Genomic DNA, 142,212 nt, shown 5'->3' on the forward strand with positions numbered 1-142,212 from the left:
TTCATAAGACCACTTGCTCAAATTCTGATGTTAACAATGACATTTCATCTAGACAAGAGGCTTGAGGACTATACATCACGTCCACAAGAAGCATTATTCAGTATTTTAGCAATATCTCGATTTGTAGTGATCCAAATGCTATGAAATGTTGTGGGTGGAAAGAGGAGATGATTTCCAACAACTCTCATGAATAATACTTTGCCAAATTCTGATTGCATCAATGTCATTTCATCCAGCCAAAATGCTTGAGTGTTGTTGTTCATCAAGTTCACTAAATCAATAGTTAACGAGTACATCAATAATCAATTACCAAATGAATAATTCTGAATTTTAGCATGTAAAAGGAGGCATTTGTCATTCATTTAGGCATCTTGGTTTTTAGATCAAGATCATGTTCTTGCTTTCTTTGTATTTTTGTAGTGTTTAAGCTTTATTTTCATGTTATAGTAGTTTTTTGTTTGTGTTTTTCATTTCCTCTACTATACTTAGTTAACTATGTTCTTATCTTGTTTATTTATGTTCTTATTCTTCATAATGTTTAGCTAAGTTTATCATATCAAGGTGAAAAGGTTTTACTAATAGTGTTAAAATAAGTATAATATAAAACTCAATATGAACTTAAATGTTTATATCCAAGAAAATTTGATATTAACATGTCTTATCTTTTTATTTTATCAATCCTTAATATCTTGCTTATTAAATGGTTAATCTAAATTTGTATTGTATAACACTTGGTACATTCAAATGCTTGATCCTTCATAGTCTTCCGCTGACATTATTGTTATGAAAGAAACTTGATTTGTTGTCAACATAAGTTAGCATCATGAATACTTGATAAAATTTATATGTATCATGTAAATAAAATGATTAATATGATCATGATGATAATTTATAAAGAGTTTATATTTTACTTATCTCTAATACTATTAGTGGATCTTCTAACCTTGATAATTGTTTTATCTTTGATTTTATCCTTACATTAATATCATTTCTCACAATTCTCTTTGACTTTTTATTATTATTATTAATTTATATAATTAATCTCTATATGATTTGATCCTAATATTATCGGATTATTTATTATTCTGATCCTCTTGTACTTGGAATCATTAATTCAAATGATTCCATAAATCTTGTCATTGTTTCTTAAAATGGATAAGATTATAGCACTCAATTACTACTTAATCAAAAAAGAAAAAAAAAACGATAGAAATAGAAAAAAGACGAGAGCTAAAATGGGTAGGCATAAGTGTAGTGGGTTAAGGATAAGCAGCATCTTTCATTAGGAGACGAGACGAGAGCCACGCCAACGCATGAGGTGTCCACCTAAAGTTTATGTATCGTCTACGGCATGGCATCGCATGACAAGACATGACGTATTTGAATTCTACTATTTATATATATTCATTTATTACTATTTTCTTTTAAAGGGAATTGAAAGGGAGAATAGCTGTTATTTTTTTGAAGTTTTTTTTTAAATATATTAAAATAATAATTTTTTTATTTTTTTAAAAATATTTTTAATATTAATACATTAAAATATTCTAAAAACACCATAAAAATATTAATTTGAAATAAAATAATAATAAATAACAAATATTTTTAAAATATTTTTTAAAACATTAAAAATAAAGAATATCTGAGTGGATCGCAAGAATCATGTACAGAATTGTCATTTTCAGTTAGCTATCAAGGCGCAGTGATTTTTCTAAGATTGTATCGTTCTTCTGCATAGTTTTTTTTTTTAAATATATTAAAATAATAATTTTTTATTTTTTAAAAAATGTTTTTAATATTAATACATTAAAATATTCTAAAAACACCATAAAAATATTAATTTAAAATAAAAATAATAATAAATAATAAATATTTTTAAAACATTAAAAATAAAGAATTTCTGGGTGGATCGCAAGAATCATATACAGAATTGTCATTTTCAGTTAGCTATCAAGGCGCAGTGATTTTTCTAAGATTGTATCGTTCTTCTGCATAGTGCATAGAGTCAAAGATGGCCACCCAGGAATAACGTCGTTGAAATGGATTTTTCACCCTTTAAATTAAATTAAATTATAAATAAATCTCAGACACATACTTGACTTATAAGTTTATTCATTGGAATGGGGCGTTTGCAGATTTGCCCTTGCACTAAAATATTGAGGTCAATTTAGTCTTTTCACGGGATCCAAATTAATCAAGAGCAAAAAGTTATTCGCATGTTATTTTTTCACTTTAAAATGACAAAAAAAAAATCCCTTAAAGCTATTAAACTGGTTTTCAAGAGCTTATTTGTCCTTAACACTTTCTTAAACGTTGTAAAAGACTGATGTACACTTCCAAGCAAAAACAATTAACTTATATTCAGGAGCTTTTTTATTTTTTCAAACTGGTTTTTTTTTATTATATATATATATATATATATATATATATATAAAACCTGGCATATGAGCTTTTCTTGTGCTATTTACGTGGTTATTTAAATAGTAGCTTTCAAGGCGGTGTTGAAATTGTCTTGGCAACCCCTCCATATCTAAATTACGCTTGTGGTCAACCAACTTAAGGTTTGGTGCTAACTTTTTCTTCTTTTTTTTTTTCGACTCCTTGATTAATTCAAGGCGGTGTTGAAATTGTCTTGACAGCCCCTTCACGTTTAGGTTACGCTCGTGGTCACTCAACTTAAGATTTGGTGCTAACAATATTTTTTTTTTACTCCTTGATTTCTACACCTGACCCTCTAAAACTTAAAACCAACATTTTAATTTTTCTTGGAATTTGATCTCTTTTCTTGTAATTATTATTGATTTTATTTGAAATAATTTATAGAATTGAAAATTTTTTATTTATTAAATTTGATCTTTATTCTTTTGATTGTTATTTATTTGTTTTAGATGGTTTTTTGAATTTATTTTTTTATTATTTCATCCTTCAATTTTTTTCCTATCAAATTTGATCATCATTTTCTCCTTTTTTTAAGCTCATGTCTCTTTAATTTTTATCATTCGGTATTTATTTAATCAGAGATTATGTTTCATTATTTTTTTTATTTCATTTCAATAGAAACTTTCATTGATTTTGAAAATAACATGGGTTATATTGAATCTTTTTACTTGTTGCTCTTTGTTAAATTTAACTTTTTTTGAGAAATTTAATTTTTTAAAAAATTTTAATTTAATTAATTAATTATAAACATTTTCTCCCATGAATTATTTGTGTCAATGGATTCGTTCAATCCAAAACTTGAGATAAAGGGTGTAATCTGAAAAAAGATTCATAAATGATTGTTAATGGAGTTGAAGTTACCAAAATTTAGAGGGACCAGTGTCTATTTATGCCTAATTGCTCCACATATATATAGAAATATAATATAAAAATGGAAACAGATAGACTAGAAACGACATCTTTTATGTCAATGACACCAAAGAAAGAGGATATTAAATGAATGGAATTGGGATATTGACAGAATATAATAAAATAAAGCCACTTTGAGGTTTCCTATGAAATGAAGCATGAAACGAAGACACTACGAAGAAATTCCAAGAATTACAAAGAAAACTTCAAGCTCATATTGGTTGAAAAGTAGTTTTCCCTCTTCTTTTTTTTTCCAAGAAAAAGCTTTGGAGAAGGTTCGAATGCGCCCAAGTCATAGCAATGTGATGAGACTTGTTTATATATAATTCAATCTTTAGACTGAGGATTTGAAACTGTAACAACAAATAAGGAGAAACTCGAAGCGAAAAAAGTTTGTTCTTTTACCAATGTGTAACTGAAGAAGCAAAAACAATCTTCTGCACGTTCTTATGATGATTGCATCGTTCAAATCATTGCACTTTCTACTCGGCCTGTTTGTTTCCTTGAAACTCTTGGCCTTAGCTCAAGAGGAAAACCACTTCATCTATCATGGCTTCACTGGAGCCGACCTGCTCCTCAGCGGGATTGCAAAAATCCATCCAAATGGGCTCTTAGAGCTGACAAACACTTCAAAACAGCAAATTGGCCGTGCTTTCTTCCCATTCCCTTTTCAGTTCAACACATCTTTAATCAACAATTCTCGGTCTCTCTCGTTCTCTACCCAGTTTGCGTTTGCCATGGTCCCAGAGCTGCCTACACTTGGTGGCCATGGCATGGCCTTCACAATCTCTCCATCTGTGGACTTCACAGGGGCTATGGCAACTCAGTACTTTGGAATCCTCAATTCTACAAGCAATGGCCTACCTTCAAACCATCTAGTGGCAGTTGAGCTGGATGCAGTTCCAAGCCCTGATCTTAAAGACATCAATGACAGCCACGTTGGAATTGATGTAAACAGCTTGGTATCCATTGAATCTGCTCCGGTGACCTACTTTTCAGATGAGGAAAAGGAGAATAAGAGCTTGACTCTCATAAGTGGTCATGTGATGCACGTGTGGATAGATTATGATGAATCAGAGAAGCTACTCAATGTTACAGTTGCTCCTGTCACAAGAACAAAACCAACCTTGCCTCTCTTGTCAACATCTCTCGATCTTTCTTCTGTTATGTTGGATTCTATGTACGTTGGTTTTTCTTCATCTACTGGAGCAGTGGCTAGCAGCCACTATATTCTGGGGTGGAGCTTCAACAGAGGCGGACAAGCTCAAAGTCTTGATGTGTCCAAGTTGCCTTCACTTCCCGCTCAAAGAAAATCAAGAAAGAAACCATATTTAAGAATTCTGGCCCCAACAATAACAGCAATCATTTTTCTGGTAGCAATCTCTGGTGCTGCTTATATAACAAGGAGGAAGAAATATGAGGAACTGCGCGAAGATTGGGAACAGGAGTATGGTCCTCAAAGATTCTCCTACAAGGATTTATACAAAGCAACTACAGGTTTCACGGACAGGAAGTTGCTGGGAAGTGGAGGTTTTGGAAAGGTTTACAGAGGAGTACTGCCTTCTTCCAACATGCAAGTCGCGATCAAGAAAGTATCCCATGATTCCAAACAAGGAACTAAGCAGTTTGTTGCTGAGATTGCTAGCATGGGAAGGCTGAGGCACAGGAACTTGGTCCAGCTCCTAGGCTATTGCCGGAGAAAGGGAGAGCTCCTCTTGGTCTATGATTACATGCCCCGTGGAAGCCTTGATAAACTCCTGTTTCGCAATGACACACCCAGCCTTAATTGGGTTCAGCGATATCAGGTCCTCAGAGGAGTTGCGTCTGCCCTTCTCTACCTCCATGAAGAGTGGGAACAGGTTGTTCTGCATAGAGATGTGAAAGCTAGCAATATACTGTTAGATGATGATTTCAATGGTCGCCTAGGAGATTTTGGGCTTGCTAAATTATATGATCGCGGGGCCAATCCTCAAACAACCTGTGTGGTTGGAACAGTTGGATATATTGCGCCAGAGGTTACTAGAACAGGAAGGGCCACTACCAGCAGTGATGTTTTTGCTTTTGGCACTTTTATGCTTGAAATGGCTTGTGGAAGGAAACCTTTAGAGCCAGAACAATCAGTAGAAAAGATGGTTTTGGTTGACTGGGTTCTTGATTCCTGGAAAATAGGAGACATTCTTCGAACAGGTGATCCAAAATTGGAAGGTAATTACGTGGTGGAGGAAATGGAATTGGTTTTGAAGCTAGGTCTGCTTTGTTCTTTCTCTACACCACAAGCTAGGCCAAGCATGAGGCAAATTGCGCAATATCTGGATGGGAATGCTAGCCTGCCAGAGATGCCTCTTGATGGTGCTAGCATACGCTTGATGCCAGTTAGTCATGAAGGGCCTGGGGATTTCAACTTGTCTTTCCGTAGATCTAATGATTACTCTGCTCCTTCCTTCTCTAGTACCGACTCAATCCTCAGCTGTGGTCGTTGAATCATGGCTTAACGAGGTAAAAATTCTTTAACCTAAAGACTAACAGCTGGCATGTGGCAAGCCTGGTATTAGTGGTGAAGAGGAAGGTCTTAGAAGGTTTGTGCATACCATGGTAATCCTCAAAGCACCACAAAGACTGCTCCAAGAGGGGTTAATTAATTAGCATAGAAACATAGGTATAATTTATGATTTAAGCAAAACACATGGTTGAAATAGTACAATGTTTGATGAAACAATGCTGGTCAGTGATGGCCGTGTTCCTTTTTTTATAAAACTCTCCACTTACTTCTGTTATGGACTAAAATGATTAATCATTTATGCCTGCCTCGTTTTTTACATGGGAGGCTAATTACATATTGAACTATTCTGACTTCTGATATAGAGTGCAGCTCTGGGTGATATGGCTGTTGGCCGGGTGGTTTATTCACAGACTAGTAGTGGAATAAATAAAAAATGGTGATAATGTATCTTGATGCTGATGTTATACACACACATAACTGTTTTAACATTGCAACAAAATTTGCAATAAGAAGGCAGCGATATTAATAACCCTGCTTTCAGAAAGAGTGTAGATACCCAATTACCTAATGAAAAGGCTAGAGATGTTTGATCAATAAGCTTCCATCATTTCTCCTGGTCGTTGAACCAACAATGCTTCATGGAGGATTGATTACGTAAATATGTATATTAAGACTCATTCGATGTTAAAAATTATTTTTGATATCAATACATAATAATAATTTAAAATATCAAAAAAATTATTAATTTTAAATAAAAAAATAAAAACTTTTTTAAAATGCAAACGTACTACTACTAAAACTACATTTACTTGTTTATTATCATCTTTACCCTCTCCTTCTTTCTTGATCAAAACCCAAAGTAGACTAAAAATTTAGAGTTAAGCATTGAGACTCAATCAGAGAGCACACTTCGACCATCCTTCAAAGATTAGAGTTGTTGATAAATTGACTAGGTGTTTGGAGTTTTGATGTGATTGTTTTTTTTTAAGTATTTTTTATTTAAAAAATATATTTAAATAATATTTTTTATTTTTAAAAAATTATGTTTAATATCAACACATCAAAATAATCTAAAAATATTAAAAAATATATTAATTTAAAATAAAAACATAAAAAAATAATTTTTTTCAAAAATATTTTTAAAATACAAAAATAAATAACACATTTGCATTAAATTGAGAATTGTCATTTTCAATTAGCTATCAATATTTAACAAGGAGCAGTGCTTTTTCTAAGATGGGATCGTTCTTTTGTATAAAGTCAAAGATGGCTACCTAGAAATAACGTCGTTGAAAAGGATTTTCATGTTATGCTCACCTTTTAAATTAAATTAAATTAAAAATAAATAAATAAATCTCACGCATACTTGAGCAAGGTTATTCATTGGAATGGTGGATTTACAGATTTGCCCTTGTACTGAAATATTGAGATCAATTTAGTCTGGGATCCATTTATCTTATCAGATTCATCAAGAGCAAAAAGATCTTCACATGTTATTTTTTTCGCTTTAAAATGACAAAAAAGCTTTAAAAGAAAAGGAGTTATTAATCTGATTTTCAAGGGCTTATCTGTCCATCTTTTCAAACTATTTTTTTTATTATAATAAAATTGATTTAAAAGCAATTTAATTATTTAATAAATATAAATATTAAAAAAGGGGGGGCATGAGCTTTTCTTGTGTTATTTGTGTGGCTAGTAAAATGATATTAGGAGGCAAATAGTAGCTTTCAAGATAAGACGATGCTCGAACATCTTAATAGCCCTTCATGTATAGGCTACACTTATGACCAATGGATCTAAGGTATGGCGCTAATGATTTTTTTATTTATTTATTTTCATACTTAATCCTTTAAATTTTAAATTCAGCTCTTTAATATTTTTTTTCTTTGAGTTTGTTCCTTTTTTTATTACTATTTATTTTATTTAAAATAATTTATAAAATTAGAATTCTTTTCAACTTCATCCTCCCTCAATTTTTCATCTATTAAATTTAGTCCTCATTATTTTGATTGATATTTATTTATTTTAGATGGTTTTTTAGAATTGAACCTTTTTTTTTTTACGATTTCATCATCCTTCAATTTTTTTTTCTGTCAAATTTTATCGTTATTTTATCCTCTCTTTTTTAAAACTCGTGTTTCTTTAGTTTCATCATTTGATATTTATTTAATCAGAGATTGGGCTCCGTTATTTTTTTTTATTGATGCTTTTGTTAAATTTAGCATTTTTTATTAAATTAAATTATTTGATTGAATATAAGCATGAGATACTCATTTCATGATATTTTGTTTAGTTTTCTTTCTAGTGGTAAGGTGGTGTCCACAGTGAAGCGATAATAAATCTCCAACGGGCTTTTCATTCATTTGCTCTCAAGTATTATATTGACAGTTATTTTTTATAATTGACTATTGCCAAAAAAATTTGTTTTATTTACCATCGATGTATTTTTTTTAAATCATATTATTAAATTAATCAAATTTATTAAATCCACATTTGTTTTGCTTTTTTAAAAAACATTGATGCCCGAACTATCTCTTTTTTTTTTTTTGTCAATTTATTTTTCAATTTAGCTATATTTTTTATTTGTATTATTTAAAATAGCTTAGCTTATTAATTCCAAAAAAAAAAAAAAAGACTCAAGTCTTATATTTTTTAACTTTTTAGAAACAATTGTGTCGTTTTAGCATCTTTTTTAACGTTTAAAAAAAAATAAAAAATTCAGCCAGCTCAAGCCACCCATCTAGTTTGCAATCTATGACCCCATTTCCATTTGCTCATAAGAATCAGGCTTGAACATCCTTTTATTTTGGTTTAGATAAATTAAAGAAATGCCACCCAGTGCTCTTTGTCACTTCAATCTTCTTTTTACCCTAAATTAAGTATAGTTCCTTCAACACTTCAATCTGTGAACAAACTAGAGAATTCTGTCACTTCAACACTTGCGCACCGCATGTCCGAGCAACGAAGATTTTCAATCTGCAATATTCAGTAAAATGATAATTAATTTGGATGTCCAATTAGTAACGGAATTTATTTCTCGCCATAAACGTTTTCAAACGAATTTTATTTTCTCTGACCTTGTATCCACTTTGAAAAGTAGTTTTCCAAGAAAAAGCTTTGGAGAAGGTTCGAATGCGCTCAAGTCATAGCAATGTGAAGAGACATATGTTAATAATTCAGTCTTTAGACTGGGGATTTGAAACTGTAACAACAAATAAGGAGAAACTCGAAGCGAAAAAAGTTTGTTCTTTTAACTGAAGAAGCAAAAGCAATCTTCTGCACGTTCTTATGATGATTGCATCGTTCAAATCATTGCGCTTTCTACTCGGCCTGTTTGTTTCCTTGACGCTCTTGGCCTTAGCTCAAGAGGAAAACCAGTTCATCTATCATGGCTTCACTGGAGCCAACCTGCTCCTCAGCGGGATTGCAAACATCCATCCAAATGGTCTCTTAGAGCTGACAGACACTTCAAAACGGCAAATTGGCCGTGCTTTCTTCCCATTCCCTTTTCAGTTCAACACATCTTTAATCAACAATTCTCAGTCTCTCTCGTTCTCTACCCAGTTTGCGTTTGCCATGGTCCCTGAGCTGCCTACACTTGGTGGCCATGGCATGGCCTTCACAATCTCTCCATCTGTGGACTTCACAGGGGCTATGGCAACTCAGTACTTTGGAATCCTCAATTCTACAAGCGATGGCCTACCTTCAAACCATCTAGTGGCAGTTGAGCTGGATGCAGTTCCAAGCCCGGATCTTAAAGACATCAATGACAGCCACGTTGGAATTGATGTAAACAGCTTGGTATCCATTGAATCTGCTCCGGTGACCTACTTTTCAGATGAGGAAAAGGAGAATAAGAGCTTGACTCTCATAAGTGGTCATGTGATGCACGTGTGGATAGATTATGATGAAGCAGAGAAGCTACTCAATGTTACAGTTGCTCCTGTCACAAGAACAAAACCAACCTTGCCTCTCTTGTCAACATCTCTCGATCTTTCTTCTGTTATGTTGGATTCTATGTACGTTGGTTTTTCTTCATCTACTGGAGAAGTGGATAGCAGCCACTATATTCTGGGGTGGAGCTTCAACAGAGGCGGACAAGCTCAAAGTCTTGATGTGTCCAAGTTGCCTTCACTTCCCCATCAAAGAAAATCAAGAAAGAAATCATATTTAAGAATTCTGGTCCCAACAATAACAGCAATCATTTTGCTTGTAGCAATCTCTGGTGCTGCTTATATAACAAGGAGGAAGAAATATGAAGAACTGCGCGTAGATTGGGAACAGGAGTATGGTCCTAAAAGATTCTCCTACAAGGATTTATACAAAGCAACTACAGGTTTCACGGACAGGAAGTTGCTGGGAAGTGGAGGTTTTGGAAAGGTTTACAGAGGAGTACTGCCTTCTTCCAATATGCAAGTCGCGATCAAGAAAGTATCCCATGATTCCAAACAAGGAACTAAGCAGTTTGTTGCTGAGATTGCTAGCATGGGAAGGCTGAGGCACAGGAACTTGGTCCAGCTCCTAGGCTATTGCCGGAGAAAGGGAGAGCTCCTCTTGGTCTATGATTACATGCCCCGTGGAAGCCTTGATAAACTCCTATTTCGCAATGACACGCCCAGCCTTAATTGGGTTCAGCGACATCAGGTCCTCAGAGGAGTTGCGTCTGCCCTTCTTTACCTCCATGAAGAGTGGGAACAGGTTGTTCTGCATAGAGATGTGAAAGCTAGCAATATATTGTTAGATGATGATTTCAATGGTCGACTAGGAGATTTTGGGCTTGCTAAATTCTATGATCGCGGGGCCAATCCTCAAACAACCTGTGTGGTTGGAACAGTTGGATATATTGCGCCAGAGGTTACTAGAACAGGAAGGGCCACTACCAGCAGTGATGTTTTTGCTTTTGGCACTTTTATGCTTGAAATGGCTTGTGGAAGGAAACCTTTAGAGCCAGAACAATCAGCAGAAAAGATGATTTTGGTTGACTGGGTTCTTGATTCCTGGAAAATTGGAGACATTCTTCGAACGGTTGATCCAAAATTGGAAGGTAATTACGTGGTTGAGGAAATGGAATTGGTTTTAAGGCTAGGTCTGCTTTGTTCTTTCTCTACACCACAAGCTAGGCCAAGCATGAGGCAAATTGCGCAATATCTGGATGGGAATTCTAGCCTGCCAGAGATGCCTCTTGATGGTGCTAGCATAGGCTTGATGCCAGTTAGTCATGAAGAGCCTGGGGAGTTCAACTTGTCTTTCCGTAGATCTAATGATTACTCTGCTCATTCCTTCTCTAGTACCGACTCAATCCTCAGCTGCGGTCGTTGAATCATGGCTTAATGAGGTTTGTGCATACCATAGTAATCCTCAAAGCACCACAAAGACTGCTCCAAGAGGGGTTAATTAATTAGCATAGAAACATAGGTATAATTTATGATTTAAGCAAAACACATGGTTGAAATAGTACAATGTTTGATGAAACAATGCTGGTCAATGATGGCCGTGTAGCTTCTTCCATTCTCCTCCGTGCTCTAACCCCACCCCACATTTCAACTCAACCATGCCGCATTCCCAAACTAGTTAGAATCAGTTTCACAGATCTTCCTTCTCCATTCATTTAGTCCTTGTTCCTTTTTTTTTAAAACTCTCCATTTACTTCTGTTATGGACTAAAATGATTAATCACTTATGCCTGCCTCGTTTTTACATGGGAGGCTAATTACATATTGAACTATTCCGACTTCTGATATAGTGACTGCAGAAAGCATAGGCTTCAGTCAACTTTTTAAAATACAGAAAATCCAACACCCAGTATCATCGATTATCCTAACTAGAGTGCAGTTCAGTGTGATATGGCTGCTGGCCGGGTGGTTTATTCACAGACTAGTAGTGGAATAAAAAAAATGGTGATAATGTATCTTGATGCTGATGTTATACACACATATAACTGTTTTAATCTTTCTACAAACAGTCAAGATTGCAAAAACCACGTTCAAGGACGATAGAAGATATAGACAGCAGCTTTGTAGGCTGAAAAGGGATTAAAACACCAGCCAAGAAAAAGTAGAAGAAACATTGCAACAAAATTTGCAATAAGAAGGCAGCAATATTAATAACCTTGCTTTCAGAAAGAGTGTAGATACCCAATTACCTAATGAAAAGGCTAGAGATGTCTGATCAAAAAGCTTCCATCATTTCTCCTGGTTATAGGGTCACAGCTTGTTGCAGATGAGGCAGCGCAACCTCTTGGGACAGGGTACGTTCACTTGCTGTGCAGCCTTTCCTGCATCCAACTACCCTAAAGTGATTAAACAGACTCTAATTTATCAAGCACTGGAGATTAGTTGTAATGATCAACTTTAATTCTAATTTGGGTCCCTCAAAGAACTTACACAGAGCAAGTTAAACATGAAGTGACTTGATTCCATCTTAGGAAAAACAAGCTCATACTTGAAAAGATTTAAAAGACATTAGCCTCCTCGAAAAATACCACAAAAAAAAAAAAAAAAAAACAAAAGGAACTTGATACAGATGCAGGATAGCCATCAAAGTGAGAATTACTGGTACTGATGTGTTCATACATCTTAGGTATTTCTCTGTTCATTGATTAACTCTTTCAGATTGCTCATCTGATTGAGGATGATAGGCAAAGCTCATGAATAGCTTGAACCACAATCTTTTAAACAGTTCCAAGATTCTTGGTAGTATCTTGTGAGGTTCCAGCAACGTGGATAAGCCACCCATTCCATCTTTTCCCTTTTGCTAGTATCAAATGCTTAAACAAACTATTTAAAACTACTAAAGAATTTTAATAAAAGAAACGCCAGCTGATTGCTAGTTTTGGCAAAACGTTCAAAAGGCTTTGGACAAGGTTGAAGTCGGAGACAAATTCAAAGCTACAGTAGCCCTCAGTGCTGAAGTTTACAAATCATCTTCCAATAACCCCTCTTCGACTGTTGGGAACGAGCCTTTCTTGTCGAGTTTTAAAAGGACTTGCGACAATGTTACGTCCTTTTCTAGACGTTAATAAGGCTTAGGACAATGATGGAGTCGGAGACAAATTCAAAGCTGCAGCAGCCCTTAATGCTGATGTTCATGAATCATCTTCCAACAAACCACCTGATGGCAATATCCGTAACAACATAAAGGATGTCACGATTCGCACTGTGAAGTTTCTTCGTCAAATTAAAGCTCTTTGGCCTGCAGATGGTAACAGTGCTGGCGATTTGAAGATCATAATGGGACAAGTTGGCTGGCCTACAGATGGTAACATCAATGCCGACACCAAATTAGCTAAAACGTTCCATGACGGTCTCCTTAAAGAAGGGAACCCCTGTCCGACGAGGTTAATTGGATGTGTATCTCTTTGGCCTAATCGAAGAATCAGAAGAGCATTGCACCAGGACATTTCCAGAGACATTGGGGACTCTTTCGGTACGATGAACATTCAAAATTTTCATGGATTTATCTGGAAAAGGTGATGAAGAGATGCTAATAGCAGCATATGGAGTCCAATACATGCCATCTCAATGGTGTGTGCTTGATGAGGAAAATAAGAACTTGACCATGATAAAATTGAAATCACCTATGCCCTGCTCTTTGGTCGTGAATGTTGAATATTTAGATAGCATTTGGAAATGTATTTTTTTAAATTTTTTTTATTTAAAATAATTTTTTTAATGTTTTGAATTATTTTGATGTTCTATTATTATAAATTATTTTTTAAAAAATTAAAAAATATATTATTTTAATATATTTTTAATTAAAAAATATTTTGTAAAACAACCTTTATTATTTTCAAATACCTTCTTGGCAGAGCTCCGCCTTGTCATGCATGCCCACTACCCATCTTTATTAATTGTGTCTATGGTTTTGATTATCTTGTTTTTTCTATTTTTTATTCTTGTAAATGACAAGTTCCATTATGTTTTCTTTTTATATTTTTCTTCAAATTTTTTAAAATTAAATATGTATTATCATAAAATTTTATTCTTGTCAATTGTCATAATTCTTTGAAATTTTTTTGAAGCGTGTCTTTATGCTTAAAGATATTTAAGTTTTTTATTTATAAAAATTAAATTACATGTCTGAAAATTTATACTTTTTTTATTTTTACAATCATAATTTCATTTGAATAATTTATAATAATGGTAGTATAAAAAAAGAATAGATTATAATTATAAATTTTTTATAAATGAGAAAAACATACATTCAAAAAAAATATTATGAAATATTTTTTGAAAGAAAAAACAATTAAAGGTAGCTTTTTAAATATATGAAGCACAATTAAATTTGAACTTTCTTGGATGATAAGCTATAAAAATAAATTTACTGATCTTAAGAATTAGCACAAGAAGATTTATTGATTATTTATCTTTTAAAGATTAAATTTATTGATACTTCTTTCAACTTCCTCTTTCTCTTTCTATCTAAAAGTTGTGTGCCACAAAAATTACACGTTGAAGGAAAGAACGTGTGTATGTCCTCTTTTTAAGTGTATGTTGAGTAGTGTATTATTTTTTAAAAGTATTTTTAATTTAAAATATATTAAAATATATATTTTTTTATATCAATACATCAAAATTATATAAAAAAATCTAAAAAAGTTAGTTTAACAAACATTTAAAAAACAAATCACACCACAAAAACAATAGCCGCCTTAAATGGGACCAAAACTTGCTTAAAGCAAGCATTAGGTTTTAATAATAATAATAATAACCAATTGAGAAGCCTGTGCTTTTCTTTGGCCTATTATGGGCTAAAATTAATGTTTTCCTGCAGCGAAACTTGTTATGGATTGTGAGTGCTTTTATTATGAATTATATTGTTTGGCACAGTAGCAGTAATTACTATAGATAATGAGTGATTTCACTATAGATTATATTATTTGGTGGCGCATGGTAAGGCTGCAGACCCGCTCCCCTATGTCAACTACAATTTTGGTTAGGCTGCAGACCCGCACCCCTATGTCAATTATAGTTTTGGTGAGGTTGTAGCTCCCGTCCTGCAAACACCTGGCGCTTTGGCTGGCAAGCCCTGGGCACTCACGCGCCAAGTGGAACTGCAAGCCCCATGCTGCAAATACATGGCGCTAAGACTGGGCCACGCACGCGACTGCAGACCCAGGCGAGCGAGTTTGCACACCCGTGCCCCAAGGTCTGCAGAATCGCATGCAAAGGCTGTATACCCAGGGATGGATGTAGACCCAAGCGATCGGGTCTACAAACCCGCTCACGGTTTCCAGACCCTCGCCCCTGGGCTACAGACCCGCTCGCCGAGGTCTACAGAACCCCGCGCCTGGGGTGTGCAGAATCGGGAGCAAGGTGCAGACCCGCCCGTTTGGGTTTCTTCTGCCATGTCTGGGGTCTGCAGACCCCTAGGAGTTACAGACCCCGCAGAGAAAAATAACAAATTTGACAAAAAATGAAAACAAAGATAATAACTAATAACACTTATTATTATTATTATTATTATTATTATAAAAAGATTATTCCTATAAAAACTTGAACTAAACAAGTTTAATATTATTATTATTTATTGTTATCATTAGTAAATTGAAAAAAAATTATTTATTGTTATCATTTCAGCAAGGGTTGAATTTCTTATTAAAACATGTTTGGTTTTGGTTTCCAAAAATGTTTTGGAAAAAAATTGACAATTTTTAATTTTTTTTCTTTACTTCAAATTAATATTTTTTTTCCTTTAATTCATATTAAGATGTTTTTGTTTTATTTTGATGTGATTATATAAAAAAAAATTAAGAAAATAAAAAAAAAATTATCTCAATATTTAAAAATATATATATATATATATATATATATTAAGATATTCCCAATTTTAAGATATTCTCTATCAATCTGGCGCTATCAACAACTGAGGAGTAGGATGGAAACACCTGTGATACCATCACCATATACATAGAGGATTTGAGTCCTCTAATGAATCTCTTCACCCTCCACTCCTCAGTGGGTAGAAGATGTTCTGCATACCTAGACAGTTGAGTGAACGTCAGATCATACTCATCCACTGTCATGCTCCCCTGAGTTAGCCTCTCAAACTCATAAAGTCGAGCATCCCTGACGCTCTGAGGGAGAAACCTGTGTAAGAACATGGAGCTAAACTCCTTCCATGTCCACTGAAACTCTACTGGTCTTGCTCTTTTTCTAGACTCAAACCAAGAGATTGCGACATCTCCTTCCAACCTAAACGATGCCAAACTCACAGCTCGGTCGTTTGTACATCCCAAAGCTTCACACCGTCGCCAAATGTCATCTAGGAACCTCTGAGGATCCTCTGAACTGTCCATCCCAGTAAAAATAGGAGGTGCCAACTTCATGAAGTCATTCAACGGCACATTAACTCCCTGAACAGTGTGGGATGTCGAGGGTACATCTCTATCCCTCATTCTGTCTCTCTCCATAGAAAACTCTATCCAGGTCCGCACAACCTGGCTAAGTTGCTGAACCTCTGTAACAGGCTCAGGGTCAGCTACCCCCACACCTGTTTCATCAACCATATCTTCCTCTTCTATCTCCTGAGGCTCTTCCTCTACTGGTGGAGGTACCTCATCATCATGTTGAGGCACGGGTGCACCGCGCCTCCTTCTCTGTCTTGCAGTTCTCAACTGCATAATAGGGATATCATCCTGATCATCATCTACCCTAATAGTATCAGCTATTCGTCTATTCCTCGGCATTTCCTAAAATAAAAGTGAGAGCACTTAAGTCATGCTAGAACAATAGCATGATAATTATCACAGAATTATAGGAAAGCATATCTATCACAAGGAATAAGACATGCTTGATAAGAATTTAAAATTTCAAAAACAACAAACAAGACGATACGGATTCTAATGCTCCACTTATTATGAAATTAATTATATTATTGTTTCTTTAACCTAAAGCTCTGATACCAAATTTGTCACAACCCGAATCCCGGATCCGTGACCGGCACATAGGCAAGGTTTCCCTCCAAGGTTCCGTACCTATGCGAACCCAAACTTACATACAAACTTATCCTTCAAAACTCAATCAGAGTTGTTCAACGCAGCAGTAACAACAAAACTAACTTTATAACATAATTCGATTGTCTTAATACAAGAGTTCATATATATTCATAGTTTTGGAGCACTAACTTGACATAAAAGGAAGGTACAAATTACAACCAAAAAGCAGGTTCGAAAGATTCAACAAAAGTGACTTGCTATCAAGCTATAAGCCTGAAAAGGATAAATAATGAGAGGGTGAGTTCAACAACTCAGTGAGTATATAACGTTCAATATACACACACGAGGTAATACAGCAATGAGAATATATATACAATTATGGCTCTAGGTTCTTATTGGAAGGTTTCTCAAATAGGCCATAACAAGAAGATTATATGGTAAAGCTCGTCAGAAAATCAAAATGCAATGAGCATGAGGCTCCGTACTGTGGGATGATCAGTCCACACAGGTTGGTGACTCCCCCGACCAACTAGGGTTCAGATACGATGTGCACAAAGACTAACACTACCATGTTAGCATGTGTATTCTGACTGACATACCATAGGTTCATAATCGTAATCAAACAAACATATTCATATCTCAAAGCTCAACTCATTACATCAATCAAATGAGGAGCTATCAATTCAGAAATCAATTCAAAATATATGTTGGTTCATATCAAGAATTCAAATTCAATAATTGATCATGCTTTATCATAACAAGGATAATAATCAGCATATATATTATCAAGAAGCATGACTCAATTCATATTAACAAATCAAATATTTATACTATTTCTCATGCATATGGAAAATTATCCACTCACCTGACTCAAAAGCAACAGCACTCACAAGCAAACACCGAAGAAAATCCTACTAACGTCCCGCCGGTAGAATATCAGGATTATCTGAATACAAAGGAGACATATTCAAGAATGACTTGAAAGAACATATAACCTATTTAATACACTTAACTAAGTGTGTATTCCGTAATCCTATATGTTTTTGAACTAACTAGTCAATTTTCTTAAAAACCCAAAATCTAACGGTTTTCCCGAAATCTAATCCATAATAAAAACAACTAATAAAATTGGTAATAATTCACTAAATAACCCTTAATTATTCATAAAAATAATCTGAAAAAGCTAGGATTACAGCTAGGGACTAATCTGAAATTTTTCCATATTTTTAGAGCCAAATTGTAACTTTTGTCAAATGGAGGACCAAACTGAAATTTGTCATAAATCCATGAATATACTGAAATTATGACCTCAATTAATCCTCAATTCTGTCCAGGATGTATCATTATGCTTCAGGGACCATTCTGGAATTTTACCAAATTTTTAGGGTCAAATTGTAATTTTTGTTAAATTGGAGGACCAAATTGAAAGTGTTAAATTATCTTATCTATACAGTAATTCTACCCATAATTTATATTTTATTCTGTTCAGAATCTCGGAATATGCTCCAGGGACCAATTTGTAATTTTCCAAAGTTCGGGGACTAAACTGTAATTTTCGGAAATTGAGGGACCAAATTGAATTTTTGTCATCTTCAACCTCCATTCCAGAATTCTAACAGAAACCCCACTGTTCTCCCCTTATTTCAAGCATAAATTTCACCATTTACACAAAACCATAACTCAAAATCATCACAATCTTCCATAATCAACTAAATCATCAATTAACCACAACAATTAACCTTATAACCTTCAAATTAATTCATCAATTTAAATCAAACACAATTTCTCAAAACCCTAACATTCATCAAAATCAAATTAAAGCTGACTTAAAACATATTATACACATTAAACCATAAATCTTACCCTTTTAACTTATTTCCTCCAAATCCTTTCCTTTTTCCCTTTATTTTCCCCTCCTTTCTCTTCTTCTTCTTCTTCCCTTCTCTCCTGCCGATTCTCTCTCAAAATTTTCAGATCTCTCTCTCTCTCTCTTTTTTCTATTATATATATCAACTATTTATCCAATTACTACTATACCCCTCATTTAATTTATTCTTACATCTAAGCCTTTAAGGGCTTTATTGTATTTTCCATTCATTAATTTCAAAACATTACAAAACCCATCAAGCTCAACTCCTGTTGCGAGCACGACCCATCAGCGTGAGTCCTATCCATAGCAGAACCCATCAATAATTTTTTTTTATTTTTTTTTTATTTTCTCTTGGTTCATGCAATCTTTTCCAGACCTAACAAATTTGGAGCAGGAAAAGGGCGCCACACCCAAGGGAGCTTGGGTGTGGCTATGGAGCACACCTAAATCCCTTGGGTCTAGAGCCCCACCTGACTCAATATTATTGGTCTCTCGTGAGCCCTTGGGTGTGGCTATGGAGCAGACCCAAATCCCTTGGGTCTGGAGCCCCGCCTGACCCAATATTATTGGTCTCTCATCAAGACTCAATCTATTGGGTTCTGCGTCAAGATTCAAGGCTAATGGATCCTATGCTAGAACCCAATATTTTTGGGTTCTGAATCACGACCCAATTTTATTGGGTTGTGTCAAGACTCAAAGCTCTTCGGTCCTACATCAAAACCTAAGGTTCTTGAGTCTTAGGTTTCTAAATATAATTTTTTGTATTTATAAATATTATTATTATTATTATTAAAATAATTAATAAATTTGAAAAACATTATTATCAATATTGAAAAACAACCATAGATTAAATTTAAAGTGTAAAATTAATAATAATAATAATAATAATAATAATAACAGTTATTATTACTATTATTATTATTATTAAATTTTAAAAAAAAATATTATTATTATTGAAGTAAAACCATAATTGTTTTTGAAAGATTAAAAAATATAAAAATTTTGGCAAACAAGTTAAATATTATTATTAATATTATAAATATTATTGTTGTGTTTTGCATTGCAACCAAACTCAACACTCTTGGATCCGATGCTACAGCCACACCTAATGTTTTAGGTCTTAGATTTTTATGATATTTTTTTATTAAAATAATAGGTGAGTTCACGGCATAACGCGGACCACCTAACTAGTAATTACTAATTCTTAAGTGTTCTAGCTTAAGTAAAAATTAATGGGTTAAAATTGAAAAAGGGTTTGGATTTCCTTAATTTTACCCGAGTTACTGTATTGGATTATGTAAAAAAAAATAAAAAGTTACCCTAAATTTTTTAAGTTTATAATACTTCAAATTAATACAAAAATTAAAGTATTATAAGTTTGTCATTATATTTTATTTAACTAAAAATCAGATACATCAAATTAACAAAAATGCTACTATGCACACATCATCAAGAACAATCATCATCGGGGCTCTAATTCTCCATTCAAAATGCAAATTCCGTTTTGGGACCAAATCATTGCCCATTCTTCCATCATCCCCTTCAAGACCCCTTGTTTATCTATTGGCCATAAGATCCATTTTATTCTCTCTTTCGCGACACATTCTCAAGAATTGAAACCCCAAATTGAACCACAAGTTGAAAAGCTGAAGAGAAAAAAAAAAAAAAAAAAAAAAGGCAGGAAGTCTTTCGGTTTCAAACAAAAGAAGAGATTTTGAGTCGTGGGCTTTTCCCTTCATGATTCAAGGTTTTACCTTTATTTTTGTTTCAGGTCCTCTTCCTTCAACATCGAAGCTTCTAGATGGCAGTGAGATAGGGTTTTGCACTGCTACTACATTCTTCTATTAAGGGAAAGGCATTTATGGCTCACCTGCATTTGTCATGTCCATAAAAGAGGCGTAAGATGAGGTGTGGTGCCTGCACAATCGTCCCAATAACAACAACAATCTTCCAATATGCAAGTCGCAATCAAGAAAGTATCCCATGATTCCAGGCAAGTTTTAACAATCCCGATATCATCAGGTGGAATTTCTTCCAATTCCTTGTCCGACTCTGAATCAATCCTCAGTGGTCGTTGAACCAACAATGCTTCATGGAGGATTGATTACGTAAATATATATATTAAGACTTGTTCGATGTGAAATATAAAGAAAGGTGCCGTAAAATTTTGAAGATTGTACCATTTCTGTAATTTTTTTCCAACCACTTGTATCTTGTGAGCTGTTACCATAAAATTTTGAAGATTGTAGCACTTATGTTGCTATAAATTAATGATTCAATCATTTATTATAAATGTTAAATTTCTTGTCTTTATTGTAAACACTCTCAATATTCAAGATTCAAACAACATTATCTTAAAATATTACACTATAAATCAAGGCCTAAAAATAATTTTGAAACACTCAATTAAAAATAATAATTAACTCAAGCCTTAGTCGAGCGCTTAATTTAAGCTCAAAATCTACATTGTCTAGAGTCTCTCTCGTCTAAAAGCTTTTGTGGTTTATAAGTCAATTTAAACCTTGAACTTCTTACTATATAGATTATAAAATCATATAATCTTTCAATTTGAAATTAATGTTATTTAAATTTATTAAGATTAATTTCTTATTCATGTATAATTTATTTTAAATATATTATTTTTTATGTTAAAATAATTAATTAATTTAGGGAATATTTTTTTAAAATGGTTGGTTAATTCAAATGATCCCCATAAATCTTGTCAATGTTTCTTAAAATTGATGAAATTATAGAACTCAAATCCATTTAATCAAAAAAGAAAAGAAAAAAAAAAAGGACGAGAGCTAAATGGCTAGAGGCATGAGTGGAGCGGATTTAAGGATAAGCGTATTATAAGAATAATTTGTGTGCTATGTATGCATCTTACCATTAGGAGACGGGCCGAGAGCCACGCCAACGCATTGGGTGTTATTTGCTCCACCCCAATAATTATTTTTAAAAATATATAAAAATAGTTTTTTTAAAAAAAAAAATTATTTTTGATATCAACATATAATAATAATTCAAAATATCAAAAAATTATTAATTTTAAATAAAAAAAATTCAGAAAAATGCAAACGTACTACTAAAACTACATTTACTTGTTTATTATCATCTTTACCCTCTCCTTCTTTCTTGATCAAAACCCAAAGTAGACTAAAAATGTAGAGTTAAGCATTGAGACTCAATCAGAGAGCACACTTCGACCATCCTTCAAAGATTAGAGTTGTTGATAAATTGACTAGGTGTTTGGAGTTTTGATGTGATTGTTTTTTTTAAGTATTTTTTATTTAAAAATATATTTAAATAATATTTTTTATTTTTAAAAAATTATGTTTAATATCAACACATCAAAATAATCTAAAAATATTAAAAAAATATTAATTTAAAATAAAAACATAAAAAAATAAATTTTTTCAAAAAATATTTTTAAAATACAAAAATAAATAACACATTTGCATTAAAGAGAGAATTGTCATTTTCAATTAGCTATCAATATTTAACAAGGAGCAGTGCTTTTTCTAAGATGGGATCGTTCTTTTGTATAAAGTCAAAGATGGCTACCTAGAAATAACGTCGCTGAAATGGGATTTTCATGTTATGCTTACCTTTTAAATTAAATTAAATTAAAAATAAATAAATAAATATTACGCATACTTGAGCAAGGTTATTCATTGGAATGGTGGATTTACAGATTTGCACTTGTACTGAAATATTGAGATCTATTTAGTCGGGGATCCATTTATCTTATCAGATTCATCAAGAGCAAAAAGATCTTCACATGTTATTTTTTTTCGCTTAAAATGACAAAAAAGCCTTTAAAAGAAAAGGAGTTATTAAACTGATTTTCAAAGGCTTATCTGTCCTTACACTTTATTGACTGTAGTAAAAAACTGATGTAAAAAAATAATTAACTTGCATACTGGATTTTCCATCTTTTCAAACTATTTTTTTTATTATAATAAAGTTGATTTAAAAGCAATTTAATTATTTAATAAATATAAATATTAAAAAAAAAAAAACTGGCACATGAGCTTTTCTTGTGTTATTTGTGTGGCTAGTAAGATGATGTTAGGAGGCAAATAGTGGCTTTCAAGATAAGACGGTGCTGGAACATCTTAATAGCCCTTCATGTATAGGCTACACTTATGACCAATGGATCTAAGGTTTGGCGCTAATGATTTTTTTTTTCTCAATAATTTTTATATTTAACCCTTTAAATTTTATATTCAGCTTTTTAATTTGTTTTTTCTTTAAGTTTGGTTTTTTCTTTTTATTACTATTTATTTTATTTAAAATAATTTATAAAATTAGAATTCTTTTCAATTTCATCCTCCCTCAATTTTTTCATTTATTAAATTTGATCCTCATTCTTTTGATTGATATTTATTTATTTTAGATGGTTTTTAGAATTGAACTTCTTTTTTTTACGATTTCATCATTCTTCAATTTTTTTTTTCCTATCAAATTTTATCATCATTTTATCCTTTTTTTTAAGCTCGTGTTTCTTTAGTTTCATCATTCGATATTTATTTAATCAGAGATTGGGCTTCGTTATTTTTTTTATTGACGCTTTTGTTAAATTTAGCATTTTTATCAAATTAAATTATTTGATTGAATATAAACATGAGATATTCACTTCATGATATTTTGTTTGGTTTTCTTTCTAGTGGTAAGGCGGTGTCCACAGTGAAGTGATGATGAAATCTCCAATGGGCTTTTCATTCATTTGGTCTCAAGTATTATATTGACAACTATTTTTTTATAGTTAACTGTTGCCAAAAAATTTTGTTTTATTTACCATCGATGTATTTTTTTTTAATCATATTATTAAATTAATCAAACTTATTAAATCCACATTTGTTTTGCTTTTTTAAAAACATTAATGCCCGAACAATTTATTTATTTTTGTCAATTTGTTTTTCAATTTAGCTATACTTTTTATTTGTATTATTTTAAAATAGCTTAGCTTATTAATTCCAAAAAAAAAAAGACTCAAGTCTTATATTTTTTTAACTTTTTTAGAAACAATTGTGTCGTTTTTAGCATCTTTTTTAACGTTTTAAAAAAAAAAAATTCAGCCAGATCAAACCACCCATCTAGTTTTCAATCTATGACCCCATTTCCATTTGCTCATAAGAATCAGGCTTGAACATCCTTTTATTTTGGTTTAGATAAATTAAAGAAATGCCACCCAGTGCTCTTTGTCACTTCAATCTTCTTTTTACCCTAAATTAAGTATAGTTCCTTCAACACTTCAATCTGTGAACAAACTAGAGAATTCTGGAAAACCAAGTCTGAATCCGGACACTTGCGCACCGCATGTCCGAGCAACGAAGATTTTCAATCTGCAATATTCAGTAAAATGATAATTAATTTGGATGTCCAATTAGTAACGGAATTTATTTCTCGCCATAGAAGATTTTCAAACGAATTTTATTTTCTTTGACCTTGTATCCACTTTGAAAAGTAGTTTTCCCTTCTCTTTTTTTTTTTCCAAGAAAAAGCTTTGGAGAAGGTTCGAATGCGCCCAAGTCATAGCAATGTGAAGAGACATGTTAATAATTATTCAGTCTTTAGACTGAGGATTTGAAACTGTAACAACAATTAAGGAGAAACTCGAAGCGAAAAAAGTTTGTTCTTTTACCAATGTGTAACTGAAGAAGCAAAAACAATCTTCTGCACGTTCTTATGATGATTGCATCGTTCAAATCATTGCACTTTCTACTCGGCCTGTTTGTTTCCTTGAAGCTCTTGGCCTTAGCTCAAGAGGAAAACCACTTCATCTATCATGGCTTCACTGGAGCCAACCTGCTCCTCAGCGAGATTGCAAACATCCATCCAAATGGTCTCTTAGAGCTGACAAACACTTCAAAACGGCAAATTGGCCGTGCTTTCTTCCCATCCCCTTTTCAGTTCAACACATCTTTAATCAACAATTCTCGGTCTCTCTCGTTCTCTACCCAGTTTGCGTTTGCCATGGTCCCGGAGCTGCCTACACTTGGTGGCCATGGCATGGCCTTCACGATCTCTCCTTCTGTGAAATTCACAGGGGCTGTGGCAGCTCAGTACTTTGGAATCCTCAATATTACAAGCGATGGCCAACCTTCAAACCATCTATTGGCAGTTGAGCTGGATGCAGTTCCAAGCCAGGATCTTAAAGACATCAATGACAGCCACGTTGGAATTGATGTAAACAGCTTGATATCAATTGAATCTGCTCCGGTGACCTACTTTTCAGATGAGGAAAAGGAGAATAAGAGCTTGACTCTCATAAGTGGTCATGTGATGCACGTGTGGATAGATTATGATGAAGTAGAGAAGCTACTCAATGTTACAGTTGCTCCTGTCACAAGAACAAAACCAACCTTGCCTCTCTTGTCAACATCTCTCGATCTTTCTTCTGTTATGTTGGATTCTATGTACGTGGGTTTTTCTTCATCTACTGGAGCAGTGGCTAGCAGCCACTATATTCTGGGGTGGAGCTTCAACAGAGGCGGACGAGCTCAAAGTCTTGACGTGTCGAAGTTGCCTTCACTTCCCCATCAAAGAAAATCAAGAAAGAAATCATATTTAAGAATTCTGGTCCCAACAATAACAGCAATCATTTTGCTGGTAGCAATCTCTGGTGCTGCTTATATAATAAAGAGGAAGAAATATGAAGAACTGCGCGAAGATTGGGAACAGGAGTATGGTCCTCAAAGATTCTCCTACAAGGATTTATACAAAGCAACTACAGGTTTCACAGACAGGAAGTTGCTGGGAAGTGGAGGTTTTGGAAAGGTTTACAGAGGAGTACTGCCTTCTTCCAATATGCAAGTCGCGATCAAGAAAGTATCCCATGATTCCAAACAAGGAACTAAGCAGTTTGTTGCTGAGATTGTTAGCATGGGAAGGCTGAGGCACAGGAACTTGGTACAGCTCCTAGGCTATTGCCGGAGAAAGGGAGAGCTCCTCTTGGTCTATGAATACATGCCCAATGGAAGCCTTGATAAACTCCTATTTCAGAATGACACACCCAGCCTTAATTGGGTTCAGCGATATCAGGTCCTCAGAGGAGTTGCGTCTGCCCTTCTTTACCTCCATGAAGAGTGGGAACAGGTTGTTCTGCATAGAGATGTGAAAGCTAGCAATATACTGTTAGATGATGATTTCAATGGTCGACTAGGAGATTTTGGGCTTGCTAAATTCTATGATCGGGGGGCTAATCCTCAAACAACCTGTGTGGTTGGAACAGTTGGATATATTGCGCCAGAGGTTACTAGAACAGGAAGGACCACTACCAGCAGTGATGTTTTTGCTTTTGGCACTTTTATGCTTGAAATGGCTTGTGGAAGGAAACCTGTAGAGCCAGAACAATCAGCAGAAAAGATGGTTTTGGTTGACTGGGTTCTTGATTCCTTGAAAATAGGAGACATTCTTCGAACAGGTGATCCAAAATTGGAAGGTAATTACGTGGTGGAGGAAATGGAATTGGTTTTGAAGCTAGGTCTGCTTTGTTCTTTCTCTACACCACAAGCTAGGCCAAGCATGAGGCAAATTGCGCAATATCTGGATGGGAATGCTAGCCTGCCAGAGATGCCGCTTGATGGTGCTAGCATAGGTTTGATGCCAGTTAGTCATGAAGAGCCTGGGGAGTTCAACTTGTCTTTCCATAGATCTAATGATTACTCTGCTCCTTCCTTCTCTAGTACCGACTCAATCCTCAGCTGTGGTCGTTGAATCATGGCTTAACGAGGTAAAAATTCTTTAACCTCAAGACTAACAGCTGGCATGTGCAAGCCTGGTATTAGTGGTGAAGAGGAAGGTCTTGGAAGGTTTGTGCATACCATGGGAATCCTCAGAGCACCACAAAGACTGCTCCAAGAGGGGTTAATTAATTAGCATAGAAACATAGGTATAATTTATGATTTAAGCAAAACACATGGTTGAAATAGTACAATGTTTGATGAAACAATGCTGATGTTACACACATATAACTGTTTTAATCTTTCTACAAACAGTCTAGATTGCAAAAAACACGTTCAAGGAAGAAAGAAGATATAGACAGCAGCTTTGTAGGTTGAAAAGGGATTAAAGCACCAGCCAAGAAAAAGTAAAAGAAACATTGCAACAAAATTTGCAATAAGAAGGCAGCAATATTAATAACCCTGCTTTCAGAAAGAGTATAGATACCCAATTACCTAATGAAAAGGCTAGAGATGTCTGATCAAAAAGCTTCCATCATTTCTCCTGGTTATAGGGTCACAGCTTGTTGCAGATGAGGCAGCGCAACCTCTTGGGACAGGATACGTTCACTTGCTGTGCAGCCTTTCCTGCATCCAACTACCCTAAGTGATTAAACAGACTCTAATTTATCAAGCACTGGAGATTAGTTGTAATGATCAACTTTAATTCTAATTTGGGTCCCTCAAAGAGCTTACACAGAGCAAGTTAAACATGAAGTGACTTGATTCCATCTTAGGAAAAACAAGCTCATACTGGAAAAGATTTAACAGACATTAGCCTCCCCGAAAAATACCACAAAAAAACAACAAAAGGAAGTTGATACAGATGCAGGATAGCCATCATAGTGAAAATTACCGGTACTGATGTGTTCATATGAACTGACGGTGCCCGTGAGAGCTTGGAAGAGAGAACCAACCACTCCCTTTCCTCCTGGTAATATCTTGCTGGTCACAGAGGTGTCAAAGGCAAGGACTGCAGCCATGGATCAACTGTTGTAGTGGATGCGACTGACCAAATCAGCTCACTAAGATAATCCGCCAACAAGTTGGACCAAATAAGTTTGCTCGATTCCTCATGATCCTCCCATGTAGAGTTTTCCTCAAATAAGTTGGACCATTGTACCAGCATCATGGTAGCAACTTTGTTTTTGCAATAGAAGTCACTCTGGCCTTGCCATACTCTTCAACTGCTGGCAGATTTGAGGATATTACTGCTTGATCTCCAACCTTCTTTTTTAGTAGTGAAACATGAAAAACATGATGTATTAATGTTCCTTCTGGTGGCTGTAGTTTGTAAGCCACAGTTTCCACCTTTTGTACCACCTTATAAGGTATATAGAATCTAGGATTAAGCTTTAAATTCTTTCTTAAAGCTACTCTTATCTACTTGTATGGTTGCCATTTAAGATAAATCAACCCCCCCCCCACTGAACTCCCTCTTAGATCTGCGTTTATCTGTTGTTGTTTCCAACTGCCTCTGAAGAATGTGATCCATGTTTATTTGAACCTGTAACATCCCATCCACAACAGCTACCGGAGAAACATATTGAGCTATAATAGTACATAACCATACAATGCTTGAAAGGGAGACACTTAATGGCAAAGTGATGGCTGGTGTTGTAGCATTATTGTGCCAGTGACAGCCATGAATACCACTTATTGGGACCATACATAGACATACATCTTAGGTAATTATTTGATCCTTGATTAACTCTTTCAGATGGCCCATCTCATTGAGGATGATAGGCAAAGCTCATGGGTAGCTTGAACCACAACCTTTTAAACAGTTCCAAGATACTTGAAAGTACCTTCTCTTTCCATTACAATTGAAGCTAGGAAACCATGAAACTTATAAAAATAATCCAAAAATGTGTATGCAACCTCTTTAGCTGAGAATGGATATGCTAAGGCAATAAAATAGGCATATTTTATATCTATTATTACCATGATGGTATCCATGCCTTCAGATTTAGGAAGTGCTTCAATGAAGTTAATTGTGGTATTCTTCCATTTACCTTCAGATAATGGCAGAGGTTGCAGCAACCCTGGATAAGCCACTCGTTCCATCTTTTCCCTTTTGCAAATATCACATTCTTACACAAACTATTTAAAACTACTTAAGAACTCAATAAAAGAAACGCCAGTTGATTGCCAGTTTCGGCAAAACGTTCAGAAGGCTTTGGACAATGTTGAAGTCGGAGACAAAATCAAAGCTACAGTAGCCCTTAATGCTAATGTTTAAGAATCATCTTCCAACAACCCCTCATCGGCTGTTAGGAACGAGCCTTTCCTGTCAAGTTTTAATAGCACTTGCGACAATGTTACGTTTACGTTTCCACCATTACAAGACGTTCATAAGGCTTAGGACAACGATATGGTCGGAGACAAAATCAAAGCTACAACTTCCCTTAATGCTGATTTTCATGAATCATCTTTCAACAAACCACCTGATGGTAATCTCCGTAACAACGTAAAGGATGTTACAATTCACACCGTAAAGTTTACCGTGAAGTTTCTTCGTCAAATTAAAGCTCTTTGGCCTATAGATGGTAATAGTGCTGGCGATTTAAAGATCATAATGGGACAAGTTGGTTGGCCTACAAATGGTAACATTAATGTCGATCCCAAATTAGCTAAAACATTCAGTGACGATCTCCTTAAAGAAAGGAACATGTGTCCGACCAGGTTAAATGGATGTGTATCTCTTTGGCCTAATCGAAGAATTAGAAGAGCAATGCACCAAGACATTTCAAGAGACATTGGGGACTCTTTCGCTACGATGAACAGCCAAAATTTCCATGGATTTATCTGGAAAAAATGATGAAAAGATGCTAATAGCAACATATGGAGTCCAATACATGTCATCTCAACGGGGTGTGCTTGATGAGGAATATAAGAACTTGACCATGATACAATTAAAATCAGTTATACCCTGCTCTTTGGTCGTGAATGTTGAGTAATTAGATAGTGTTTGAAAAACATGGTTTTCGTAAAAAATAAAAAAAATTAAAATTATTTTTTTTATGTTTTGAATTATTTTGATATGTTGTATTAAAAATTATTTTTAAAATATAAAAAATTATATTATTTTAATATATTTTTAAATAAAAAATATTTTAAATAACAACTTCTATAATTCTTAAACAATTTTTTGGTGGGAGACGTGATTTCTCTTGCTTGCTCACTACCCTTCTTTATTAATTATGTGACTTATGTCTATGCTTTTGGTTATCTTGTTTTTCTATTTTAATTTTTTTGCTTGGAGAAGACAAGTTACATTTATTATTTTTTTTCATTTATATATGTTTTTTATATTTTCTCCAAATTTTTAAAACAGTTTTAAAATTAAATATTTATTATCACAAAATTTTATTCTTGTCAATTAAATACAGAGGCTACAGAAGCAAGCCCCACGAGCTCTGGATCTCGATCAGCTCTCCACCCCACTTCTGCCTGCTAGTCAGGCCTCTCCTCCTCCTACTCCAATCCCTCTTCCATCACCACTCTCTGTATCTCCTCCGCCGTTGCCATCGGAGGCAGAAGAATTTACATTTCCTGTAACGTGGGGATAATGACAAAGGGAGGGAAGATGATGCTCACGATGCATATTCAGAGGCAAGAGTTTGGCTGCATCCAGCAGTAGCCAGTGGATACATTGAGCCGTCATCCTTGTTTACTATCTTCCAGTCTAAATGCCTGCTCGTTGATCACGAAGAGTTATTGTGCATGATTTCAACTCGTTGCAGGTTCTTTTTTGTTTTTTCAACCCCCGAGGATTTCTCTCCAACACAGCTCACAACTCAATACAGCATTTTCTAGGATGGGAATCCCTACGATGTATAATTGTTTCGTTTGTTGATCTCAATAGGAACTCTCTTGGAACGGTTTCGCCGGAAAGATGTAAATAAACATAAATTAAAGAGTAATTTCTTACTTTCGAACAATGTTGCTATCATGGCGATCTTTTTGAAATGCTGTCTCCTACTATACAGAGCATGATCATTGGAATCTCAAGAAAAACCTCCTGCAGAGCATGAGCATGAGCATGGCAATCTTTAAACAGAGCATGATCATTGTCAACCAAACTGGACATAAAGGGTGTGAATAAACAGAAGAAAAGGGGATGAAGCAGTTTGTCCAAGTGTATGACATGAAAGAAATTACATTGGAATCTCGAGAAAAAACCTCCTGCAGTCATACATTATAAAAGCTGAAAAGCTCTTCCTTTATGTACAATAGGCCAACCATCCATCCCATTCAAAAGGGTTTCAATTCAACAACAAAAAAAAGCATCTCGCTCACTTCCCTTGAGCTCTCACTAGAGGACATTTTTGAGAAACCTTACCACACAACCAATGGTAACTCAGGATACGTCCATTAAAAGCAAATGATACTACCTGCCAAGCAGACATTCCCCTAACAAAATCAAAAGTCAAATTCTCCTGTTGCCTGCAAAAGAACGCCAGCATTCCATCAAATATTTTGGAATTTCAGTACAATACCGAACCAGATTGTAACATCAATTATTTGATGGAAGACAGACCTTATTAAAGAGAATGTCCTTGTTGTTTATATGCATAATACCATCCTTGAGTATGCATTTCCACTTGCTCTTGGTACGGGTCACCTATCCATGCAAGAAAAATGTTATTGTCAGAAGACTATCATCACTGGTATATTCAACCAACTAAACCAGCCTGTTATGATGAACACTACCAATCAAACAAAAAAAGAATAGGGTGAAAAGAAGAGTGCATCTTTACCTTGTCAAATTGAGCTAAAACCAAATGTTGCGTGTTCAGCTCCTCTCCTTGGTCCACATCATCCAGATCCTCATCATCATCATCATCTTCATTCAGCGGCTCATCATCATCATCATCATCAGCAACATCATTTTGACTGACAACAGCTGGGGTACTTGCCAGTAGATCTGAGAAGTGGAAAGGAGAAACAAAAAACAAATACCTTGATTGTCACAAACATACTCAGCAAATTTATCAAATTAGAAAAAAGACACATATTACATAAACTAACCATTGGGAGCTGGTGTGTTTGCTATGTTGTAATCTTCATTGGCAACTCCTTGATAATTGTATATCTTCAACACAAAAATCAAAGACAGAAAAATTAGAAAGAAAATGGTAATCTCTGGAGAAAAGAATATGTCCCATACTCAATTTTCAAAAGTTCATTGTCATAAATAATGAAGTTATAGTCTCAGCAACATAGGACTCCTGATAATATTTCAGAGACAATCTCATCCTACAGTACATTAACTAAAAAGGCTGCTCTCAAGACCTGAACACCACCCTTACATGCAAACCAAGGACACAAATAGTGCTGGCTGCTTTAACCACCATTTCCAATTACATGTTCGAAGAGCAATTATATATAGTATTTGATCCAAATGAACCAGATGGTGGGAGCTATAATCATTCTTCAATACTTTGCATGTACTAGCTACCTTACAATCAAGCCATATCCAGAAAAAATCAACTCATTCCACATCCTAGCCCCATGGCATAGATTAAAACATGGAGGGGCACATTGTTGCTTATGGTATTGCTAACTTTTCATCTCAAGACAGGGTTTCTTCACAGACAGTATATTTGTAGGTATCTAGAGGCATGCTTATACATGTGGGCATGCACAAAACATGTGAAAACCATCTTCAGATCACAGCTACCTGATGCTACTCCAGATTAATAAGTCCTCCAAAACAAGGCGGGTGATGATGAGACAGATTGTGCATCACTTTGCCAGTGCAGGAGTGAATGAGAGGGTTTATCTATCCTTTTTTTTCTTTTGCTGGATGAAACATTGTATTTCTAGTTACAAGATAAAGAATCAAGAAATATATAATCCTATAATGACTGGGCCAACACAGGCTGCCCTTTATGAAGCAGGAAACACTGGAAATTAGATAAATAGAAAAACACTGTTGGGACAAGGATGGATGCAGCAGCACTTTGCCAGTTCATACATGATTCTAGAGCAAGGAAACCACATTGAATACATATTGCATAATTGATTGCATCTTTGAATTTCAGGAAAATTACAAAAGCACTACTACATACATTGGGAGTAGAAAGCACGTCATCATAAGGATCAGGAATTGGCCCATCCACTTGAGGAATCTTCAAATATGACCTTGACACACGTGCTAAGATCTCTTTATTTTTAGTGGTGATAGTGTCACATCTTCCAAGAGGATCATTCCCTTGACTTACCTGAAATTTGCCGTTACATGAGCTAAAGTTATAGCAAGTTTCTGAAAACATGCAAATCTTTTAAAAGACATGAGCAGTTAAAATGAACCCTAAATATTCCACTGTTAGGCTAACATGCATTTGATTTCAAACAAAATAAAGAGCTAGTGCTTGAGATAAACTGAGGCTTCCAGGCATATCAGCTCCCCATTGCCTTGAATGATCGATTACCAGATTTTCAAAAATTTAGAGAATTCTCAAGTTACAAGTTTGAATCAGAACATACAAAACAAAATGAAATAACTGCAATGGTAAGACCCGACTTGGTCACAGACAACCAGGCTATTTCCCAAAAGGCTGGAATTCATGAGACCCTCAGCATCATGGATACATGTAGTTAATGATGCTGATCGACATTATTTATCCAGGGCAGTAGTTAATGATGTGATAAATAGTATCCATCCATTCTTCACTTAACTTAATTCAAATATGCAGTCAATAATGCCCATTCATTTATTCGGTCATCTTCAAACTAATTTACAGAAGCTGGACAAATCAAAGGATTTTGTTCAGAAATGTCATATGAGGGGGGGTGCAATGATTGTGGTGGCAGGGAAGCTGAAACTGGTCTGGTGCAAGTTAGAACCGCTGGATCACAATGACATTTTAAGAAACAATAAAAGAAATATATTTTTCAATCTCATTTAATGGTCAACTAATATCACAAATGTTTCAAAAGAACAACAAAGATTGTTTGCGCCTCACAATCAAGTTGTGATTCATAAAATCCAAATACCAACTGACTAAAAGGAGCATGAGTATCAGAGTCAAAGTTCGTTAATAAAAGAGCATCACAGTCAAAGATGATAGCTAATCATATCCCATCTCCTGCTACACCCCATTCTGTGGAGAAAGGCAGGCAAGACCTACCTTCTCTAGCAAAGATTCTGCATAATGCAAGGTGTGCTGGTAAATGGACATGGAAGAGGGTGAATGGTTCCAACTCACGCACACTCTTTCTCTAGAGGCATAAAAATCTCAAGCCCATTTCTCAAACACATCAGAAGACTCTAAACTTGATGCTAATGACATGAATTGGTTCAAATTTAAGGATGGTCAATGGATACATGGTAGAAGATATATCAGCAGCTATGTTTTCTTTTCCCCTTCAAATGGCATCAGTCCAGCAGTTGATAGCTCTATTAGCAGCAATGAAGGAAATCCTTTGGAAATGAACTTTAAACTTAGTTAAAATGGCAAACAAAAATATTATGGCCAGGGTGTAATTCTTCTTAGTTTATTGCTTGTCCAAAAAAAAAAGGGAACTATCAAGATGCATTTGGTACGCGGGACTGGACAGGTTGTGTTGTGCTTGGTGACAAGAAAAGGATTTAATCCTCTTCCTGTCCAAAGTTGTCCAAAAAGCAAAAATTATTGTCCCATCATGGGGTGGAACAGGCTTGTATGATACAATAGACAAAATCATTATTTCTCAATTTTCCATATTATCTGTTATTTATTTATCACTCGTTGATTTTTTAATTTGGATGACTAAAGTTTGAACAAGTTTACCCCTATTTTATTTAAATGAATTTTTAGATGTAGGAGCTTAGTTGATAAAAAAAATCCAATTCAGGACTAAATTGCATTTACCAAAAAATTAGAGGAATGAAAAATTTAAATAAGGGCTAAACTGTAATGCAAATAAAATCTAGGGACTAAAAAATTATTGATAAAGTTCAGGGACCAATATGAATTTTTGTTAAAACTTCGTTCACTCTTATCCTGTCAAGTGCACCAAACACAAGACACTACCATGTATCTGTCCAGTCCACTTACATTTGTCCTGTCATTTAAAATGATCTTCAATCCTTTATAACCATAAGTGACAATTTCGTTGACCAACTTAATTGAAAAACCAAGAGTCAATGCCATGGGTTGAGCCACTATCCTATTCAGTATTCCCATACTATGATGCAATTAAATAGTTCCTAGAAGTAATCCAGCATAAAATTTACTGAGTTAAGCAAAGAAATGTTTCTCAAATGATTAAACCTTTTCATAAAACAACAAAATCCATGGTCCTCCCATGATACAAAAAGATGATTATTTGTAACAGAAGAACTCCATGAATAAAATTAAGAAAACCAAAGAACAGATCAGGAAACAGTAATTTTAGATAGATATTCAGAAGCTTTGTACAGGGAAATTCTCTTTGATTAAAATACTCCTTCAATGCACCAAAATGCTTGACATGAACTCTCTTTCCTATAACGGTTTTAGCTACCATATGTGAAAAGCACTCACATTAACTTTAAGTCTACAAAGAAAAATAGAGAACATGTTGCAAGATGAAGATAAGCAAAACTCTATGTATCTCATCGGCCACCTCTCGCTTATCCAGTGGCTCAAAAACACCAAAGGTTCTACTCATAAAAGTTACACCTTTATAAAACATTGATCTTGGTTTCAACCCAACAATGAGAATGAAGCTCGCTGTTGCCTAAGTTAACACATCTTAGACATAAGAGCACATGTTTGTTATTTTTCCACTTGCTGAAATTCATTTTTTTTCTCCGAGCAAAAACTCCACCTCAAAGAAGAGCACAATATAAACTAATTACAGCATAAACTCATTACAAATAACTGATCTGGATTTCAACACATAAACTACAAATTGAAGTTAAATTCACATACAGCACTCAGCTTTATAGTCAAAACCTGACGAGTCACAAAACTCAATTTTAAAGTTAAGGTCCTTTAGGATGCATGCCCTGACACCTTTGTGGAAAAGAAAGGTTTTCATAATATGAGAAAGTAGAACATCAATGAATAAAATAAATAAAGGATGAAAACAAAGTCAAAATTTTGCTTGCTAGGAGGAAGCCCATAGTAGCTAAGAGAATTCAAGTTAACAGATATCATAAACAAATAAGAATGCACATTCAGCTCAACCTGAGAAACCTCAGATGCAGAATCCCCAGCTCCATCTTGCTGGGGTATGAATCCACCATTGTTATATTTCGGAGCAAAATCCTCGCGCTTCCGTTTTCCAGAAGGCATGAAGAAGTCCTGGAATTTCTCCAATATCAAAACATAAGTTACCTCTGTGGCAACAGTATGTTATTGTTTCGGATGACAAATAAGGGAATTGTTTCTGAAAATAAACCTTTAGCATCCCGAACCTTTTTGACCATGAACTCTCCTCAAAGCACAAAAACTACACAGTACAAACAAAAGTTACCTGTGTCAAGGCTTGGTGAGAGGTCCCTCTGTCCACCTCATCCCGCCCTTCAACATAAGCTACAAATGCACAGCACTTATTAGTTAATACTCTTCAAAGACAACAATCACTAAACAACTTGCTAATGTGACAAGACTTGCCAACATTGACATCAACACTAAGAGGTGGCCTTTGATGCATCCAAGTGGGAGGTTGCTGTTTGAAGACAAGAAGGAAAAGATCAGTCAGTATATCCATAACCAAATAACAACTCTACATTAGTGCAGCAAGCTTCTGGCCACTAATCTCCCAAAGAAAAAAACAAAGGCACACACCCCACACCACACGAGCACTCACACACACACACACACACACAAAAAAAAAAAAAAATGTGAAACCACACACTGAAACTAGCATCTGCTAAACAAAGAGGGCTGAAAGATCAAATCAGTGCTCAAATCAGTGCTTACCATGAAAGGGCTGGGTCTCCCAGCTTTTCCATCGGTACTGCCCCCAGCATCACTGACAGGGGTGGGATAATCACTAGATCCAGTAGGAATGTTATACATGGATGAATTGTCCACACTTCCAGGTAAAGGTGTTTGTGCATTTCCAGGTAAAGGTGTTTGCGCACTTCCTGGTAATGGCGTCTGCATGGGTGTTTGCATTGGTGTCTACAATTCCAAAAGCCCACATAAAAAATTCTTGCTGACAAAATAACTGAACTCATAAATCAATTCAAAATCCACATACAACTAACAGATATCAAAACTACCACTGACAATTACTTAAAAATTCAAAAACAACCCAACCAAAAACACATTTTACCAATAAAGATATGACAGGAAAGAGTTTCCACTGGCCCATTTCAAGTTAAGGTTCAGCAATCACAAAGAGGTGCTAAAAATTAGTAAATCAGCTAAATCACTTCACTAAATTCAGCAGACATGACAAAAAAAATTGATACAAGGAGCAAGTCGCAATTACTCACAGGAGGGAAGAGCATCTCAGCAGTGGGAGTCTCATATTCCTCGGTCCCTTCATACGGAACATTAAGGTCGTGTACTGGAGTAATTGGACCACCAGGTACCGGCAGCTTATTAGCTGATGACCTCTCCATTGTACCACATATAGCACCTGCTTGCATCATTTTCGTCTCCCAAAGCTTAAACTCCCCATACAAAAAAAAAAAAACAACAACAAAATCAGCAACTTTACAGCTTAAATTACAAATCTGAAACCCTAGACCTCATAGTAATACCAGATCCAAAGAAAATCACCAATCAGAGAAAAAAACTAAGATTTGAAAAAACCCTAAAAAATTAACAGCAAAATTTAACCCAAAAAGAGGAATAGGGAATGTTGATTACTCCTTGAAGCTCATAAAGGACGGTCTCACCGGCCCACCGTTATTGATGAACTCGTCGCGGACCTTGTTGATGACGTCTTCGATGACGTTGATGTAAACGGGGCTTGTTGCATCCGCCATTCCTCTCCTCTCAATTTTTTTATCAAATAATTCAATTCGACCGTTTTTGATAATATCAAAACCCTAAATAGAGATGACTTAAGACATAAATCATAAGAAAATCGTTTTGGAAAGGAAACAGGGATTTCTAGGGTTTGGATTTGTGGAGGAAGAGAGAGGATGAAGTTCAGAGAAGACAGAGACGAGAGAAGAGGCGGACGAGAAAGAGAATAAAGGATGGAATATAATAGGTTTGCATCCGATTTAAGGAGTGGGTCCACGTGTCGAGATCTGCATTGGTCTTTATATTTTTTACCCGGTAAGTGTACAACTTTTGATTTTATGTGTTCCCTCACTCCCTCGCAGAGTCTCAGTAGCCGGTTCTGTTGACAATTGATAGGCCCTTTTTTTTTTATCATGTACACTTCTGAATTTGAAATAAAAAATTATATTTAATTAAGTATGTTTTAGGCAAAGATGAATTAAATGAAGTTAGAAAAAATGCGTACTAAGAGGTGCTCAACATTTAGCCATAAACCATTAACAATTATCATAAATTTAAGGAAACCCAATTTCATTTTGGAAATGGCACAGTTAAAATTTTCTCCAAATTTTTTTTACTGTAGCGGGTATTAGAGCAGTTGCAAGTTTGTAATTTATTTTTTTTATTTTTTTCTCTTCATACATGATATTTTTATCATTTTATACTTGTTCTATTTATCACAATTTTTTTTATCACATTTTTTCAGGTTTTCTTTTTTTTCTTTACATGTCTTTTTGAAAAAAAAAAATATATTATTTTTTGTTCTTTACACTTTGAGTATTTATTACTTTACATTTAGTCTATTTATACAATTCTTTTGTTCTTATTTTCATTTTTTTTATAATTTGTGTTTTACTTTTTATCTTTACACTTTTGTTTTTTAAAAACAATTATTATACAAAAACTAAAAAAATGATGTTTCACTGTAACAATGGCAACATTATCCCATCTTTCTAATATGTTAAAAATGAACTTGAGATCTTACATGTTTTTATTAATGAATATGATCTTTATTATATTTTATTATATATAAACATTGATTTTTTTTATTTACGGTTATATTTTTTACTCGATATCAAAAAATATGTTAATAACACCTACATATTAATTATTTTGCATTGAAAAAAAAATTATTTGACCTGTAGTTAAGCGAATTGAATAGACATATTAACACTTTTTTATATATTTATTGGCATAGATGGTTCTTGGTTTGTTTAATTAAATGAATACATAGGCTTTTTAATTTAATATTAGGATTTTTTTGTAAAAATAAATGCATTTAGGAAACTTGCATGTTTATTTATTTTTTTACCAAAAAATATTATTCGACTCGCAGTGAAGCGCGGGTCAGAGAACTATAACAATTAAAACAACATTTCTTTTTACTATTCAAATTCAAAAAAGCTTTATTCACCCGCACAAATAACTATCCATTTACTATACATTTTTGTCCACTTTTAAAATGTTGGTATTTATATTGTGCAAGGTTTACATTTTGGTCACCAAAACTTTACTTCTTTTTAATTTTATCCTTTTAAGTAATGTTCCATGGTTTTATGTGTTTGGATGTATTTTGAAATATTTTCTCTAATTTACCCCACATGTTGTTAAATGTTTTCAATATTAAATTTAAAAATCAATTTTAAAAAATAGAGTTTTTCCTTATTTTTAAGAACAATTAAGAGATAGAGGATTCAAATTGACATAAATTAAAAAACAAAATGACTCTTCCACAAAAAGCATGCAAAAGTTTCATTTAATCCATCGTGTTTCATTTTTTTTTCAAATTTTTTTGCATTTTAATCCTGAACTTTATTTGCATCATCTTTCCGTCCTTGAAAATCAAGATAGAATAGAGAATGTCACCTAAAATATTGAGAATGTTCTAATAACTTTCACTCATTTTGCGTGTCGTCGACTCGACTTACCTTATCCTTTCAAATGCTTTAATGATTCATGATTCATGATTCGAATGAATCACAAATTCTTTTAGCCATAACTAATGCTATCATGTCTCCAAAGTTATCCCCAAAGCATAATGCTCTTTATTATATGTAGGGTAGTTCAATGTTGTACCATTAAGCTTTTTGTTGAAATAAGTAATATATCGTTTTTTTTTTTTTGCATTAGAACAGCTTCAATACATATTTCTGACGCATCACTTTCAACCTAAAAAACTTTTATAAAGTCAAGTAAAGCTACTAAAGGTGTTAAACAAAGTTTTTCTTTCAACAAGTTATATGCATTATCTTGTTCAATACCCAATTTAAAATCGACTTTTTGACAACCTTAGTGACCGGTGCAACTAGTGAGCTAAAATCATTATTAAACCTCCTATAGAACTAACCAACTATGGAAACTTCTTACCTCGGTCACAAATTTAGGTGTAGGCTAATCTTAGATGGCATTTACCTTGTCTTCATCTATCTTGACACCCTATGCAGTTACAATATATCCAATAAGCATAATTTTCTCCATGCAAAGGTACACTTCTTAAGATTAACATATAATTTCTCACTATGCAATCCATTAAGTACACTATGCAAATGATTAAAATGCTTATTGAAGTTCTTGTTATAGATCAAGATGTCATCAAAATACACAACCATGAATTTACCTATAAATGCATGCAACACATGATTCATTGGCCTCATAAATGTACTAGGTGCATTTGTAAGTCCAAACAACATGACTAACCATTCATACAAATCATGCTTAGTATTAAATGTAGTTTTCCACCCATCCTCTTCTTTCATCCTAATATGATGATACCTACTTTTCAAATAAAATTTAGAGAAAATTATGTAACCCATCAAGCATGTCATCAAACCTAGAGATTAAATGTTTATACTTTACCATTATGTTATTGATGGCTCAATAATCAACACACATCTTTTATGTTTCATCTATTTTATGCATAAGTAAAACTGACATGACACCATGACTCATACTCTCAATAATGTATCCCTTCATCATCAACTCATTAACTTGTCTTTTATAGTTCTTTTGTCTCATCGAGATTACTTCTATAGATTGGTCGGTTAGGAATTAGAGCTCCGGGTACAAGGTCAATATGATGTTTTATCCCCCTCAATGGTAGTAATCAGCTATGAATGTCTTCAATAAATACATCATCAAAACTCATGCATTAAAAAAACAACTACACTAGGAACAATATGATTGAGACCATTAACGTTAAATTAAGCCTTCTTACACACAATGAAAATTATTGGTTTTTTAGTATTAAATATATATTTGATATCACCCTCTCTTGCATAGAAATTTGGTTCTTTCTTTAATTTTTCCACACAATGATCATTACTCACACTTACTTTCTTCAAACATCAGGTTTTACCTCCACTCTCAACCAGTTTAATTATTGATTTAAAATTAGCTGAATTTGATGGTACTCTCCCATCATTATCCTTAAATGAATTTTCATTTTTCTTAACCTCATATTCTTTTTGCAACTTTAATTAAGCATCGTATACTTGCTTTGGATATATAAGTACAAGAGTGATGGTTTTATCATCTCTTATAATGATGAATTTATTTCTAAAACCATCATGAATAGCCCTCTTATCAAATTATCATGGACATCCTAAAAGTAAATGACTAGTCTATATTGGAACCACATCACTCATAACATCATTAAAATACATACCAATGGCAAAGGAAATTAACACCTATTTAGTGACCTTCATCTAACCACATTCATTCAACCATTATAATCTATAAGGCTTAAGATGCTTCACAATATTCAAATTCAATTTCCTAATAATAGTGGTTCTAGTGATATAAGCACAACTGCCTCCATCAATTATCATACTACATACCTTGTTTTGGATGTGACATCCAATGTGTAAGATGTGACATCTTTAATGATCTACATCAGTCTTTTTGACTTATGCATTCATAACATGCCTTATAACCAAGCCTACCCCTTAACTGGATATGAAATCTCCATATCACTACAATCACCTAAAGGTGACATCTCATGAACATTAAATTTATTACTTTTAGATTTAATCTCACCATGCTTTATGATGATTGTTCTTTTATTTGGACATCAAGAAACAATGTGTCCACTCATCAAATATCTAAAACATTTTATATCACGATTACATATAGGTTGTGAATTGGTTTTACCTTTCTTATGAGTCTCTTTCTTAGCTTTAGATGGTTCGATCTTAATATGTACAAAAGGGATTCGGTTAGGCAACCCTTTCTTTTTTTAGATTCAACCTCTAAGCTAATGAAAGAGATATCAAACTAATATATGGTATTACATTTCCCCTTCTCTTGATTTATCTCTCCACCTTTATTGTCATATGTATTACATCATTTAACTTCATATAATGTTGTAACTCCACAACACTAACAATGTCCCTATTCAATCCATTAAAAAATCTAGCCATGGTTGCTTTTCTATATTCAATAATATTATAATGTATCATTGTTATCTTTATCTCTTTGTGACATTCATTTATTATCCTAGAATCATGAGTCAGACCTTGTAACTTCAGATATAGATCCCTATAATAACAACTAGGAACAAAATGCCTCCTTATCAATACTTTCATCTCCACACATCTCTTTATAAGTCGCTCTTTATTCGTTCTCCTATTGATAATGATATAATCTCGCCAAATCAATACGTAATCCATAAATTCAATGACCACTAATTTCACCTTTTTTTTGTTCAAAATAGTTATGGTAATAAAATAAAATAAAAATCAATCAACCTTTTTCTCCTACTCTAAATAAGCATTGGGATCATTTTTACCTTGGAAATTAAGAATTTTCAGTTTAATAAAGTCTAAGTGATCCATATCGTCATGGTTCCTCATTTTATGGAAATTTTTCCTTTGGCCAAATTGCACTCTTTGTTTAAACCCAAAATTCTTTTAGTTTTTAAGTTGTTTAAAACCTTCCTTCTATCCCAAAGTCCCAACCTCAAAACCTCCATCCCCAAAGTCATTACTATCCTCCCTAAAATCACCAAAATCAACATTCAACTCTATTGTTATTGTTCACTCCTTCTCAAGTTTGTCACTCATGTCTCCTAACACCATTTGTATATTTTACCAACATCTGCATTACGCATTTAATATGAAGTTTTTATGTCACCCTAAGGAGGGTTGGTGGACTGTTTCTAACCTGAAATGTTTGTTCTTGTAAAAATTGGTTAGTAATGATAAAATATCATTATGCCTCTCGTGTTTTGCTCAAGTATCAAGCTTTTCACTTTAATATGCTCACTATATCTTTTTCCTCTCATCTCACCTACTTTTGGCTCTTGCAAAATTGGAATTAATACCAAATAGAACAACTAAAAAACATAATCTGAATGAATAAAAATGATTCCAAAAGCAAGAAAATTATGAAAACAAGCAAAAATAAAACTACAATTACAGTCTCGTGAGCAATAAGTGAGTTTGTATGAAAAATGGACAACTTGAAGACAATTAAAAAAATATATACGAAAATGATGTAAATATCACACAAATATAAAAATATGATGATAATATCACACAAATATAAAAATATGATGATAATATCACACAAATATATAAATATGATGATAGTATACAAAAAGATATGAAATCAATAGAAACAAAATAAGTTTTAAAATTAACATAAAATAGACTCGTTATAACAAACTTGAACCCAAATCTAAACCCTAAGGAAAACGATGTTCAAATAAACCCAAAATTAATATATAGCGCGATTAGAACCCTAGTAAATAGAATTTTAATTTTGAGTTAATTTTGAGTCCTTTTTATACATGGACGCAAACTGACACAAAATAACCCTTTTTAATACTTGAATTTGGAACCTAAAGCAAACAATGTTTAAATTACTCCAAATTTAATATATAGCATGATTAGTACTCTAATAACTAGAATATCAAGTCTAAGCTAATTCTAAATTGATTTTATCCAATTTTCCCTTATTTAGTTTTTTGCAGCAAAATTAAAAATTGATCTTTTGAATGACTTTTTTTTTTTTTTTTTTTTTTTTTTTTTTGCTTTTATGCTACTAATATGTTGAGAGATAACAACAAATCAAAATAATACTTAATTTTTTTATACTGAATCTAAGAAAAGAAGACTAGAACAAGTATTTTGATACGAAACAAGAGAAAAAAATAAAATTAACATAAGGATATAATCTAATTAATGGAGCCAAGTACTAATACCAAATTCTATAAACCCTATGATCACGAAGTCATATAACCCATACACAAACAATACAACTCCTGAAAAGCCAATAAATTAGGTGTGGAAGTGTGACTCAGAGATTACCCTGAGCCTAAACGCCAACACTATTGGAATCTAAAACCCGCACTCAACAAATAACAATTCATGAATGTAAAGAATAAGATGATGCCATAAAGATAGTTGTTCTTTAATAAGTCAATTCAATTCGTTAGAGAACCAAAGTAAGAGAATATTCTCGACTACATATATTTCATTTATGAAAGTTTTTTTTTTAAAAAAAACACCTTACACTCCTTTTTAAAATGGTATTTATAGTGTTGAAGACCTAAAACTTAATGGTTTGAACATAAGATCACATACAATAAATTATGTTTTATAATAATTGTCGCACCCCAAAAAATAAATATCAGCGCGCGGCATCGGCTGGCGATCTTTCTCGTTTGTTTGTTGTTTGCTTGAATTTGGTTCGTTGGAGTCGCCACCTAGTAATTGATTTCGGGCTACTAGGAAACCGAGTGTACTGGTCTTGTCAGAGATTCGCGGGTACGGGACTGGTTGTGGTTAGGGAAGGTATTAGCACCCCTAACACACCCTACCTGAGGTAAGCTGCTTCGCGAATTTGATGTGTTAAAGAAGTTTTAATAATTGTCTTTTCATCGGAAATTAGAAATATCACTTACGTATAAGTTAATAATTCTTAACCGAGATCCGATCAAAATATTAAATTCTTCTTTAATATATTTGCAATTTTATCATTAAAAAATATATATAAATAAATGAAACAAAATACAAACACCCAAACATACACTTCCACTATTTTTGTTTCTTTTTTTTCTTTTCTTTTCTTTTACATCCATATTTACAAGATATCAATTACAAAAAATCAAAACTAACAAATTACATTAAAACACATTAAAATTACCAAACAGTCCCTAAACAATCCATAACAGTGCTGGGAAACCCTTCAGGAACAGTAGGGACAGTGGTGGCGCGTCTTCCCACGCGCCACCGTCATTGGCGGCGCGTGGGTTCACGCGCCGCCGCAGGAAGAAACCAGAAACATGGGGGAGCTGGATCGACCCCTTCCCCTCTTCACTTTTCTACCGGTGGTGATGACCCTCGTCACCTGCAAAAGGAGAAAACAACACAAGCCAGTTGATTTTACTTGGTTTTGTTTCTTAGATCTATTATTTCCGGTTATCTTTCTCCTTTGTGGCGTCTGTCCCGATCTTCTTTCTTCTTCAGCTGGCGGATCTGCCAGTGCTTGAAGACTTCGGTGTGGAAGAGAAAGAAGTGTTTCCTGGGCACGGGGAGCAGCTGCGGTGGAGATGTTTCCTCGGTTGTGAGCAGATCGGGTCCGTGGGGAGGAGCTGCTGCGGTTGGAGGACGGCGGTTGCAAAGGGGGAACGACGCTGCTGGGGAAAAGGAACAGCGGTGGCTGGCCTTGCTGCTGCTTGGTGGGTTACTGGCGGTGGCCTCGGTGGTGCTGGAGCTGCTGGTTGCGCCGCGGTGGGTGCTGGGTTTCCTCTTCTCCTCTGCTTCGGGTGCAGACGGCGCTGCTGGAGGCCGATCTGGTTGCTGAAGATGAGTTCTGGTGACCGGTGAGAGGAGAGCTGGCGTTGGGAGATGTGGGGAGGAGAAGAAGAAATGGGATGGCTGCGTGGTCTGAAAAAATCAGAACCAAGGGGAAGAAAAAAAATCAAAAGTCCGATGGGGGGAGGGGGGCTGTGAAGTGGCTGAGAAGAAGAAAAAAAATCTGGTGATGGGGGATCGGCTATGGCTTTCTTTTTGGCTTTCGTTGGCTGGGAATTGGGAACAGAGTTGGGAGGCGCTGCTATTGAGAAGGGAAAGGAACGGCTGGGGATTGGAGAATCATCCAAACCGGGGGGGGTGGCTTGTCTTGAAAAAAAGGGTTTAGGGTTAGGTTTTGTATTTTTTCTGAAGTTGTCAAAATTGCCCCCCCCACTTTTGTTTGAGTTAAAGACCAGTATTTATAGGCAAAAATGTTGCTAGGTTTTTCAACTTGGTCCCTCAACTTCTTTCTTTTTGTAAATTTTGATTTTTCTTATTTTTTTGTATTTTTTGAAACGAGCAATATCAACGTCGACTCAAATGCGGAAAATCAATGATTTAAAAATGACGCGTGAAAAGTCAAACACGTTTGAAAATCTTTTAACAATTTAAATTCTTTTTTTAGACGATGTTGAAAATGCTAAAATGATGAAAATATATAAAAAAAACATATTTTTTGGATTTTCATTGTTTTTCTCTATTTTTGGATTTTTTGAAAATATATCAAAAACATGGGTCAAAAATTGGGTAGCAACAGATGCCCCCTCTTTACAATGCTTACGAAGCAAAACTCCTCAAAATTTTGCATAGTAAGCTTTGTAAAGAAAACAAAAGGAAAATGATTTCATTATCTTGGGCGACCTGCCCACACACTCACACTGATATGTTTTCACGGGCGACCTGCCCACACATACTCACTCAAGTCTATTTTCACGGGCGACCGACCCACACGTACTCACTCAAGTCTATTTTCACGGGCGACCGACCCACACGTATTCACTCAAGTCTATTTTCACGGGCGACCGACCCACACTCTCCCAATAGTCTATTTTCACGGGCGACCTGCCCACACATTGGGTTTACCTGAGATCCCATCTGGCGACCTCATTCAACTGGAACGAAAATATTGCGTAACCCGGTTAACCTGAAATCCCATCTGGCGATTCCCTTTAACCAAAGCTACATGAGATCCCATCTGGCGACCTCATTCAACTGGAACTAAACTGTGTAACTCGGTTAACCTGAAATCCCATCTGGCGATTCCCTTTAACCAAAGCTACATGAGATCCCATCTAGCGATCTCATTCTGGTCTCATTGTACGGGTGACTAACCTTAGAAAAAAAGCTGGTCTCATTGTACGGGTGACGAACCCTGGTGCTGCTGGTCTCATTGTACGGGTGACGAACCCTAGCGCTGGTCTCATTGTACGGGTGACGAACCCTAATGCTGGTCTCATTGTACGGGTGACGAACCCTAGAAAAAAAGCTGGTCTCATTGTACGGGTGACGAACCCTATGTTGGTCTCATTGTACGGGTGACGAACCCTAGAAAAATGCTGGTCTCATTGTATGGGTGACCGACCCAACATGAAAAAAATGTGAATAAGTGTGGTCACTGTAATGGGTGACCTATCCATGTGGAAAGAATATGAAAAGGTGGTCTCATTGCGATGGGCGACCTACCCAAATAGAAAGAATGTGATGTGCGGTCTCATTGTAATGGGTGACCTACCCAAAAAATAGAAAAAATATGAAGTGTGGTCTCATTGTAATGGGTGACCTACCCAAAAAATAGAAAAAATATGAAGTGTGGTCTCATTGTAATGGGTGACCTACCCAGATAGAAAGAATATGAAGTGCGGTCTCATTGTAATGGGTGACCTACCCAAAAAAAAGGAAAAAATATGAAATGTGGTCTCATTGTAATGGGTGACCAACCCAGATGGAAAAAATATGATGAACGGTCTCGTTGTGATGGGCGACCTACCCAGATGGAAAAAATGTGATATGACAAGTGTGAAAAATAGGACTTACCTGGCGAAGTCCTGAGGGGATGACAGAAGAAGGGCTGGAAAACTTGGTGCTTCCTGATAAGTCCCGATCATAGGATTTGAAAACTCGGTGTTTCCTGACTGCAAGGGTTGAAAACTCGAGGCTTCCCGATTGCAAGGTTGATCTTTTCATTTCTTTGGGATTTTCCTAATGGTAGGGTTCATCCCATCGTCCTTTTATTCCATGATCAAAACCGATTCTTTATTATCATCACCACCATGCTTCTTTCTTTTTCCACCATCTTGCTGGACCTCCTTAAGGATTTTCCTGTAACAATTCAAAAATATGTGCAATTTTTTTTATTTTTTTTTTTTTAGGTTAGATGATATGCATGCATCCTTACCTGATTTGAAATATAGGTCCCCCCCTCCTTGATGCTCCATCATCATAGGGTGCCCTTGTTTATATCCAAAGCTTTCTTTGTTCTTCCGAGGCATTGACTCATTCATGTACTGCCCATCCACTCAGCTGTAAATGCAATGCCCATCCCGGGCTGTCTTCGACAATTACTGCTCGCATCTCTCATCAAGCTTAACAATGCCCCCAAGTGTGGTACTGCTTGATTCATCATGAAGGATTTTCTCTCCTGGCTTCTTCTGAGAATTATCCTCTGATTGATTGTGTGCATCATGCCAATACCCAATCAAGATTGTTAATCAGTCATGAACTTGACTCTAGTTGAAACAGTACTCTTCAAGTACATGTTATCATCAGCCTTCTTGGAAATCATCCAGTCGTCCAGACATGCATCTCATAACTTGCAGTAAAAAGGCTCATGGTTGTATGCTCAGTGCTCTTCTCATAGACTCCTTTCAACTCTTCTAATCAGATTATGAAAAGAAATGCCTCGGCCTCATCAATGATGCTGCTTTTATCACCCATACTCATGCGGTGAAGCGCTCATATGGCTTCAAAACAAATTATCCCACAGTCAGTCTTCGAGGTGGGTGCCTTCTTGACATTCATTCAATGTAGTTGTGTGATAACATCTGTCAACAACCATGTTTCAAAGAATGATAATATGAGATTGTCCTTTAAGTGCAGCATTGTTCCAGAGTCAGTCTTGGTGGTATGCATTTTTTCGCCATTCAATTGCTTTCATTCATGTATCCTCATCGATTGCTAGCCATGTTTCAAAAGATGATGATAAGAAAGTGTCCTTCAGGTACATCTTTGTTTCTCCATTGCTGACAGGGTTCCCTAGAGCATGGGCTATTTTGGAACGACATTGCCCCCAGTATGATCTGAATGTGCTCGTTCATCGGTTTATACTCAAGAAGGTTTTCCTTTGTCATTGTCAGATGCTAATCATAACTTTCCAGGACTTTGATGACTCATCATCTGATTCTTTCTTTGCCCCCAGCTGATTAGAATGTTGTTTGCTTTTCTTCCAAGGGTCCACTGTATTGCCCCTAAGTGGTCAACGTTTCAAGGAGTGTCGAGAAATGTTGATGTCATTTTTCCAAGGATTTTGCAAACTCAATTGATGTTCTTGTTTGAAAATCCTTCTTGTTCTGGAATCAAATCTCATACTTCAAAGGTCATGTCTATTCAAGTCTTATTGTTGAAATGAAATCAGAGATATATCAGTTTTTTTTACAAAGTATTTTTGAAATTCAAGCTTCTTTGGTCAAAGACCCAACACACGTCATTCAATGTAGTCCTTTGATTGTCTTGAATTTTGAAAACGGAAATCGACCCGTTGTAAGATTTAAAATGACTTTTTCATGGTTCTTTGTGTCCACTTTAAACTTTGATTTTGGGTATATCTTTTTGATGGTCTGTGATGAGGTGACATTTTTATGAATTTCAAAAACAAGATGCTCAGGCTTTATCAAGAAAGGTTGTTTCTTTTCTTAGCATTTATTTTATCAGCATGCATAATAACTAGTAGCTTAATTCATGAAGTCACGACCCTTATAGAAAAACTCTTCAAGTTTTGAGAGCGCCATTTATCGGTTCAAATTTCTTGCTTGATTAAAAAGGGCTTTTAAAAGCACGTAATGCAGGCTATGGTTCATGGCTATGAAAGAAAGGAATTTCAAAGGCTCAAAAGGTGTTTGAGGGTTTCAAAGACCTAGGATCAACATCAACTATTCATCAACTCTTTTCTATTGTTGTCTTTGTAGAGGAAACGACATATAACCTTGTTAACCTCAAAGTTCAGACTTTTCTTAACATAAGTTATAATGCAAATCCACCTTTCCTTGATGAATAACCAACCTTAATCATCTGATAACATCATAGGCTTTATAATGGATACCAAAAGTCACGTTTATAGCTTAGTCTTTTCTGGTATTGACTTTTGTTGTGCATTTCCTTGATTGAAATTTCTTTTGCTCTTCATAGACTTGATAGGCGTTCTCCTTCCTTTATCTTTGACTTGTATTTAAGTGAGGGCAATTTCAACTTCTTCTTTTTTTTTTGCATTCTCTTTTTTTTTCATAGCCTTCCTCAAAATTTTCTGATATGCCCCCATGTCTATGTGTTTTCTTTTAGCTTTCTCTCAATCATTGGACCTTTGTTCTAAGCCTTCCCCTTTATCCATTAATTATATCAATGTCTCCAACATATCTCTCATCTGCCCCCAGTATGGGGTGTGATCCTAGTCAGGGTTTTCATGAAAAGAATATTCTATTCAGCTCAAAATGGGACTACAAGGGATATAATTTTTAGAAGGTGAAGGGATATCAAAGATAGCCTTTTCTCATTTCAAGCAAGGTCGGTTAGGACCGATAAATTTTGACCCCATCCAGTGTAAAGATTTGGACTTGTAAGAGTCAATGATTCCCGAGTCCATGGCTACCGAAACCACTACATGTCATTATGCATACTGATAAAACTTAGCTAAATGATGTGTGGTTCAGTTTCAAAAGGTATGAGTTCAAAATTGTTTGGTCACCTCATGTCATTTTCAAGCATAGAGTCATTTCTGTAATCAAAACACTTTTAATCTTCCGGATTGATTAACCTTTATCGCATGTTGGAGTTTGATCAAAATATTTTGTCAGAATAAAATGCTAAACATCTGTTGATTTCAAAACAACAAAAAGTCAAAAGCAAGGCATGTTTCGTTGAAGGATGAGATGTGATCCCAAAACAAAATGCAGAATTCCATAACAATATGATTGATTGTTCATCACCATTCTCGAATCAGCTTTTTTTTTGTCAATATCTGTGTTTTGCCAAGCAGTTTCGATCACATGTCATTCTGAAGATGTTTGGGGAACAATATAGCCAATGACACCCTCCTTCACCGACTCCACTTGTCTCTTGCTCACCAACTTTCAGACTCAATTCTTGCAAGTCTTGCAACTGTTTACTTGAAATGGTTGAGGACCCCATCATGACATCACATCTCTTATCTGGATTAAACCACCCAAAAAATGGTGGTTGCATAGGATTTGTCGGAGTCAAGCAAAAATTCTAGAATCTGGCAGGTGTTGGCCGACAAACATAAGTGGCAGAGGAATGTCAATCTTGGCAAAGAAATTTAAGCAATTGATGCTTGAACGAGACTTGACTAGGCAAAGTAACTGAGGTTTCTCAATCGAGAGTCATCTTCTGATGCACCTCTCATCATTGTTCTGGAATCCATGGCAGATCCTTCAATCTTTCCTCTCTTCATAGCTTGTTCAATTCTTCGGCAAATCCTCACAACATCATTTCAATGTTGTTGTGGTTGGTTGAGGATTGTTAGAAAACTTTCCAATAGCTTGGTAATCTTGGCAGCACCTAGAAACTCGTAGTATCGCCGCTACCGACGTGTGGAATCACGCATTGTCTCTATTGGAAGAGCACCTGGTGAATCTAAAACTCCTTTGTCCCCTCTTCAATTTCTCACTGACAGTGCAGCAAACAAATACCTATAGAGGAAGTCCTGCTCTGTTGAAGTTTCAGTCTTCTTCATGTTTTTCAGTCTAGGCATGTCTCTTCTCTCTACTCTTGCATTTTAATACTGACACTGTTGGAGGAAAATCATAGCTGATCTGAAACTACTGTATTCCTTCTTGGATTTCCCATTTGTGGATCTACAAATAGATTCCTGCCGAAAGAGCTCTGCTACGTTGAAGTTTGAAGTCTGCTCGTATTTTTCAGACCAGGTCTGGATCTTCAATGTACTAAGATGTCTCCGTGCTGAAACTGATGAGAGAAATATTTGTAGCATATACAACTTATAAATTCCCTCTTGCATTCCCAATTTGCAAAGCCATAAATGGATTTTTATAGAGGGAGCTCTGCCACATTGAAGTTCAGTGTTTAATCATGGTTTTTCAAACCAGCATCTTGTGCTGCTGAAATGAAATTGAGCTCATAATCAGGGCAGCTTCCAAGCAGACTAATGCACCATGAACATGAGGCTAGTGGTCGTTTGATTATATTAGATGAGGTGGATGCGATGAACACTTAACAGTGCAACTGGACAGGAATCAGAATTGTCATTAGTTGATGATTGAAGGCATTGTTGATATTGTTCATGACGGAAAAGGAGAGATACAACTTCAATGGGATAGGAACAAGCAGTGTTCCCACAGAAAACTATGCAGACACTCTCTTTCCATTTGATGCTCAACACTTGTTCGAGCAGATCTGAGTCCCGCTACTTCACCCTTGATGCTCTCAACCTTAATCTGATACTTGAACCTATATCTGACTCCTTTGTTCACTTTCATTATCTTTCTTCAATCTCGTGCAGCACAACTTGTACAGGGGACCTACGTTTCGACCCGGTTCATGCATGATAAATGTATGAACATGTAATCTATATGATGAACGCACCCTTCGAGAGGTGACAATATGGTCGTAACTCTTGTATGATGGACAAGAATCATGATTTTTGCCCAAACTCTACAATGAAAATTTTCGGAGCAACGGCCAACGTGTCACCCACAAGTCCTGAGGTCAAGATGCTTCAAGAAGGGTTTGCCCTTATGCAAAAAACGATGGCACATACAACCTAAGGACAGGTTCTATTCATTATGTGAACATGGGTAGGTTTTCTATCTGGTCTCAAAAGGGTCTCATATCTGCCCAGTGACGTTCTTCGTAAAGACAGTGTGGGGGCGTTGCAAGGAATAGCTAAGGCACGTATACCCACCATTACCAAGCAGGCACTCAGATATGAGTTGGGTGTTTCACGCATCTGAACCCTGACCAATAGTCTTAGGGCAGATCGCTAGTTCCCCACCTAACCTAGAAGCTTGTGTGTGCTTTTAAAAATAAATACAGGTGATGCATGAGACAATTCTATAAAATACATGGAAATAAATATTAACAAAAAGATAAAAAATGCAAAAACTTAAACACATCAAATACACAAAGCTTAGTCCAATAATGTTAGAAACAGTACCTTCCCCAGTGGAGTCGCCATTCTGTCGCACCCCAAAAAATAAATATCAGCGCGCGGCATCGGCTGGCGATCTTTCTCGTTTGTTTGTTGTTTGCTTGAATTTGGTTCGTTGGAGTCGCCACCTAGTAATTGATTTCGGGCTACTAGGAAACCGAGTGTACTGGTCTTGTCAGAGATTCGCGGGTACGGGACTGGTTGTGGTTAGGGAAGGTATTAGCACCCCTAACACACCCTACCTGAGGTAAGCTGCTTCGCGAATTTGATGTGTTAAAGAAGTTTTAATAATTGTCTTTTCATCGGAAATTAGAAATATCACTTACGTATAAGTTAATAATTCTTAACCGAGATCCGATCAAAATATTAAATTCTTCTTTAATATATTTGCAATTTTATCATTAAAAAATATATATAAATAAATGAAACAAAATACAAACACCCAAACATACACTTCCACTATTTTTGTTTCTTTTTTTTCTTTTCTTTTCTTTTACATCCATATTTACAAGATATCAATTACAAAAAATCAAAACTAACAAATTACATTTATGCCTTGTTTGTTTCAAGGAAACTGAATTCCAGGAATTCAGTTTCCTCATTTTCCAGTGTTTGGCAACCATCCGGAAAGTTAGTCAAAGGAAAGTTAATTCCTTAACTTTCCGGTCAACAAGAAAATTACTTTTACCCGCAGGAAAGTGTTTTCCTTTTCTTATCAAAAGGAAAACACTTTCCTTTATTGATAAAACGCATCTTCTTCTCTCTGTGCCCGAAAATAGTTGAAAAGCAAAGAAGATCTGCTTGGCATTCTCTCTGTGTCCGAAGCCGTTTCAATTGCAGGGATGCTTGGCATTCTCTGGTTATAAACCAAAGAAGATGAGAGAGCGCAGGGGGAAGAAAAAAAAGAAAAACTAGGGAAAAACTGAGCAAGAAAAAACTGGAAAAAAAAGGAGCAGAACCAAGGACCAAGAGGAGAGAAACCCAGAAGCAAGAAAACGAAGACGCTGGAAACACATACAAGGGTGCTGAGAACCAGCAAGAAAAAACCCAGAACAATTCACGAAGAACAGGAGGAGGAACAAAAAAAAGACGAGGAACAGAGAGGGAGAAAACGAGTGATATTATAAAAGATTAAAAGATCCCATACAAATAATTATTATAGTTTAGTGCATCTTGTACGTGTATAGTTTAGTGCAAAATAATTATTATAGTTTAGTGCATCTTAAAGATTAAAAGTTTTTTTTTCATACCAACAAAAAAACCCAAATATATAACTCTTTAACATAAACTAATTTGGCTTTGTTCATATGAAAAAAAAAACTTATTTTAAGCTTTTAAAATTAAAAAATATATATATTAATAAATTTTACTTAAAAAATATTTCACAAGCTTATTTCTCTATAATATGATATGACATATATAGTTATATTTTATAAAATAAGTTATGTATGAATACATGATATAATAAAAAATTCATCATTATACTTTTTAGATTTTATTTTTTTTATTGTAAGTGATTAAATATTTATATTAAATATTATATATATATATTAGATAAACTTGAAAAAAAAATTAATTCATTAATAAATTATTTTCCAATTCATTTTCCATAACACAAACAAACACTGGAAAGTGTTTTCCAGTTCATTTTTCATAACACTACCAAACATTGGAAAATACTTTCCCGGAATTCACTTTCCAAAAGGAATTCACTTTCCTGCAAACAAACGGAGCCTAAAACACATTAAAATTACCAAACAGTCCCTAAACAATCCATAACAGTGCTGGGAAACCCTTCAGGAACAGTAGGGACAGTGGTGGCGCGTCTTCCCACGCGCCACCGTCACTGGCGGCGCGTGGGTTCACGCGCCGCCGCGGGAAGAAACCAGAAACATGGGGGAGCTGGATCGACCCCTTCCCCTCTTCACTTTTCTACCGGTGGTGATGACCCTCGTCACCTGCAAAAGGAGAAAACAACACAAGCCAGTTGATTTTACTTGGTTTTGTTTCTTAGATCTATTATTTCCGGTTATCTTTCTCCTTTGTGGCGTCTGTCCCGATCTTCTTTCTTCTTCAGCTGGCGGATCTGCCAGTGCTTGAAGACTTCGGTGTGGAAGAGAAAGAAGTGTTTCCTGGGCACGGGGAGCAGCTGCGGTGGAGATGTTTCCTCGGTTGTGAGTAGATCGGGTCCGTGGGGAGGAGCTGCTGCGGTTGGAGGACGGCGGTTGCAAAGGGGGAACGACGCTGCTGGGGAAAAGGAACAGCGGTGGCTGGCCTTGCTGCTGCTTGGTGGGTTACTGGCGGTGGCCTCGGTGGTGCTGGAGCTGCTGGTTGCGCCGCGGTGGGCGCTGGGTTTCCTCTTCTCCTCTGCTTCGGGTGCAGACGGCGCTGCTGGAGGCCGATCTGGTTGCTGAAGATGAGTTCTGGTGACCGGTGAGAGGAGAGCTGGCGTTGGGAGATGTGGGGAGGAGAAGAAGAAATGGGATGGCTGCGTGGTCTGAAAAAATCAGAACCAAGGGGAAGCAAAAAAATCAAAAGTCCGATGGGGGGAGGGGGGCTGTGAAGTGGCTGAGAAGAAGAAAAAAAATCTGGTGATGGGGGATCGGCTATGGCTTTCTTTTTGGCTTTCGTTGGCTGGGAATTGGGAACAGAGTTGGGAGGCGCTGCTATTGAGAAGGGAAAGGAACGGCTGGGGGATTGGAGAATCATCCAAACCGGGGGGGTGGCTTGTCTTGAAAAAAAAGGGTTTAGGGTTAGGTTTTGTATTTTTTCTGAAGTTGTCAAAATTGCCCCCCCACTTTTGTTTGAGTTAAAGACCAGTATTTATAGGCAAAAATGTTGCTAGGTTTTTCAACTTGGTCCCTCAACTTCTTTCTTTTTGTAAATTTTGATTTTTCTTATTTTTTTGTATTTTTTGAAACGAGCAATATCAACGTCGACTCAAATGCGGAAAATCAATGATTTAAAAATGACGCGTGAAAAGTCAAACACGTTTGAAAATCTTTTAACAATTTAAATTCTTTTTTTAGACGACGTTGAAAATGCTAAAATGATGAAAATATATAAAAAAAACATATTTTTTGGATTTTCATTGTTTTTCTCTATTTTTGGATTTTTTTGAAAATATATCAAAAACATGGGTCAAAAATTGGGTAGCAACAATAATTAAAATAACAAAGCCTAGAATTCAATGCAAGCATGCAACAAAAAATGCCTTTAAAAAAAGTCATTAGCCTTGTGTTTGGCTCTATAAATACTCTACAGCTCAAGAAAATATAGTGTTTGCTGCCTCCTTCTTTTAAGTCCCATTATCATATCTTTCATTGATTACATTAATTAAAGTATGTTTATCATTTGTTGAAGTCTTAACACTTCTCCTGGCCTAAATATCTTGAATCAGTCTACTCAATGCCTCTTTAATCTTGAAGATCATGTAGTAATGCTCACTAATTCTCACCATCTTTGTATTAGCAAGCTAGTCCTTATTAAATTTGGCTTTTAAATTCCCCATTTCTTATTATTCAAGGTCTAAAGCAGTCTTTACACATAATCTAAGGCACCTAATGATTACCTTTGAAAGGTGTTCGAGTAAAAGTCTCCATTCTTTGTTATTTGCTATTCTTGAACATTAAGTGATTGAGTGGATCTCGCTCAATAAAATTTTCCTATTATGACACATCTTACTAGATTTTATAATTTGAAGTCATCTTTACAAGTTTTACCCTTTTAAAGTAAGTTCAAACTATACCTTTATCATAACATTCACAACTTTCTTTCTTATCAACAAAAATACATAAAAATAAAAAACTACCACAATGCATTGATTTTTGGCAAGTTATAATAATATTTAACAAATCTTGGATAATTCTCAACTAGTTTATTTTTTTAAAAAAAATCAATTGATTGGATAATTTTTTGCATGGCTTGAATGGTTAAAACATAAAACCAAACCAACCTTGTTTTGGTTTTAAATATGTGTTTAGTAATGCGATGCATAATACTTTTATAAAAGTGCTTTTTTATTTAATAAATAAATAAAAAAATACCTTAATCATTCTATATTTTAGTTGTTTTACACTTATTCTCATGTTTTGAAAAATTACATGAATGTAACTAACTTATAAAATAATTTAGGATATAAACGGTTACATGACACCAAAGTTTAAAATGTAAATTATAATTTTCAAAACAAAAAAAAATAAAATATAAAAATGATTAAAATTTAAAAAGTTTAAGTAGCTTTTTTTAAAAAAATATATCAATATAATATATTTTTAGATTTTTTTATTTTTAAAATTAATAAATTAAAATTATAAAAAAATTTAAAAAATTAATTTAATACTTTTACATGAAAAAAACAATTTGAAAAAGAAATTTAACCACATAAACAAACCGTCCTGAATTGGATTCATAATTATTTCAACTATTAAAATCCAATTATCCAAACGGAGCGCAAAGATCAGAATGAGAATCCGACAGTAAGAGAAGGCCTTTCCTGTCTTTTCTCCTTTGTCCTATAATAATAATTAAAATGAAAAATAAAAAAAGAACTGCATAATCTTTAAAATAGGAGTGATTCCTTCATCTTTCTCTAGCCAAACACAAGCTACTTACCCATCAAAACCCTAAAACAAAATGTCGGGCGGGTTTTTCCGGGTAAGCTTCACTCTTTTCAGATCCGAATATGAATTTGCAGTTCCAGATCTTGGAATTCGATTTGATTTGTTTTTTTTTTTTAAAATCTAGGGCACGTCTGCTGATCAAGACACTCGATTCTCCAACAAGCAAGCGAAGCTGTTGAAGTCGCAGAAGTTCGCTCCCGAATTGGACCATCTGGTTCGTTTTCTTTTGTCAATTGAGTTGCTGAATCCTTTGTGGTTGAAATTATCTAATTTTGTTTCAAATTTTTTAGGTGGATACGAGGAAAATGAAGATGGATGTTATTAGACCGTGGATTGCTACTAGAGTGACGGAGCTTCTCGGCTTTTGAAGATGAAGTTCTTATCAACTTCATTTATGGCCTGCTTGATGGAAAGGTATTATTGATTTTCTGCAATTAACCTAACTTTTTTTTAGTGTCTGAAAATAGTTCATGTTTCGCTTTTCAATTGAATACTGCACGCGTGGATCCTCCTTCTTTGCCTAATATAATTTTACAATACTTGCCTAAAGAATTGTTGAGAGTTCATTTGGTGTTAGGCATTTTGTTTCTTAACAATAGTCAAGTGTGGTTTAGTTATCATATATATTTTTTTGTTGTATACTGTATTGATGCAGGAAGTGAATGGGAAGGAGGTTCAAATATCGCTTACAGGATTTATGGAGAAAAACACTGGGAAGTTTATGAAAGAGCTTTGGACACTTCTTCTTAGTGCGCAGAAGAATGAAAGTGGTGTTCCTCAACAGTTTTTGGATGCCAAAGAAGAAGAAACACGGAAGAAGCAGGTTTGAAATGCTTCTCAAGTCATGATGGTATGACATTTCAATATCAGAATGGATCTTTACTTACTTTGTTAACATGGATTATTGCAGGCAGAGGTCGATAGGATAGCAAATGAAATCCAGAAGAAGAAGGAGATTGAGAAGGAGATGAGAGAACTTGAGAGGGAAAAATTGAAGAAGATGGTAATGCTAACTCATTCACGCTGGAGTTGGATTCCCTAGAATTGGGTTTTTGGTTTTAACTTTAGTTTGTGTTTTCATGGTACTCAGCTAGCTTCTGCAATTATTTGGGTTCATGTCCTTTACCTCAAACTACTGTAGGACATTGAGGTTGAAAAGAAAGCCAATAATGCTATGGAGCCAGCCTCAAAGCACATGCTGCCTAAGGGTTCAAGTGGTCATGCTGAGGATGAGAAAGAAACTGACATGAGGAATGGTGCAAGAGGAAGGAAAAGGTTAGGATTTTTATTTTATCTTTTTAAATTTCTTCTTAAGGAGCAGGGTATGAATTATTTTTCAGGCCTATCATGGTAACGTAGACTCTTCATTCTTCAATCTTTACAAATTTATAGCAGAAAATATTGCATTATTGTGGACTTCAACCTAACCTATGTTGGTAAATTTCTGCACAAGCTTTTATCATGATGTGATTCAGGAGCATGTTAAATAAGTGCTCATTTTATATTCTGGAAGATCAGTTGCATAGTGCATTTCATTGGTACTTTATGGATGATTGATTCTCATTTCCCTCCTCCCTTTTGTGTTAGTAGTGACTGTATAGGGTGTACTATGTTGTTTATAACGCGTCTAAGGTGAAAAAAGCAGTGCAAATTAGCAACCTCTAAGAATTCTGCTTAGTGTAAAATGCTGTTGGATGCTTCATGGAGCACAAGCACTTATTTTCATCTTCCTTGATTGGATTTAGAACCTATCCCAAGACATGCACACAAGGTTCATTAATGCTTATATCATAGCATAAATCTTGGTGGTTTCTACAGAACTGTGCTTCAACATGATGAAATGCCTGGGGCTCTAAGAATTCAACACTCTAGTTGACTGGTTGATACGCTGCAGCTGCTCCATACCTGGGGTAACCATTCTTTCTTGTTAATATACAAGGAAGACCACATAGCTCCCTATTTGCTCACCCCAGACCCACCCTTTAAAGTTTTGGTTACATTGCATATGGGCACAAGAACAACTGTCTAGATTTTGCATAGACAAAGCAATCCAACATTGATTCAAGCTGTATATTTCCTACCTAAAACAATTATATGTTTGTAAAAATTCTCTCCAATGATGATGAAATAGCCAAAAATTCTACTTAACTAGTTGGAAGAAACTAAAATTGAGCTCTAACATTTGTTTTATCTATTAGGAATTATTCCAAAAAGGGCGGATTTTTTCTTACCTTAGCGTTACTTTTGGATGAGATGCAGTTTGCATGTGTGTCCATGTGTTTTTTTGGGCAAGATTGGAGTAGTGAAATACTAATGATAAATCTCTTACAGGGCTTCTAGGTCTCCTCATTCGACTGATAGTTCATTTTCATCTCCTCGGTAATTTTCCTTGCCATCTTAATATTTGATCATACCTCCTGGTTCGCTTCGAGAGGATGAGCTAGCTTACCAATAACTTGGGCTGTCTTGTGCAGAGGCTCACCTTCTAGGACTAGCAGGTCAATTTTAAATTCAAGAAGTCATTCAGGGTATGTCTTTTTATGCAACAACATTAATATTATAGTCACATCATTTAATTACTTGAATTTGGAGTTTCTCTTCCTTTTCTTTTCCTGTTTTGGTCATTTTATTTAGGTGCAAATGAACATGCCACATGCAAACATTTCTAAATATAATAGTAAAATGGATTGCATGATTTACCTGTATCTTTTCTCAATTGTTCGTTTTTCCCTTTCATATTTTTAATCACAACACCTAACTTTATGTATGCATACCTCAATTGCAGACATAAGTCAAGAAGTGTGTCTAGATCACCTGAAGCACGAAGGCAGCGCTCCATATCTTCTGATAGAATGCGCTCATTAAGAAGGCGCTCAATTACTCCTCGTCGAAGGCGTTCACCCAGAGATTCACCCTCCCCACCTTGGAGGAAATCATCATACTCCGGGCATATATCTAGATCTCCTTTAAGACATAGGTCACCATCCCCTATACGACGTAGATTGCGTTCTCCCTTTCAACGCAGGTCACCCTCACCCTTGCATGATAGATCTCCTTCACCAGTTCGACGTCGTAGATCCCCTTCACCTATTCGACGTCGCAGATCCCCCTCACCTATTCGACGTCGCAGATCCCCCTCACCTATTCGACGACGCAAATCCCCTTCACCTATTAGGCGTCGTAGATCCCCTTCACCTATGAGGCGCCGTAGATCCCCTTCCCCTGTACGCCGTAGATCTCCTTTCCCTATGCGCCGTAGATCCCCGTTGCCTTTAAGGCGTAGATCACCTTCACCCGTGTCACGTAGATCACCTTCACCTCGTCGTCGTAGATCACCCCCTTCCTTACGACGCAGATCACCATCTCCTGTACGTCGGGGGTATCAAAGGTCTCCTTTTACTCCTCGTCGTGGGTCTCCTTCTCCTATGCAACATAGGTCATCTATTATTTCACGCAAGAGATCTCCATCTCCTCATCGTCAGTCTCCTTCGCCTTACACTTCAAGCTCTCCATCTCCTGTCCAGCATAGGTCCCCTTCTCCAGTGAAATCTCCAAAGGAACACAGATCACCCGTGCAGTCTCCTGGAGAAAGAGTTAGGTATGTTCATTTCCTTGGTGAGAAACTCCTCTTAAGTTAATTAGTTTACATTGAAACCAGATCTGTAATAGTGAAAATATATATTGCAGATTACAACAAAAATTGTTGCCTATTCCACGCCGGTCCTCAAATTCTTTAAGGTCACCACAAAGAGATCAGAAGGATCGGAAAGATTTATGCAATAGATTGCCAGCTTTATCTCCTTCACCAGAGAGGTCCCCACTCCGGCCAGAATCCCCACCAGTTGCAAGAAAGAGTGCCAGCAAAGACGGAAGGTGATTTTATTTTCATTAAAAAATATAGCGTTAACTTATCTTCAGAATTCTGATCACTTGTGCAGTTATTTTATACACATGTTTACAATTTTTGGCTGCTAATGAAGGTCCCCTAGTCCATATGAGAGTCCTGCCAGGCAAAGAAAAGAGCAAATTACACGTGATGGTAGCTTAAGTCCTCAGAAACAAAGAGGGAGGAAACCTCTTAAGGATAGTCCAGAAACTAGCAAAGACCATGAAGAAACTGGTCACACTCGGTTAGATTTTGAGCTAGACATTCTCTGTTCATTCGTGTATCTTTTTTGTGATAGTATTTTGAATGTTTTGGTTGGTTTATAACTTTAATTGATTGCTCTGTTTTTAGGGAGGGTGGGGACTATTATTCTAGGTCATCATGGAAACGATCTATACATCCTTCTAACATTAATAAGCAGAAAGATTCTCCTGTGAAGGTTCACTACAAGGATGAGCAATCTTCTGAAAGATTAGCCGGTCGTCAGACTACTGATTCCAGAAACTATCCAGATAACATGGATTCGAGGAAGAAAGACCAGGATATAAAGATGTATATGTTTCTTGCTCTACATCTTTTGTTCTTCTACCCCTACCCCATTTGTGTGCATACATTAACCAACTAGTAGCTCTGATGTCTATCACATTCCTTACAGTGGGAAGTCTTCTGGGAGGGGCGCTGATCATGATCTTGATGCAAAAAAATCTCCAACTTTGTACAAGGACGAGAAAGACCGTTCATGCTTAAACAGTTTTAAGGATAGTGATAAACATCCCAAATCAGAAACCGCAGCAGTGACAGCTGAAAAAGTCCATCATAGTAATGGCAGTGGTGCACTGGATTCTGGTTCTAAGGAAAGTGATAAGCATAGAGCAGAAAAGAGGGAAAAGTCAAAGCATAAAAGGTCGCATCGGCTTGAAGTGGCTTCAGATGATGATGGCAGCTATGGTTCTGAAATTGAAGAGAGGAAAGAGGCTAAAAGGAGGAGGAAGGAAGAAAAGAAATTGCGAAAGGAGGAGAAGCATCGACGGCGTGAGGAGCGACGCCGTAGGAGGGAGGAACGGCGTGCAGAGAAGCTAAAATTGAAGGATTGTGATGATGCCAGTTCATCTTCTGATGAACATGTTGGCAGGAGGGAGTCCCATCCAAGTGATGATGAGGAGATAGAGTCTGATCAGAAAAAACTTGAGATTGAGCTAAGGAAGAAGGCTCTTGAATCACTTAAAGCGAAGAAGGGCATCAATCGCTAAATTTGTTACAGCTTTGAATATTAAGCTTTGTACTTTAATCATGTTAAGCTTTTCTTTATATTTGCTAGGAGCTTTTGCTATGGATGGGGTTTCTTTTTTTGTTTGTGTAACCTTTTAATGTAGTCTCTGTTTCCTGGTGGCAGCTGAAATGGATAGATGAGGATTTTCTGAGCTATTCTCTTGAGTGCACCTTTATGCAGACCTTGCTGCTAGTTTTTCTGGTAATAAATGTTGTCCCTTGGCTGGGAATCTGTTTTTTTAGTGGATTTTAACAGTGACATAGATGTTGACGGAACATATATGTGAATGCAGCATTGCCTTAACAGATTGATTTTCATATTGTTTTCTCTTTAAATTATTAGACTTAGTTACAAAAATAGTTTTTCTTAGCTTCTGTGGGACAATGCAATTTCTAGTGTTGCTCCCCACATTTGTAAGATCAGGTGTGCAAGATTAAGTGACACTATTTCTTAGGATGAAAAGCGAACCTACAGGTTATTTCAGTTTAATTAATACGAAGTTGATACTGAATTGGCTTTCTGGTCAATTGGTAGATGAAATTATTGTCAGCTAGATGACTTGCTTGAGCAGACCATGTGCAGATTCACTTTCGAGCAAGATTCAGGTTCAGCTTAATTAATACGAAGTTGATACTGAATTGACTCTCTGGTCGATTGTTAGATGAAATTACTGTCAGCTAGATGACTTGCTTGAGCAGACCATGTGCAGATTCACATTTGAGCAAGATTCAGGTGAACTGTTTTCATTCTGTATTGCCTGTCTTACGATAACTCTGCCTATTGTTGAACTTTCTCTTGTTTTTGTTGGCTGCATTCTCACTGTGTTTTGGTCTGACCTGTGTAGATGACAGCTTGAGCATTGTTCCTGGGACTTTGTTTTCTAAAATTCTCCAGGTGCTGTGGTCTTGGGCACGTCTTGTCCAGATCTGATATTTGCTTGATGTATATAGCAAAAAAATGGCCGTGTATATATATGCAATAGTTAGCTCTGTATGAACTATTCCTTGCATTTTGAAGGTGTTGATCTCTCATTCATGAATTAGCTTAATTGGTTTTGGGTTGTCGGTATTTATCCATTGTTAATTATTTTATTTGACTTAGTGAGGGTAACCCGGCTACTATTTTATTTGTGGCAGTGATATATTCTGTAAAATTGTGTTTGTTGTTTTCTATGCCTGTATTTTGCTTTTACCTTTTGACTTCTCAATATAAAAGATTTTATGGCATTAGGACAACTCGTGAGGGTGTGAGCCCTTGGGAGCTGTTTTGGACCTGACTTTCACTGGCATTGTCTTACGATTTCTTACCTTTGCCAACCATTGTGCTGAGGTGTTCATTATAGTTTCTGCAATCACACACAATACATGCATACTATACGCTTGTACTGGGATCTAGAAGATATAATATTTCATTTGTCTAGCATTCTTTTGTTGACTTAATGATGAGCATTTAGGGTTACTCTAAGCAGTATGTATTGCTTGCTGTGTTATGCTGGCTTTAGAGCCACATTTAGTTTGAAGTCTTTTTCCGACTTGATGCTTGGTCATTGATTGCCAAATTGTGGGAGAACACTCCCTGTGAAAGTTAGGTTAAGAACACAAAATGATTGATGAGCCTGATTCTCTCATTTTCGTTTCATAAGTCGGGCAACTTGTGTTCTGTTGATTCAAATCAGGACCTTTTTGTAGCTGCTTTAAGTTGATTGGAAATTTTCGCAAGTACTTAAATTATGTGGAGGTTCATTTCTTCATTTGATTGTTATTTAAGGCAGCTTTATAGTGATCTTTTTTCTTTAAACTGTTTTTGCTAGAGTAATGTTGGCTAGGAATTTGACTACCAATGGAGCATAGATTACTAATTAGATAAATAAAATTGGAGTATTTGGTCACTACTTTGGTACTCTCTCCGTCCCATTATTATTGGCCTTTTAGCAAACAAAAATACACAAATTTTAAGTTAGCTCCAGTAGTTCATTTAGAGGGTTCGGTATTATAGTAATTATTGTGGTTTGAAAAAAATTATGAAGTAAATTGAATAAAAAATAATTTAATGTGTTTTAGTTAAAAAAATATTTTTTAAATTGATGTGTATATATATATATATATATATTTTGATGGTTTTTAATTTAAATATTAAAGGGTTAATTATTGTTATTATATCAAGAAATAAATAATACTAAAATTAAATATTTTTTATTGTTTTATTAAACTGTGTGTAATTTCATCACGTATAAAATATATCCAACAAGGATAATTTTTCATGATTTTTTTAAGCACATAACATCAGGTAAAATATCATTAAAAATAAAATTAGGATTGCGATTAAATTCTGCAAATGATATGTTATCAAAATGATTTTTTTTTTTTTTTAACTGGAGTGGACCCAGCTCAATGCATTTAGATTTGAATCGGATCTAGTTTAGCTGGAACAGTGGAGTTCAACTTTATTATGGATGTTCAAGTGAAAAATGAATTATATTTACTCTTTATTGAAAGTGTCTATGGGTTTGTGGAAAACAGTTGAAAGCTGTTTTTTGCAAACTTGTTTTTTAAAAAATATATATATTATATATATATATATATATATATGAATCCTCCATACATAGCAAACTGTGTATGGAATTATTAAACAGGTTGTGTCTGTATTTTATTTCAAATGCAGACGCAATCTTCTAAACAAACTTGTTGATTTTAGCATGGTGTACACTTTCTACTCCTAAGCTGACTAAACTTGATGCGTTCTTGATTTGTAAATTTAAGAGGTAGCTGCTATAACTTATAAATTGATTCACTTTTTTAATAATGGGCTCGGAAGTATATTCATGAGTTTCAAGTCATACATTAAAAAGTTTGATATTTTATAATAATGTTGGATTTGGCCAAGGAGTGCCCTTATAAACATTTAATACCGTGAGTGTAGTGGCAGTTTAAGAATTTTACACCATTGGGATTCCAAGCTCAATATTTACTCACTCAAAAGCCAAGTTTTCAAAATTTGGCTTCAATGAATGAACATTTTTTTCTCTCTTATTTTCCAATACATATTTCGAGCTCACAAAGCATGGTTAACGGCCCAGTTGTTGTCTTGTCAAAATGTTGTTTTCATCGCTACAAGAATGTAGTTTAGGGTATGCTTTTTGCAATTTTAACTTGGCGATCAGAAAGGGTTTGGAGAGGTTTCTTGCCATCAATGTTTGTGTGTGTGGTGCTTACATTTTATGGGACTATTGCTAGAGGTCGATAAATACATGATATTTTGATGGCAATCATGCATCATCATGCTGTAAGGGGTCTGAGCTCTCCTGTTAATGTCTCTCTCGGCTTGCGTGGGCCAAGCAGATTTATGAAGGGTTGAAGCTCTACCTCTTGCATGATCCATGGAAGATATGTCATTTTCTAGTAGCTCAACATGGCAAAATGGCGAATTTGAACTTCTGGTGCCAAATATTTTCAAATAGATAACATGGAACTACGTGGCTCAAGTTCATTTGCTGCCAGTCCTTTGCCTCCCCATCCCGATATTATCCAAACTAAAAACACTAGGATGGCCACAGGACACAAGCTGTAAGGCCTTGATGGATATAGTGTGATGCACAGAAAACATCAGAACAACATAGACTTGAAGGAGGGAGGCATCGTTCGGGAACTTCTCTTTTCCCTTCTATGGCTCCAGCTCTCACCTCCAACTCATTTCTCCTGAACACCACACCCCATTCAAGACTCTCCCTCAAGAACCCAGGACTCAGAGTCTTTGCCAAAAAAGCTGGACCCTTCTCCACATTTCAGTTCGGCCAGCCAAAAGATGATGGTTCATCGTCAGAAGGAAGTCAAACTGATGGTTCAGGCAATTCAAGTCCCTTTAATTTCAACTTTGGCAAGGTACCTGACATGAAGTCTTTGGTGCCTGTTGTGAGCAAGCCTTCTTCCGGGTTGTCATTTGGGAACATCAGAAGGAAGGACCCTGGCACTGTTTTTGTTGCTGGTGCTACTGGGCAGGCTGGCATTCGTATTGCACAGACGCTACTGCGTGAGGGTTTTAGTGTAAGAGCTGGGGTTCCTCAGCTTGGAGCTGCTCAGGAGTTGGCTCGTCTTGCCGCCCTGTACAAGGTTAGCTACTTCACACAACTGGAAAATCTTGGTTCAATCCGAGTATGGTATTTATGGAACACTAGAGGTAATTTGTCTAATCCAATCCTAAATGGTGTGTATGTGGATCAAGCTCACAAGTATATCCAAAAAGAACTATTTCTGCTTGATGTGGTCAAATTATCATCAAATACACTGCTGGACTCATTAACCAATGGAAGGGAAACCATTTTAATGAACAGAAAAAACTACTCATTTTGTACCCATATTTGATTTAAGGTTTCCATCTTGCCTAATTCAACTTTATGAATTGAGTGAATGCTCTCTAACGTTTGATTCTAGACTCCACGTTTTGGACCCAAATCTTCAGAAACAGATTTTAGTCGGAATTGTTCCTTGAAGAATAGAGGAGCAACGTTCTGATGAACTGATCTATATTGTTGTTGAGAAAGTTTATATACATATATATATAGTTCTTCTATCCTGGAGTAACATCTGTTATCAACTCTATAGTTAAAATGAGTATGGATAGTTTTGGATTGGAAGTCAGGTTCGCAGAGGCAGCGTCTTTACTATGATACACTGAGCTGATATATATGCTTTTATGTTTATATGAATTCCTATTCCCGCAACAGATCATATCAAATGAGGAATCAAAGCGCCTCAATGCTGTTGAATCCACCTTCCAAGATACAGAATCAATTGCCAAAGCAATTGGCAATGCAAGCAAAGCAGTGGTTACAATTGGTCCTACAGAGAATGGCCCCACCTCTGAGGTCTCCACACTGGACGCCTTGCAAGTAGTCGAAGCTGCTCAGCTAGCAGGAGTCGGCCATGTTGCCATAATCTATGATGGGAACCCAGCCAGCGCATCAACTTACAATGTGCTAGATGGATTCAAAACATTCTTTAACAACCTGTTCTCACAATCTCAGCTTCCTGTACCCGAGTTCTTGCAGAAAGTGATTGAAACAGATGTTAGCTATACTTTTATAAAGACAAGTTTGACAGAAGACTTTTCACCAGAGAGTTCTTATAATGTTGTTGTGTCAGCTGAAGGAAGCACTGGTACAGACGACTTCAAAGTAATGTAATGTATGCAATTAATTTTCTGTTTCATTGTAGTATTTATTTTTCGTATTGATCTTTCCTTTATGTTACAAAGGCTTTATTTTTTGGATTTCACATTGTTAGGTAGCCAAATCCCAGATAGCGTCCGTGGTGGCAAACGTTTTCTCAAATACATCGGTGGCAGAAAATAAGGTAAATGTCTGAGAAGATTGGAATTTGGTTATTATAGAATCATGGGTGTGGTCTTTACTTCCAACGTTTTTTAAAGAAAACATCTCAATGACTCCTCTTTAATGTCCTCAGTTCCTTCACACAACACACAAATTCTTTCATGGTAAGGTGATAAATAGGCTCGAAGCAGAACTTTCCATCTCTCATTTTATGAAATGCTACCGTACCCTTACTGATTACCGAATAACTTGCAAATTGCTGTTGCTGCACGTATTCGGTATCAGGTTGTGGAAGTTTTCACTAATCCATCGGCACCATCAAAACCTGTGGACGAGCTTTTCAGGTAATTGGGGTTTGAATTTTTATTTCAACTTGGTCTGTTTTTTTGTGAAAACAAAACTGGCTAATTTGTGCAAGTGATAATTGCATCCAGTGCCATTCCTGAAGATGGAAGAAGAAAAGTCTATGCAGAAGCTCTTGCAAAGGCAAAAGCAGAGGAAGAGACAAGGGTAGCTGCTGAGAAAGCATCCGAGGCAGCCAAAAAGCTGGAAGATGAAGTGAAAAAGCTTTCAAAGCAAGGAGCTAAAGCTGCTAGTCTAGCTGAAGAAGCCCAGGGGAAGGCAGAGGCTGCAGGGGCGTCAGTGGAAAACTTCTTGAGTAAAGCAACAGAAGCTGGTTCAGGGTTCTCTTGGGAAAAACTCAGCTCCCAGATATCAACTGCGGTTCAAACGACTACTGAAAATACAAAAGTGCAGCTCGCAACCGTCAGGGGACAAGCCAAGGCTCGTTCTTTGCCGGTCCAGAAAGCTGTAGCTAAACAGCCTTCACCCAAACCTCGTGCTTTGAAACCAAAGGAGGAGCCAAAGCCGAAGGCTAAAGAGACAGAGCCGAAGACAGAGGTGCGGAAGGTGTTTGGTGGCCTTTTCCGGCAAGAAACCATTTACATCGATGATGACTGAGGCAATTAATTTCGTTGCAACCATCTTATCTTTCAGGCTAGTTTGATATGTAGATGTGGTTTAAAGCTTGTAATGCTGTTGAACGTGAGTCTAAGCCTATCATGTACACCGTTTTAAAGCTTTCAGATCATTTTCCATATGACTAAGAACATGTCTTCAATCTGGAAAAGGCTCCAATCCAAATATTTCCGATTCTCTCCTTAGTTCTTCATGCTCTAGAGCAATATGAACATGAAAGCAGATGCAAAGGATGCATGCAGTTTACAAATTAGAGTCCATCAGAAAGGTACAAGATAAAAAAAATTGGACCGGGTTAACAAATATGGAAGAATATAACGGGAAAAAATATTATTTTCACAAAAAGATCTAAAATAAAAAATAATAATTAAAAAAATGAGGAAAAAAATTAAAATAAAAAATAAATTAAAGGCTAATAAATTTTTTGATTGTAGGATTTAATTGAAACAAAAATAACTCAAGAAAAAAGAAAAATAAATAAAAGAAAGAAAGAGGAAAAATTTTAAAAAACATAACACACTGTAAACCTGAATTGATAGGTGAGATAAAAAACCAATAAAATTTTTATAAAAAGATTAAGGACAAAAAAAGAAATCCAAAGAATAAAAACCAAATAAACAAAGAAATACATGAAAAATTAAAATTGAAGGACTAAATAAAAAAGGAATAACACTTATCCAAAAGGACAATGAACAAAAAATTTTCAATGGAAGGGTTAAATTGAAGAGAAAAATAACTAATATACTAAGATGTATTATTCCAAGGTCATTTTGATTATTATTACTATTATTATCATAATAATAATAATAATTATTATTATTATTAAGATCATTACCATAATTATTGTTACCACTACCATTATTATTATTATTATTATTATTATTATTATTATTATTATTATTGCTGCTCATCTTACTACTACCATTATTGAAATAACAAAAATCATAAACTTATTTTGAATGATAAAATTATTAATATTATCATTATTACTATTATTATCACTATTATCATCATCATCATCATCATCATCATCATCATCATTACCACCACCATTATTACAATCATTATTATTTTGATTATTATCACAGTTATTACTATCATCAGCACTATTAAAATCATAATAAACTATTATCATTATCACTATTTATTTCACTATTAATAACATTATTACTTTTATTATTAGTATCATCATCATTATTATTACTAATGGTACTATCATCATCATCATCATCATTATTTATTATGACTATAACTATTATCATTACCATTATCATCACCAACACCATCATCATCATCATCACCATTATTATCGTTACTATTACTATTACTATTACTATTATTATTATAATCATTATTATTGTTGTTGAAAACACAAAAGTTACAAATTTGATTTGAAGGATAAAATCAAAAACCATAAAGATTTTGATAAAAAAAAAAACAAGAAATCATAAGAAGAGTGACTAAATTGAAATTTTTATTTTTATTTTTATTGTAAAAAAATTGAATTTATTTGAAGAATAAAATTAAAAGAATAAAAACTTTGAAAAAAAATGAACAAATTAAAAAATAAAAAGTAAAAGAACCAAACCAAAAGGTATATATACAAATTAGAATTAAATAATTAAATTGAAAAATAATAAAACTTTAGTAAAATAGAAAATTAAAATTAAAATAATTAAAATTAAAATTAAAAAAAATGAATATAAAAAATCAATAAAAATAAAGATCAAAGTGCAACTCTCAAAAAATAATAAAAAAAAATCATCAGCAATAAATCAAATATTTTTTCATGACTATCGTCATTCATAAAGAAAAATAACACGACGAAAAACAAAATAAGACAACAAACAAAAATTTTCAACTACCGGAAGAAGCGCCCAAAATTCATGGCGCCTCGCCGCCTCCTATATGTGCCGCTTTTCTAATAAAAAATACTAATTAAATATTAAATAATATTATCACCCTTTACCAACACACAACAGTTAAACTATTAATTAAATGTTGCCCCTGGGATACTGTGAACACAATAATTTCGTCAATGAATATATATATATATATATATATATATATATATATATATAAAAAACTTCATACATTTTCAAAATATTTTTTTTATTTTTTAAAATTTATTTTTAATATCAACACATCAAAACAATAAAAAAATAATAATTTAAAACTAAAAAAATAATCAATTGTTTTAAAAATATAATTAAACAACAATATCAAACACCACCCTAAATTAAAAAGGAAAGACAACGACAACAACTATGTTCATAACGAAAACACAAAGGGCTGATTATGTTATTGGTCAAAGATTCAACTATTTGTCAAGAAAATTAAGTTCTACGCCAACACCCAGCTGCTTTGCTTCCTGTCTGTCACCTGCATGTCTCCATCGTCTCCGGCCGTCCCTCCTCGGCGAGCAACAACAGCTCAAAATTTCTTGCCGTTCGGTCGACCTGTCTTTCCATTAATCAACTCTCATCGGTCAGCAAGGGCATAATTTCAAGAGTGCACCATTTTGTTAGCATTTTTGCATTTTGTTCTCTAACTTTTTTCTAACATTCAAGACATTTTAGTAGATATACTAGCATAATACCGTCACCTTACCAAATCTACTACTCCACATTCTAATTAATTTAAAAAACTTAATGAAATAAAAATAATCAATATTAATTAATTGTGGTGAATTTTTAATTGAATGTGCAATTTCTAGTATTTAATATCATGTGATTCTATTCTCGAGTTTATATATATATATATATATATCATATATATATGTTTGAAAAAAAGATAATAATCAATTACAACGAAATGATGCTCAAACAGTATATTAGAGTTTGTTTGGAAATGTGGTTGCGGTTGTTTTTTAAAATATTTTTCATTTCAAAATGCATCATGTTTTTTAATTTTAAAAAAATTATTTTTGAGATTAACGCATCATCAAAACGATTAAAAACATAAAAAATATTAATTTTTAACAAAAAAATTGAATTTTTTTGGAAATATAGGTTGACCCGCGTTTCTAAATGGTCTTTTAATATTTGTTATTATTAATTATTTCACATCAAAGTAATTTTAAGCATTAATATTTTTTAACACGAATTATTGTTTTAAAGTGAGATATAATCAGTTAAGATTAATATTATAAACTAAAAGATGATAAATTATTAATTATCAAATTCTTGATATTGAGATAAGCTAATCCATGGATAGTGCTTCTATTATTTTTAAAGAAACAAATCTTTGTTTTTTTAGTGTTACTATTATTAATTTTTTAAGATTAATTATTAATTATCAAATTAACCTCTATATATTATTGTCAAAACAATTGGCAAGTCATTAATTTCTCATAAGGTTGCATGAAGAATAATTATTGTTTACACTAATGATTATTATTTATATTAATCTTGAAAAATAATAAAAAGACTCAAAATTCATTATTATTTATATTAACATGGTGTCAAAATTGCAGCACCATTGTTGCTGGAATTTTGACACCACTGTTTATAATTTACGGCGATCGTTCGTCGTAAAAAATATAGGACCGTTGTTTTTGCCCCTCACATCTATTTTCGATATGATTTTCATCTAAAATTAAGTATGTAAGAACCTATTTTAAACCTCAAGAAATTTCAATTCCACCCTTGAAATCCAAAAAATCAAACCCCCTCTCTTTCCTACAAGCTTTTCTCTCTTCTTTTATATTAAATTCAAGGACCTGGCTTGTTATAACACAAATGAAGTTTAGGAGCTGTTTAATACAAACCTAGAGCTTCAGGGATCAAAGTAATAAAAAAAAACATAAAAGTTTTAAAATAATCACTTAAGATTTTCAGGAAAACAACATTTCAAGCCAAGAAAGCCCAGAACAATGTCTTTTTTGTACAGTATAAAATGCTTTGTAGTGAGAAAGAATTCCGAAAAGAGTAATGCAAAATATTAAGAAAAAATAATAAGAGGTTGTTTTCAAACATATACGTGAACGTCCACAAGATTAGTACTGGGATCCAATATCTTTGGATCCTACATGAAAATCACGATCAAATGATTCACGATCTGTTTGGTGCTTCCTTTTTCCTTGTTATTTAGCATTTTTCCTTTGAGAATTATAGATTTTAAAGTATAGATGAACCCTTTAACTAGGGAAATGTCTGCTTATAGTGGCTGAAATATAGAAGCTCGGAGTATTTGCTCAACCAGGCATGCATATAACTATATAAGCAAACATACCAGGCAAGCATGCATGAATTCTAGAAACTTTGGAAACTGCTAGTAATTGCACCATGCTACACCAAAATGTCTCATATTTTTCCAGCCTTTATAATATTATGCTTACGCCAATGAACTCTTTTTTGGTGAGATGGGATTTTTCTTCTTTTGGGATCAATATATAAGAGCTGCATAAACTATAGTCTTCGCGTATTCGAAGTACTTTTTTTGCAAGACGTAGAAAATGCATGTTCTCGATCCCTTCTATAAATATTGGTGCCTTTTCTCAAAAAAGAAAAAAAAGCAGTAAAAAGGGTGCATGTATATCTTGTTCGTGCACTAATTAAATGCTGATAAGAAAAGGAACAAAGAAAAGAACAGCTGACTAATTTAGGACCAAACCCGTCTAAGATTATTCTCTTTTGAGTGTTCAGAGATTCAGAACATGTTATATATATATATTTTCCTCTTGCGATCATATTGACTAGCCTCCTTCATGAGATGGATAGGAATATGGTTTGATAGGCCTTCGACCCCATCCTCGTGTAACATGGAGCTAGCACAATATAGAAAGAGGGGATCGATCTTGTGAATTTTTGCATATTTTAGATATAAAGAAACTACGTCTAATCGATCTAGAGAAGAAGCGCCGGCCAGGATGTCATTGCTGATGAACCTAAATCAATCAAGTTCCTCATTCTTGACGTTGTTGCTGATCATATGCATGCGCGCACTGGCCGGAGTGGAAAATTATTTTTTCCACGTACTAGAAAGAAGCTTCCCGGAAATACTGGCCGCCTAACTTGATTGATTATAGTGAGAAAACAATCTAGCTAGGGTTATAAAACTTACTGGGTCATTAATTCCATTTCAACCCTAATTTAAACTACACAATATAAGGCTATGTTACATTTCCTCGACTTGAAGTTTTATATGATATGATGATCAACTAATCGCAAAAGGGAACTTTAATATGTTTTTTACGAAGTGCAATTCACTGAAAATTAAGAACTATATTATTTATGGATTATATAACATTCAATAATATAGAGCAGCTTCTAAATAAAACTTGAGAAACTGTCTTTCTTGTAATAAATTATATCCCACGATAAAACACAAACCGTAAACCATCAAACCATGTTCGAACAAGAAGATACAGTGCAAAGCAAAGATACGTACCGTGTATTTTGCTCTGAGTACCACCATAAGGAACCCTAAAATTAAAAAAAATTGAATAAAGACAGTATAATATATATAAGATATTCAATCTCAAAAGAACTTTTTGGTACCCGGTGATGATTCCTGCGGCTCAGGCCATAGTCTAAGCTCAAGGTCTATCTCTGAGCTTGACGACAAATCACTCTTCTTGCTGATACCATGAACTTGACTGCTTGGGTTCTGATGATCTTCAGTACTGGATGAATTTTGGACAAAAAATCCTAGTTTCTGGATTTCTCCAACTTGGGTTTTGTCCCTTTTAGTGTCATCAAGATCACTTCCAGCAGCTTTATCAACAGTAAAAGGCCATTTGATCGAGCTCTCATCTCTTCCGGATTCCATTAGGCTAGTAACAGCTGGAGAAAACGAGGGGTTTATCTTTGGGATATCCAAAGATTGTTGAGTTTCACTTGAGGAGTGCTTGAGCTTGGCTTTGTCTTTTCGATGAATATTCATGTGGCCTCCTAGTGCTTGTGCATTAGAGAAACCTCTCTTGCAGAAGGTGCACTCATAGGACCTCGCTTGGCCTGTACCTTGCTCTTGTCCATGATCTAAGGTCACCTGATCTGGATTTTCCTGGCTGGGTTGATCATCAGTATCCATCATCGAGAAATAATCTTGCTGAGAGAGGGAGAGAATCGTCAACTGACTGGTTTTTAGTGTATATAGTCTATGTGTTGAGGGGGATTACAAGGACCCTTCCTTCTAGTCTTCTAGATAAAAAAAAAATAAAAAATGATTTGAGAATTACTGTAAAGGACAAAGGTGATGTTACAAAAATTGATGTATATATTTCTTATTTCTAAATGAGAAGGTGTTTTTTTTCAACCATAAAATTTTTTAAATACTATTTTGAAAAGTACCTTTTCAATTAACATATGTGTTTTATATATATATATATATATATATTAAAAAAAAACCCTTTTAATGTTTACTTAATAAACATATATTTAACTTTTAATAAATATAAATTAATTTCATTTTTTTAATAAGATACACATTTCATTAATATTCCATAATTTCTAATAAAAAAATATATTTTAGTTAGAATTTCTTCACCAAATAAATAATATATGTTTTTAAACAACTTTGTTAGGATTTCTTCACCAAATAAATAATTGTTTGATTTTTAATAAATAAGAATTAGTTTCAATATTAATTTGGCCTGTGTTGTGAGTACTATATTGTGTTGTGCTCCGTTATGAGATTAAGCATAAAATTGTATGATGTTATAAATGTGAATAAAAACGTTCAGCCGTTTGGTAATCTGTTATTGTATTGTTTAAGCTAAAAATACTATTAAACACATAACTTAAAGATTTCATTAAAGAATTAAAATAAATCACTTGAAGACATAAAAATTACTTTTTTAATTAAATCAAAAGTGAGAAGTAGTATAAGTTAAAACATAATATAATTTTTTTAATCACTAATTTTTTTACTTAAATATTTTGATAGTGAAATTTCAAGATCATACTTGAGCCATAGTTTTTAAATCCGATTCTTGGTGTTAATCAAGTTATCGAATCATCTAGGTTAAAAAAAAAAATAAAAAATATTATTTTAGTAAAAATAAAAAAAAATTAATAAATTGCAATTGAGTATTGTTATGTCAATCGGGTTATAAAGTTACATTGAAATTTTTTTTTTCCTGTTTTTTTTTACAAGATTTAATTTTATTACCAGATCAATCTAGCGGCGGGGATGAATTTCAAAACCATGGCTTGAGCATTACACGAAAAGTTCTTACTTTCTCTATCAATCTTTCTTTCGGAAACGTTAATTTTTACTTATTTATATAATTAAGGTACCATCGGAATGTCATCAAGGCGTAGATTGTGTCCTTTCCCGCATACACTTTTCTTTTCAAATTTGAAGCAAATAAGTTAATAGTTTTATGTGGTGTCTCAGTTCCATCTTAAAGTTTAATTGTTTTATACCAACCACTATTCTAAAAATCTGGTGAGTTAAGTAGTCTTGATCTGGTTAATCTGGGATTAAGATAAATCCAGGTTTTTTTAAAAAAAAAATAAAAAATTTAAATGATCAATGAAAAATTTAGATGGATTCACAATCCAAATTAAACCAATAAAACTTGATCAATCTATTCATTTTTTTAAAAAAAAAATTATAAAACAATGTTATTTTAATCTATTTATTAAAAAATAAATTGAAGGGTTAACTCTTTTGATATGGGTATTGTTTTGAGTTGAACCCAAGGTCTTTTACTTTATTGTTCAATTTCCCCTCCACATTCTAGTCCATAATGGCAACAGGAAATATGTGAAAACTTTAATTCCTAAAGTTTATTATAAAAATATCTCGAAATTAATATCATTCATAAATATATATATATATATATATATATATATATATTAAAAACATAGTAAAAATTAATAAATCGATCTAAATTAATAATAATCAATAAAAAAAAACGTGATAAACGCGAACGTGCTAGTTTCTTAGTTTGAGATTATAGATCAACTTCATATATAATAAATGAAAATATAGTGAGATATTCTATAAACTATAAAATTGAAATTTACTTATATTTCTCCGTTGTTGTTACAGATGGATTGGACGCAAACATTGGACAGGGCTACTGGGAGGGATTAGAACATACAATGAAAGTTTAGGAAGATTAATTGACACAAACCAAGTTTTTTAGATGAAATCGAGACACTCTATAAACCTAGAGAATGGATAATGAATTAAGATTTACCCTTCACACACACACACAAATCCATCGTTTCTCATGGATGAATTGGCTTTATACAAGAAGAAAAGTTGTCTTTCTCTTGATTATATAATTCAGTTTGGTGCACTAATTTATTAATCAATGACATGACTGAGAAATTATTTTCGTTGTACATTTTAGAGAGCTCGAAAACGTGTGTGTGTTAAAGAAAGGGTGTTCAGATCAGTTTATATATACCTCGATTAATCTCACGAGTTCTGAATTTAATAATAATGTAATCTTGAATAACCCTCTTGTGATTTTTATAAAATAAATTTAAAATCTAATAGATTCACTAATTAAATTGAATATTTATCTTTGTGGGAGGTGGAGAGAGATCCAATTGAGATCAAATGATCTGGCCGTGGAAGTGCCCTTTAATTGGTTTAGCCGTCGTCAGTCAATCAAAGCCGGAACTAATGGAGGTTTTCTCCGAGGCAAGCTCTTGTTGTCTGCCATTTATGGGCACCGATTGTGTGCCAAGTGGAAGGAGCTCGAGAGGGGCCTGGAGAGGATTCCATTCTATGATAACAATAAACTACCAAAAAAGAAATCGTAAAAAGCAATATAATATTATTTATTCTTAGAGGTGACTTACTGGCAAAATGAAATGTTACCTAGCCATCTCCTTCAGTGCTTAATTGTAAACTATATAATATTGATAGACATTGCTGGGGCTGACCATTTTCTACTCTGTAAATGCCCTGTTAATTAATATTGAGTTGGAACAAAATTAAAGAGGTGATTTGGGATGCTACTACTCTCAGTCATGATGTAGTTAATTTGCATGGTAACGCTATTGTTGTCTTTACTTCATAGTAGAGGGTATTTAATACTATAATTATGATTATTTTTTAAAGTATTTTTTAATTAAAATAATATTATTTTTTAATTTTTTTAAATACAGCCATTTTATCTACAATTGCTTAGCCAAGGCTTCATCGAAACTGATAGGATTGAACTGGGGATGAGAATATCCGCACAATGAGCCCAAAAATACACATTAAAAATACTTAATGGGTATTGAGACGGGTGAGAGTAAAAGAAATACATGTCCGCTAATATAATTTTCGGGCATGGATACCCACTTTAATTATGCCCTACTAATTAATTAATACCTGTTAAAATAAACATGCAGGAACTTGTAATTTTGAGGACTGAAATTACATTTTTAAATTGCAGGGATTAAAATAAGTTTTTTTGACAACTCATATTTTAGCGGGTATTAAACATGTGGGTAAACCTGCTTGGGGTTGGGTACGAGTTTAGAAGGTAATTTCTTAGTAGATTTCAACTGCCAGATTAATTTTTTTTAACATTAAAAAAACATTTCAACACTAATATTTTTTTAAAAAAATAAGAGAAATCTAAGATTTAGGTGTTGGAAGAGAGTATCTGCACTATTAGAGCAGTAACTAGAAAAGCAAACAACACTGTAGAGTAATCATACCATATTTATATATAATCAATTAATTAAATTAAATTTTTAAAAAAGATTTTTTTAAAAAAAAAAGTCTAAATTCAACATTGGAGAAAAAAAATGAATCGTGGATATTAGAAGGTTGTGAATTTTTGTGTTCTTTTACTTGCATATATATATATATATATATATATATATATATATATATATATATATAGAGAGAGAGAGAGAGAGAGAGAGAGAGAGAGAGAGATCATTGCCTTACATGCTTTAGCTCGATCGGTAAGGTTGGGAGTTTTCTGCGATTAGGTTCGATTGCCGTTCTTGTATTATGGGATTCATCAGATTCATTGGTTCGGAGCTGCTCATAACCTCGGAGGCTTGTAGACTGGGATGGGCCCGAAGAACTCGACCCGAGTGGTTTTCCTCATAAACGGGAAATGTGGGGTCTCGAGAGTCTAAACAAAATAAACACTGCCATGGATTTTATTTTCTTACTGCTATATTTTAATGTTCGCTAGCATGACAATGTTTAGAAGTTACATAGCTAGTTTCCCATGCGCTGCTGTCAGTCTTTTAAAAATAAATTAATTAAATTCTATAATAATTAAAATAAATATTGGCAAGAAATTCAACCATTTAAATTCCAGAGAAACAGTGTGTTTCTTCCATCAAAACTCCCCATTTTTATTTATGTATTTCTTCTTCTTTTATATCAAAATATCTTTTTTAATCGACAGTATAATTTCTTGAATAAAAACAAAAAATTAAGATGATTAAAATAAATATTCCTAAGAATTTCAATGGTTTAAGTCGAGGAGAAAGAAATGTATTCCATAAACTCTCATTCCTTATTTAAGCAATTTTTTTTTATTATAAGGAAAGCATGTCTTTTTTTTATTAGAAGCATAGTTTTTTTATATAAAAAAATTGTCATGATCTAAAAGTAAATTTCAATTAAAAAATACCCTTATAAAATTAGCATGATTGCATGAAAAAAAAATAAAAGAATAACTAATTTAAAAAAATTATATAAAAAAGTCATAATAAAAATATATATTTTATTCTCATTAAATATTCATGAGTTTTTTTTTTTTTTTAAAAAAAGAAGCTATATATATTAGATTCATAGATAATTATTCATAATAAATTATTAATATAACCATAACAATTGTTTATAATTATTCATATTAGGTTGATATTAATTTTATTCTCTTATTAAAAAATATCCCAGGAAAATGTCCACTACATTAAAAAAAAAAGAGAACATGCAGGAAAAAGGCCATTTGACAGCTTAGTATAAAAATAAAAACAAGAATTATATAACTATTTTATTTAAAAGCTTAAATTTAAACCTATGACTATTTAATTAGTAAAATTTTGATATTTTATTAAAGAGCTATTTCACATAAAAATTTAAATTATTATATAAGATTTTAAAATATAATTTATATAATTTTATAATAAATCGCTTTAGTGGGTTCCATCAGCTCGTTTATTCTTAACTATGTCTATGATCAGGTCACGCCATATCAGCATCTTGAGTGACCTCCACCTTTATTGATGGGTGGATCTATTTGCCTTCCCTTTGCCAAGTCTTCCTCAACATCCCTCAAAGCCGTGAAAAATAACGAAAACAGAATTCTAAATAATCAACTGTTCAACTGTTTTATTAAAAAAAAATTGTTGTCCAAATCAAAACAAATAAAAAATTCAACGAACCAATAAATTTTCAAGTGAACACTGCGATTAATAGTAAAATATATGAATAGTGGTAGCACAGTATTTTACCATCCTTTCGTTTTGTTGTTATAATTTTGTGGCTACAATCACTAAAAAATATAGCAAGTAAAATTGATCATTTATTTAATTTTAGAATGGTCTGCTGATAAGTGAAAAATATACATATAATTTTATTTCTTTTATATTATGTTTTTTAATATGTTTTAATTATATTAGAAGTTATATTGAGTTTGACATACTTAAAAAACTTTGTGAATTAATTATTAAAATATAAGAAATTATGCATTTTATATTTCAGATCTTATTTCATGTGACAGGTTTTTTTATCAATTTAAAGTTCCTGAATATAAACATGGACTGAATGTAAGTTGAAGTGTGCATAACAATCTTTCCAATAAGGTATTATGGAAAAAAAAAAAAAATTGAGTCCGTGTGGACCTCTAAATAAATATGCAAAAATCAAGTCAAAATCTTAATTGCATTAGAATTCTCTATTTTCACAATTAACAATTAAACATGCATATTTTAAGGTTTACATCTCAAAATCAAGCAAATCAAAAGCCAAAATTTATCTACACATCAGGGCTACAACTTTTTTGCGGATTGCAAGTTAGATAAAATCGTTTTCAAGATAGAAAATCCTAATGTAACCTAGATGACGGGGTTTATCTCTTCATTTGATGGGAAACTAACAATGAGAGTCTTATCATTAAGAAGAAATTTAATGGGATTGGATAAATTTTCTCTACAACATGTAACCTCCTAATCGTTAGCCTTGGTATCTTATCATGAGGGCTGCCTATTAGGATACGGAAATAGAAATAGAGGAGATCAACATTACATGGGATTTTTAAAACTTCTTGGCAATTGGAATTTTCCTAAAAGACTTAGCTACTGAAATTTTCAAGAACATGAGCAACTAATTCTTAAGTTTGGTTTAAGGGGAATAAATTCCATCTTCATTAGCAGTTTTGAGAAGTAATATTGTTATTATAATTCTTCTATATTTAAGTACTTATTTATCCTTATTTTGAAATTATACTATTGATTTATGTTCATGCTTATTGAATTGTTTTGAGATGATAGATATGCTTTTTATTTTATTTTTATTTGTAATTGTTATTAAGGAATAGAATAAGAAGTAAATGAATTAACTTGATTGCTGAAATTATCACTTTAATTTATTAGGGAAGAATAAGTTAAGTTAAATTGCTCTAGCATTTGAATGGTTGTATACAATAAATTTTGCAGACTTTATTCTTAAAGCTACTATCAAGTGAATAAAAATTATTTTTAATATTAAACTTGGAGTAGGAAATTGATTAGAAAACTTTGTCTAATTAAACTATTCGTAATCTTCTCGATTCCATTTAACTTTAAGGGATATCGAATTTATTTGCTTAACTTGTAAGGAATATTTATTTTACTTAGATGAGCAATAGGTTTTTAAGAATGGATGTCTAGATTCTTGAACTGAATTATAAACATATTGATTTATCATTTTTATTTTCAAAATTGTTTTTCCTTTTATTTTGTATTCAAATCACCCCCATCGTTTTTTTTGTTTCAATATCTTGTACAAAGATTAAATGAAATTTCTTTTGTGTTCGACCTAATCTTCATGATTATATTATAAAATTATTTTGTTTGTAATAATAAAATTAAAATTATATTTTGAAGGTTCCGATGATCAATCATTTATGATGCCATAGGTGATAATATACAATTGAAAGAGAACACAGAATCTAAGAACAACACAAAACAAAATTTATGAGGACAAAATTAAAATAAAATAGAGTTTGTTGACCAAGTTGAAACATAACAAATATTTAAGAGACCAAGTAAAGGAAATTTGCCAAGTAAACAGAACTTGTAAAAACAAAATTGAAAGAAAATAAAGTATGTCGACCAAGTCAAAACAAATAAAAAAAATTTGAGGAACCAATTAAAGGAAATTTACCTAGTATTTCACCGTACCCCCTTTTTAGCATCATTGTTATTGTTAATTTAATATATTATAAAGATTTTTATTATTATTATCAACATATATCAAAGATCCTTGGAAGGTAGGAGGCCTACTCAAGATTATTTTGCAGATGAATTGATGGTGACTCGTTGCCCATGAAGCATTATTGCCTAATCTTCGAGAACATGAATATCTATGCAAATCAAATTAAAGTAGTGTTTGTTTTTATGATTTAATTTGTTTTTCAAAATCTTTTTATTAATTAATATTTTTATATAATTTTTACTTGTTATGATATGATAATATCATAAATTAGAAAATATTTTTTAAAAAATATAATACAGAGTTATCAAGTAAACACCAAGAACATGAATCCAGAGACGGGATTTGTAAAGTCGTTAACAAGTCATGGATAAACGGACTCCTTGATAATGACCTTTGGAGGGCATATCTGATTTAGACCATGACGGGAAAGAAAGCTAGCTGTTAGCATGCCAGCACTGACCCTCGCCCACATAAGAACACACACATTCATGAACGCTTCCATGTTACGGCAGATACAACCTTTTAACCGGTTGATGTGAGAACCTGCCGGAAAGCTCCGCCCTGCCACGCAGAAGACCAGCCAGAAACCTGCCGGAACCCAACCCTTTATCAAACCCAAGAGTTAGCCGCCACGTAACCAGCTTCCCGTATTTTCAAACGTCATACTGTTTCACCAAACCATCCACGACTCCCTGCTCCTCTCGAAACGTGTCCCTCTCCTTTACTCTCGCTTCCTATTTCATCTCGCTGCCAACGAACCCACCCTTTTTACACCGTCCATGGTTTCACCCCACGTGTCCTGCTTTGACGTATTCTGATTTTGGAGCTCCGTATACGTTTTTTGGAAAAAGAGTAGTGCAGTACAGTGATTGGTTCGGTGGTGTTTCAATTCCAAGGCGAGGAAGACGACTCCCTAAAGACTAACCTAACCAAGCGTTATTCCCCGTAGGTGAGAATTTTTCTAAAAGGTAACCATGGTTCGGTCAGTGCCTTTGTTTTGCATTATTTTATGATAACACGTGTCACGTGGACCTGTAACTTTGCCCTCCTGTCATTTTCATGCACCGGAAATCTGTGTATAGTACACGTATAAGTTATGATAGTTTTTTTTTTTTTAATGGTTACAGTGGATTTTTTTTATTGGAAATATTTGTTTTTAATAGTAAATACATCAAAATAAAAATAAAATTAATAAAAAAACAAAAAGGTTCTCAAAAGCATTTATTAAATACAAAAGCAAACACCCTCTGCAACTGTTTGCCAGCCAGATTTCACACGTGGAATCATCACTATGGCTTCAGTTTTGTTCACTTGTGGCCCCCACTCGCCGTGCTGTCTTCTCTGACAGCTCACACGTTGTCCACCTCACTTCACTCCACGTATAAAGAAAAATCTACTTTGGGTGATTTGCTGCAACCTACCCGAAATCATGGGACCAAACTCTAATAAATGTTAATTTTGTGGGGACGAATTGATATCATATGGATTTTCGGGTAACAGGTTACGTTTCATTCGTGTGTTAAAATAAAAATGACTAAAAAAAGAATGTGATTATTGAGAAATAAAGATTAAAATATAAAATAAATTTTATTTTATTATAATTTTTTAAAAATATTTTTAAATTAAAAACTGTGAAAATCATGTTTTTTTCTTGTTTTTTTATTCTGGTAAAGTAATCAAGCGTTATTTTATAAAAATAGATGATAATTCTTTGCTTAGATAAAATAAAAAGAATGAAAATGCTTTAATAATTTTGGGTATTTGATGGCTATCTTAAAAGGAGTTTGGTTTAAATTTTTAAAATTATAATTTATTTAATTACTATATATTAAAAAAATTATTTATATTGTATAATTATATATTCACATTTAAAATTAATTGTTAAGATATTAAAAAAAAGGAATGAAAACTCATTATCTAAAAAAACCAACATAAATTTCCATCAAAAAAATCTTTAAGGATAGCATCTTCATGAAAGTTTGTTGTGTTTTAAATATTGTTTTTAACGTTGTTTTTAAAAAATATTTTAAGATTATTTTATTAAGTTTATATAAAAAATAATTCTTAAAAAAATAAAAAAATATTATTTTAATATGTGTTTTTTTTAAAAGCCCTGTAATTTTGTGCCGTATAGAGGTTTTCACAATAACACGTGGCAGGGGTGAGAGACTTTAATGTTCAGATGTTCTAGAAAAGCGTCATCGACTGGGACATAAGGGTCCCAAAATGTCAACGTCAAACAACTGATACGTAATGCAATTTGATTGGTCCAGAAGAGCAGGAAGGAATAGAATTGGAATTTTAAAACTCATTTTCTTCCATCTAGTACTCTACGATGTAGACACGTGTTGCCAAAACCCAAGTGATCTAAAAATCAAAACTTGAGAATTTGAAGTTAGAAAAAACCTAAAAGGAGGCGAACAAGGACCACATGCGTGTCAGGAAAGCAAGTACCAATTACAGTCGTGTTTAGACATTACTGGGCCACGTAACTTGACACTTTGTACACGTTTTTGATTTTGACGTTCGAGAGGTCAGGATCCAACGGTCGATATGTGTTTGATTTGATTTAGGCAAAATAGAACTACGTCACGCCACGCCTCGCCCCACCCCAAATACTAGGGTCCGCCCGTACGGTGACGGGCAGGCTACCCGGGCTACCATGCTAAAGCAAAAAGGAAAGAGAGAAAGAGAGCTGGCAGGCCTGTGATTTTGAAGCTCTCGCTTAAGCGCTCGAGCGCTCTCTTTTCATGATTTCTCTACATTCTCAATTCTCCAACCCCACATAAGCTACTTAACTAAGAGTAGGGTAGACGATTTTGTGGGAGAAGGGGTGATAATTTAGTGTTTAAATGGCTGATATTTGCTGTGGAGTAGCGAGGGAGAACGAGGCATCGTCGACGCCATGTGAGCCAACTTCAAGAGCAGCTAGGCGTAGAAGAATGGAGATCAGACGGTTCAAATTTGTTCCAGGAATGGCCTCAACAGAAACTGAAGCTGATGACATAGGCGCTCATAAAAAGCAGAAACTACAACTTAGCAAGAGTGTTAGTAGTCAATTTTCTCGTGACTGCCAAAACGCAGTAGAGAATTGTTTTTCTGATCATCGCAGTACAGATGAGAAAAAACTGTTGGAGAATGGAAAATCATCAGAACTTAAAATTTCAAGGCAGCGCTCTTTGAATCTAACTTTAAGTCCCTCCATTTTATCAACACCTTCAATTGATCCTCCGAAGCTTTTTCCAAAATTTGGGGTGGCTTCAATTTGTGGAAGGAGAAGAGACATGGAAGATGCAGTAGCAATTCATCCCTCTTTCTGTCGCAAAGACCATGAAAGCACGACCGAGTTACACTATTTCGGTGTCTATGATGGACACGGTTGTTCTCATGTACGGTTTCCACGATGAAAGAGCAACAAGTATTTTTTTAAAAGAAAAATATTTTTTGACACGGAAATGAAATGTGAAACTCATTTGAATTTCGTCTTTGTATAGGTGGCAGTAAAGTGTAAGGAGAGAATGCATGAGCTGGTGAAAGAGGAGGTGGGGAGCAAGGAGGAGTGGAAAAGCGCAATGGAAAGAAGCTTTCGGCGGATGGACAAGGAAGTGATAGCGTGGAATCAAGGGATGGAGATTAGGGCGAATTGCAGGTGTGAAATGCGAACTCCAGAATGCGATGCTGTTGGATCTACTGCTGTTGTCGCCGTTGTAACTCCTGATAAAATCATTGTCGCTAACTGTGGCGATTCACGAGCTGTCTTGTGTCGTAATGGCAAACCTCTCCCTCTTTCTTCTGATCACAAGGTCTGTCCATCAATATCCACTTTCCTTTATTATTATTATTATTATTATTCTAGGCCACTTTCTTTACTTTTTTGGCAACTTTTGCTGCTTAAAAACTCCCTGGTCTCCACGTTGTTCGTGCCAACAGCCTGACCGTCCAGACGAGCTTAACCGGATCCAGAACGCGGGTGGCCGGGTCATCTACTGGGACGGGCCAAGGATTCTTGGAGTTCTTGCCATGTCAAGAGCCATAGGTAAAATATATTACAAACACCCAATTACCCAGTTAAAATCCTAAACCATGTACTGGATCTGACATTACCTTACCATAATGAACCGATTAACAGGTGACAACTATCTAAAACCATACGTCAGCTGCGAGCCAGAGGTAACAATAATGGATCGAACGGCAGAGGATGATTGTTTAATACTGGCAAGCGATGGTCTTTGGGACGTGGTGTCCAACGAGACAGCATGTGGGGTGGCTCGTATGTGTTTGAGGGCGAAAGAACACGCGCCGCCTCCATGTCCACCTAGGTTGGTGGAGAGCAATGAGGTTTTGGGGATAACCAGCAGCAGCAGCGGGAGTGGTGAAATGTCGGACAAGGCGTGCTCTGATGCCTCCATGTTGCTGACGAAGCTGGCGCTGGCCAGGCACAGTACTGACAATGTGAGCGTGGTCGTGGTGGATTTAAGGAAAGACACGTAGCAAAGCAACCCGAATATGTTCTTATCATCTCTCTTTTTATTATTCATTTTTCTAAATGTTTTCCGATGGTTGAGTGATAAGGATAAGGGGAAAAAAAAATGATGGGTGGGTTTGTATTTCCTCTGTAAGGAGGAGAATGGGAATAGAAAAATAGCAACTGATCAAAGAAAATCAGGAAACCAGCTGTATTTGTTGGGTTTTTTTTTTCATTTATTTATTTTAAATGAAATCATCTTTTTTGCCAAAATTGGGATGCTAGCCTGCATCCCCTATAATTAATGTCTAGTCCTACGTATTTTATATGTTTGTCCGAATATTTCCTCTTGTCCGGAGCATTTTGAGAGTGTGATTGCAACATGATCAAAAACTTGCTCAAATTGAACACTTAAATGGTTAAGAGATTCCTGGTTAAGTTATCAAGGGGTACATCACTTCATAAATCTCCTACATTATCATATATCTGTCGCCTGAGCCGCTGTCCATGGAGGCAGCCCTGCCTTGAATTGCTCAACGTAGACGTTTAAGTTGGGGGAAGAGTGGTGTCGCTCTTTGTTCTCTGGTTGCCTACGATGGTTTGGCAAAAGAGAGATTTGTTCAATTTGAAGTTTTGCTACTGAAATTCGACGTCTTGTTATTGTTCCCCATAGTGAGTGAGTATAGCAACGCGCTACCCCACGGATTTATTTTTTTATTTTATTTTTATATTTTTATAAAAACTACTGTAAAAATTTATAATAAAAAATATTTTTTAATATTAATAATAATTATTTTTTCTAATTTGTTAATAATATAACATAAATAATATTTTTTATATGAATATTTAGAATTATAATAAAAATAATAATATTTATAACATAAATAATTATATTAAGAATTCCAAGATGATTATAACACAAATAATAACATTTTTTATATAAATATTTTAAATTATATGAGAAATAATAATATTTATAACACATTATTATATTAAAAAAAAACAAAATAATATTTATAATAAAAATTATTTGGGTCTTGGCTAGGACTCAAGAGAATTGGAATTATAAGGCAGAACCCATTAAGACTTGAGACCTACACAAAACCCAAAGGGTTTTGACAACGGCTTATTATCATTGGGTCTTGCCGCAGGCGCACAGGCAGGGTAGCCGAAACACCAAGTCATGCCAAGGGGCGCGCAAGTCTGGCCGTGCGCCCTTGGCAAGCCAACGCCACGTGGTGCTCGGGCAAGTGGCAAAGCAGCTCAAGCGTCATAAATATTATTATTTTTATTATAATTAGAGGTATTAATATTAAAAAATATATTATTATTTGTGTTATAATATTAATATTTCTACTATAGTTCAAAGCATGAATATAAAAAATATTATTATTTGTGACATAAATATTATTATATGTGCGGTACAAATATTTTTATTTTTATTATAATTGAAAGTATTAATATTTATTTTTATTTTAGTCAAAGTATTAATATAAAAAATATTATTATTTGTGATACCAAGATTATTATTTTTTGTTATCATTGAAATTAATACTACTAAAAATAGTATTATTTGTGGTATAAATATTATTATTTATAGTATAAATATTTTTTTATTACTATAATTGAAAGTATTAATATTAATAATAGTATTATTTGTGTTCTGAATATTATAATTTTTATCATAATTCAAAGTATTAATATCAACAATACTATTATTTGGGATATAAATATTATCGTTTTTATTACAAATGAACAAGTAATATTTAGAAGCACAAATTATAATATGTTGATATTAATATTTTAACTGTAATAAAAATAATAATATTTATAAGGGAAATAATTATATTTAGAAACTCAAGATCCAAAAAGTTATGGGTCCTAACAAAAAACCCAAGAAAATTAAATCTTGATATAGGATCCATTAGCCCTGGAAAAAGGGTAAGCTAACCCCGGTGTCACGTGGCGCATAGGTTTGGCTAGTGCAAGGACAAGCAGCACAAGCACCAAGTGTCCTCCACGTGAGGGCGTTGGCTTGGTTCTCGCTCAAGGCAAGGGCAAGCGAGCCCTAAAGCGGGTTTGACCCAGTGAATGGGCTGGCAGCCCAAACACCACAAATATTATTATTTTTATTAAAATTGAAGGTATTAATATTAAAAATACTATTATTTGTGTTATAAATATTAATATTTATACTTTAGTTCAAAGCATGAATATAAAAAATATTATTGTGTGTGGTAAAAATATTTTTATTTTTATTATAATTGAAAGTATTAATATTTATTTTTATTATAGTATAAAGTATTAATATAAAAAATATTATTATTTTTGGTACACATATTATGATTTTTATTATCATTCTAAGAAATTTCAGCAAACTCAATTAAAGAAAAAAAAAATTATATTCCATTTACCCTTTATGTGAAAGTTTAATGAAAAAACTAAGTTAACAATTGGGGTTACATCTAATGTTTATCAAAAAATTGGAGAGGACAACATGATGTAATGAAAACAACAATAAGGGGCCATTTAGGTGGATTTTCTAGGGCAGGCCTACGCGTGGGTCTTAATAACATGGGCCAAGTAAGCTTACGTAGATTGTTATGCTCAACTGACCCTTATTTTTTTTTTTTTAATTTACAAATTAATGTTTTTTTTTTAATTATATGCATACATTAAACTTTTTAATTTTTACTTAAAATTTTTAAACAAAAAAAACATTTTAAAAAAATCCATATACAAATTATTTTATTAACATGCAATGAAGTATGGGTCAAATATCGGGTAAAAGCCTTAATATGATTGGGGTGACACTGTTTCTATGAAGAAAGGGGAGCATAATTGTTCTTAAAAACAAATCTTGAAATGGGACCAAAATGGATGTATGAAAGTTAAATAAAAACAGAGACTTAAACAATACATACGTTCCCGAGCACGAGACTTTATAATTACTTGTCGGTATTTCATTAAATAAAAAAAAGCAGTTAAAATAATCTTTTTAATTTTTAATTATAATTTAAACATTGGATTCAGGGTTATTAGAGTGTCATTCGATTATTTTTTAAAATATTTTTTATTTACAAATATATTAAAATAATATATATTTTTTATTTTTTAAAAATTAATTTTAATATCAATGCACCAAAATAATTTAAAAATATCAAAAAATATATTAAATTAAAATAAAAAATTAAAAAAATTTTAATTTTTTTAAAATATTTTTTAAAATATAAAAACTGAAAGACTTGTGAGATGTGTGTGATAAAAGTAAGAAGAGAAAACAAACTCTCCCATTCTTTTTTAGAAAAAAATAGCATTGCAATGAACAATCGAAGAAGTATAAAAAAAAAAAAATCAATATAAAAATTTTTATAAATACTTTTTAATTGCGAAAACAAATCCAAAAATGAAAAACAAGAAAACAACTATTTTGGAAAATGACACTTCCTTGCCCTGCAATACGTCTCGATCTCCGAATTTCACATCTGGGGGTACAATCTCAAAAAGGCAATAAATTTTGGTGCGACATTTTCTTGGCAGATGAGAGTATTTTCCTGGAATCTGAGTGCTTTGTTTATTCATGCAAACATCACTTCCTACAAAAGGTGCAGCCGAAAGTCAACCACAAGAGTAACAGTTCAAGGTGAGAAAAGAGCATTTAGAAAATAGCCTGCAAGGAATTGGGATCCAGCACAGTTAGAGGAAAGGATGCTTCTGAATAATTTGAAACAAAAAGTTCTAAATTAGACAGCAACTCCATTCATGCAGGGAACATATGAACACAAAATGTCTGGAAAAAGCTTTCCACTGATTCACAGTCTATTGACATGCTGTAACATGAGCATCGACTAAACACAGGTGGTGGTTGCACAAAGAGAAAAGGCCGGGACACAGGACTTCTCAAAGATTCCCTCATATCAGGAACAAATTATCTGATGTCAAGCTAAGATAAAAGAATCTTCTCTACATTACATTTGCTTGCCGCCATTTTCCACTCCAGCATTCTTCAATTCTTGCAACTTTCTGTAACCTTTATCGGTACCGAATACCCTGACAGTATGAAACAGCGAAAAAACCCATCATCACATCATGGTCAGTAGAAACTATGCCACTATTTCCCACACAATAGAGAGTATGGAATTGGATGTTTGGCAATTATGAAAGAGCAAATGAACCCTGGAAGCAAAAGAGCATACCAGTTATGCTTCTCACTTGCATCACAAACAATCATAACAAATGATCGTCCTCAGAAAGCAAGTCACTGTTGCACAGCTAATACTATGTAGTTTATGCATATCATGTTCTGCAAATTCTCTTTTCACTGTAACTGGTGGTAAAAACTATTGATGCACGTGCAACAAGCATTACCAAGCACAATAAAGGACATAATTTCCATCGAAATAACACAGCAAATGAAAGTGGCGAATTTTATGCAGAACATTCTCTACTAAAAAGGGTCTACAGGATCATTAAAACATTGGGTGATAAGAATATTATCCGATACCTTATTGTCCACACTAGCAAATGGACTGGAGTCAAACACATTGGTACAACTGACAACAGAAAATCATTAAATATCGTGTGATAGGAATAATATTGGATACCTTATCATATTATAGTCCACACTTGCAATTGATAATGGACCGTAGTCGAGCACGGGTACAACTGGCAACCGAAACCCCCCCCCCCCAATTTTTAAAGCACAAAAGTCATCTAAAGTAAATGAGTCAATGTCAATATGGTCGAAAACCATATAAAGTGGGACTTCTTTTGACACATGACCTGCAAGGAGTCGTCCCCGCTGCTGCAAGTCTTATAGAATTATACTACACTAACATCTACATCAAGACAAAGGACAAGAGTCTGGCCATAATTGCCAAAAGTGCTCAGAATGCCGCACTTGGTGATGCAAAAGCTGAGGAAAAACCTTATGAATCAAAGAAGAGGTTTTGAAGGAAGCATGGATGACTGATTTGCTGATATCTTAGCAAAGACCACCTCAATGGATTTCAAATGAATTTTGTGAGTTTACAATGGGAAGGACTGAGATATTTTCAATTAACAAGGATCCATGTGAATTAAGGCAAGTCTGTCATGGAGAAGACCTTTTAGTAGGGTAACTCTCTGTAATGGTTAGTACAACCTGGGATAGCTGGGACAGGTATAATAACCTAAAAACCAGGCGAGAAACCCAGCTATGCAGAGTCAGAGTGCAAATCAAAATCCAACCCAGGTGATTGTTTGCAGAGTGAATACCCAGACAAGGAGCAGAGCAGGCCTTCTAGCCTTTAAAACAAACTTTAATGAGTCAGCCGCATACGACTCAAATAAATGTAATCATAGATTACAGTTGAAGCACATAACAGAAATAATGATAATGCTCTGAGGGGGCTAAAACTCACCAGTCCATGTAGGTGAAAGTAGATGAGTAGTTTCCAGATTTAGTATACAGCAACCGGTGATGGTAGTCATGAAAATCAGCACTGGAATTTTTTTGAAACAAATGTCAGAAACTACAGTATAAATGAACATAAAACATAGAGGTTAACAAACACTCACCCTCCATACAGAGGTAAGAAGTTGGAGAGGCTCCATGGGAAATGATAACCACAATGTGCTTCAACCGTCTCCAGGACCCTTAGTACCATCCATAACCACAAAGTAAGCAGATGGGGCCCAGTGATGGCAGGACCAATAATGGTAGCAAAGCCAAGGAACAGTATTTCAGCAGGGTGAGCATATTCAGAAGTTAATCCAAATGGTGTAGCATATCTGCACATTTAACAAGCACATTAAAAACTATTAAGTACAACATAAAAGCACCTAGTCGATATCGATGGTCAAAAAAAATATGCTAGAGAGAAACACTTAGGGCTCCCTACATACTCATGATGAACACTGTGCACATGCTTGTACAGCCATTTTGTGTGTAAAATCCGATGTCCCCAGTAGAATATAAAATCTTCCAGGATGAAGTAGAATGTTATCTGCGTTAGAATTACATTCCTGAAGGAAAAAAAACATAATCTTTTAACTATGCTCCGGAAATGATGAAAATAGCATGAGAAGGAATTAATAACTCCAAAAAATAAATAAAAGGATAGCTATAAATATCGCTTCACAACTATAGAATCAGACACAATAGTGTCTGGCTAGGGAAAGCTTTAGGATATAAAGAACCTGAAAATACCAGGACGGGAATGGAAGACTACTTTGCATGCCCATGTGTCTGAAGACAGGATAGGAGGCCAGCATAACTGGTAGATTAACACCAAAATGATATAAAAGTAGGCGAATAATACATTTCTCTTGAGATGCAGGAGTGTTGTTTTTCACCTGCATGCAACCACCAATTAGCAACAAGACTTAAAGGACACCACATTTTTGGGGATGCAAATGTTCCGAAAAAAGTTTCACAGCATCATTAATTCACCTCAACAAAAAGAGAAACTAAAGGCATTACAATGGCAATGCAGATTAAGATCAACCATGCAGACCCTTTTCATCAAATTCAAGTCAACAATTGCAATGAGAGCAAAGCAGAAAAGGAGCAACCTGGATTTTGTACTTTTTCAGCCATCCAGCCCTTTCAAGATATATGAAAGGAATACCAGACAAGAAGAAGATGCTTTCATGAAGAAAGAAACTTCCAAGACATGCCAACTGAAAATCACTGAAATGCGTGATCAAATACTGCATCGAAAAGAAAACCATTAGTCCTATAAGCTTAGCGGAACCCCCCCAAAAAAAAAACACTTCCATTATCTCATTTTCAAGCTAAATTCTAATACTCCCATTAAACAAAACTTGCAGTTACATGCTTATATATAAATAACAAAATCAGCCAAACGTTTCTTCCATCAACAAAAAAAAAACAAAAAAAAAAAAAAAACCGCACATGGAATTTAAAAACTAAACCTAGATAACATTTACCAAGCAAAACATTAAAGTGACAAGAAAAAAATGAATTACAGAGATCTCAATCTCAAAATGGCCAACATGCAATGTGAAATCAAATACATCACAAATGTTAGTTTATTCTATTTTCCAAAAACCCATGTTTCCTCCACTCAGGCCAGGCCCCAAACGATCTGAAAAAAACGCAGCTACCCCCTCATTCACTTAGCTTATGCGGTGAAGCTTGAAAAATGACCACAGTGTTTACATTACAAGTAAGCAAAACACATACAGATCCATAGAAATCAAATCTACCAGTAAGAAGAACAAAATGAAGAGGAAAAATGGCGTTAACGTGCGAAAATTTAAGAAAGAGGGAGGAAAGAAAGGAAATACCAGCCAGCAAGATTGGATGAGGGAGGCCATGGGAGAAGAGAGTGGAGAAGTTGGTTTACTCCTTCCTTGATTTTAACAACAAAACTGAAAAACAAAGAAAAAAGATTTTACAAAGTGATAGTGAGGTTTATGAAGCAACGGAGGCCACGAGGTGAATGAGACAGTAGAGCCTGTCACTAGTGAAAGAGAATATCAGAGAATCTGGGCCTTTTCTTTTCTTTGCGCCTTTTTTTTTCACCTCTGATTTTTGCTGTCTATCTTATAAGTTGGTTTTGAAAATAAAATTAATCTATCAAATCTCAAACATGTCGGCTTCATGAATTCAAGTTCACAAGTGTATTTATGTATAAAAGAACCTCATTACTATTTTTTTTTATTATTAATATAAATATCCTACTCAACTTACATATTTCTCAATTAATTTTACAAATTTTAAAGTTAATAATTATATAAATTTTTAATGATTCTAAAATTTATAAAATTTAAATTAATAATTTATAAAAAATAAATTTAAAATCCCATCAATTAAACTATATAATTATATTATTGCATGGCCAGCAGGAAGATGATGTATATTTCTATCCATTCAACTCTCCAACCAATCAATCATGCACTTTGACATTCTATTCTTATTATTCTCCAAAGGTATAATTGATATTGCTCAGCATGTTGATGGTTGAATAAATATTGATTTGCTTATACATGTAAATATTAATATAATAATTATTAAAAATTTATATAATTTTTAATTTTTAATAATACATATATAATAAGTTTAGTTTTGATTTGGCTTGGTTGTTAATTTGATTCGGTTTGGTTTGATTTTTTATTTTAAATTTATAAAATCAAAATCAAAATATTTAATTTTTTAATTATTTTAATCGGTTTAATTATGTTTTTTCATGGTTTAATTTTTTCAATTATTATTTTTTTTTTTTTTCACAAAGCTAAGCGAGAGACATTAAGGAGAAGTTTATTTGCTTTTCGGCTATTTGTGTTTCTCACGTGTGCAGGTTTTCGCGATAACTGCCTAGGAGGCTTCCGCCAGCTCAGTCTGCCAGGTTGGCCCTCCGCCAGCTCAGTCTGCCAGGTTGGCCCTCCGCTCCACTTGCACCTTTTGCTTACCTCCCAATAATCGCCTCGTGCGAGCACATGCTCTACAATTCTCGATCTTGTTTCTAAATCAATGTGCTCCTTCAATTATTATTTCATAGTATAAATATTTTTATAAATTTTATAAAATCAATTCAAAGAATGAAAGATAGAAAAAAATCATTATCTTTTTTTTAAAAAAAAACTACATCTTAATATAAATTATATCCACACACACACACGCATATATATATATATATATATGTATGTATATGATTTTTTAATAATAAATAATATTTATAAAATGAATATTCATATAACTACCCCGGAAACTAATGAATCATATATAAATATTTAATTTTTTATGAGTATGGTATAAATAATAAATAAAAAAACCAGAGTATCCATTGCCGAAACCCTCCCCACCACATTCATATCATGTATGCTTGCCACTGTAAGAATGGGGAAATCATGGCATTACAAATATAAAGTATGCTTTTCTGTGTTGATCGAAGAACACATAACTAAAAACAAAAAAGAAACAACAACAGCAAATCACAGATGATCTGGAATAGAAAAGTTCATACATTTTGTTTTTGAGATAATGGAAGCTGAGTCTCAATCGCTTCCAGTAGAAATAGGAATTACAAAGGCAACACCAATTAACAAAAATATTACGTGGGAAATAAGGATTGAAAGATCTGAACATTGAGCAGAGATGCATCCCCTCTCTCTTCCTCATAAACACCATACACATTGTAACCAGGAAAATACTAAAAAAAAATAAAGAAAAAAACATCGCGCACATCACAACCATGGCTTTCAACATCTTACAGATTCCACCCCAGATCCCCTGGCTTCGCATTCCTGTAGCCTCTCAGAGCAATAACTTGAAACAAGGAAAGTAAAGAAGCAAGCAGCAGTGATATATAATAATCCAAGAGAAAAAACCATTACGATATCAATCAAAAGAGTCACGAACACAATCAAACGGGGACTGCTTAATGATTAACCGTCGCCGCCACCTCCGTCGCCGCCGCCGCCGCCACCATGAGAACTACCTTCCATGTCAGACATATGGGTTGCAGTCATAACTACAACAGCTGCGCCACCAGTATCAGCACTACTGGCGGCATGGGTGGTTCCTTGATGGCTGCTGCCTTCATGAGCTTGGTCACCAGGACCACTAGATTCGTCGCGGGAAGGTTTTTTTCTTAAAGATTTCTCCGATTCTTCAGTCTTGGTTTCTTTCTGCTTACGGCCTGGGATGCAGGCAGTACACCAGCTGGTTACGCTTCTCATAGCTGAACCTGAACTACAGTCTACAGGGGCACTGACACCTTCACATTAATTTCCTTTCTGCTGCCATTTTTTTCTTCTATAAAGAACACGCTAAAAAGGTTAAACAGTCATTAATTGCTGTAATGATTGCTTTTCTGGCGTAAAACAAGGAATCAGGCGAAAACCTTTTTCTTTTGATACATGTTTTCCTCCTTTGTTGTTTGTCTGGGTCCCACCGTTTCACTACCATTACACCAGCAAGGTCTGACCGAAAAATAAGGATGTTTACAGTTTAACACAGTACTTGCTAATCTAAGGTAGTTTTGAGATTGAAATAGTAAAACTTGTTTTTTAAAATATTTTTTAAAAAATTTAATTTTAGCAATAACAAATTAAAATAATCTAAATTAAAAAAATATAATTTAAAATAAAACCATCCACAAGTAGTTTAGATTACCAGAAGTGGTAATATTTTTTTTATATTTTAAAAATATTTTTGAAAACATTTTAATTGTTTTTACTTTAAATTATTATTTTTTATATTTTTAGATCACTTTAATGCGTTGATTTTAAAAATAATTTTTAAAAAAATAAAAATAAAATATTATTTTGATATATTTTTAAGTGAAAAAATTCTTTAAAAAACAAACGCAATCATATTTTCAAGCATATCCTAAGCTATAAAGCTTTACTGTACAGAACATTAAAGTGTGTATATATATATATGATATATTGAAAATATATATATATATAATATAAAATACCTTGATTGTGTTGATGTTTTTCTATCTCTTTTTTTTTCTTGCTAAACCAAGAATATTATGTTATTTTTTTAATTAATATAATTTATATGTATTTTGATTAATTTTATATAATTTAAAATTAATAATTATATAAATTTATAATAATTTTAAAAATATTCAAACTTCTAAATTATTTAAAAATTAAATTTAAAATATAACCAATTAAACTATATGCATGACAATAATTTCTTCAATGCAAGGCAACACACGTACATACAATTTTTACTCTTCGTTGCTAAATAAAGGAAGGGACAGTCTGTGGCCACCGAGCTTGATTATTATATAACATGTAACTGTCTACCCTATAATTACTTTAGCTTAATATTATGATTAAAACTTAACGGTGTCGTTTATATATATAAAACCGAAGACTTTGGACGCAGGCACAATCAATGTGCTTAAGATTATCATCATCATTATTATTGAGAATATGAGACTTAACATTATCAAAATTATTACTTGATCTCTCCCTGTCTTTTTAATTAAATAATTAGTTTTTCATCCCAATTAAATTGATATTTGTGTTTTTTTTTTTTTTTTATCTAAAATACACTTTATTTGGTATTTGGAACCAAGCTAGGTAGGTTTAGTATTAAAAATGTCTGAGCCCGGGTTCGAACCGGGGACCTCTAGTGTGTGAGACTAGCGTGATAACCAACTACACCACCCAGACAGCTTGTTATGGTTTGGAAGAAGATAAATAATAATCTAACTAGTTTACGGAAAATGTAATGGGCCTGATCTGGGCCATTTCTTTGAATCTGGTGTTAAAGCAAACCGGTTATTTTTTATATATGTTTTGAACAGAAACCGGCTTGAGAGTTAAGAACGCAGAATGCTTCTCTTTCTTCTCGGAGTTCGTGTCAGTTCTTTGTATTAGAATTTTTCCATGGCATTACTTGCGCTTTGAGGAACAAGTATTACATGTATTTAAAGGAATAGGTTTTACGTCTTATTAATATGGTTGAAATACCCAACAGAGGAAAATGGATAAAAAGGGGGGAAAGCATGTGTACTCTTAGTCTATTACAACAACAATTATGACTTGGACTTCATATGGATTTTAGTCGTATTTTTTTACATGTTTTTGCCTTCTGGATTTCCCCAGCGGTGCATGTGTGCAATGTCAACATGCTCCGAGGTTGAATCGGAAATCTATCTTGTCTCATTTCCCTTCACGAAAGTTTGATTTGGGAATTTAAAGATGTTTTCCTTAGAACTGCTTCTGCACAAGGAGGAGCTCAGTTGAAAAAGGAAGGGAAAGATTCTTGGTTGAGGAAGTTAGAAGCTTTGCTGAAGATTATATAGTAAAACTATTAATATTCAAATACTTCAAGTTGCTACTGTACATGTATCTCTCTGTGTTCTTCTGAAAATTATCACCAATCATTAGGAAAAATAAATCAAAAGAAAAAATGATTACCGCATGTAATCACCAATAGTCCCCACAGGAACAAACCCCGTCACGAAAATGGTGAAATCGATTCACATCTCTTACCAGAATCTCCTTATTAGCGAACTTGGAAATGAACTTAGTAAAGGAGTGACAATCTTCGCATAACCGCAAGCTTTTGGTTATCCGAATGACTTCCCCCTTGCTACTGTTGATAAGTCCAAAGGCAACAGCCAGTTTTTCGCTATGACCTAGCACAATCCGTTCCTTTTCTGCTGCCTTGAGATCATAGAGCACAACTTTGGTCTGTGGCACGTAGCCTTCCTCCTTCAATTCCATTGACAATTTAACCAACAAAGCATGGAGCTGCTCCATCTGTGGATTAACCTCATCAACAGAGACAAATGAGTAGATTTTCCTTTTAACTTCTATCCAACTGCGACCTGGGACTTTTTGCAATCCCCTAGCTTCTAGGAGCTTCTTAACTCTTTTAACTTCATCCCACATACCGGCTTCAGCATAGATATCAGCAAGGAGCACATAATTCCCAGCATTTGTAGGCTCAAGGTCAAAAAGCCTTATGCTTGCCCTCTCTGCAAGCTCAACATTACAATGAATCCTACATGATCCAAGAAGAGAACCCCAAACCTTAGGTCCTGGTTCAATCCGCATATTCTCTATAATTTTAGCAGCTTCTTCTAACCTATTGGCACGCCCAAGAAGATCCACCATACAAGCATAATGCTCAACACTAGGACATATCCCATGCGCTACATGCATCGACTTAAACAACATCTTTCCCTCGTCAACAAGTCCTGCATGACTGCAAGCTCCCAAAACACTAACAAAAGATATGGGGCTAGGTTCTACACCATTGTAGGTCATCTCTTCAAAAATTCCAATTGCTTTCTTTCCAAATCCATGAACCCCATAACTTGAAATCAAAGAATTCCACGAAACAACATCTCTCTTATCCATCTGATCAAAAACTCGTTGCCCCAATTCAAGCTTACCGCATCTAGCATACATAGTAACAAGGGCACTAATTACTGGCAAGATACTGTCAAGTCCCTTTCTAAGAATATATCCATGTATCAACCTCCCTTGTTCCAGTGCTGCAAGTGCAGCACAAGCTTGAAGCACACTAACCATTGTCACAGAATTTGGACATAAATCTTGAGACTCAAGCATCAATTCCCTGAACAGCTCCAATGCCTCGAAAGCCTTCCCATTCTTCGCATAACAAGCAATCATAGCACTCCAAGAAACAACATTTTTCACTGGCATCTGATTGAAAACACAGCTCGCATTAGATACACAACCAAACTTTGCATACATATCTACCAAGGTGGTCATAATATGGACATATCCATCATATCCATGTCGCAAAATATGGGCATGAATCTCTTTTCCCTTGTTTAGCAGCGACACTAAAAATTCTGATGCAACACAAGCTTTAAGCACGTACGTATAAGTGAACCTATCAGAGGGAATCCCAATAGAATTCATTCCACGGTACATGTTCAAAACCTCTTCTCCATGACCCGCCAACGAAAGCGCTCGAAAGAGCGCATTATAAACATAAATAGTTCTGTTTTGCGTTTTATCAAACACCTTGCGTGCATTGTCAATCGAGTCAAGAAAGGAATACATGTTGATGAGTTTGGTGGCCAGAAACGGATCCTGGTCGAACCCATTTTCAAGGAGGTGGCGATGAACGCGTTGGGCGTCAAGGAGAGAGTTTTGGTGGGAGCAAGAAAGAAGTAGAAGCTCATAAGTGTGTTGGGTAGGATTGGGCTCATGAGAGAGGAGCTTAAGAGCTTGTGTGAGGTTGCCTTGTTTGCAGAGAGATTGGATTAGCTTGTTGTTGTCGGCAGTGGAAGCTGTGGGATTTAAGGTTATGGAGCAAATCGGGGGTTTTAGAGAAGGGCGAGGCAAGAAAGTGGCGTGGGAAGGTAGAAGCGTAGTTTTGGGAGACTGAAAAGCCCACATTTAGACGAGAAGTTATGGTGTCTGCTTGCAAGACACGATGTGGTTTTACTCTCAACCTTGTTTAATAAAGGCGTTTGATGATTTACTGGCCTCTCAGATAAATATACTCTCTCTGCGTTTTATGGGTTAAGTTGGATTTGGTCCTCTTTCTCTTAAATTTGGTTGAGTTTGATTCTTCTACTTTTTTTCATCCTAATATAGTCCCTCAATTCCTTGTTTCTCTAATCATTCGATCCTTTCAAAAAGTTTCTGGCAGAACCGCTCCTGAATCGGACGATTCTTTTTTGGCAATTATGCTTGTAAGGTGATTTAAAATCTAGTAATCCTTCATAAATTTATCAAAATATTTTTTTTTATTTTTTAAAAATTATTTTTAACATTAAGACATCAAATAAACTAGAAATATAAAAAAATTAATTTAAAACAAAAAAAACAAATCATTGAAAAAATATTTAAAACAAAAACACAGAAGCTGCTCGCTCAAGGAAACTAAAGAGGCATTTTCTTGGAAGGGATACCCTTCACTATATGGCAACCAAACTCTCGGAAACGTGAATAAACAATCCTTACAAGCATGCTATGACCTGCGGCATCAACCAGGACGAGTGCACTGCACTATATTCCTTGTATCTTCTATGACCTCATCAAGTTGTGATTGTTTAAAAAGAAAAAAGAAAAAAGAAAAAGAAAAAGGGTTACTACAGTACTCTTTCTGATGGCATTCAAGAAGAAAAGAACGGAATTTAGACCAATTCTTAGCGGCACCGCGCTGAAAGCCAGTCAAATGGTAAAACAAGAAATAACTTGCATTACAACCGTCAATTTACCCGTTCATTGGACTTCTTTGGAACACTCCAGCAAGCTGAAGTTGGCAACTAAGTCAAACCACATACTTCATCTGACGCTTGAGTCCCAAGAAAACCCGAGAAAATCAGGGGTCAGAAACCTAGGGCGCACTAGTTTGCAAGTCATTTGTGTACTAACCACCAGAAACCCTGGTAAAAGGCAACCGTGCACTGGTGTATGTGTATCAATGCAGTCATTTACGACAAAAAACAAAAATGTATCTACAAGGGCATCATAATTTACGTGAGAAAACTTGAAAAGGGAAAAACTTTTGGCCTTTGCCAGTGCTCTAAAACAACAGTTAGCTCCAAACTACGAATTTGGAAAGCTCCTGCAAACACAGCCTTTTCAACAAATAACCCATCCCCTTGAAACAAGAAACATTGTAACACCATGTTGGCAGCAGCTCAAAGTTGGAGCAGCTTTGATGACAACATCTCCATCTCCAAACGATCCTCCTTGTGATACACTTGAAAAGAAGTTCTACAAGAAAGGTGCACAAGTGATTAGCAAAACAGCAAGCAACGCAACGAGAATAGATATCAGCGTATTAAAATTCAGAACAATGAACACCAAAATCTGTCAAGAACACAAGGAATAAAAGAACAATTACGGAGACAAATTTGAATTGCTGTCATGCAGAAGAAACTAATGGAAGACGTATTAATCCAGATAAGCAGCAGAAAGAGCTCAACACAGTAATATCGATTGTACAAAGTAGCCCTGAGCATTGAATTGCTTGATCGCTCCCCCTTCCCTTAGTTTCTATTTTTTATATGAGCGTTTTCTTTAAATTGTTGAAGCAATATATGGGCTTCTCATGGTTGGTATATATTACATATTCCCTAATCTAATTACATATTTAATAATTTATATCATGATGATGAGGAAATAATGTATTGTAACAAATATATTTTAATGGCAAACTTCAGATATATTTGGTGTACGAAAGATCTAATCAGATTATAGCTCCATTTAAAATTATTTTGTGTCCAATTTGTAGAGGCATGCTCTATTGCTTGTATTTAATGGAATATTATTAGCAAACAATCTTGTTTCCTTAAATATTACTAATTAAATAATCATCTAAAAGGATGCTGCACCCTTCCCAAGAAAGGTTTTTAGTCTTTCAAATAACTAAACAATGGAAATGGATTTTGTTTCATAAGAATCATATTTAACACAAAAGTAACAGCTAATAAATAAAAGTGAACTTATAGCATGAAACTTACATAGAAATGGTACGTGGTTATAGGACAGCAAACAGCAAACATTTCACATGAACCTGAACCCTTTATCTGCTGGCTTAAGTATTTGGAAAGAGCACATTAGGGTTTCGTCAACACTCATCACTGCACCGGCATTATCAAATTCACCACAATAGTTGGGAGCTGAAAATATTGTTACAAGCTGCCTCTCTGCGAAGAATTCATATCCATCCTCAACAACCTGATTAAAGGGGAAAAAAATAGAGGCATCATGGAAAACTGCTTGAGTTGAAAGAACAAATAGAAGAAGCAACTTCACCAACCTGATGAGCCCGACAAACAAGGTCCATATCATTCTTCATTAAGAATTCTGCAACCTTATCAGGGCCATAGGTATATGACACCCCCCGGTCATTCATTCCCCAGCCTTTGATATCCTTGTCAGGATCAGACCAAAGTAAATCACAAAGCAAACCAGAATCTGGGACGTCAGTTGGACGAGGTAAGTTCCTAATTTGATCCAAATTTGTTAAATCAGGGGAAAGCCCACCATGCATGCACAATATTTTGCCATCTATAAGAGCAGCAACAGGAAGACAGTTAAAACAATCTGTAAATGTTTTCCAAAGTTTCACATTGAAGCGTCTTTTACATTCGTCATAGAATCCATAAATTCGATTAATAGATGCAGACTCATGGTTTCCTCTTAAAAGGAAGAAGTTCTCGGGATACTTGATTTTGTAGGCAAGCAAAAGGCATATTGTTTCCAAACTTTGCTTCCCACGGTCCACATAATCACCTAGGAATAAATAATTGGCACTGGGAGGAAAGCCTCCATATTCAAAAAGCCTCAAAAGATCTGAATATTGCCCATGAATGTCACCTGGAAATTGAAGGGGAAAAGGCACAACCATTAACAAGACTCAAAAACAAGAATATGAATACCAAAGAATCATGAAAGTGTACTTTATTTTAAAGAATGAAGAATAAATTAGAGATTTTGGTCATAACATTTGATTGTCTGATTTCAATTGATTATTTGGGGATTTCTTTGTTACTGGTAATACTATTACTTTTTTCCCTATTTTGAATGGGACCCCTTTGAGGTTTTTGGTGTGCTTATATTGTGGCCGTTTAGGAATTTTGGAGATGCTGTTCCAACAAAAGAAATTTTTGCTGTTCCAGTAAACCAATTATTTTTTATTCCTTTGGACTTCAAAACCCTAGCATTTTGGAGGTATTTTTTTTAAAAAAATTCTAGCATCCTTTATGAATGTCAAGGGTTTAACCTAGTGGATTATAGGGTTTATCTCCCTACTCCATTCCTTCTCCTTTTCTTCATTGTACACTTTGTGATTTATTAAGTAATACTTGAAGCTAACAATTATTCAATTAGGTCAATTTATTACAACAATAACCTGCCAAATGAAGTGAATTATGCAACAACAAGGCACTTCAAACCTTCAAGTTTGCTCTTCTTTTTTACTCAAATTGCTAACTCTCATGTTAAATTGACATAGGAGGGTAAGAACGGATAGAAGAGATTGAAGAATTTCCTATAAGGGAGGGGTAAATTGAATAAGAGAAAGAAACGACCCCTATAGAATAGGGGGGATCCGCAAGAAAGGAATGGGAAAAAGAAAACCCTATAGTAATGGGTTGAGAGAATGTAGAACAAAACAATTCTTGATTTTTAAGGTTTAATTCATCATACATGTCTGCTCCCAGAATATGTAGAATATGGTGCTAACATAGACACCCAAAACATTGCAATAAGTTTAAGTTGGTTAATATCCATAAAATATTTTATGTAACTTTATGACCTAAAAATATTTTTTAACAAATGAACCAAGTTTAAGTTGACCATAAATATATGTTGACCAATTTCCTGTAAAATATTTCAAGCAAAAGAAATACTCCCTTATTGTCCACACTATGGTTGCACTACACAGACCAACTAACTAGTAACATAAACCTATAATGCTACAAGGCTTACTTAAAAAGACTGTGGTTCTACATAGACCAACTAACTAGTAACATAAACCTATAATGCTAAGAGGCTTACTTAAAAAGACTGTAAACCACCCTTTTCAGCTTGGTCTAATCAACAAGATGTCCAAACTCAAAACCATGCTTGTCCTACCATATGTAAGGATCAGCAAAATAATTAAAATCACCTAGCAAAATTTAGATTGAGATTAGCTCTTAAGTTTCCATGCAAAGAAAGATAGTCATTGCTTAGTCTGAAGTGAACAAAGCTTTTCACCTGGAAGGAAAAGTGTTTTTATTCAAGAATTGTGGAAGGGATCTGAATCTAGGGATGCAACTTAAGCATACATAATAATTGTCCATGCAATGTGAATTCTACAAGCCACCCTTAACAGAAACAAGCTCAGCCAAAAATCGCTAAACCTAACATGGAATTCTAAAACCCTTAGTGCAGCCTCGTCAACTTTTAGAAAGAGTAAAACCTCCAGCGAAGAACTAGGATAACAATTTCAGGTTTTCAAGAAAAAAAAGTTCATAAAGTTAACATCACCATCACCATCTCTTCTACCTTTATCTAAGCATGGGCATGGACATGGAATACAAGTATGGCATGGTATGGATATGGGGATATAACAATTCTTAAGAACTTAGGAGACCATACATGATGGTTATGTTAAATTTTTAAATATTTTGTATATTATACATTAACTTTATTTTAACAAGAAATTAAGAATAAAACCTAAAAATCAGAATAACCACTAGCAATATATAATCAATTGAATGTGTGAACATATGAAGTATAAATGAAAATCAGTATTTGACATCATGAGATTGGATATCTGAAAATCATGTATCTCGATCATTATTATGATGATTATGAAAGGATCGACAATAATTTCATTTTTCTTTTTAAATTTAATTATTGTTACATATCTCCCTTTCAATTTGGCATTCATGATAAAAAAAAAAAATAAAAATAAAAAATAGATAAGTTTTTAAACTAGAAACAGCAATATCATGTTTCATGTATTAAAAATTACAAAACAAAAAAGATTATTATTATTATCTCTTTTATTTAAAATGTTTCTCGTATAAGAATATGATCATTTATCATTAAACTATTGCAATAGCTAACACCATTGAAAAAATAAATATTGCAAATAACTTATTAAAAGTGTGGAAGTGTAGCTTTATTTTAGTTAAATGTTTAGCATTTCAATTTATAAAACTTAAAATTTATACAATCAACTCCTTTTCAAATAGCAAATTCAACCCTAAAACATATACCGACTGTGTCCCTCATGCATCTTAGTTGTATCCCCATCCATCCAAAATTAAATTCAGTTTTTAATAATTTTTTTGACATATAACCACGTATCCGACATGAGTCGGAGCATTTTCAGCAAATGTCAAATTCAGGCCCAATGAGTTAACATCTTGAACAAGATAAGAAAAGGAAAAAACAAAAACCATTGTTCAGATATAGTCCACCTAAAGATTAGGCTTCTTTGTTTTGCTTGATGTTGCTGCTATCTCAAGTCTTGAAGGGGGGCTAGGAAGAGAGGTCCAAAACAGTCTTATTTACCAAATTTTGATATAAAAAATGGGTGCTCTCAAGACCAAGACTTTAAACAAATGGAGCAATTTAGAAAGGAGACTTCATCCGCTTCACAGATCTATGTCAACCAGTTCATCAATTACCATAAACAACATTTTGTCTTCCCTATCAATCAACACATAGGATATAATAGAATCCCTATATAAATTGCTGGAACCAATAATCTTTCCAACCAGCATTAAATTAACTTTTCCCAAATTTTGATTTTTATTTCCATCAATCCAAAGTCATCAAATTTTAATCATAACAAAAAAAAACAAATAAATTGTATCATTATATCACCTATATGTGATAAGGAATTGAGATGCAATCAGTTGAATGAATCCCCCAGAAAACCACACCAAAATTCTATTTCGTAATGAAAAGTAAACGGAAAAGAAGAGGGTGGTTTACCACAGATCTTGATGGGGGCTTCGAGCTCAAGAAGATTGGGTTGCTGAAGAAAGATATCTCTAGAAACAGCACAGAGTTGGCGGATCTCGTTTTCGCTAAGCTGAACCTGCGGTTGTTTGGCTAACCTCGTTTGTCTAAATTCTAATAAACGACTTATTATGCTGTCTAAAAGACCTGTCTCCATTGTTGTTGCCCCCTTCTGCTGCTGTCCTTCCCCTGCCATTAATATAAACAAAACCTACTTGTAGATCTTCTAGATTATTTCCCTCTCTCAAATTATTATCTTCGAAAAAAATTCGATTTTGAATCAGTGCTGATAGGGAAGAGAAACAGACTAACAATAAAATGTTTGCTTTCTTCACGTCGTGACAATGATAATAATTAAAAAAAAAAAAAAAAATGTGATCAGGTGGGGCCGCCTGAATTGCTTTGCTGGACGAAAAAAATCCGAGGGCGGAGTTGGAAAATCCGTCCCTAGCATAGATATTGTTTATGTGTACGGTTGAAAAATATTTTTATAAAACTGATATTTTTAAAATTAATTTTTATTGTGTTTATATTAATACATTTTAAAAAATAAAAATATTATTTTAATATATTTTTAAATAAATAATATTTATTGACTTGGAAATCAAGTGATTTACTTGAATATTTAATTTTTTATGGACAAAAACATGAATTTAATAAACCTGAACAAATATTTTGAAACAATATCAAAATACCTTCACCTACACTGTTAATTTTTAATCCAAGCATACATTAAAATATTAAAAAATAGGATTATAATTGTTTTTTAAATATTTTTTATTTAAAAAAATATTTTATTTATTTTTTAAAAATTATTTTTGATATATAAATATATTAAAATGATTTAAAAACACTAAGAAAATATTATTTTAAAATAAAAAAATAAAAAAATTTCAAATCTTTTTAAAAACGTTTTTCAAACTCAAAAATAAATAAAATCTAAAATAAATTTAAAAATTATCATTAAATTTGATCTTGATTCAAATTCAATACAATTAAGTAGTTTTGTACATATTATATATAAAAAATTAGATTTGTACAAAATATTTACGATATGAATTTAATTGTCATTTTAATATATTAAGTTTATTAAATTCATAAAATAAGAATTTATCTTAATTTAATCCACCAATAAATGGACCCCAAATAAAAATGCTAGCTAAAATACTCTCTAACACATGATCAGTGATGTATATAAAAATGATTAGTGAGAAAAGTCCTTTGCTAATGTAATGTTTAAACTTTAAATCAATTCAAATTAATGTCTAATGTTTCAATTTATGTAGGATTTATGGTCTTAATGGTTAAATTTTAATATAGTGTTTGATTATTATTTAAAATAAAAACAGATGAAGAAACTAGAGGATATATAATCTTATTTATTTTATGTTTTTGTTTTTTTAATATATTTATATATTTATTTGTATTTGTATTTTTGTAGGAGTTTGTTCCTATAAAAATCTATTAATATTGTCTTCACTCATAAATATGAAAATCATTCTAATATTATCATAAAAAAAATTATAAAAGAAAATTTTTTATATCATATATAACTGTGGCAGAGGAGAGGATTTTTTAAAATAAATAAATAAACTGGTACAAATGTGTACAATAAAAAAAAAATCGTGTTTATACTTTCAAAATATTTTTTATTTAAAAATAAATTAAAATAATTATTTTTATTTTTAATATTAACATAGTAAAATAATAAAAAATATATTAAATTAAAATTTTTTATATAAAAATAAAAAAATAAATAGAAAAATAAATCCCACCACACTTCAAAAAGGTGCCCAAGACTGATATGCTCCACAATCAAACGCTTTAAAGGATGCCTTTGCTGTTGAACAGAGGTCCCGCCGGCCGGTCTTTCACATGGAAAATATGGAAAGGACTTGAATCTTTCTCTGTCTCTCCATATAAGGAGATTCTTAACAAATTTCCAATCAAGTTTTGATCTTTTTCACGTTTATGATCAACCCAATTCCTCAATTCTTGAGATTGGAGCCCTAAAGCGTATCATAGGTATAACCACCCTTTCCCTCCTGTGTTCTCCATGCCTTTTCTAATTTTTGCGACGTCTTTTAGATTTTATAAATGGTTATATAGTTTTTTTTATCCCAAAAACAATGCTTGATCAAACATGTTAGTTTCATTGTGCAGATCAGTTGCCTTACTTCTTTGTTTGAGTTTGTGGTTAGACAAATTTTGATTTTGTTGTTGTTCTTGACTTTTCAGTTCCTTTTTTGTGTTGAACTTGGATTGCGGGAACAATGTTTCTGAACTTCTTGGTGTATTTTTACATGCCTACTGAACTAGTTTCTGTCCATAAGGCAAAGCATTGCTGTTTGGCAGAGAGTGTTTTTTAATTAACAGACAGAACATTTCTTGAATGGATGAAATTGGAATCATGTTGTTGAGATGGAAATTCTACAAGGAAAGATAACTGAAAACAAGCACACCTTTGCCATGCCATGTGCTAAGAATGAGACTTTTATAGGACAAGCTCATGTATGTCACCGAAGATGATTCGGCTATATTTGCACTATAAGTATCAAAGCAATAGTTTAGGATGGTTTTTCTATCTGCAAATGAAATTCAGTTGGGAGAATCAGTATGCTATGGTTTAAGATCGCCTGTTATGTGTAATGTGATTGTAGTTGCAGGTTTCTCCGTGGTTTTTCCAAAAGTTTAGGTTCTGTTTTTGCTTTTGTGATTCGGAGAAATTTCTGCTGCTTGCCTGTTTGTGGATCCAATTAGACTATCGCAGTTTTTAGGTAATTTCGTTAACATTTGCTTTATCTATTCTTTGTCTCTTTGTTTTTCTCATTGAATTGATAACATCTTATCCAAGCAGATGGAACACGAGGAAATCTCCATTTTGAGATCGGAGGGCCATAATGATATTGAAATGGCTATTGCATCCAAGGAAAGATCCGTCCTTCCTATTGAACCCCAGCTAACTTACAGTCCTCTTTGTACCTTCTCCAAACAAGAAAGTTTTACTGTGGAATCAGAAGAGCGGTCAAAATCAGCAACGAAACTTTCTGGACTCATAATTTTCTACTTAATAGTTATGGCAGTGGAGGTCATTGGTGGTGTGAAAGCCAATAGTCTTGCAGTTATCACTGATGCTGCACATTTGCTAACTGATGTTGCTGGATTCTCTATTTCCCTTTTCACAGTGTGGGCTTCAGGTTGGGAGGCAACATCACACCAGTCTTTTGGATATGGTCGCCTTGAAGTTCTGGGTGCCCTTCTATCTGTTCAGCTCATATGGCTGATATCTGGATTTTTAATTTACGAAGCAATTGACAGAATTCTTCACAAAAATGCAGGGGTGAATGGTGGACTCATGTTTGCAATTGCATTATTTGGATTTATCATTAATTTTATCATGGTCGTGTGGCTGGGCCATGATCACTCTCATCATGCATGCCATGATCACAATCATGATCATACCCACAACCACGAGAGAGAGGATTTATGTGCAACAGATGAAGGGGGGGAGACTAAGCTGGCATCAAGTTCTCCAGCAAATACAAAGATGTTGAACATAAATATCCAAGGGGCTTACCTCCATGTCATGGCTGATCTAATTCAGTCTGTTGGTGTGATGATTGCTGGAGCAGTTATATGGGCCAAACCAGATTGGTTGGTGGTTGATCTTATCTGCACTCTACTCTTCTCTACTTTTGTTCTGTTTACTACTTTACCGATGCTTAGAGATATCTTCTGTATACTAATGGAGAGCACACCACGAGAAATCAGTGTTAGCAGGCTGGAGAGTGCTCTCAAGTGTATTAAAGGAGTTCAAGATGTTCATAACCTGCATGTGTGGTCCCTAACAGTAGGGAAACCAGTGTTGTCTTGCCATGTAATTGCTGAGCCTGGCGCCAGCTCTACTGAAATTCTTCATAGGATATGGGACTACTGTGAGAGAACACACAGAATTCATAATGTAACTGTACAAATTGAGTAGGAAGCTTTCGATCTCTCCAGCATGACTTTGTTTCTACATTTTTCAAAAAAAATATTTCTGAATCATTTTACGGCAAGAAAGTATATCGGAAAATAGTTGAACAGAATACAACCAGAAGAATTTTTGAAACCACAGAAGAGCCAACTGCCCTGCTGGTTTCTCTTGTAAATGATCATCTGACTTGAAGTAATGACCTGAAATGCTATGCTTGCTCTCTTCCAGTCAATGAGACCTTATTGAATATCCTATTACCACTTCTGCTGAATATTGTTTTTGAAAAAAGAAAAAGAAAAGGACTTGAAGGGCTAATCAAGCACTTGGCCTCGTATAGGAACTCCAGAATCAGGCAACCCTTTTATATAATATTCATAAGACCTCGTGTCAGGCAATGCCTTCTAAATGAGAGTGAAAAATATAGTCCATTTTGAATGAAGGATTGCAAGAATGGCTTGGCCTTGGTGTAGCAGATAAGACACGCTATTGATGACCACATCAAAACAGACATGGATGGGATGGCAGTGCAGGTAGTGTGTGCGTCAGCGCATGCCCAGAATTAGCTGATTTTCTTGTTTGGGATTTGGACAGGAGAGCATCCTTGACCTTTGGGCATCCAAGTCTTTGGAGTCTTTACGTGTCATAACAGAGGTCTGTCTAAATTCTAAAAGAACAGGTATAGACGAGGAGTTGTTGAGAACATATCGCGTAAATGAGTTGGTAGGATATTTTTATAGTAATTTTAAGAGTTCGGTAGAATGATTTGAAAGATATACTCATTTTTTATTTTTTATCAATATTAGAAAAAATATATATATATATATATATTAAAAAAATATGATAGATTGATTTGGGAGATATATGCTTAGAATAACTTGGAGGAAAAACAATATCCATTAAGGCTCCGTTTATTTGTAGAAAAGTGAATTCTTTTTGAAAAGTGAATTCTGGGAAAATATTTTTTGATATTTGGTAGTGTTATGGAAAATGAACTGGAAAATATTTTCCAGTGTTTGTTTGTGTTATGGAAAATGAACTGGAAAATAATTTATTAATGAATTAATTTTTTTTTCAAGTTTTATATATATATATATAATATAAATATTTAATCACTTACAAAAAAATGAAATCTAAAAAAGTATAATGATGAATTTTTTTTATTATATCCTATATTCATACATAACTTATTTTATAAAATATAACTATATATGTCATATCATATTATAGAGAAATAAGCTTGTGAAATATTTTTTAAGTAAAACTTATTAATATATATATATATTTCAATTTTAATCTTAAAATAAGTTTTTTTTTTCATATGAAGAAAGCCAAATTAGTTTATGTTAAGAGTTATATATTTGGGTTTTTTTGTTGGTATGAAGTATTTTTTAAAAGATAAATAGATACAAAAATATTTTGATAGGTATTTTGGATAAATATTATTTTTTACGGGTAAATACAATTATCCCTTTAATATCAAGGGAAGACTAGTTTTCTGTTACGGGGTTCTGGGAAAAATCTTAAAAAATTCCTCTGGTTCTTTGTGTGTCTCTGTCGCTTGGGTTTTTTTTTTCCGCTCTCCTCTCTGTTCCTCATCTTTTTTTTGTTCCTCCTCCTGTTCTTTGTGAATTGTTCTGGGTTTTTTCTTGCTGGTTCTCAGCACCCTTGTACGTGTTTCCAGCGTCTTCGTTCTTCTGCTTCTGGGTTTCTCCCCTTTTGGTCCTCGGTTCTACTCCTTTTTTTTCCAGTTTTTTCTTACTCAGTTTTTTCCCAGTTTTTCTTTTTTTCTTCCCCCTGCGCTCTCTCATCTTCTTTGGTTTATAGCCAGAGAATGCCAAGCATCCCTGCAATTGAAACGACTTCAAAGCCATTACTGTAGAAACTGTTCTAGTGGAAGGAGACGAAGAAGGCGATTACTGCAGAAAACTAGTCTTCCCTCACCCCGTAACAGGAAACAGATATTGTTTTTTTTTTTTTTTCAGAAAAGACAACAAAATTAAACAATATCAAGGTTTTTTTGTTATAATTCTTACAGATCTAAAAAATACGAAGAAGATAAAAAAACATAAAGAGATATAATAGAGAAATTTGAGGAGAAAAATACCTGAAATGCAAGTATGATTCTCCAACAGATCTTCTTTGCTTTTCAACTATTTTCAAATACAGAGAGAAGAAGATGTGTTTTATAAATAAAGGAAAGTGTTTTCCTTTTGATAAGGAAAGGAAAACACTTTCCTGCGGGTGAAAGTAATTTCCTTGTTGACCGGAAAGTTAAGGAATCCTTTGACTAACTTTCTGGATGGTTGCCAAACATTGAAAAATGAGGAAACTGAATTCCTGGAATTCAGTTTCCTTGAAACAAACAAGGCATAAATATATAAGCTAACCCTAGAATAATTACCAATATTTTATTTTATCAATCTGAAAAGAGAGATGATAAGGAAAAAAAAAAGTAAGAATAATTTCTTCCTACATGATGCAAGGACAAATATATATAGCAAGATAAATTAAAAAAATGTAAAAGTAAATATTTTAAAAAAAAAATTGAAAAGAAAACAAAAAAAGTGTTTAAAAGTAAAACCTAATTGATTCTAACTCGTAACAAATACACCTTGTTTTCTTGACTCGTGCCTACTATAATTTATGATTGGTGGATTCTTAAATTTTTATTTTTTTATTCAATAATTTATTTTTATTTTTTATTTTAAAATACAAGCATTGATTTAGGTTATTGTTAGAGACTAAGAACATTAATTTATAAACATATATTTTCTTATTATTTTAATATAAAAAAATCAAGACCTTTTTTGGTTGAATGCTATTTTTTCTCCTACAAGTTGTTGGGAATTTTTTTATTGTATTGTTAAATTTGATTAGAAAGTTGACCTTGAAACTTCTTAATCTAATTTCTTACTTAACCTGAATTTTAAATTAAATTATTTGAGAATTGCCCTAACATAATCCAATTGATTTGCCATAATTAAAGACAATCCAGACAACCAGTAAAAGCATGATTTTGAATAAAAAAATTGTCATTAATTTTTTTTTTTGACAATTGAGACAATGACATATTGAATTGATCCTAAGTCAACCTAATTTAATAAATCAAACCTGCAACCTAGGTTATGACCTATACTAGGTTTAATAACCTTTTTTTTGTGAAGCTATTTTTATTTAATTACATGATAAAAAATAAATAATCACAAAATCATGCACCAACCCAATGCTAAAACATTTGTTTGATATCGCAATAACCATGTAAAAAAACCAAAAAAATTATGAAGTCTAATTTTCAATGAACCCAACATCAAAGAATAAAATTGAAAAAGAAAACCAGTTTTTAAAAAATTAAATAATGTTAACACGTAAAACTCGTGATACAGGTCATTGATTGCACCAAGTTTAATAACTTTGGTTAATTTGTCAAATCAGCAATCTGAACCATGAACTCAACTTGATTTGATAACTTTGTGTTCTTTAAAAATATGTTTTGTTTAGTAAAACGATATTAAAACGGACACTCACAAAATCAATAACAAACAAAAAATTAAGACACTTTCTAAAATGCAAAAATTGTTTTCTAATTAAAAATTCATCATGATCTTAAAAGTTAATTAAAAGGATTAAAACAAAGTCTTGGTATTTTATATATGATTGAAGAAAAAAATGATAAATGCGATAAAATTATATAAGAAATATATTAAAAATCTTTAAAAATATAATTTTATGGTAATTTAATATTCATGAGTTTTTTTTGTTTCATATTAGACACATAATAATTAGAAAAAAATATTTTAACATTCCCATAAAAACCAATAATATTATTTGAGAAACATGATAAAATTGAATGATAATTTAAACATAATATTATTTTTTATAGTGCATTTAAATCTAAATTCAAAAAGAAAAGAAAGAAAATTCAAAACAAAAAGCCACAACCTCGCAACAGACCCAATATATAGAGAGCCAAATGCGTGTGGGCCTACAAGGCTAGGCCCACACAATTGGCCCTATATTAATTTTTTTTTAAGGTATGAACAACATATCATTTATTTTTTTAGAACAAAAATAAGTGCAAATGACACGTCGTTTTCCCATCCCAAATTTCCCTTCTTGCTTAGATGTGGTTGGAAAATCATGTTAGGGTGTTTTTGGGTTCATAAACTATTTTTAAACATATTTTGACCTAAAAAACATATAATAAACATTATTAGCAACTTATTAAAACCAATTTCTAACTCAAAACACTTTTAAATTAATTTAAAAACATAAGATTAAATCTAAGAAAATTCTCTCTTCAATCTCAATTTACTTTTTTAAGTTGAAGGTTCTCAATCTCTGAATTTATTAGCACCTTAATAAAACTTTTTTCAATTAATAGATCATTGACACTAAGATTTTTTTTTTATTGCCAAAACATGGTCAATCGATGATTTTCTCTATCTTTTATTCTCTCTATTTTCTCAAAATTAAGAATTGAAATATCAAGAAAGTCAAATTTTATATCAAAATTAAAATAATAAGGAAAAGGAAAGTAAGTGGAATAAACATCACCTTTTCGTCTAAAATTGAGATTGGTCATGAAATGTTTCTTTAATTTTGCACAAAAAATTTGCTTTTGTTGAATTTTGACTTGTTGAATTTTTTGAACAATTAGTTATTAAAGGATGTAATTGAAATAAAAAGAAGTTTGAGTATGAAAATTTTAAAAAAATTATAGTTACCATGGATAAAGGGTAGTGTTTGGCACTGTGGTAAAAAAACGCTTTTGAAAAAAATTAAAAATTTTTTATTTTGTTTTAAATTAATATATTTTTATTTTCAGATCATTTTTAATATATTTTAAAATAAAAAATATTTTAAAAAATAATCACTCCAAACTCTTAACTATACGCACCCTTTTAGTATATTTTGTAACTGCAACTAATTGTAATGTAATTAAAATTGTAATCCTATAATAAATCTTTTCTTGGCCTTTTGCGTGCACAAATCCAGACCGAAGGCCCACTAACGTTGGCTGGGCCACTCTTATAAATACATGCACGCACAAATTTGGAGCCACATGAGTCCCTGCATTGGAACACTGCAAAAGAAAAAGAAAATAGAAAATGAGAAAGGAAGATACAGTGAAGCTGATAAGCGCGGAGGGTTTCGAGTTTGTGATCCACAAGGAAGCTGCTATGGTTTCACAAACAATCCGCAACATGCTCACTTCTCCAGGTCCCCTTCTCCATTTCTTTCTTCTCCTTTTATTTTATTGCCCCCCTCCCCTCTCTGCTCTTATATTTAATGGGTTTCTTTTCCCGTTTTCATTGCAATTATTTGTTTCAATGTAATTAATTACCGCTGGGTTACATGCCTCTGTTTTGTTTTTTGAATTATTTCAAAAATCAAATTATTTAGGTTAATGTACAATTCTTGCGTGAATTAGGGTTTTCTTTTTTCCTAAAAAAATGTGGCAGGGGGTTTTGCGGAGACGGAGCATGGAGAAGTTACTTTTCCGGAGATAAGCACTACCATTCTAGAGAAGATCTGCCAGTACTTTTACTGGTCTCTTCAGTATGCCAGGTTCTGTTCTTTTCCCTCGACTTTTGTTTCATGTTCCCATAATTTGTAGCTTTTCCTTGTCGCCTTTCGATGTTTAGTAATTAATCTAAATGATTCGGATTTGATTCGGAATATATTGAATTTGTAAATTAAGTCATGACTCCTGTAAGTAGTTTTTTCGTTGCAAACATCTGTTGTAACTTTCTTTTCCTTTTCGAAAATTTTGTTATGATTTTGAGCAAATTAAGGGCTTATCACCCTGTTTTCTTTTATTTTTTTTTTAAATTGTACATGTATGTTTTCCCCGAGCCTTTTTTTATTATTATTTAATACCAGCCAATGACCTCATATTAACACTTTGTTTTCTTTATTTTTATTTATTTTTCTGTATGCTAGTTTCTATTCATGTGTGCGTGTAACATTCACACAGAACATCACCATCACCAAGTGTTTCACAACATTACTTTTCTAAGCGTGCCATGTCTGTGTCTGTATCTGTATCATGCAGTAATGGGCGGAGACAAACATTTTGTTCCACATACTAAGGATGCCACTGTCTATATGGTCTAGGGAAGCTAACACTAGTTGTTGCTGTTCTTGTCGCTTGTATCAATCTTCCCTGAGTATTTCCAGTCTGGTTTTGGATTCATATGTGAAATTATTCAGGAAAAAACTTTCTATAATCTTTCATGTTTTGTTTGGTTAGGATAATTAAGATTCAGGATTAATACTTTTCCTGTGTTTGGTTTCTTTTTGAAAAGGGGTCATTGGAACTCTTGATTTCTTTACGGGGAACCTGGAGATTGGGTGCTCATTATGAATTGTACAATTCTTGGTGATGTTTATATTCCTAATTCTCCACTACGGGGATAGTATTTGTTCTTATTCAATCACACTGTTCTTGCTATCCTAATTATAGAGTTGTAACTATCTGAGACAATTTTCTTTTCTTATGTGGGTAAGTTGATTTTTTCTCCTGCTTCACCTAGTCAAGCCTGTCTGGCTTAGGGATTGAGCCAGCTAAATGGGTTTTCTTGGATTTTTTGCGATTTGCATTGCATGCAATTGTTGTGAATATAACAGCTTGTTTCTCATGTCAATGCATGATTGATATATTTCATTTAATTTTACCGCCAACAATTTATTTAATTTCTTTTCATATACATTTATTTGCTGTCGCTGATTTTTTTTATCTCCTTTTTTGACAAGTTGTTGAAGGTTTTGATTTATATTATTCGTTCCAATTAAGCAATGTCACAGGCATATTATGAACTGTGTATTTCCCTATCTTCTATATTGACAAGCAATTGCTATCCTTCTGACAGTGGAAAGGAGACTGAATTCCCAATTGAACCTGAACTGACACTGGAGCTGATGATGGCTGCTAATTATCTCCACACTTAAAACTAGATTTCGTCACTTGCTTCTAGGGTGATGAATCATGATGCCGTAAGCTTTCTGCTTAAATCACTCCCTGATATAAAGCATCTGTAATTTGATTTTCTGCTAAACCCATAGATGTTTCATCATAGCTATAGTTTTATTGCTATACCTAACAGGATAATTAAGGATGACATTGTTGCCCGAGAAGACCGTGGAGTTCCTGTATTTATGCTGTGGACTGGAATTCACCTCTTCATGTAGTTATATGTCAAATTACAATGCCATTGATTTAACTGAGAGCAGTTTGAGAGTATGTAAGAAGATGATTGCTGTGATGTATAAACTTAACTTTTTCAAGCAAATGAAGTGGGGATGCTAAGAAAGGGACTTTGTTCTCATGTGATGGTTACTTTGTTGTATTAACGGGTGTTTTTTTAAAGTTAACTTGCATCGCTTTTCACCGTGGTTCGTCAGGATAAGGGAGAGAACCTACAAGATCATTGCATTTATCTCTCGAAATTCCACTCCGTTTCTGTTCTTGCATGTGTACATTGATTATATGAACGATGGAGTTCATGTTAGTTGAAATCTGTCTGGCGTATACATGTATTCTCGAAAGCTCACTGTTACTGTAAACAAATGAATGTCCATATGAACATATTTTAAAATGGAGCATCACATGGAGTTATTCTCAAGCAAGGGCTGGGCTCTCACAATCTGACTGCTTAGATTGATGTCTTTCCCGCCTGTCAGAATTTGTGTCAGATTGCCGCATCAGATACTTCATCGAGAAAGGTAAAAAAAAAAGAAGAAAGAGAAAAGCCTCTAGACTTTAGAGGATTTACTGGATGATCTTTATGTCCTTCAAATTCTCAGTGGGGCCTTTTGAGTTACATCTCTACATGTTCTTAACTTGGGGGTCGAGCCTTTTCCATCTTTCTGCGCTGCTTTCGAAGATTTTCTTACGTTTACACAGCACATCCTTGACAGGTGACAAAGGAACTTCCACAAAGACATGATTTAGATCTGACAGTGTCATTTTATGTAACCAACCATAGATGCGATTGGTTCAGATCCAACATAAGTGGGTTCTGAGGCGAGTGGAATTTGTCAATCTCAAATACCAGGAGCTGAGATCGAATCATAGGTTCTACCGTGGATCTCTTGTTGTACTTCCCCGTATATTTTTGTCTCTCAGTTCTAAACCACCAAGCCATGGGAAAATAAAGTCCAAGAGTATCAGAAATCACCACAAATAAAAAAAGGTTAACTAAGCAAATAAAAATGAAGTCTGGAAAACGACTATCAACCAATGAATTTTTCCTTGAGAAGCTTGAGAAATGCTCCCCGTGCACACGTTATGGATCCTGTAACTTCTTCCTGATTATAGTTTATGACCCTCTTATGTTAGGGTGCCCATGTTTGCCTTAGAAGCTGATTTTTCAGAGCTTTCCATTACTCGTCAACTCCAAATATCTGTCCTCTAGATTTCCACGTCAACGATTCACTGTTCAGGCTATTTCTGAACTCTGAAGATTTTTTTTTTTTAACTCGCTATGTGTTTATAAACCATCTTGGAATTGTGTCATAATGTTGAACAGAGCTACTATTGTCTTACTAATAAGTCTGTTGGCTTCTAAGTTATTCCTCTTCCTATTTGTAAAGCATGATGCTTTAGGATTTCATGACTCGTCACGGTGTGCAGCTGCTTATGTTAACACTTGATTTCCATTCTAAGTGGCCTTTCATGGCTATCAAATCAAATCTACTCAAATGTCAATCAATAATCTCTGAGCAGTCTTTTTATTCATGTTCTCTATTCCCTCTTCGGGTTATAACTCCCGGTAGTTATTTGCCACTCTTGTGTTTTCAATCCTTAATGCCTCCACTATCATTTACTTAGCATTCTTCGATGTTGCAATTTCTACTCATCAGTTGATCATTTATGTTTTTGTTTCATGGATTGTATAAAAAGTTTCGGAGGAAGAACTTCAGGATGGCGAATCTTTAGAAGATAGTTAAGAGGACAAGCAGCTAGCTCATAGGAGGATGGAAATTAGGAACTGTAATCGAAATCAGCTGCTAAACAGCATTAGCAATAGCTTGACAGTCACATTACGGACCGAAGAAGAAGGATCCTCGTACCTAGCTCATTAGATGATCGTGTAAGGTTCTCCGGTAATTTTTCCACTCCATAAAGCAAATATGGCAATCCATATGGAATTCGAGTCAAATCCTAACATGGCAGTCAATAAATCTTGTCCGATTGGTCTCTTAGCCCAAATATCACGAATGTTACTGACAACTTGAACAATATACGCTATTAATTACTTAATTTTTGACTGCTTCAGTGTCGCAAAGAATCAAAAGTTGGAAAAAAATGTGCTTGCTCCTCTTGCAGATTTCGTCATAAATGACTGCGTCATCCTTATAGGAAAGCAGACCTGTAGCCTTCCTAAATATAAAGGTGACTAGCTATTTCTTTTCTATGTTGTCATAAATACCCAGGGTGCTGAGCTGTGGACAAATGAGCAGAGTTCTCACTTCCATAAAAGCTTCATTTCATAAAAAAAAATACATCTGCATCACTATGAACATTCCCTTCTAATCTGAAATATAGATAACAGTAATAGTTCTGAAGTTTTGCATGTCACATAATGGCTGGAATCTTCAGTTCTCTGTCTTCATACTGCATCCTGTTGGTTTTCATTATTGTTGCTGACCTTAGTTTATGCACTGCTCAAAATGATAAGCAGGTAGCCCGTGCTTAATTTTTTTATTCTTGCGTAGGGTTTTTTCTCTGATTGACCACAGGTTAATTAACTGTGTAGATGAACTGATATATTGGATATATATGTTGGCATAAATCTCTTATAAATTCAAGCGTCTGATTTATTTCAATGGTGATGCAGGTCTATATTGTGTACATGGGCTCGCTTCCTACGGGTGAATACTCACCCACTTCTCACCACCTCAGTCTTCTTGAAGAAATTGTCGAAGGAAGGTGAGTGTTCTCAAGTCCATTCTTGTCAGAAAGATTCTCTGTTTTCTTGTTTTTCTTCTCTTGAATTTTCAATCACAATCATTTGGAGGTATGTAACGAGGAACAAGGTGGATGGGGTTAATACTCTAACAAATCACATCCATATCATTTTAGACTAGAAAACCTGTTCAACTGGCATGACCGTAACCAGAAAAGGATATTTCTATTTCAATTATGTTCAGTGATGTTTTAATATTTCCCTTCCGTTCCAGATCTGCGGATGGTGCGCTAGTTAGAAGCTATAATAGGAGTTTCAATGCATTTGCAGCCAGACTCAGCCATGCGGAGGTAGAGAGAATCTCTGGTAAGTTCTTTAAAATCCTTCTTCGTCAACTTCTTGGTGGAATTGATATTTTTTTGATGTGTGATGACAACAATATGCAGGCCTGAAGGAAGTGGTGTCTGTATTCCCTAGTAGAAGATCTCAACTTCTGACGACAAGATCATGGGACTTCATGGGGTTTCCTGAAAATGTGAAAAGGAACCCGACAGTAGAAAGTAATATAATCATTGGGGTTATTGACACAGGAATCTGGCCTGAGTCAGAGAGTTTTTCTGATAAAGGTTTTGGTCCTCCTCCTGCAAAATGGAAGGGAACTTGTGCTGGTGGCAAGAATTTTACTTGCAACAAGTATCTATCATCCCTCTTGCTCTGTTTCCTCTATTACTTCTACACCAGTAAAATATATTTGGATGGGTTAATCTGTCTAAAAGGCTAGAAATGAAGGGGTTCTTTCCTATTCTTAATAATTTTGCAAATTTAAGCCAAACAAATGTAAGTTCAGTGTTGTTTTTCTTCTGACTATAAGATTTCTTATCATGGATTAAAAAGTCCAACTTTTTATGAATTAAGGGAAGATTATTTGCCAAAATAAGGTTCCAAAAGGAGCCATAAAATCATCTTGATATGTACTTTCAATATTTAAATTTGTATCATTATGGTAAGAAAGGAATGTATGAAAGCCTCCTATATCCATAAAATGCAATGGTTCACCTGGATTTTGTTTGACATTAACACATAACTACGAGCATGACGGTATTTAAATGTCAAATGGGAACGATTAGACAAAAATAGAAATGATGCTGACATTCTTGTTTTTCCTTCCATATGATATATGAAAGAATCCATTGACTCTATTACTGGACAGAGGAGTACTTGTTAGATTCTGCTTTTATTTTTACTTTCAGTAAGATCATTGGAGCTCGAGTTGAACTCACTTCAGGGGCTGAAGCTACCGCAAGGGACGCCGAAGGCCATGGTAGCCACACAGCATCAACAGCAGCTGGCAACGCAGTATCAGACGCAAATTTTTACGGACTGGCTCAAGGAAATGCCAGAGGAGCGGTTCCATCAGCAAGGATTGCTGCTTACATGGCCTGTGAGGAGTTTTGTGATGACCATAAAATACTTGCTGCCTTTGATGATGCCATTGCTGACGGGGTTGACATAATCACAATTTCAATAGGGAAGGTTGTCCCATTTCCATATGAAAAAGATACTATTGCCATAGGGGCCTTTCATGCAATGGAGAAAGGGATACTCACTGTACAAGCAGCAGGAAACAGTGGTCCTGATCCATTTACTGTATCAAGCCATGCACCATGGATAATTTCAGTTGCAGCTAGCAGCACAGATCGTCGGATAATTGATAAGACAGTTTTAGGGAATGGACAGACCTTCGTTGTAAGTAGCTATAATAACTCCAATTTATGTCATAGTCCCAGTCATTTTGTTCAAATTTACTTTGTTATCATAATTTATAGAGGTACTCTTTATTGTTATTGCGATAACTGTCCATCTCTTCACTTATCCAGCGGCACATAGCCGAAAAAGATGAAAATTAGCATGGTTGAATGTGATTTCACTTTTTTTTTTTTCATGTTGGATAGTCTGTAAAATATTTATCTGCTTTTACTTCTATATTTAATCAGGGAAGCTCTGTTAATTCTTTTGCACTAAATGGAACAAAAATCCCTCTGATTTATGGAAAAGCTGTCACGAGTAATTGCACCGAGGATGATGCTTGGTAAGTGCTATCCCTTTGGTTGTTCTTAATTCATTGTCCTTCCAATAAAGAAACTAACCTTCATCCATGTAGTATATCAGGTCTTGCTGGGTTAATTGTATGAACAGTAGCTTAGTGAAGGGAAAGATTGTCATATGTGATATGACAGATACATCAGTGACAGATGAAGCTTTTAGGGCCAGGGCCCTTGGCTCAATTATGTTGAATGACACATATGAAGATGTTTCCAATGTAGTGCCCTTACCTGCATCTAGTTTGAACCCTCATGACAGCGATTTGGTGATGTCCTACTTGAAATCTACAAAGTAAGATTCTAAACACCCACGTAAAAGTTTGGTGAATTAGTCATTAAACAGTAAATTAAATTTCCCTGCCATAGTTAGAACTTTATAGCTGCTGAGATCATTTCTCCGGCTGTTAATCATGCAGCAATCCTCAAGCAACGATATTGAAAAGTGAAATTACAGAACATAATACGGCTCCTGTAGTTGCTTCCTTCTCATCACGCGGTCCAAATAACATTGCACCTGAGATTTTGAAGGTTTGGGAATTGTTATGACTATCAGATTCTTTGCGTATCTTTATGTTTTGGGCACGACGGAAGGGGTTGCAAAGTGCTGCCTTTTAAGTTATTCCATTGTACTTATCGGATATGTTTCTGGTATTTTCTTTTTGCCACAGCCGGATATAAGCGCTCCAGGAGTAGAAATCTTGGCTGCGTATTCTCCAGTTGCTTCTCCATCAGATAATGCTGATGATAAGAGGTCTGTGAAGTATAACGTAGTGTCTGGGACCTCCATGTCTTGTCCACATGTTGCTGGTGCTGCTGCTTATGTTAAATCATTTCATCCAAATTGGTCTCCTTCAGCCATCACGTCTGCTCTAATGACCACCGGTATTATTCACTTCTCGAGGTCTTTTTATACTTCTTGTTTCTCATTAGCCTACCACATGAATTTCATTTGTTAAGACAGTTATTTAGATCCACTATTTACTCTTCCCTGCACAGCTTTGCCTATGAACACTGCCAAGCATGCAGATGCTGAATTTGGATATGGAGCAGGCCACATAAACCCGATAAAAGCTGTAGATCCTGGTTTAGTGTATGAAGCTACCAGAGACGATTATATAAGAATGCTGTGCAGTATGAATAATACTCATTTCAGTAAATGTCCGCAGCACATTGAAGGATCTCCAAAGGATCTGAATTATCCTTCAATGGCAGTTCGAGTTGAAGAAAACAGGGCTTTCACAGTTAAATTTCCAAGAACAGTCAGAAATGTTGGACTCGCCAAGAGTTCATACAAATCAAACATCACAACAGGTTCTCAGATTAATGTTATGGTGGAGCCAAGCATTCTGTCGTTCAAGTCGGTGGATGAGAGGCAATCATTTGTTGTCACAGTGGCTGGGAAAGGATTGCCAGCAAATTCCATGGTATCTTCAACACTGGTTTGGAATGATGGCACGCATAGTGTGAGAAGTCCCATTGTGGTTTACACAATTAAACCTTCAAACTGAATGCCTTCATCTCGTTTTATTTTCTTTAAATGGCGAATGATTTTTCTTTTTCAGTTTCAAATCTGAAAATCAAGGTATGATGAAAAGTTGTCTTCTATTTAGAGATTGAATAGAGTCCACCAGTTGTCTTCTTTTTCAGTTTACACAATCAAGTCCCGTTTCAGCTTTATGTAAGACTTTAGAGATTGAATAACCCTATCCTCACTATATGCTGCTGAGTGAGAATCTCTCTAATAATGGCAAGAAAATATTACAAATATTTGACCAATTATACAATAAATTTACTTTTAATATATTAGTCTCCTAGAAATTTCGTTGCTGATATAAAAATAATCTTTTCGTGTCCAGCAGCAATGAATGCTCTGCTCGCTAGCAATTTCCTATGAGAAAATCTCACCCACGAAAATTATTCCTCCTCTACACTAAATATATACCATAAATCATGACAAAGATCCGGATTAAAGGAGTGAAATGATGCATTGTATCCCATTATTGTTTCGAACACATTGATTAACTCATCTGGCAAATGTCAGCAGGTATAGAAATAAAAGATTATGAAATATTGTGTGTGCCCATCTTAGGTAAGAAAATAACAAGACTCTGCAATATTAGAATTATTATTCTTTTGCTTAACTAATATAGGAATATATTCCAGTTATGCACGAAATTTATTATTCTTAACGTATTAAGAAATCTCAGGTGTAATTCTATAGAAGCATTGTTCTCAAGGTGAGAAAATTTCATTGATGGCTACTGAATCCTTGACTCTGCCCAATCCAACATATAAAATACTCCTCGGTCCCTTCAGGTTTGAGCAATAAACAATGGCACAGTACGGATCTATCCGGCTCTGTATTCTTACACTAAGCATTAGTGTATTGTTATGCAGTGCTACTGGTGATGATAGAAAGGCAAGTGCATGATAGAAAGCATTAGTGTATTGTATTCTTACACTAACCATCGTCAACACCAGTCAAGTGGAAATATGGACCGAGTGAATCCGGGTTCCAATTCTCCGTTTTGATTCAGTAATGAAATGGGCATTGCGGATTAAAAAACGATCCTCGCGGGGCTATTTTCTGCGTTCGGATCTTGGTGTGTGACATTTGTATATTGTTTCTTCTTTTTTTTCTCTGTTTTAATAAAAAAAAAATATCCCAATATTCTTACTTCGAACTATTATTCTACGCTTCCACCTTTTACTGTCTAAAAGACTGTTTTGAAAACTTTGTTGAAACTGTATTTTTTAAAATTTTAAAAATAAAATTTTTTGTTAAAAAATATTTTTTTAATGTTTTTAATTTTTTTAATTTGTTGATTTCAAAAATAATTTTAAAAAAAATATTATTTTAATGTATTTATAAGTAAAAAACACTTTAAACTATAACCATTACCATAATTTTAGTCAGTCACTAAAAAGTTCTAAATCTTTACAATTTGTTTGTTTTGTAAATAAAATGATTGTTCACATAGATAATAATACATCTAGAATATTATATTTTTTACACTCACGTGTATTTGGGATGATTTTCATTGCATCTAGGATTGTTCACGGTCCGAGGTTTGGTTTGGGCCATAAAAACCAACCAAATCAAGACATGGTAATTTTGGAGAATATAAATCAAAAATAAACTAAAAATGGATTCAAACCGAATTGGTTTTTCATTCTGATTTAATGTTTGTAGGTAATTTTTTTTTTTTTGTTTATTAGGTTTTCTCAGTTGATTGATTTATTTTGAAAACCTCTAATTGTATATGTATTGAAGTCATACTTTTTAAACCCAAATGAAACAAATCCCGATCACAGTTAAGAAGTCAAGAGGATTAACTCGGATCAATTTAATTTTTTGATTTTATAAAAATAAAAATGATATCATTTAAAAAAAAAAACAACAGGTTTTTTTCTGAGTTATATATATATATATAAACAGTGAAACATTAGTTATATCGTGTTTCATATAATATATTTGTAGTCATGAAATATGAAAAACAAATATATTAAAATTAAACAAATTGAGATGTTCAGCAACATACATGCCCTTACTCTACATAAAAACCTTAGATTTAAAATGTATAATATAATTTTTTTTTCCTAGTGCTCATTAAATGGATATAACAATGCCTAGAAAAATGAAAAAAAAAGAGAGAAAAAATAGTTGTTTTTTTAATAAATTTATCAAACAAATGACAACAGAAGTGTTTGTAATTGATTTTTTCTTATTTTTTTAATTATAATTTTTTATAATTAATTAAAATATCAAAACATATTTTATAAGACTATCCACAGCAATACATAGTAAGTTGTTATTTGGTAATGTGGTTGCGAGTGAAATTCACCTGCAGCCACACATATCAACGTTTGGTAAAGAACAAAAATGATTTTTTATGGTAGGACCCACCAACTTTGCAGCCGTGCCCCAGGTTTTAGAGAAGCATCATTTCATGGGGATTTCTAATGAACAGTGGAGCATGACAATGGAGCCATGCTCCAATGTCGCATTGTTAACGTGAACAAATTTTTTTTTTTTGAAAAATCAGTGTAATTAATTAATTCCACTCAAATTGTTCATGTGAACGTGAATAACAATTTTTTTTTTTAATTAGTTTAAGGTAAATTAAATTTACTTGTATTATAATCACAATTTTATTCCTGATAATATTTTACCTAATTTTGTAGCTTCTGTCGAATGAATTTTATACGTAATAAAATTGTAGATAGTTTAATGAAACAATAAAAAAAAATTATATAAAGTATGATTTATTTCATGATATAATAACAATAGTTAAATCCACAATATTTAAATTAAAAACCATCAATATTAATATATATTTTTTAAAATTATTTTATAATCTCAATTTCAAAAGCATTTTTAATCAAACACATTAAACTATTTTTTCTTTAATCTCAATTTCAACTACAGTTTTAACCAAATATCTATTTTTTAAAACCAACCTTCACTCAAAGTATTTTTTATAAAATAATTTTTTTCAAGCTATAACCATAACAACTACTACAATAACAAACACACCAACTCTGATTCATGACAAAAACTAAGTGTGACAGGATAAATTAAAGGTAGAAATAAATAAAGTGTGGTGGCCTTAATTTGTGCTTGAAATTGAATGAAACCCAGATGGCTTTTTCGATCGAAAGAAAAACATGTGGATCGACGGTCTAAGGATTGAAGAGATCCACAGAAATTCTTTGATTAGATAGATTCATGAGGAATTGCAAGTGATCAAGACGTGATCATGTTTACTTCTTCCAGCTCCAGGACCAGATTTTCCAGTACGTAATCATGTTGAAAGCTACTAGCACTTGTTAGCAATTTGCAGCAAAATTATACCAGTCAACTTCCAAGTTTTTTAATAAAAAAATAATTTAAAAAACATTTTATCGAATAACAAAACACACTTAATTCTTCGCTAGTCAGTGATCGCTCGCCCTTTGTGAATCAATGATGTTGATAATTAAGAAAATATATATATGGTCTGTGGTAGAATGTATATATCTTTTAATAGTTTAAGTAAAACCCTGCTCATTATATGATTAAGTATCAACACTAAACAAGATTAGCAGGATCTTAACTTATCCCCAAAGAATAAATTTGTCGCAAAAATCTTACCTAACTATTATCCATATAAAAGATATAGTACTACTTTAATTGTTATATAAGAGTATTGATCTTCAAGAGACTGGCTTGTGTGCTTGGATACGAGTGGCATCGTACGCAATAGGGTTGAGGTGGAATCTCCTTCAGTGTGATTTTACCTGTATTATGATGTATTTTGAAAGGATATTTAACATGAAAAAGTATTAAATTGATATTTTTAATATTTTAAAATATTATGCAAATATAAACATAGGGTCAATTCTGCTGTGCTAAAAAATAAAAAAGACAGCAATCTTATCTAGTTATCTTTCTAAGGGGATCAAAAGATTGTTGATTTCTTCAAGTCTCTATCTCTCTCAAGGGCTTGGAAGTTATTATATCCATGAAGATCACGGCTAGGCAGGGCCATTGGTTGGAACTTAGAAAAAAAGATGCGAGTTTTCTGAGGTTTTAAGCTGATGTGACTCTACAGAGCAAGAGAGGGTCGATTTATCCGCATTGCTTGGTAGGGCACACGGCACAAATTGGAACGTCCACTTAGGATGCCAAGTGGACCCCACGAGACACTTATCCATTTGTGTTGAAAAGATGACATATGCAGAAAGATCAGAGGATGTGAATCAATGAGGAAGAGAGTTGCAGAGAAAATCCCCACAAAAGGAGATTTTTTTATTTATTTCTATAAAGTAGTAGACTAGTAGGAGTGCAAGAGTGAAGCTTCCTTCCTTCTTTTCTTTCTCTTTTTCAAAGTGATGGAGGCACATGGGCGGCACAATCAGTGCCGTCTAGTGTAGGAGGGATTATGTATATATCTGTGTCTGCTCTCTTACTCTCTCCAAGATCTTATCCAAGTCTTTCTTGCAAGCTAGCTAGCTAGCTAGGTGGTTGTTGATAGAGTTACTTGGGGGGGTAGTTTTGTACTTCAACTGGTCAGGAAATAAGATAATGGACAGTAACAAGCAAGGGGCTTGTTTTTCTTCTTCTTCTTCTTCATTCACAGCCGATCTTTTTGGCACCACTGAATCAGCACCGGTATCTTCAGCTGGGATTTTTGCTTCTATGTTTCCACCTCCGTCAACGGTATACTCTGACACTAGTTATATATTCCATCCTCATGTCCTTTGTATGGTTTTTCTGTTGTTAATGTTATCTTGGCCAGAACTTAAATTTCTTGTGTAGAAAGCTGTGCTCCTTTTGAATGTAACTATGTTGTTTAATTATGGATACTTTTGAAGTTTGTATTTATATGCCACACTTCATGCTGTTACGTGGGTTTGACTTCATTTAATAACTGGGAAAAGAACTGTAAAAATGAAGGGAAGGAAGGTTTTTATCTGTCCAACTTAATTAGAATTCCTCTTATCTGATTTTATTCTTAGTTTAATGGCTTCTTAATATAAAAGACTTTTCTTAAATATAGATATAAACTATTTCATCTTGAATGGAAGTATGAAGATCAACTTTTTCACTAGCCTCTGCTTTATATAGAGCATCTTCACATTTGTTGGTATCTATGTTTATAGATATATGGATGCTAGCCCTGATTAAGTTTCCTTAAACTTCTGTGAACTCCTCCGTCAGAATTCGGGCCACCGTCTAACCTGTTTTCAGGATTCAGGTTGGAGGGAGGAAGTCTTCAGGCTCTGAGGTGACAGGATCTTGGCAAAAACAGTCCTATGGAAATCAGGCGTGGAAGCCCAAACAAGGATCTCCAGGTTTGTGATTAGCTCTTGTTATATCTGACTATATTTCTCTTTAAGAACTTCCATTGAGTTTAGAAGAACTTGTTCTGTCCTAATGCTCACTGCATGTAAGACCTTTTTTCACTCCCAGACAATGCTCTTGAACTGGTCAAGTGCTTGTTGGTGCATTTAGAGTTTTCATTAATTCTGTTCTATTTAAAAGAAAGGCTAATTTCCTGATAATTTGTCTGTTTCCTAATAATAAATTAGCCAATAGCCAGGCTGCAAGCTATAGCATGCCAGACAAGGACAGAAATTCAGTTATCCAGGAAGAAAGGGTGGAACCATGTCATCTAAGTTCATCCCTTTACTACGGTGGACAAGAAAACTACTCTCAATCCCCAAGTACTCAAATGGCTGGATCATATCCCATAGTGAGTCTTTGATTAGTTGATGACTAATTCAAAACACTATGCTGTGATATTTTCAGCATGATAAAAGTAATGAGATAATACATCAAAGTAAATGTACTAATGTACTTTGTGAATGAATTAGCTCAAGAAAGATGGGGAAGAAGATGATCCTAACGGCAGCAACCCTCACAGTGCTTCCAGAGGAAATTGGTGGCAAGGTATTATGCTGCAGAAGGGCCTAGAAGTTTACTAACTGAAGCTGCTGTTATAGACTATAATTTACAGTTCTGATGTGCTTTTCTGCAGGTTCGCTTTATTATTAGGACCGTGCTTCCCTTGGCAAATGAACTCTCCACCTATTTTTTAAGGTACATCAATTCACCGCACCCCACTCCACATAGAATTACTATAGTTGTAGGCATTCGTAAGTGTTTTCTCTTTTGTTGTTTCGACACTTAATTCTGCAGAATTTTATCAAGTAGTTATAAACCTCTTTCACTTTTGGCAAATCAGATAAAAGTCGTTTCATTTCCTCTTGAAGCAGAAGCATGTTTCTTAAAATATTTGATAGTACAGCAAATATGCACATAATACAATGATTGTGGTGGTTGTATTTTTCCAAATACCCCCATCTATCCACAAGGAGGGAGCGTGGTGGTGATTAAAGTATTAAACTAAATCAGCTAAAGAGATGTGATCAGACTTGCAGATAGAGAAATCGTGGTCTGAGTTGAGAAACTATAAATGAACTTTCTTCATCGTTGTTTATCTAATTTATTGTTTTATCTTGTTTATTTTGCAGGAATTCATGAAGCCTATGGGATAATTATGAAAGACGTGTGTAATAATTAGGTAGCTGAAATGGAAAGATACTGTCAGCTGTTTGCAATGGTTTTTAACAAGGGCAAAACCATCATGAATTTATGCAACATTTTCGATTGTTGCAGTCTCAATAATGTTCAGGAAGCTGCACAACACTCGCTACCAGTTTCTGCTATATAACTAGGCTGTTCAATAAGGTTCAAATGCATTGCATTGAATTTTAGCCTCTCTTGATATTCAACTCTTAGTTTGTCAAGTTTATGCGCCATTAATGATGTTTGTAGAAATATATGAAAGGTAAACACAATAAATAAGCTCTCAATCTTCTTTTAATTGGATACCCTGAAATTTACAGCTTTGAACCATCTAGTTCACATAAGTACATTATAAATTGCTCCATGCTCCATTAGATAAATCATTCGGAAGTACTTACTGCTAATGACATCCTTTTAAATTCTCTAAAAATGAAGAAGATAAAGCTATTCCAGAGCCAAAATTGTCAATCAAGTTGTCGAGCAAAAACTTTTAGTTCATACACGTGAGGGTATCGCAGTTGCATACAGAAAATAATCTCTCTTAGCTTTGGGTTGCTAAGTTCATTTGTAAAGGCATAGTTCTGCAGCAACTGCAAGAATAGGTACCTTGTGAATTGTGATGAGGCCATGAGGTCTTTGATTTGTCTATGCTCGAGGCTAATGTAAATCTGCAAATTCAAAAACAATAGAAAATTGTGAGGGAACAAAAAAGACAGGAGCGAGTATCAGTAGCAAATCACAAGCCAATTTATCTTCATGAAATCATCGGCAATGAGCAATTACAGTGCTTAGGAATTGTCACAGAAACTTTTGGCTTTGCTGCAGCTTTTTTGGATGTTTAGAAAGCATAAATAATTTAGTATGCTTTTTGTCCTGCTTTCTTCTTAAGGATTTATCCTCTTCGCTCCCTGAGTGCTTCAAGCTGACTGCATAGTACGAACCAGCATCGCCTTGAACGAAAAAAGATGGGATCATCTTTTGATTATTGCATTATCAGCTCTCTCAAAAATTGAATTTGAGATGATGCTGCTATCTTAATTGAATGGAGATTGGTAATGACAATAATCCTCTCTTTTGCTAATGTCGTTTGATATGCAAAGGAATAGCCTTTCATAAGCAGCTGCCATTTTCGTGGCAGTGAACAAATGCAACCCTCTCTGCCTAGAAGCTTGGCCTTTCATCTCCAGAACTCTTCTGCCATCCTCCCAGACCCTATAAAGTGCATTTTTCAATGAAACTACCATAGGTGAAAAGGTATAACCTATTTCTGTGCTAACAATCACAGATCCAGTAATGCTGGCTACCCTTGTGGACATCACTGACTTACCAGAAAGCATTGCTTCTAATAAAGTATGATCCAATCCCTGTGCTCGAAGAGTTGGGTTTACAAAAATATCTATTGCATTATAGAAGCTCGCCAGCTGAGCTTGTTCCAATGGTCCCAAAACTAGTATATTGGTCCCAAGATCTCTGTATCTAGCACCCCAAGGACCATCTCCAGCAATCAGAACAATGGTGTTTTCACGAAACGTACCATTTTCCACAAGCATCTGCTTCAGAGCTTCAAACATTAAGGGGTGTCCTTTATCCTTCACTAACCTCCCTGCCATGCCTAAAACCAAAGATCTACTCTTTGCAACCCCAAATTTCTGCTTAAATGCCTCACCTTTAGCAGGATCTGGCTTGAAAATCTCCTCATCCACACCATTGAGAATAACATGAACTCGTTCTTCTGGGATCATATAAATCCTTCTCAGTATATCTCCAGCATGATCACTAGTAGCGACATGGTGGGCATAGTGTGGAAAAAACCTGACCTCTTCAACAACCTTGGTAATTCTTTCAGTCAACGCATATGCTTGTTGTTCATCAGGATTCCGAAGAAGTTCTTGAATGATGTCGGTATGAATGGTTTCATATGCAATCCCGTGCCAAGTAACCGCTAAGTTGGTCAGGTTCCGTGACCGGGTATGCAACAGCCCAACACTTTCAGTGTGGACTATGTCAAAGGCTTTCCCAGTTGAGTTTTGAGTTAGAAATTGCTTCCAGACAATAGCTTGGTCCAGATAACCAGCAGCTGTTGGTTTTGAGAGGTGGAAATATAAGTTGCTCATCGGATACCTAGGGAAGGAGGAGTTGGAAGGAGAAGTGGTGAAAATGTGAAGCTCATGCCCTCTTTTGGCAAGAGCAAGATGAAGGGTCAGGGCATGCCGCTCAAGGCCACCTGCAAGAGATCTATGTGGCCATTTCTTGACAAAGAGTGCGATCTTAAGATATTTTGAAGGTAGTTTTGATGGAAATGAAAGATAATTTAATGTCGAAGGGAAAGAAAGGAGATTAATGGGTTGGTTTTCCTTCTGCGATATCATTTGGTTACTGTAGCGGTATGAGCTAGAGCATTGAAACCAAAAGAGGAAAGAGACAAATGAGAAAGCAGATAGCAGTGCGATGGTGAAACAGAGACAACGAAAACTGAAGATAGTAGCCATGGAAAAGTCAAATGTGAGTTTTGATGCTACTGTACCTTTTTTCTTCAGGAAACTAACACAAGTAATAGGCACAGCATCGATGTAAAACTTGAAAGCAGTTATGAGATGAGGAACCAAAAGGAAGAATCAAAGCAAACATAACCAAGAAACTAACAAAAAAGCATTTTTTTAGTGTCAAAATCAGTTCTTGAATTGAAAGGCACCTGCACATGGGTTCTATCAGGAGTGGTACAAGAGATGCAAATCCCAGAACCCATCCATTTTAGAGAATTGTTTATGGGTTATTTCAAAGGAAGAAAAATTTTGGTTAAGCAATCACATCATGGATTGACTACAGAGATTAAATTAACCTGCATTGATTTCCTCAACTCATTACTATATTGCAATAAAACATATTTCACGCCATTGTCACTGCCAACTCCCTGAAACATGGCAACTTCATACAAGCGACAGCAAGAAGCATTCCCAATGCAAAATGCAATTAAAAACTGTGAAATCCAACAATACAATGTACCTAAACCATTAAATCACATCTAATAGCAGAACTGAGGACGGTACAATACTGCTTGTCGATCGTAGAAAGTCAAGTCGCTGTTTTCAAGTTAAACTAAAGACAGTTTCTTAGGAAACGTCATATAAGGAGCGCTTAAGTGTGACAAATTGCAAATTTTATATCTTTCTACTCCACCAAGTCCAAGTTAAGTAAAAATGGATTAAGATACACACTCAATCAACAAAAGTAAGCATCTTTCACTCAATTTTTTTAATGGAAGATTCTCAATTTTTATTTACTAGTTCAGTTTCCAAGAGACCATTATAGGTCCATCTCACAACTTTTACATTGTATTGGAAACAATTTATTGACAGCAAGATCAAAGAAAACAATATATATTCGAATAGTAGCTAGCTAATTCTTCAAATCTCCCTAAGCTAGCGCGCAAACGCATAAAGCATAAGAAAAACATATATTACCAAAGCCGAAGGGACCAAAATAACCAGAGGAGTAACCGCAGCAAATGTATGCAAACTCCCACAGCCCAGAACCCCCAACTTTATTTGCACCAAGTCCATCAAAGCCATCATCAAGAACCCGCATCCAAAAACCGACCCAAACCCAGAAACCAAAGTCCCAGCCCGTAAAGCCACCAAGTTAACATGAGCCAGGGGCGCACTACGCAGAACCCCATCAGAATCATCATCTTTGTTGGTATCAAAAATCTTGATGGTTTGCTTGACAGCCAAAGCAATGAGACTGGAGAACAGAAAGGAGCTGAAAGAATAGACGTGGAAAGCGATGAGATCCTCGACGATGGAAGAAGAGGCGATGCAGGAAGTATCAGTGATAAGGGTGGTGGTGGGGTCAGGTGCCGTGGGGTACCATGCAAGACCAAGAAAGAGTGCTAAGGTGAATAAAGAATTTACATTGACGATACCATCTAAGGCCATTATGTGGATTCTGGTAGTTGTAATTGTATGATTGTTACGTGACATTTGCGGAGAGGACGGAGGAATAGTGGCGGTGGTGGACCTGCTGGTGTTGTTGGAGGAGGAAATACAATGCAAAGAACATGTATTTGTGTATATAGAAGAAGGATTAGGAAGTTAGGGATATCGTATAATGTTGCCTTGTTTGTGATAGCGTGTCTTTTCCGGCAAGGCAAGGGAATGATCGAACCGTGAAGATTTTGGAGTGTTGAGTGAAGAAACCAAATGGCCAGAACACGCTTTCATTGTTAAGACACCGTTAAGACACAGTTGTACTTTCACTGTGTGGTTGATGATGCTTCAGTGCCTTTTCAACGACATGCCGTTTAGTGCTCGTGTAGTGTATCCATACATAAAAACGACTTCCAGCCCGTTTGTTCTAGCGGCGTTCCGTGCTTTTTTAAAAAAAGTAATTTTTTTATATAATTTTAATGTATATATATTAAAAATAAATTTTAAAAAATAAAAAATATTATCTTTTAATATAATTTTAAATACAAAAATATTTTAAAAAACAATCACCACCTTAATAATAAAAAAGCAAGTGAAAAGAGATAGAGTTTATGCTAAAGAACACACATAAAAAGAGCTATATTGTAATTTTAGAGTTTGTTTGATTTTATGTTTCAAAAATACATTTTTAAAAATATATTATTTCTTTATTTTAATTTTTTTTATGTTTTTAGATTATATTTATGTGCGGATGTTAAAAAATTATTTTAAAAAATAAAAATATATTATTTTAATATATTTAAAAAAAAACATTTTAAAAATTAAATGCTATTACAGTCTCAAATATATCCTCAAAAGCATAGCATAGATATAACCTGTAGTGGCTGATATACAGCAGGCTCCCTGTAGATTTGGTTTATATAAATACAGTCCACTGGTTTCAAAATAGGCATTTGGATGCTTGGCAGTTGGCATTTTAATTTTGCGACAGCCCAAGTGGCCTCCTTTCAAAATCAACTTCAATTACAGTTAAAAAATTTCTATTGGGCAATAATTTAATTAAAAACCAATCATAAAACACCAAGTGTCATCCAATTCTCCGTAGTAAAGAATTTAGTGGCAATTGGAGTTGTTTTTAGATAAAATAAATAATTTATCACGAATTTGAAATGTCAAGCACCTGATTATCTGTTTCAAAATCACTCGGGTATATTCATCATAAATTAATACGGCAAAGACTTGTGTCATTAACCTAAACTCAGCCGAATATTAGATTCATAAGTTATATCATCATCGGGACCGAATTGATAAAAAAAATAATAAAACTCAATCCACCCAGTCAAAATTAAGCGCTCAATCTAATGATTTAAAAATAAAATTAATTAAAATAATATATTTTAATTTTTCAAAAAATTTAAAGATTGATTCTCATGATCCGTAATTCAAACCTTATCTCAAATCAATTCAAGATAGAGTTTTATAATTACAAGTATAAAGGTAGGTGCTTGGATTATTCACACTTCCACGAAACACTCTTGTATATAGAAGTGTGTTTAGTACTGCAATAATTGTTGTTGTTGTGTTTTGAAAAAAATTATTTTATAAAAAATACTTTTAGTTGAGGTTGGTTTGAAAAAAATATATGTTTGATTAAAACTATGGTTGAAATTAAAGTCAAACAAAAAGTAATTTAATGTGTTTGGCTAATAATGCTTTTGATATTGACGTTATAAAATAATTTAAAAATATATATATATATATTGATGATTTTTATATATATTAATATTGATAATTTTTAATTTAAATATTTTAAATTTAACTATTATTATTACATCGTAAAATAAATAATACTTTATATAAAATATTTTTTATTGTTACATTAAACTATCTACAATTCCATCACGTATGAAATACATCCGACAAGGACTACAGTTTTCATAAATTTCTTAAGAGCACAACAACATTAGGTAAAATATAATCTAGAACAAAATTGGAATTGCAATCAAATTCTGCAAATGCTACGTCATCAAGCGATCCCCTTCTAATTTATGTAGTGTCATTGAATAATGTTTAACACTAGTTTTTCGAATGAAACACAATTAAAAATAAAAAAATATTTTTTTTATTTTGCTAAGTCGAACCCAGTTCAATGCATTTTTAGCTTTGGACTGGACCCAGTCCAGTTGGAAAAGTGGAGAATGTCTCCACTGTTCACGCTATCGATTACAACATTCATGAGATTTCTTTGCACAAGAAGCAGCAAAGAGCTGCTTCTTATGATTTTGGTAAACCTGCAGCACAGCTACACCAGTAAAAATTATGTTTATGCAATACCAAACATCAATATTTGTGGCTACAGGTGAACCTCATCCACAACCACAATACCAAATGGCACCTTAAGAGATAAAAAATAGTGTTTGAAAGTGTGTCAGCGGTTGCTTTTCAAAGTATTTTTTCTTTAGAAAAAACATCAAAATATTTTTTATTTATTTTTGAAATTTTATTTCTGATACCAATACATTAAAATGATTTAAAAATACTAAAAAATATAATTTCAAGCAAAAAAAAATAAATTTTAATAATAAAAAAAGGTTAAAATTCATTTTCAAACACCCTCAAATCTTAAAACTTGAGAAAACCAGCGGTGGACCGAATAAGATTGCAAGACTCAACTATTTAGTAGGTGCTCTAGTAGTAAGAGCTTAAGACTAAGGGGTTTGTTTTTCTTGTGGTTTCAGGTTCGAGTCATTTAGTTACTAATATAATAACCACTGAAAATTTATACGATTGTTAATTTCAAGGTTTGTGGGATTGGTCAAGAGGCATGCAAGCAACCTCAAATACTCCAAAAAGAAGAAGAAGAAGAAGAAGAAGAAGAAGAAGATGATGAAAAGGAAGAAGAAGATTGCAAGACGTCTCCTCGACATAAATGACACAAGGAGCTATCCGTGTCGATAAGATTGCCGATGGCCCATTTGAGAGCCAATTTGCTTCGCTTCGAGAAATCTATGTTCCTTTTTTTTGTCATCTTTTCTTGAGATTCAGTTCGTCACGAGAAAAACTAATGGAAACTACAAGATTGGCAGATGCGGTGAAATTTATGTAATAATAAATACCAAGGAAAAAAGTAGATAGGCATGCGGGGTTCGGGACTTCTTGAATTGCAGGTTTGACTTTTTTGTTCTAGCTACAGGTTTACTTTCTGTGAGTGGGTTAAGAGTTTATTTTTTATTTTTTAAAATTTATTTTTAATATTAATATATTAAAATAATTTTAAAATACAATTGGACTCCATGCTAAACACCACCAAAGTGACTATGCATGATGTCTTGGCTTCCACCAACTGTATGGTAATGTTTGGTTACTTTCTTGGGTGAAGATTGTAAAATTAGAAATGCGTTTGGTTGAAAAAACAAATAAAGATATAAAAAATAAATTTATTTTTGTTATAGTTTCATAGTTAATTTTTTATTTTTAAAATAAAAGGTACAAAGAAGATATATTTTTAAGCATAATATTTATATTTTTTATTCCTAAAACATCCTTATAAAAAATTTCAATTTTAAAATTATCCGACTAAGACATGTAAACATAAAAATAATTACTACTATAATTTTAAAACTCAACTCGGGAGTCGATTCAAGGTAAAACTTGGGTCGCGAGTTGGGTCGGCCAGAGTCAATGCAAGAATAAAAATGATTTTTATCATAGTTTTAAAACATGAATCTTGATTCAATATTACATTCAAGAATAAAAATGATTTTTTTTTCTTGAACTTGGCTCAATATTACTAACTATAATAATTATTATTTTTACTTTTTGTTGACCAAGGTTGACTTGATTTTTTCAGGTTTTTTTTTAATTGAATTTTATTTTCAATTTCATCATTCAATATTGGGTTAGTAATATTGAGTTTATCGAGGATTGAGCTGTATAATTTATTTTGACATGTTTTTTTATGAAGTTATCTCGGTCTTATTATCCGAATCACGACTTTACCAAATTAATTTTGGTTGAATTGTTTTTTTTTATTGATTTTTTTTTAATTTTATCATTCAATATTGAATTGGTTGCAAATTAAGCTTCATAATTTATTTTGGTTTATTTTCTATGAGGTTATCTTGATCTCGTGATCTAGATTAAATGTTTAGTGGGTAAATCCTGACCGACTTAATTTTTTTTTAAAAAAATTGATATATTTTATAATTACATTATTTAATCTTGATTTCATGACTCAATAGTATATTTGGTGAGTTAAATCTAATTCACTGATCTGTTTTTTAATAAAATATTGATATTTTTATTATTTTATTTTTAAATATTTTATTTTTATTTACCGGGAGTTCAGCTTTTTTTTTTTTTTTTTATATAGAGACTGCAACGCCAAAGCAAATTTACCAACATGTGATCGCAGAGCATCATATGACTGATGGGTCAGCTGCTTTTTTTTCTCGAACTTGGCTGGAAGGTGGCACCATTCTAGAGCATGTTTGCTGTTCCTTAATAACCTCAACTGGACAGAGGGAGGACCCCACCCCCCTTAGCTACCCTACACGTGAATTGCATAAACTGTCCTGTCCCATCCAGCATACATTACAGGATAAAATTTACTGCAGCTCTTTCCTGTAGGGTGGATACCCTACCTTGTAATATATTTTGTTTTTTACATGGTTTTTTAAATCTCATCACACGTGTCATATGTTTGGCATGATAAAATCAAATTATTTTTCACAATTTTATTATTTAATATTAAATTTATTATGAATTTAAATTTATAATTTATTTTAATTTTAATTTTATAAAATTATCTGATAGATTTTGTGTCCAAGTTAATTTATTATTTTGTTTTCTCAGTATATATTTAAAGCTTTTTTTTATCAAATTATATTTTTATCGGTTATTAAAATTGTTTTTGAAGTTACAAGTTAACCGGATGATATTGGTTCATCAATGTGTTTGAGAGCGTGATTATAATTGTTTTTCAAAATATTTTTCACTCAAAAAAAATATGTCAATAATATATTTTTAATTTTTAAAAATTATTTTTGAGATCAACACATTAAAATAATTTAAAAATTTATTAATTTAAAATAAACAATTTTACTTTTTTCAAAAATATTTTTAAAACAAATTGTCAAACAGAAAAATACAATATCTAATAAATATCTATTCCACGGTAGCGTTGAATTATTACAAAATACATGTCAGGCGCCATTATTCTAAGAAACTGAGTAGTGTCGAATTATTACATGATAAATATCAGGCGCCATTATTCATAAGAAATTGAGAGTTGTCTAACATGTCATCGTGGGAAAGATAATTAAATGTACATGTAGGATGGTTATTATTATTATTATTTTATTAATATAGATATATGAGCAAGCTTGTATATTTCTCAACTAATTTTATAGGCTCTAAAATTAAAAACCATGTAAACTTCCAGTGACCCTAAAATTTATAAAACTCGAATTGTTGATCTCTAAAAAGCAAATCTAGAACATAACTACTTTAGTTATACCACTCACGATTTTATTATTATTATTATTATTATATAATGCTTTAGTTTTCCATATGTATGTTACGTGTCTTAAATAACTTTGACCAAGATGTACCATCATAATTTATACTGAATTTAATGCCATGAGTTTTGATGTCACTCGGTCATCCAATTAAGGGATTATTTTGACTAAAAAATCAAACAGAGGATTCCACTCGTGTTTCTTTAACCCCTTTTCAGCTTGTTACGAGGATTCACTAAATTCAAACGTTTTTTTTTATGATCCATAACTTCCAAACCACTCAAATATTCTTTTTCATGAGTTTGATTTTTTTTTTCCTTTTTTTCTCACTTTCAAATATTATATTTTTTTTTCCTTTTAATGTAAAAATCAAAAATCTGTTATCAATTTTTTAAAAAAGATAAAAATACCAAGAGTGTGTTACAACAAGTTTTTCAATGTGTTTTTCATTTTAAAAAATAATAAATTAATATTTTAAATGTTTTTGGATGATTTTAATGTATTGATATTAAAAATAAAAAAATATTTTTTTAATTTATGCACAAATTATAGTAGATTTCAAAATACGGAGATGATTACTTTTATATCTATATATACATGTCCACTTTGAAAATATGATTTAAGATTTTCTTACATAGAAAAGTATCCGAGTATGTGATCATGAGGAGAAACTATAACTATCAAAATCATAAATGACGTTCCCCGCATCTTCCTTGTCTCTCAAGATCATATATCCACAGTAAAAAATTATTTTAATTTTTTTTATGTTTTAAAATTAATTTGATATGTTGATGTTAAAAATAGAATTTTTAAAATATATTATTTTAATATATTTTTAAATATTAATATAAAAATATTATATTAATGTGGAGTGTGAACTGTTATCACAATATCATAGAGGATATTTGGAAGTTTGATTGCGATTGTTTTTTAAAGTGATTTTTATTTAAAAATATATCAATCAGTACATTAAAATGATTTTAAAATATATAAAAAAATATTAATTTGAAGTAAAAAAATTAAAAAAAAAATTTAATTTATTTTTTAAAATGATTTTAAAATAGAAAAATATAAGTGAAGCGTGGATGTATATTGTCCCTTTAGGAGACAGGTATGTAAAGTTATTCGGGGAAAGGATATCTAGAACATGATCCAGTGACGCACTAAATTCATCCATCCCATCTAATTTTCTCCTGGCTTATGAAATCATATCCAACCTTAAGACAATGGGGCTGCACTTCAGTCACTTACCCTTTCACCTAATCCCCAAAACAGCTGACTTTGTTGACAAATTGCCGATTCCTTTTTCAAAAAAAAAATAAAAAAAGCATTTTAGGCAGCTAGCACGTGATCAGACTAGTAACATTTGTACTTTTCAAATTCTTTTTGTATAGAAACATACTACAAAAAAAATTATATATATTTTTAAAATTTATTTTTAATAATTTAAAAATATTAAATTTTTATGAAATATTATTTATATAGCCTAAGAACTATTGTTTTAATACTCAAATTGATCAGGGATGTTAACCCATGATTCAAGTGATTTTAAAATTTAGATTGGTTTGGTTTTAAATAAAAATAAAAATTAAATTGATATGATGTGACTTAACTCAATTAAGAATCTAATTTAATTCATGACCCACGGAGAAAATCCATTTAAAATTTATTGATTGTTTTCTTTTTATTTTTTTTAATAATATTAGTTTTACTTTTTATATAAAATACAAAATTTAAGTTGTCAAAGACTAACCAAGTAACCCCACCAATCTCTAACCCAAAACTTACTCTAGATGAACTTAAATTCGAGTTTAAAAACTAAGCATCACATAGTAAAGATTCTATGAATCTAGCTTTGAAAAATTTAATTAGTCCTATTTAGTTTTATGTTTCAAAAATATTTAAAAAAAATAATTTTTTTATTTGTTTTTATTTGTTGATATTAAAAATAATTTTTAAAAAATAAAAAATATTATTTTAATATATTTATAAATAAAAAATACTTTAAAATTAATTATAATAACACTTTCAAACAACTCTAAAAACACGTTTGACATTTCTAACTTGAATCAAGGGCAGATACAGCAGCGCTACTTGTCAAACCACGTTAACTAAACAAAGAACAACCTCAACCATAGTCAAATTACCTTTTGTAAGTTGTAACTAGATTCCAAATGGGGAGTGTTCTTGCAGGCCACCTCACCCTTTATTACAGTGACATCTCCCAAGTGGCAGCTGCTTTTCATAGCTTAACCAAATGTATGATCCAACCACCAAAGCCCGATATTTTAATGCGTAAGAGTATTTTCAGATTAGTTTAGGTGTTGATAATTGAATTTACGTTCTTTTCTAAATGATTTTAATAATAT

The 142,212-nt window shown here is 33.8% G+C and overlaps 16 protein-coding genes, 1 non-coding gene and 1 pseudogene across 25 annotated transcripts; 10 read left to right on the forward strand and 8 right to left on the reverse strand.

Moving 5' to 3' along the window:
• Nucleotides 1-3,710: 3,710 nt before the first annotated feature.
• On the forward strand, nt 3,711-6,118 carry LOC118057999 (L-type lectin-domain containing receptor kinase SIT2-like). Its single transcript, XM_035070727.2, has one exon. It carries the CDS (start codon nt 3,795-3,797, stop codon nt 5,823-5,825), a length of 2,031 nt encoding a protein of 676 aa, XP_034926618.1. The 5' UTR covers nt 3,711-3,794; the 3' UTR covers nt 5,826-6,118.
• A 2,834-nt stretch (nt 6,119-8,952) lies between these two features.
• Nucleotides 8,953-11,796, forward strand: LOC118057998 (L-type lectin-domain containing receptor kinase SIT2-like). Its single transcript, XM_035070726.2, has one exon. The coding sequence runs from the start codon at nt 9,134-9,136 to the stop codon at nt 11,162-11,164; it is 2,031 nt and encodes a 676-aa protein (XP_034926617.1). The 5' UTR covers nt 8,953-9,133; the 3' UTR covers nt 11,165-11,796.
• Nucleotides 11,797-23,761: 11,965 nt separating this feature from the next.
• Nucleotides 23,762-26,757, forward strand: LOC118057997 (L-type lectin-domain containing receptor kinase SIT2-like). The gene has a single exon (XM_035070725.2). The coding sequence runs from the start codon at nt 24,342-24,344 to the stop codon at nt 26,370-26,372; it is 2,031 nt and encodes a 676-aa protein (XP_034926616.1). The 5' UTR covers nt 23,762-24,341; the 3' UTR covers nt 26,373-26,757.
• Nucleotides 26,758-30,578: 3,821 nt separating this feature from the next.
• Nucleotides 30,579-37,313, reverse strand: LOC118058001 (uncharacterized). The gene is given in 12 exon segments (XM_035070728.2): nt 30,579-30,826; nt 30,921-31,004; nt 31,141-31,307; nt 31,412-31,475; nt 32,455-32,607; nt 35,542-35,658; nt 35,831-35,889; nt 35,971-36,025; nt 36,280-36,483; nt 36,801-36,974; nt 37,180-37,212; nt 37,215-37,313. Coding segments are annotated over 12 exon segments (1,218 nt in total). The 5' UTR covers nt 37,299-37,313; the 3' UTR covers nt 30,579-30,802.
• A 19,808-nt stretch (nt 37,314-57,121) lies between these two features.
• Nucleotides 57,122-62,607, forward strand: LOC118058018 (uncharacterized; annotated as a pseudogene).
• A 3,213-nt stretch (nt 62,608-65,820) lies between these two features.
• On the forward strand, nt 65,821-68,775 carry LOC118058017 (protein PLASTID TRANSCRIPTIONALLY ACTIVE 16, chloroplastic). Its single transcript, XM_035070748.2, has 5 exons — nt 65,821-66,396; nt 67,011-67,460; nt 67,570-67,638; nt 67,902-67,960; nt 68,051-68,775. Exons 1-5 carry the CDS (start codon nt 65,953-65,955, stop codon nt 68,574-68,576), a joined length of 1,548 nt encoding a protein of 515 aa, XP_034926639.1. The 5' UTR covers nt 65,821-65,952; the 3' UTR covers nt 68,577-68,775.
• A 5,203-nt stretch (nt 68,776-73,978) lies between these two features.
• Nucleotides 73,979-74,659, reverse strand: LOC118058016 (transcriptional regulator TAC1). The gene has a single exon (XM_035070747.2). It carries the CDS (start codon nt 74,628-74,630, stop codon nt 74,076-74,078), a length of 555 nt encoding a protein of 184 aa, XP_034926638.1. The 5' UTR covers nt 74,631-74,659; the 3' UTR covers nt 73,979-74,075.
• Nucleotides 74,660-84,232: 9,573 nt separating this feature from the next.
• LOC118058015 (probable protein phosphatase 2C 24) lies at nt 84,233-86,673 on the forward strand. The gene is made up of 4 exons (XM_035070745.2): nt 84,233-85,324; nt 85,430-85,738; nt 85,866-85,971; nt 86,065-86,673. The coding sequence occupies exons 1-4, from the start codon at nt 84,788-84,790 to the stop codon at nt 86,424-86,426; spliced, it is 1,314 nt and encodes a 437-aa protein (XP_034926636.1). The 5' UTR covers nt 84,233-84,787; the 3' UTR covers nt 86,427-86,673.
• Nucleotides 86,674-90,136: 3,463 nt separating this feature from the next.
• Nucleotides 90,137-93,925, reverse strand: LOC118058014 (methylsterol monooxygenase 2-2). 2 transcript variants are annotated; one of them, XR_012170766.1, is made up of 8 exons: nt 93,694-93,925; nt 92,956-93,093; nt 92,591-92,736; nt 92,287-92,406; nt 91,960-92,172; nt 91,803-91,883; nt 91,005-91,686; nt 90,137-90,450 (listed from the first exon to the last, which is right to left on the reverse strand). XR_012170766.1 is itself a non-coding variant. In XM_035070744.2 (7 exons), exons 1-7 carry the CDS (start codon nt 93,721-93,723, stop codon nt 90,369-90,371), a joined length of 810 nt encoding a protein of 269 aa, XP_034926635.1. In that variant the 5' UTR covers nt 93,724-93,922; the 3' UTR covers nt 90,137-90,368. The 2 variants fall into 2 exon arrangements, 1 of the variants encoding a protein (XP_034926635.1); XM_035070744.2 differs by lacking the exon at nt 91,005-91,686 and having other exon boundaries at nt 93,694-93,922.
• A 3,543-nt stretch (nt 93,926-97,468) lies between these two features.
• Nucleotides 97,469-97,542, reverse strand: TRNAV-CAC (transfer RNA valine (anticodon CAC)). Its single transcript has one exon. It is a non-coding gene; the product is annotated as a tRNA-Val (tRNA).
• A 599-nt stretch (nt 97,543-98,141) lies between these two features.
• On the reverse strand, nt 98,142-100,896 carry LOC118058011 (pentatricopeptide repeat-containing protein CRR2, chloroplastic). The gene has a single exon (XM_035070742.2). The coding sequence runs from the start codon at nt 100,252-100,254 to the stop codon at nt 98,302-98,304; it is 1,953 nt and encodes a 650-aa protein (XP_034926633.1). The 5' UTR covers nt 100,255-100,896; the 3' UTR covers nt 98,142-98,301.
• Nucleotides 100,897-101,278: 382 nt separating this feature from the next.
• LOC118057996 (serine/threonine-protein phosphatase PP1 isozyme 1) lies at nt 101,279-106,669 on the reverse strand. Its single transcript, XM_035070723.2, has 4 exons — nt 106,309-106,669; nt 102,632-103,191; nt 102,333-102,549; nt 101,279-101,583 (listed from the first exon to the last, which is right to left on the reverse strand). Exons 1-3 carry the CDS (start codon nt 106,529-106,531, stop codon nt 102,376-102,378), a joined length of 957 nt encoding a protein of 318 aa, XP_034926614.1. The 5' UTR covers nt 106,532-106,669; the 3' UTR covers nt 101,279-101,583; nt 102,333-102,375.
• A 1,452-nt stretch (nt 106,670-108,121) lies between these two features.
• Nucleotides 108,122-110,382, forward strand: LOC118058006 (metal tolerance protein B). Of its 4 annotated transcripts, none has more exons than XM_073411256.1 (3): nt 108,122-108,360; nt 108,574-109,112; nt 109,193-110,382. In XM_073411256.1, the coding sequence occupies exon 3, from the start codon at nt 109,193-109,195 to the stop codon at nt 110,315-110,317; it is 1,125 nt and encodes a 374-aa protein (XP_073267357.1). In that variant the 5' UTR covers nt 108,122-108,360; nt 108,574-109,112; the 3' UTR covers nt 110,318-110,382. The 4 variants fall into 4 exon arrangements, with proteins under 4 accessions (XP_073267357.1, XP_034926624.1, XP_034926625.1 ...); XM_035070733.2 differs by having other exon boundaries at nt 108,996-109,112; XM_035070734.2 differs by having other exon boundaries at nt 109,002-109,112.
• Nucleotides 110,383-115,373: 4,991 nt separating this feature from the next.
• On the forward strand, nt 115,374-117,624 carry LOC118058007 (uncharacterized). 2 transcript variants are annotated; one of them, XM_035070738.2, is made up of 4 exons: nt 115,374-115,531; nt 115,774-115,879; nt 117,184-117,307; nt 117,397-117,624. In XM_035070738.2, exons 1-3 carry the CDS (start codon nt 115,420-115,422, stop codon nt 117,260-117,262), a joined length of 297 nt encoding a protein of 98 aa, XP_034926629.1. In that variant the 5' UTR covers nt 115,374-115,419; the 3' UTR covers nt 117,263-117,307; nt 117,397-117,624. The 2 variants fall into 2 exon arrangements, with proteins under 2 accessions (XP_034926629.1, XP_034926628.1); XM_035070737.2 differs by having other exon boundaries at nt 117,418-117,624.
• Nucleotides 117,625-119,148: 1,524 nt separating this feature from the next.
• LOC118058005 (subtilisin-like protease SBT4.3) lies at nt 119,149-124,696 on the forward strand. Of its 2 annotated transcripts, XM_073411470.1 has the most exons (10): nt 119,149-119,708; nt 120,154-120,245; nt 120,497-120,588; nt 120,669-120,915; nt 121,473-121,968; nt 122,217-122,311; nt 122,392-122,616; nt 122,741-122,852; nt 122,993-123,206; nt 123,321-124,695. In XM_073411470.1, exons 2-10 carry the CDS (start codon nt 120,169-120,171, stop codon nt 123,830-123,832), a joined length of 2,070 nt encoding a protein of 689 aa, XP_073267571.1. In that variant the 5' UTR covers nt 119,149-119,708; nt 120,154-120,168; the 3' UTR covers nt 123,833-124,695. The 2 variants fall into 2 exon arrangements, with proteins under 2 accessions (XP_073267571.1, XP_073267570.1); XM_073411469.1 differs by having other exon boundaries at nt 119,149-120,245; nt 123,321-124,696.
• Nucleotides 124,697-128,052: 3,356 nt separating this feature from the next.
• On the forward strand, nt 128,053-130,696 carry LOC118057990 (uncharacterized). 2 transcript variants are annotated; one of them, XM_035070721.2, is made up of 6 exons: nt 128,059-128,526; nt 129,065-129,161; nt 129,399-129,562; nt 129,684-129,759; nt 129,848-129,909; nt 130,344-130,696. In XM_035070721.2, exons 1-5 carry the CDS (start codon nt 128,392-128,394, stop codon nt 129,862-129,864), a joined length of 489 nt encoding a protein of 162 aa, XP_034926612.1. In that variant the 5' UTR covers nt 128,059-128,391; the 3' UTR covers nt 129,865-129,909; nt 130,344-130,696. The 2 variants fall into 2 exon arrangements, with proteins under 2 accessions (XP_034926611.1, XP_034926612.1); XM_035070720.2 differs by lacking the exons at nt 129,848-129,909; nt 130,344-130,696 and having other exon boundaries at nt 128,053-128,526; nt 129,684-129,794.
• A 62-nt stretch (nt 130,697-130,758) lies between these two features.
• LOC118057988 (uncharacterized) lies at nt 130,759-133,251 on the reverse strand. Of its 2 annotated transcripts, none has more exons than XR_012170749.1 (2): nt 131,182-133,250; nt 130,759-131,066 (listed from the first exon to the last, which is right to left on the reverse strand). XR_012170749.1 is itself a non-coding variant. In XM_035070718.2 (2 exons), exons 1-2 carry the CDS (start codon nt 132,885-132,887, stop codon nt 131,576-131,578), a joined length of 1,197 nt encoding a protein of 398 aa, XP_034926609.2. In that variant the 5' UTR covers nt 132,888-133,251; the 3' UTR covers nt 131,496-131,575. The 2 variants fall into 2 exon arrangements, 1 of the variants encoding a protein (XP_034926609.2); XM_035070718.2 differs by lacking the exon at nt 130,759-131,066 and having other exon boundaries at nt 131,496-131,610; nt 131,726-133,251.
• A 422-nt stretch (nt 133,252-133,673) lies between these two features.
• LOC118057989 (uncharacterized) lies at nt 133,674-134,594 on the reverse strand. The gene has a single exon (XM_035070719.2). The coding sequence runs from the start codon at nt 134,376-134,378 to the stop codon at nt 133,818-133,820; it is 561 nt and encodes a 186-aa protein (XP_034926610.1). The 5' UTR covers nt 134,379-134,594; the 3' UTR covers nt 133,674-133,817.
• Between the last annotated feature and the right edge of the window lie 7,618 nt (nt 134,595-142,212).

This window comes from Populus alba, chromosome 9 (assembly GCF_005239225.2).
Source record: "Populus alba chromosome 9, ASM523922v2, whole genome shotgun sequence".
Taxonomy (NCBI): Eukaryota; Viridiplantae; Streptophyta; class Magnoliopsida; order Malpighiales; family Salicaceae; genus Populus; species Populus alba.

Bases quoted from the DNA above. Each gene is read 5' to 3' on its own strand.
- LOC118057999 (XM_035070727.2), top strand. From the start codon at position 3,795: ATGATGATTGCATCGTTCAAATCATTGCACTTTCTACTCGGCCTGTTT.
- LOC118057998 (XM_035070726.2), top strand. From the start codon at position 9,134: ATGATGATTGCATCGTTCAAATCATTGCGCTTTCTACTCGGCCTGTTT.
- LOC118057997 (XM_035070725.2), top strand. From the start codon at position 24,342: ATGATGATTGCATCGTTCAAATCATTGCACTTTCTACTCGGCCTGTTT.
- LOC118058017 (XM_035070748.2), top strand. From the start codon at position 65,953: ATGGCTCCAGCTCTCACCTCCAACTCATTTCTCCTGAACACCACACCC. The intron at 66,397-67,010 runs GTTAGCTACTTC...TTCCCGCAACAG, and splicing joins GTCTTGCCGCCCTGTACAAG to ATCATATCAAATGAGGAATC. The intron at 67,639-67,901 runs GTAAATGTCTGA...ATTCGGTATCAG, and splicing joins CATCGGTGGCAGAAAATAAG to GTTGTGGAAGTTTTCACTAA.
- LOC118058016 (XM_035070747.2), bottom strand. From the start codon at position 74,630: ATGATGGATACTGATGATCAACCCAGCCAGGAAAATCCAGATCAGGTG.
- LOC118058015 (XM_035070745.2), top strand. From the start codon at position 84,788: ATGGCTGATATTTGCTGTGGAGTAGCGAGGGAGAACGAGGCATCGTCG. The intron at 85,739-85,865 runs GTCTGTCCATCA...TCGTGCCAACAG, and splicing joins CTCTTTCTTCTGATCACAAG to CCTGACCGTCCAGACGAGCT. The intron at 85,972-86,064 runs GTAAAATATATT...ACCGATTAACAG, and splicing joins TGCCATGTCAAGAGCCATAG to GTGACAACTATCTAAAACCA.
- LOC118058014 (XM_035070744.2), bottom strand. From the start codon at position 93,723: ATGGCCTCCCTCATCCAATCTTGCTGGCTG. The intron at 93,094-93,693 runs GTATTTCCTTTC...TTTTCGATGCAG, and splicing joins TCATCCAATCTTGCTGGCTG to TATTTGATCACGCATTTCAG. The intron at 92,407-92,590 runs GTATTTTCAGGT...TTTTTCCTTCAG, and splicing joins AGTCTTCCATTCCCGTCCTG to GAATGTAATTCTAACGCAGA.
- LOC118058011 (XM_035070742.2), bottom strand. From the start codon at position 100,254: ATGTGGGCTTTTCAGTCTCCCAAAACTACGCTTCTACCTTCCCACGCC.
- LOC118057996 (XM_035070723.2), bottom strand. From the start codon at position 106,531: ATGGCAGGGGAAGGACAGCAGCAGAAGGGGGCAACAACAATGGAGACA. The intron at 103,192-106,308 runs GTAAACCACCCT...TTCAATTTCCAG, and splicing joins AGCCCCCATCAAGATCTGTG to GTGACATTCATGGGCAATAT. The intron at 102,550-102,631 runs GTTGGTGAAGTT...CCCTTTAATCAG, and splicing joins TTGTTTGTCGGGCTCATCAG to GTTGTTGAGGATGGATATGA.
- LOC118058006 (XM_073411256.1), top strand. From the start codon at position 109,193: ATGGAACACGAGGAAATCTCCATTTTGAGATCGGAGGGCCATAATGAT.
- LOC118058007 (XM_035070738.2), top strand. From the start codon at position 115,420: ATGAGAAAGGAAGATACAGTGAAGCTGATAAGCGCGGAGGGTTTCGAG. The intron at 115,532-115,773 runs GTCCCCTTCTCC...AAAATGTGGCAG, and splicing joins CAACATGCTCACTTCTCCAG to GGGGTTTTGCGGAGACGGAG. The intron at 115,880-117,183 runs GTTCTGTTCTTT...TCCTTCTGACAG, and splicing joins TGGTCTCTTCAGTATGCCAG to TGGAAAGGAGACTGAATTCC.
- LOC118058005 (XM_073411469.1), top strand. From the start codon at position 120,142: ATGGTGATGCAGGTCTATATTGTGTACATGGGCTCGCTTCCTACGGGT. The intron at 120,589-120,668 runs GTAAGTTCTTTA...AACAATATGCAG, and splicing joins GGAGGTAGAGAGAATCTCTG to GCCTGAAGGAAGTGGTGTCT. The intron at 122,312-122,391 runs GTAAGTGCTATC...GTAGTATATCAG, and splicing joins TGCACCGAGGATGATGCTTG to GTCTTGCTGGGTTAATTGTA.
- LOC118057990 (XM_035070720.2), top strand. From the start codon at position 128,392: ATGGACAGTAACAAGCAAGGGGCTTGTTTTTCTTCTTCTTCTTCTTCA. The intron at 128,527-129,064 runs GTATACTCTGAC...TTCAGGATTCAG, and splicing joins TGTTTCCACCTCCGTCAACG to GTTGGAGGGAGGAAGTCTTC. The intron at 129,162-129,398 runs GTTTGTGATTAG...ATAATAAATTAG, and splicing joins GCCCAAACAAGGATCTCCAG to CCAATAGCCAGGCTGCAAGC.
- LOC118057988 (XM_035070718.2), bottom strand. From the start codon at position 132,887: ATGGCTACTATCTTCAGTTTTCGTTGTCTCTGTTTCACCATCGCACTG. The intron at 131,611-131,725 runs GTAAGTCAGTGA...TGCACTTTATAG, and splicing joins ATTAGAAGCAATGCTTTCTG to GGTCTGGGAGGATGGCAGAA.
- LOC118057989 (XM_035070719.2), bottom strand. From the start codon at position 134,378: ATGTCACGTAACAATCATACAATTACAACTACCAGAATCCACATAATG.